Here is a 119831-nt window from a genome sequence, read left to right on the forward strand (position 1 = left end):
ATAATAATGAAATAAATAATGAAATAAAAAGATTATCCAAATACAGTTTGATCGTTTATAAAAGAAAGCTTTCATCTTAGTTAAAAAGTACAAATTTCGTTTTGGTTTTCAATCTTGGGCTAAGGAAAGAATTATTAACTGCAACATGATAGGTAGCATAGGCGCATTTTGCAAATATTTCCAGAATTAAAAAAATCAAACTTCTCCAAAAAAATCAGAACCTTACAAGCTGTTAACATATATTTTTTTAAAGACGCTAATAATTCTTAAAAATACCAACGTTTTTATTTCTAATTGCAAAAAATAATTTATGAAAAATCTGGAGTCATTTAGAAGCGAAGAATCTGTGAAAAATTTCATCGCTGAAATGTTTAAAAGATATTTCATTTTTTATCCTTTTGTGTTTACGATTCCTTGAAACGCCAAATAAATAGGATAATTAAGAAATCCTGGTATGCGATATACTGACCGCGAGACCAACTGACCAATTTAGCGTAGGTGGACTGAACCAGTCTTGTTACCTGCCTTGAAATCCACTAGAACCCCGCTCGAGAGTCTCTTCAGATGTACTAGGCGTTTTATTCCTCTACTCACTAATGGATAACAAAACTTTTATGGAAATAAGTTATCCTGAAAACGCCTCTTAAATAAACATAGAAATGTCTCTTCTAAAATGCAGCATTCATCGTTGTCTGAGCCAAGGAATAGAATTAAAAAAAATCTATTCGTACATACAAACCCTTCTGTTTTTCACTCAGGAGATGGGGTAATGAGGATTAACAGCAGTCATAACCTACCACCGTAACGTGTGGTTAAATCAGTTAATGATGAGTTATAGGTGCAACAGTTAATCCGTGAATTGTGGTTGTGTGTTAACAAACAAGCCGCGACGTACCACAAAGAATGATGAAAATATTATAATGGACGTCAAGTTACTCTAAGTGACAATAAATTTAACACATTTTCGTGATTTATTATCAATAAAAAAACGCGAGGACTATGAACTTTTAAACAAAAAATTATCAACTTCAACGTGACAAAATTACAGTTATATTAACAAAAGCAACAAAATTTTATGGTACTACATTGTAGATATAACGTGACATTGAATTTGATCCCAAAACTACATCACACCTTTAAAATTTTGTTTATTTGTACCTGTCTGTCTTAATCGATTAATACTGTTTTTTTCTGTTATTTGTAACGTGACTGAAAGTGTCACGACGTATTTTTCAGCGCAAACACCATTAACATTGGAGATATATAGTTCAGCCACGTTCGTCTGAGCCACCATAAAATCATAAACATTTGCGGGCGACCGCAACGGGACAGCTCGTGGTATTTTCAGATTTACGATGACGACCAGACAGCTGGCCTGTTTGGGGATGATTTTTATATTGCAGGGTGCTTTGGTAAATAAAGATCAGGTAGATATTTTAAATATTTGCAGATTGGGTTGTAATAAAAATTCTGTATTATACAAATGAAAATTTAATCCTCCACCTCGCTTTCGCTATCGTCACTTTCATCGTTTACATGTACAATAATTTCAGGAAATTGTGCTTCTGACAGATAACTATTTTTTATATTAACAACATGGTTGCATTACCTTGAATAAATTTGGAGCAGTTAAGTAAAAAAAACTTCAAAGAGTTGGCTTTAAGCTTCTAACATGATGCGGTAGCTTAGTTCCTTTATTATAGAAACCTAAAATCGTTTGTTTTTTATCTAATGGGGATTATTTTTCTCTGTCTTAAAGAAAACGTAAAGAGTAATAAATAACGTTATTTAACTCATTTTTGACAAAAATTTGAGATTGACTCTTATGCTTATAAGGTACCGAGATGTTCAGGTACATACATAAACCCAAAGTAGATAATTAAGGACCGTTAAATGTCATTTAAAAAAATACTAGGGAATGAAAGTTAAATCAGTGGTGGAAATGCTCGTTACATTCAAATTAATTCGGGGTGCTACCCCCCACTAAACTTTTACATTTTCGTATCTTTGCGTTACAACTTTACTTAGTTCGTTGACCTAATTAGGGCCAAATGTAAAAAATTAGATAGTTTACTTTGGAAAAGTTGCGTCAACCATATTGTTAATATAGAAAATAGTTATCTGTCAGAAGCACAATTTCCTGAAATTATTGTACATGTAAACGATGAAAGTGACGATAGCAAAAGCGAGGTAGAGGATTAAATTTTCATTTGTATAATACAGAATTTTTATTACAACCCAATCTGCAAATATTTAAAATATCTACCTGATCTTTATTTACCAAAGCACCCTGCAATATAAGAATCATCCCCAAACAGGCCAGCTGTCTGGTCGTCATCGTAAATCTAATAAAAATACCACGAGCTGTCCCGTTGCGGTCGCCCGCAAATGTTTATGATTTTATGGTGGCTCAGACGAACGTGGCTGAACTATACTTCGGCGTGAAGTTATTTTGTAACGTGCATGTTGTACCTGTTAATTACTAATGTACTACTGTATAATTACATTACAGCATGTTAGTACACATTTAAATGACAAATTTGACCTTTTGTTAAGAAAACAGAGATACTTCAGGACGTGGCTGAGGTAATAAGCACTTTGCAGGAGCACTCGTAAAGTCTTCTTCAACGAAAGTGATTGGAAAATGATAAGACACCAAGGAGGTTTGCTTTTTCAAACTTTTAAATTCACAGGGAAATACTTGACTAAATGCCTGTTATACAATGCCTTCACGATTTTTTTCTGTGCTATTATAATAGCTAGGTACTTAACTGTTTACAACGTGGGTAGTTTAACAATTTGCTAAATGAATGAGTTACTTTAATGACGTATGTAAGCTAATTACATATATTGAAAATAGTTTATTGTAAATATGTTTTTCTGTAAATGGTAAAGTCATTATGCGAGTAAACAAAAACTGTTGCAGGAAGTCTTGAAAGATTGAAATGAAAAATTTCACAGGAGAATTCAAAAATTTCTTCAGGTTAATATTCGTTATTCATTTTGTTAACCAGTGTGAACTCTATTTTCATTATTGATTTTAGTACTTTGTAGTTTTTATTTCTGCCTCTGATTTATTGTCCTTTCTGATAAGGTTTCTGACTACGTATTTTTTTGACGAATTCCAGTTTAGGTTGCTCATACTCATATAACATAACTCTTTTTTTGGTCTCTATCCAAATTGTAATTTTTCGAAGGTTCTTTCTAGTTATGAAAATAATGCTTTTGTAGTTTATGCACTCCTGTCAGTTTTTTGGAACTATATTTTTGTTCAATTATCTTTTCATCATCTCTACCATTCTTTTTTTGTCGTGCCATGGTGCTTTTTTTATTCTTCTTGCCATTGACTATTTTTTGTTCTTTATTTTAATCTTTCAATATCTTTTTCTTTTTTATTTTCATATTTTTTTCTTTAAAATTTTTTTTTAATATGTTTTCTATTAAGTTTGTAAAATGATCACTATTTACCTTTTTCTATTTTTCTATTATTTTGACTATTTTGACATTAGCATCAAACTAAGGTTTGAGAAGTTGGAATCTTCAGCGTCTAGGCGTCTAGGACCAAAGAACGTCTCGATATCATCGCCGGAGTTTTGGTGGAGTGCGCATGAGGTTTTTTTCAAGATCGAATAGCACAACAAAAAAGTGGTAAAAAATCAATAAGAACTGTATCAGCCACATCATTTGATTAGTTTTCATAAGTCGCGTGTCGTGGGTGTCAAACGCTTGCGCGTTGCAGTCTTAAGCAACTAATCGCCTATCTCTTCGGCGCTCTTGTGTTTGTACGCCTGGCAGTCTCAGTCGGCGTGTGACCGTTGTCAAGACGACTACGCAACAAGTGAACCACGGTACACCCACCACATGGTGCTCTTATACGCCTTCAACAATTATCCACAAACGATAAAAGTCACCCCTTGCCCCAAGTGCCTTAGAATTAACGAAAAATCGACATCTTTTCCAAAAAAATCCTCGGAATTAAAGAACTTTTTTGAACATTGTAATATAGTGACATTTGACTGTTGTACATAAAAATCTAGTGTTTAAATCACCTCACGTGCTTTGGTTTATTATTCAGTAAGACAGGATGCTCATCATCTCGGGTAGTGTTTCTGTCAAAGTATAAGTGTTTTTCCCGCCTTTTCCGGACAAGCGCACATTGCGAAGACATTCGGGGAATGTTTTGTAAATAATGTTATGACATTTTGAAAATTTGAAATTAAATCGTGTATATTGTTACGCACGAATGGTCAAGACAAACATACTTCAACGCAAATTGAATGTGATTAGTTGATTTGTATTCAAGTGCATCTGTGTGTATTCATCACTATCACCGGTAATTTTGAAGGAACTTTTGTGATTTGTGCCTCAAAGCTCACCTGTGTGCCTTCAGAGCGCCGATTTTATGGTATTTTCCGAAAATAAATATGTTCGTGAATTGAATTAATTCAAGGCGATTCACTCTAAAGAGCAAGGTTGAAATTGGTGTTGGTGACTGACTCTATGGAACTCTCGGACCACCGAGGGTGTGTGTTGTCCTAGTGTGCCCTTCGGGGCTATGGATACGGGGGCTTGTTGTGTAGCCCCCTCGGCGACGCCTCGTTCTGACGACCAAATTGTCCCAGCGCATCCAGGAGATTGTTGGAATCCACACCAGAGCAACCATTCGCAACCCTTCGTCGACGCCTGGCTTCTACAAATGCAGGTATGATCCACGGGCCAGGGGAATCCCTCGAAAGTACTCTCAAATTGAATTATTCAGTAAATACTGCACTAATTTATGCATTTTAATTAACATAAGGTTTAATGTTGAAATGAATGTAAATATTTAGATTCTGATTTGCGGGTATTTCCTAATATTTCACAACTTATTATTATTAATAATAAATTTCGACAAATTGTTTAAACAGGAAGTGGTATTTACCTAATTTTAACTCATTGAGCTAACAGTTTTTGCCGGAACAAATTTAGTCATTCTGACAGAAAACTCCTGAAGCATTAGAACGACGATCGAGGGCTTTGAGGAAATTAGAAAATTATAGAACATAAGAGAAATTTTAGCAGCTTTCCTTGTTAAAACGAACTTTTTTATTACTCATAAAATTCTCGTAATTTTAACAATGAAATTTGAGGAGGTTATAACTTTCGACTTGCTTATTAATTGTGTCAAATTACCTACAAGAGACGAATTCTACAAATTTTTTTTAGGGTAGGTAAGTAGGTACTTTTTGTAAGTTACAAATTTATAGGAGACAGCGAATAAATTTATACAAATTTTGTATTTGGAAAGATTACAATATTTTTTGATAATTGTGTTATCAAATGGTGATAGCTTTAGCACTGTGCCAGTGAATTTGTATTTAATAACTTTGAACTCGTTTATTAAAATTTTTGAAATGTATGTTGTATTTTAGGAAGGACCATAAATTTCTAAAAATTTTTAATAAAAACTATTCCAATGAAATTTCATTCTAGACTTGCTTATTAATTAATGTTTCAGACTGGAAAATTAAAATTCCTTTCGATAGGCTCTCGTAAAATTTTCAAAGTGCATTTTCCCTAATGAAACTCAAGAGGTGTTTTTAATTAAAACTGTGCTCATTGCACAAGCAAATAAATTTTGTTATGATCGACAACGCAGTTCGTAGTAATTAACAGATTGTTATTTTTCCTCGTTAATGGGTCTTTTCTGTGATTTAATGCTCGTTGAGAAGTAAAAGTGACAAGTATGTTAAATGTTTTACTGTTGGAGACCTCCACTTTTTGCACAGTAAAATTCGTTGCTGCATAATTTTCAGTTTTTTTTTATTTACAACAATACTTTTCACTCATCTTCTTACATCATCATTTTCCCTTTATGCAATGCCATGATGTTCGAAAAGCAACAAAAGAATCTTAGTCCGGAGTAATAGTTCGAAATTGAAACCTGAAATCTGTCTGAATATAAACAGATTTTATAAATGGCGTCAAGCTGGGTCCTTTGGCCGCACTTATTCATGTTCACTCCTGGATACTTTTTAAAGTGACCGCATTTTTGGCGTTGTCCTTGTCTAACGCTGATGGTTCCTACGGGCTATTTTAGATTGTGTGGGACAATGACAAGGAAAAATTAACATTTTACTTTAATTTCAATTTGTTCCGAGCATACAGAATGAGATTTTCTTGCCAAATCATCGAGATCAATGTCGACAGTAACACTGATTGTATAATTTGAATTTTTAATAGACACAGGTCTTTTGTCTTTCCTTCTGTTCATTTGTATGCGAACACTTTATTCTGTGTGGTTTCCAGTAAATGAAGAAAAACCCGAGAGACGCGAGTACTTTTTATGATGCATCGCCGTGGAATCGTAATTTTGTTTAAGTCATCGATCTAAAATTAAGTGCGGTTTTGGGGTTATTCGTGGAGCACATAAATGTGAAGTTGTAATTTCATTACAATCGTTGAAATTATAATCACGCAGATATTCAATTAAGATATGAATAGTCTGAAGGCTGTTATTAACTCAATTCTGAATGAATTGTACACTTAATTAATAAATCAGTATTTAAATTACTTGTTAGAATTTGAAAGCCTAATTTTGTTAGAATTCGATTTAATATTCATTTTAAGCGAAAAACCGGTGTCCACAAATTGACAGTTATTTCGCGGAGTAAAGCTGAATTATGGAAGAAAATTCGATCTCTTTCAACTGTTAATGTTAATAAAACTCGTTTTTCTTATTTGTCGATGTGCACTATTGGCCGTTAAGAAACGTCTAAGTACACAGTGCTTCGTGTGAGGTAACGTTATTACCGAGTAATTTAGAAAGCTAATTTTATTAACGGAATGAAAGTCGAAAAAAGTCCCAATTTTTGAGGTACGGGTGGGTTGCAAAACTGAAAGATCAATAGGTTTGAAACCTAGATTTAAAGAGTTGGATGTCGGATGTGTTTATGGATAATAAATTTTAATTATATTGAAACGAGTCATTACATAGCGAGCGTAGTCAGTTTCGTAATTGACTAACAATTTAATAATTTGTCTTCATATTGGCGTATCAAATGCGTGATCTTGTGTGTAGTAAACTCTTTAACGAGGTGACCCGAAATACAGGCCGCATACAAGCCCGGAGGTGTAGTGTAAATAATGCTTATATGTCTAGTCGAATTAGAACTTCATCTGAAACACCTGGGCAGAACAGAAAGACTAACAGTACTCGTATCACACAACTATTGTCAAAATATTCTAGTGTTGACTAGTCGAATAAATTATAATTTTATATTGTTGTCGGTGCATTAATTTGAAATAAATTTGTGTACACCCACTTTGGTTACACTCCTGAAGTTTTCGTCAAATCGGAATTTATAGTTCCCACCAATGAATATAATTAAGCACGGAATCATTAACGTGCGCGTGCAAAATAAATCCTGTAAAACGGTGCAAATGAGCATGAAAGCGGGCATTATAACGCCTGTTTATCACAGAAAGCCGTATGGATGTCGGAAATGTGAGTTTAGTGAGTGTAGTCAGCAGCCCGTGAAGAGTATCATGCTATTTACACTATTACTCGCTTTTTATGTTATTTAATTAGGGCGTTCTTCGTGATCCTTTGTTTCCATACTCGTTATTTAACTTCGATAAGGCTCAGCGCTCCGACTTCTTTCAAATATTTCTGGAATTTCTATGACTTGGGTAAATATGTGGATTAGTGATTCGAGATGGGCACCAATTTGTTACCGGAAAAGACCTACACCAAATGGTATTTATGAAAACTCCCCAGGAAGAATTTCATTTACTGGAATTTATAAATTTTATTTATGCTTTAAGCACCATAGACGACGAGGTATGGCATATTTCACGTCAAGTAATTTTCTGCTGTTTTGACCTCATGCTATTACATTTTATACAAGAATTTTTACGGAGATAATAATGAAACGGGAATTTTGTCAATTATACTTATTAAAGCTTATCTTTACATAATCAAGATTGGAGGTGTAAATGTAATTCAGAAAATGAAATGACTTTGAGCTTGACTTATTTTAATTAATAAAAAAATTACGGGAAAAATTGCAGTAACCCAAATTACAGCTAATACTCATTTGTTTTAAACAATGACAAATAATAATAATTAATATGTTAAAAAAAATAGAAAGCATTTTGAAAAAAAAATTGTGGGCAGAAAAAGGCGAGGCAGAGATAGATTATAATTATGTGAAAAAGACTTTCGCCAAAGTTGGTGGTCTTGCCCAGAGAATACTAAAAAAAAATTTTGGCTTTCGTATTTTTGAAATTCAATTGAATTGTGGGACTTAACTAAACAGCTTTGAAATGAAAACGTGTCTTATCAGACACCTGGAACCTCTTAATTTAATAAATTACCAGTGGTTAATGAGACCGGTGAAGAAGAATATTTTAAAGCAGATAACGTTGATGCAGCCAGACGGAAACACATATCCAACTATGTAAGCCATTTTATGATTAACTGTCCAACTGTCTATCAAACCATTGCAAATATTTTTCGAGCTTTTCTCTCCCTCATTTACACATCAATAAAAGTCATAAATAAATTAGTCTGACGGTTCTATCTCACCTATCAGTAATCAATCAGTTGGGCCATTTTCTAGTGGGCTGATAAATCTTTTTTAAATTCAAATAAGCTTTCACAAAAATTCCTTCATAGCTAGTAGCAATCGATCTCCATTGTGCGAATTCACTTTTAGTAATAAATCGTTAACAGTACGTATACAGGTGTTTCTATAAAGCACTTAATAATTTTTTGCTCTATTCAATTCAAGGAAAATGTAAAATTTTCGAATCTATAATCAATCTTCCAAGGTGACCTCATTGATGTTTTTAAACCAGTTTGAAATCTCTACCATCGCATTTTTCTAATTTCAAGTTTCTCTTGTGTGGTAATTGCCTCTGATCTGGCTGTGAGCGCTTTTCGGAATAGTTGAACATTTCTCCAGGTTGCCATTTTTTTGAATTCTTGCTCATCAGTGAAACACATTCAGATCGACGTCCGTTTTCGTTTGGCAGAGATACGAAAAAAGGCGGAAAAACGTGACAAATTTTTAGATTGTTTAACCGACAAGGTCAAGCGCTGGAACACATTTAATATCAACAAGTAGTAATTTGATAAATATTTTTACGCTACAGTGTGGATTAATTTCCGGTGTCAAATTAACGTGAGGCAATAAATTCGATTACCGGAAATTTCTGTTTAATTCCCCAAACGGTTCGGATATCCGATTAAATACGTCAACATATTCCCATACGAAAGTAACACGCTTCGTTAAGTTTTTGTACAAAGGGGCAATTTCCATATTTATTATCTCAATCAAAAAAATTTGTTTCGACTGAAAACGTCAACCGCCCGATTCTAGAAAAGCATTTACATAATAATATATCACCGAATGATTTGCGACTTGCTTTCCAAGATACTATTTTCTTCAAAGCAATTGCCAATAAGAATATCAAATTACAAGAATATATAATTGTCGATAAGTATGAATTACGAGCGATGTAGTGATGCTAGGAAGGTATAATAAATTATGTTAGCTAAGACATGACATAACTTTTATTGAGCTATGTGAAATTTTAATCAAAGTACAGTGCCTAGCAACACAAAAACCTTGTTCAGACCTAGGACAAGACTGGCGAGGTTTAAATCAAGTTTAATTTGTATAAATTACGTTGTGTTACCTACCATATAAAGACAGTAAGACAGTAAGGAACACAGTGTTGAATGTCATAAATAAAAAACAACAATATTTCAACCTAGCACCCTTCCAATTGTCTCTGGAAACCATTTAAAATTTATAATAATGGTAATTGTAACAGGAGATTTAGTGAAGTGTACTTATTAACACAATACGAAAAGTAAGCTCGTACAGCTTTATTGCCCGTTTTTTTAAATATTAAATGTCTGTCAGCTTGATTTGTAGTTGAACGTCGCGTAGGTCGTTTTATTAATAGTTTATGTAGATCACTCTGTAGAGAAGCACTGGAAGATCGACAGTTACAGCACAGTTGGCTATTAGAACGAACTTCTTATTTCTTTATTTACCATATTGAAAGCCATATCTGTGATTTAGTGTGTGTTGTTAAAAGAGGTGTACTTAATAATCGAGAGCATTTTCAACGAGATTGGTTTGTCTGAAACTTCTGAATTAATTGAACGAAAGAAGCGAAAAATGTTGATATTTTTGTTAACTACAAAATATGCGACACTCAATTTTTATCAATCTAAAATTTTTGGTTTTAATGTTGTTTTAAGCTTCAGCTTTTTCTTCTAGAAGATTCAAAAATTTGGAATGTGAAAAAACGAAGGAATATAATTAAAAAAATCTGAGGATTTTATCTAACTAAAATTTATTATTCCAGTTACCATTGCAAAGATCAGATAAATTTTATTTGTTAAAATGATCTTAATTGTCCAAGATTAAAATGATCTGTAGAATCTTAGGATGTACCTAAGACTACCTACTAGAATAAAAATCGATCTTGAAATGCTATTTTCAGATTTGCTAAATTATTTCCAGGCATTTACCTATTCGATGCTTTAGATATTTTAGATACATCTGCTGATTTTTTTTTAGTTTTCAAGATATTCCTCAAAATCTTTAGATCTGCCGTCGATTTTTTTAGATAATCGTACTTTTTTCAACTGTAAACTTTTATTTTTTATTCAGATTTACCTATGGATTGTAAAATTTTCATATTCAGATGCTTAATAGGATTAATAAGAGATTCTAAGCTGGAATTGTTTGATGTACATTGAAGAAAATCTAAAGGAACAGCAGATTTTTAAGAATTACAAGATTTGAAAAATATGCAAGATTAAAATGCATCAAATTTCATAGATTTTGATCGATCTTAATAACCTTTGGCCTTGAGGTGTTTGAAATTTCGGGTTGTCGCCAGCGGGCCAAAATTTTGAAGCTCCGGAAACGATTTTGCTCGATATCTCCGGAATTGTGGCAAATATAAAAAACCCTTTTTAAAATCGTTTTTCTCGCAATTTTTTAGCTTAGCAATTGATCTTCGATAGTTCGATTTCGAAATTTTATTTTTTTCAGTATGGAAGTTAGCTGCTTTTTGGTCTCAAATTCAGACACGGTCAATATCTCCCTTATTTATAAAACAATAACAATCTAACAGGTCGAAAATTCGATAGTCAATTTTCCCCACTTAAGTGTTAGGGGTAAACCAGTTCAATGCCAATGTCAGTCCAGCTCGAAAAATTAGGAATAAAAACGCTAATAAACAAGTGGCAAAAAATGCCTTTATCGGAGTTCCCGTCAGTTTAGCAATGATAGTGGGAGAGAAATGTTGGTTTTACAGTGCAAATTGTTCCAATTTGGAATATTTTGAGTTCAATTTTTTTATTCTTTGTCAGTGGTTATGATGAACTTAAAATTATGAAAATTGTTGTCTGAATTTACGCGTGATGACATTGGGGAGTGCATGAGAATGGAGTGTATTTGGTCATTTTTCGTAATAAATTCAGGTAACTTTATCATTATTTCATTTCTAATTAAAATTTCTGTTTAGTCTACAAAGCGAATCGGAAAAAGTGAGCAAACGGACCAATCGAGATAAAGATTGGACCTTTTGAGGGCTCCATTTATTTCAAACATTTTTTTTCTCACGTTTTTTTGCATCATTATCTACATCGGTGTCTGATATTGTGGTTAAAATCTGTGCACTTGATTCGGGTTTATGATACGATCTGATAAAACTAGGTTCTTCGAGCTATTCTTTCCATTTCTTGAATTTTTGATTCATACCGTTTGAAAAGTTTAAAGGTGTCAAAACGGAATGGATAAAAATGGTGAAAAGTAGGATTTACCGTAGAAAATTTTCCAACACTTTTCGAAGAAGTTATGTGCGTGACTGTTAAATCTGACAGTTACGAGTTTATTTACTATGAACCGCAAATTCTCAACTGAGCATATCTGCGTCTTTATGTTTCTGATCCGTTATTGATTTTATTAGAAATCGATACATCACTCCATCTCTGAGTCACATTAAAATCTAAAACCTCTATAAAATGCGGATTTAAATTTCGTATTACTGAACTGTGGGTGTAAGAATTTTTGTCCACAAATAACAGTTCTTGAAAATTGCAACAAAGCTCTCTAAATCACGTTTGCGAAATATCGAAACATTAGGTAGGCACAGTAGAAAGAAAAATTGTAAATTATGTTATGAACGTTATTTGTGCAACAGTAAGGGCATTGTTCGTTCGGATGTTCCCGTGCCGGTAAACATAAAACAGGACAGTGTGGGCCGTGCAAGATACCAACATAAACATATTATTACACTAATTGTTCGGCGTCGTAACTTAACACCTATAGCGTGAAGTCGGCAAAGTGAACTCGTATACATTGGCAATGCATTGTCCAGTTTGACAGATATACTATCTGGTCCATGACAAATGTTTGCCAGTTATAAAAATAAGTAGCGCAGGAGCTCCGGCCCACACGGTTAGTTCTTTCCATACACTCCATAATAATGTTCATATCGACAGCGGTAACAAGCGGTAGTATTTATTATTATTCAGCGCTACCGAGAACCAATATGTCAGAAATTTACATATTCAATTTCTCGACATACGTACATAATAATAGCGAGATAATAATGCGATAGGACGGACTCAATGATATCTGGAAAAGGAATCCAGCCGGAGGTTGATGAGATCGAGCTTACACTGACCAGCTTCATATTGTCCTTGAAAGCTCGACAACGGTGCTTTGTGAAAAATAAAAAAAGTGCTTCTAACTCAGCTTTTCTCGAACTCGTTATACCTAGAAAGATTGTGTTTTAAATTAACGGTCAAGTGGAGAGCATAAATCGGAAGAATAATGTTGATGTTTTCAGTGCCTGATCACATGCAGAGTTTTAAGGAGTGATTTACTGAGAACTAGGAAGTTAGCCGTAAGTCTTACAACTTGCAGTACTAAAGGCTTATAAACATGCCGTCATACTATCTCTATTTTGCATATACGTTATGCCTGGAGACAAGATAATTAAGGAAGATTGAACCTATATCGGGTAAATTATGGCTTTTACCAGACACAATCCAAATACCTTTCAGGATGTCTGCAGAGAGAAGAAAACGGACAAAAAGGTTCTCATTGTCTTAAAGATAGCAGACCAGTAATGGCCTCATTTAGCAATTATACCAACATTCTAAGTATCATAACTTTTTTATTAGTACCTACTCTAAAATGCTATTTCAACTTTGAGAGCACATTTCGGTGGCCAAGATAAAAATTAACACATCAATTCCGCTTTCACAATATATCTAGTTTTTAATCAGTTTCTTGCAATTTTCTTCTCTGATCCGACATAATTTAAACTGTTTTACTACAAGAGTTTTACAGTATTTTTATGGACTGAGGAGTTCGAATTGTGGCTAAAATTTATGGGTCAAACTTTATTTTTATAGCTAGTTACACAACCAAGATGTTCTTTTATACACTTAAACCTTACTTTTCAAATCGTAAATTTAATTATAATTTAATTAAAGCGAAACCGCGGCTTTACATTCACAAGTTTCATCAATAAATGTCACAGATCCGGAAAAAGGCGAATAAATTAATAAATTAAATGGTTTTTCAAAGGAACATGGCTCGATAAACGTTGTAAAAATATTCGTAGATCTATATTTCATTTTCAGAAACTTAAGACGGAAATCAGCTCTAATCTTTTAATCCAAGTTGGTTCAAAATTTTACATTTTCCAGATACGCAATAGCCGCCCGTTTCTTATTTTTAAAACGTGTTAACTTGTCTGACAGGTTTCTTTTATTTTTAGTTTCAAACCTAATAAAAGTTGAATAAAGTATTAACACAAGCACAAAGTAAACGTTTTGGACGAACAGTTGTTTGCTATTAATTATGAAGGATACGTTTATAATAACATTAAGTAAATTAAGTATACAGCAGCATAATTGTTTTTTTATGTGATTTTTATGTGTGGGACGAATTTACTTTTATGACCATACTTTCACCGGAACTAATAACAAATTGTTTCTTAAGCTCCCTGCTAATTTTGACGGATGTTGTAATTAAAAAAAATATTGAAATTTTTGAGGATGTCGTTGTAGTCGTATATCAAGCGATTAAAACGTGATCCAGTGTTAAGTACAAATCGAAGTATATTAAATTGCAAATGGCCCCCAAAAATGGTCATCATAACCATATAAAACTGCTTTGAATCGAAGAAATTTATAGCTCAGAGGACGATTTGGAAGTTTATTGATAGCTAACAAGTAATTTATTAATTTTCTTATTTGTTGTTACGGGTTTGTACGCTTTTGATTGCTTCCTACGCCGATATCAACGATTATGATTTATAACCGATACGTCATCATCAAATTACCATAAACAATTGAAATATTATGAACCTTTTAATGTAAGCATCAATAAAATAAAAATGTGATTGCATCATGATGGTCCTCGTAGTGTTTATGGTGTAAGCGAGTTAGTGGTCACGACAAGAAGTTACGATAGAGATGCCGGCACTGGTCTGGGATAGTTTAACCACCACCCGCTGCTACTTAATGGAGTTGGTACGTTACGAGGACCATCCACTGGCTTCTTATTTATTCCATGTCCACGCTTTGTTTCAGCCGCGTTCAGGTGCAAATGCCTGAAAATGATTTAGTTAACGTTTTTGTAATTGCCTCTTGTAAGCTAATCTAAAAAGAAACGCAACGGTTTTCAGCCTGGATAATCCTGCTTGTCGTGTTGAAACGTCCCCCAGGACAGCGCGCATGCAAACCTGTGCAAAAGCTGATGTTATTGGAAGATAAATATTATCACATAATAAATTTTACCAGCCGTGAAGTCGTATTGGTACGACCACTATATCATTTATTCCATTAATATTAATAAGAATTTGTAATGCAAACATAATTGCGCACGTTGGTAATGCGCATTTATGTGCTGATATCGGACAGATACCGGAAATGAGATATTAGTAGGAACAATGTGGAAAAACGGAGGTGCCCTCTGCTCTCTGCCCCGGAACGTGTACGCACGCAGCTCGCGTAGCCGTCCTAGCGTGACTGATTACATAAATCAGCCTTTATTTCACCCACTGCTACATGGGCTTTTACATGCACATTTGTCGTCTTTTCAGAGTACTTTTAATTACTTCTCTGGAACTACGAAATTGGGTGCTCAGTCAAAAAAAAAAGTTTATCTTAGTAATTTTAATTAGATTAATTCCTTCGGATCTGCATAACAACGAGCAAACTGTTTTTTCATTACACAAATTAAAATGTTTGTCATTCTTGCATAAAACATCATATCAGCGTTAAAAATAGAGAAACGAAACATTCGCGTGTATTACACTTATTACACTAATGCATAATTCTATTTGACGATACGAGTTAATTTAATTAATTTCAGTGACATTCAACAAAGATCTGATTTCTAGTATGTGTGCACATGACCTAATTGTAAAAGTTAATATATTCGTTCTTTTTATCGCATTTTGCATAATGACAATCGCTAGCCTAAAGAGAAATTGAATGAAATTGCGTCATTCGGGAAAATCAGCTTGACATTTCGAAGTAGCGTATTTATACCCTTTGACGCACGTTTTCCGATGGCAGTAACTTCAACGCTGGGTCATACGGGCAACCCACACAATCTTCTATCATTAGTTGATGTGTCGAATGAAACGTTATTTCCATTCTCCGGATGCTAATAAGTCTTCGCTTGCTCAAGCGTGTGGATAGTTTATGGGGAGGTAGGGGATGATTTGTGGGCGGATGTCGCGGCGAGTGAACGAATTGAGGACGGAGCTAAATAGCGGAGCAATTGTTGAGCTTCAAGAATTTTGCGTTATGACTGGCGGAATTTATCATATTATAAACACCTAATTTACCAAAAAATAAAGAATATATGTAGTTGCCAATTCAAATTCCACCTCCTTTCATTTTCAATTTTTTTTTGTAGATTAAGTAGGTAGAATTCCAAATCCTTTTAGGTTTTGTTCAGATTTTTAAATAAATCAATTTTCTTTTAAAATTTCGCACTTACAAAATTTTGTTTCTGTATTCAGGGTCCGGCATCACTTTTGTCCCACGCCAAAATCCAAAATTAATTTTACAAGTGCAATTTTGCTTACGTTTATATTGACAAAGCTCTAAAAGCTGTCTTTTATCATCAATAGTTTGGCGACGGGACGCTTAACAAATGTAATTTTTGGCGTTTTTCGAATTTTTGTGAAAACAAACGCTCACTACCATTTATTTTCAATCTCAATTTAGTGTATTTGGGTTGAAAATGCGTTGGCAAGTGTATGAAAATTTTCAAATGTCCTTATTTTATTAAGCACGATTTTAGGGGTGGCCACAAGTGTTGCCGGACCCCGAAGAAGTATATTCCACCGAATTAGAAAAATTTTATTTTTTTTAAAGTTAATAGGTTTGAAAATTTTTATTTTCAAAATTAAATTTTTAATTTTTGCTGAAGTTTTAATTTCCAAAATGTGACTCTTTGTATTATGCATTTGATCTTTTTTAAGACAGAAGCAACGAATTTTTCGAATAAAATTGAAAAAATCGGTTTAGATCTGTGACGGATTTGCCAATTTTATTTTTAAATTTTCAAATTATTTTTTTTTCATAAGATTAAAAAAATGTGATTAATCCTATAAATCTCGAAATTACATAAATCAAAATAAAATTACAAATTTCGAAATTTTGTGTGTTCACATGTGGCAATAGAAGAATATGAGTGATGGGTTTTCCACACGTGTTTCAAAGAGAAATTCCAATTTTTATTGATTGCTATAAATCTGCGTAATGATGGTAAACTGCGCACTGACCTTTTCATACTTCACATTCTCACCTCAAGTCAACTCCAGTTATCCCGCCTCCGGGGCATAATTTATTAGTTTGCCGCAACACAATATAAAAATTGTCCTTTGAAACTTCCTAAAAATGTACAAAGTTTAAAAATATTTCACCGCAAATCTCCTTATAGAGAAAATTATAGTAGAGAATTATTTGTTTTCCTTTCTAACCGCTCATTGATAAATAGGTGTAATGACGGTAAACTGCGCACTGACTTTTTCATACTTCACATCCTCACCTCGAAACAAATCCAATTATTCCGCCTCCGGGGGGCGGTAATTTATTAGACAGTGTGAGCGATTCTTCCCGAACACATAATTGCAGAGCTTTTGACGTTTAAATCATAGGTAATTCTGATTAGCCGCGTAGAGGTTGCTTCACTGGCATTAATTGTTACTTATATCTTAAGTTGGAGAAACATGACAAAGCTTTCACACCATCTACCTTCGTCTCTTTATTTGGTACTGAACATAAATATTTATAGTGCGCTTTAGAAGAGAGAAAATTCCGATGACATCCTATTCGTGTTTTCGCACCTTGAGCATTCGACGGGTTTATCTTTGATAGCATCGGAACAGACATTTTTTAATGGAGGTGAGAATGTCTTACTTGGAAGCACATTATCAATTATATCAACGAGCTGAATGAAATTAAAACAAAATGACTTGGGACGATTATTGACGCATGACCCTAATTATTAAAGTTTCCTTGCATTGTCCCGTCAAATTACATATTGTGCGGTCGCCATTGTCCAGATGAATTAATGACTTGCTGTGATTGGTGTGTTTGGTAGCGCAAATAATGAAGTTATTATAGCAGCGCATCCTACGGAACGGAGGTTATGATGGTTACAGATGAACAATGTAACTACGAGTTGCTTCAAATCGATTCCGCTAATTCATTTTTTAATCCGCGATCTGACTGATAAAGTGCTGCCTTTCAACGGAGTCTTTTGTACTCTCCAAAATCTCTTCGTGGCTAAGCCTGAGGATTTATTTCCCCCGAGCAACATGCAGATTCTAGAAATGGCCAATTAATAATAATTTAATAAAACATGCGCGTGGAACGGGAAAAGGACGCAATAAATAACGAGACTAACACAGGTATGGGGCAACAATAGTAATATGTGGCCGTAGATATCTGCAGGCACTATATATCATCAGGAGGTTAAACCTTTTAACCCGCGGATTCCTAGATAATGATGATGTAGCGGTACACCATATCAAATTATCACACAGAAAGTAGCCATCAATACTCGTTACCAGTATTAGAATCGATATCTTAACGCTTGAGGCAGTTCTATCGCTTACAAAGTGAAGAAAAAACTACACGTTGAGGTCAATCAAAAGTCAATCGAAATCTTTGGACCCTTGAAGGCTCGACCAACAAATCATCGAGACATTTACCATCACAGTAATAAAAGTTGTTAATTACAGCACTCATTACTTTAAATTAGGATGTAAAACAATCAAATTGCGTAATAAAGTTGACCACCCTGAACAAATTTCCTCCAAGACAACGGATGACAGTCACAAATGGAGACACTTTACCAGATGGTTGTCGTGAATGGCTCTATTCAAGAAGTGTCTTTTGAAACAAAACAAATATGGTTCGCCAAAATTTCACGGTGGTCTGGAATTTGAGAGTGTTAAAACTGAGGTTCTACTGGACAAATATGAAGGCGTTCTGCAAATATTGAATAGCGCTGGGGGACAACATTTTGATTAACACTTTTGAAATGTTTTGGGCTTATGGCAAACATAAAATCTGCATAATTATTGCCATAAAAAAATCAGTGGAAGTGTGGTTGATACAGGAATAAAAATCTTTTTTTCCGCGATGTTAAATACCTATTTAATATTCGCAAAGGAGATTCCTTTTATGGCTAATAACTGGAAACATTATGGGATCATTCGGTTTTAGTGGTTTAATTACAATTCTTAATTTGATTAATCAGAATTTCCATAGTACTTAAAGCGTTTAATAATGTAATATATTTACATTAATTTGTAAACTCAACAGAAAACCATTTTCTATATAAACTCAAGTTTAATGTAAGTACCCGTATGTAATCAATTTTAAGTGTTCAACACCGCGTAATGACCATTAAATTGCGAAGGAGCGTTTAATTCGATACTTTTTATAAATACCACAGATCTCCAATATTATTCCCAATATTTTTTAAAGCAACAATTCGTCGTTTTTTATCAACCTCATAAATTATCTCTTATTTGTTTTTGTTTAGAATGTATAGTAAAATAAATGTTGACCAAATGGTTTCTTGAGAAAACACTAGAAAAGAAACAGTATGAAAGAGTGTGCAAGTCACTATTCTCATAAAAGAGCCCCTGCTTTCATTTTATTGTGTGGGTAGACTTCTTCAAAACTACGGGTATCTCTGAGGCATCGTATGTGGTCCACATAAATTTCAAATTTATACGTTTTATTTTTCAAACGTCTGCATTGCGTAAAACTGATACTTTCGAGGAAGAGATTCTTCGGTTTGAAGTAAATACTATTCGAATGTTGAAATCGTTTTACTAATTGAAATGACACCAACATTGGATCTTTAGTTTGATTCATTGTTAATGTACAAATTATTGTAATTACCTAGTTGTTTCATAATAATTTCTACGATCTATTGAAAGAAAAATTGTGATTTTTTGAATTGGAAATGGAAATGTGGGCGAAGTTCTCATCATTGTTTCTAATTTCCAATTATTACTTATGTAAATACCATGCATTTCTAATTCCGGTGACTTTTATCGCGATGTAACAATTAAAATAAAATAATTTCGAAATTCACAATTTTTTTGTGTGTGAAAATTTTCCAGATTAGCAATTATTGACAATATGTGCAATAATAATAATAAAGATAAAGTTTATTTCAGATTTTGAAATTTCTCAGATTTTGTTTATTGTTTTTGTTAATTTTTTATAAAACTAAAATTAAATTTTACTGTGATTTACTTTATAATGAAATGTAAACTATTATAGGGTTTGCTAGGTTGGAAAAAAAAATATATTGTTTACCACTTCCAACTGACTATCATCTCGATTATTCTACTATCGACTAATATTATGTAAATCTGCTTCGGTCGATATCTCGCTTATTTTTGGAGCAAACTGAGGACATTGAGGCTCATTTTACGCAAATTTCAAATCCGTCTCAGAATTTACGTAGGACAACAAATAACTGAGTTATAGCCGACTAAAGTTAGATAGGTTTTTATTTCCGAAATTCCAAATATCCCAAATTTGATGGATGATTTTTTCGAAAAAAAAAATAATTTCCTAGTCAAACTATGAAAAAAAATTGTTTTTTTTGTATTTTGACCGCTTCTCGTAAACTTATATTTGACTAGATGATAGATTTCGGGCTGTTGTTTCGATTGATGTAAACTCAAAAGCATTAAACGATGTTTTCTCCTTAAAAAAGTTCTTTGAAATTCACCCTAAAATGATCTCTTGAAAATCTATTTCGGTTAATATCTAATTTATTTAAGAAGCAAACTTATGTGTTTGAAGCTCATTTTACCCAAAATTTCACGTCGAATCCAAAACAGTGTTCAAAATTTCCGTACGTCAACAAATAACTGAGTTATGGCTTATTAAAATTTCGGCTTATCGGCAGAGAGTCAAAATTTTGATGGTCCGGAAAAGTTTTGGAAACTACGACAATTCCAGAGATGCGGTTCGCTATGGTTTTTCTCGCATTTTGTTTGCTATAGTTTGCTAGAATTGGCTCTTTCAATTTACAATCTAAGCGAGTATCTATTAGGATGGATATTTATTCCGGAATTTTCTAGGCTCGACTGCGATTTTGTAATTCAGCTGCCTAATTTCCACGTTTCATTTTCATTAAACTAGTAGTCCGATTTTTTTGTGTTTTGAGGTGGTGAGTAATGCTAAATGACGTGTCCTTTGTGTCTTCAGTTTATTCAAGAAAGATCAACAAGTTTAACACAAATACCTCATCTTTTACGACAAGCGGTGCTTATCAAACACGTTTTATTTACTGTTAGATAAAAACCAAACATGTCAATAAAACGATGAAAAGTGTAACTAATATTGCGTACTGTTTCAGAACTCCGCCAAAGCAAGAAAAACTGGAAATTCATGTGACTATTAATGTTTAAACACGTGATAACTGATACAGAATGATTCGAATCTAATCATTAAAGGAATCAAGTTGACGTTAAAATTATTAACTAGTTTACCCGAGCATATGATTACGGAAATTACGATCGGATATGCGGTCATTACACTTAATTTGTCGAAACCTAAACATTTATTCATATAATAGTCTCACAAATTTGAGTGGTTCAAAAGTTCAAACGTGAGCCTTGTAGTAGACGATCTACGAGGAAAAGGCACAATTTAGCCGGGTAAAGATATGGGAAAAGACCACGGGAGTGCTGGTAATAATACGATCCGATAAATAACTGAAATTAGATGTCGACTTTTGCTTATTGCATATGCATATAGCACGCCTACGTGTTGTTAACACTTTTTTCACTCTTTCGCTCATCCCGTCACTCATTTCCGCAACTACGTCTGATGGTGGAAATAAATATTTAACTACCTAGATAAAGATGCCGCCGCTGTCGTTAAGTTATAAAATAATAAAACATCAAACGTAAATTCGTGCTAGGTATTGATTTATGGGAAAAGTTCTTTCGTGACATTAACTAGAGTGTTAAATGTAGCCATAGGACTATGGGTTTCTTGAAAATAGACATAAAATGATAAGAGAACTATTACTCTTTCATTTTTTGCCGGTTTTAGGGGCCTAAAATGTTTAGTCTCGACACAAAGATACTGTTATATATAAGACATATTCTTACTTCGCTTAATTTAGAGTCGTAAAATTTAATTTAAATGCTGGGAATATAATATACATTTTAACACTTCATCTCTGTATATTGATAGATTCTTTTTTTCTCCCGCAAAACTGTAAGAAATAAATTAGGGATAACACGCACATTTTCGACTTGACATCATATGTTAATCGAGCCGGAATGACCGTTTACATGCAAAGCCGACCTAAATACCTAGGGGATTTTGTAACGCCGGGTTGGCAATAGATAATACATCATGTCTGCATGCCGCATTAAGATAAATCACCAATGCAATCATGTGGAAATGGTATATCAGTGTATTGTCTATGTTTGCTTCGTATATACCCACATTTGAACGTCAGCATGTCTTATTTTCATCCAATTTTGTTTATCTACTACATCGTATTATTCGACTTTTGATAAATAGCGCTCTCGATTGGAACAAAGGTAAAATGAATTTGATGAGTGAACAAGAACAACTTTGTTAGCAAGTATGGTATCGGTATACAATGTGTCAGTGCGGCACTTCAAATTGTCGTAAAGTGCCCATTACCCTTAATTAAATAATTGATAATGACGCTTTATATCACTTTGTAATTGGATAGAAATTTGTAATTACACGTTGTTAAATTTAATGTCGACTCATCGTATTTGATATCAAAAATTAATTGTTAGATGCCAGCAATTACTATAAATGAAATATCTTTTATTAGCCAAACACATTACAATTAGGCCCATCTTAAATTTGTATTGAATAAAAGATTTTTTGCGACACTTTTCCGCGGCCATCAATCATTTTCAGTGACAGGTTTCACCCTTACTACACAATAGAAGTTGTTTTATGTATGTTTACATGTAATAATGAAACTATCGGTTGACAAGCTGTGCGGTATCGGTTTGTATTGTATATTTTATGGTATTTAGTTCCGTTTTACAAGGCTAAAAAAAGCTTAATCGGTGACAATAAATATGTATGCTATCGGCGGTCATTTGTCTGCGCCTGCGCAAGCAGTAGGCGCCGATCTCGAGATTAGAAAAGCTTTCCGCGAAGCATTTACCTGAAGGAAACATCTCGTAAATTTGCACTGACGCTAAAACTCTCAAGCTGCTAAATGCAAGTTTTTGCTTAACAATTTGTTGCTTTTTCTGCAGTTCCTGTTTTGATCGAGATCTATTTTATAAGATTGCGGCGGGTTTTTGCGATTTCAAGAATCGGTCTAAAGTGTGCTTTAAGAGATTATTTTAGTTTTTTCTTTATTACTTATTTAGGTTTTGCCGCTCGTATTTGCAATTAAGTGAGATTAGAAGTTTCTTCTTTAGTTTTGTTACCAAACTTCAAAATGACCGCAATGATCACATTTCAACCACTTTTTTTGGCAAAATTAAATAACAATAATTATATAACTTCTGATATCGATATCTCGCTTGTTTTTTAGAGTAAACTTAAGTCATTACACATCAGTGTAAGCAGAATTTTCCGTAGATTCCAAATCTGGGATTTAAATTCAGATTCGACAACAAATAACTGAGTTATGGCCGATCAAACTTTCGGAAAGTTGATTTTCATTTTTCCTCATGTTTCCCAATTTTTAAAGTTAAATATCTCGGAAACTATTTGAGATATTGAGTAGCGGTTTGCGTCATTCTTTTTCTCGCCTCATTTTACGTTAGAAAATGTTCTCAAAAGCCCAAAATTCGATAGTCGATTTTTCGCGAAAAAAAATTACGACTCAAACGATGAAAATTTTTCATTTTTTTTATTTTTGGCCATAGCTCGTAAACTATTTGTCCCGTAGATCTCAAATTTGGCCACTAGCTAGATTTTGAGCTCCTCTTTCGACCGATGTATAATTCAATGCTGTTAAACGTCGTTTTCATTTTGAAAACATTGATTGAAAATGATCCTAAAGTATGTTTCCAAAACAGTTTTCGGCCAATACCTCGTTTATTTATTAAGCAAACTCAACAAATTTGGTTCTCATTTTACGCAGAATTTTACGCTGAATTCAAAAACATGATAATTTTTTAATTTTTGTCAACAAAAAACCGAGTTATGGCTTTTTGAAATTTTGAGTTGTCGCCAGAGGGGCAAATTTTTGAAGGTTTAAAACAATTCGTGCTCGATATCTCGGAAACTATTTCAAATATTGAGATGCGGTTTACGCTATCGTTTTTCTCGCAATTTTTTACATAAGAAACGGTTCTTTGATTTTTCTACAGTCGAAATTTGAAAATTTTCTCAAAAATTCATGACTAAAACTATGGCAAACTTTTGATATCGATATCTCGCTAATTTTTTAGAGTAAACGTAAGTTATTATACATCAGTGTAAACGCAGAATTTTACGCAGATTCCAAATATGGGATTTAAATTCAGATCCGACAACAAATAACTGAGTTATGGCCGATCAAAGTTTTGGAAAGTTGATTTTCATTTTTTCTCATTTTTCGTAATTTTTAAAGTTAAATATCTCGGAAACTATTTGAGATATTGAGATGCGATTTGCGCCATTCTTTTTCTCGGCTCATTTTACATTAGAAAATGTTCTCAAAAGCCCAAAATTCGATAGTCGATTTTTCGCGAAAAAAAATTACGACTCAAACGATAAAAAATTTTTATTTTTTTTATTTTTGGCCATAACTCGTAAACGATTTGTCCGATAGATCTCAAATTTGGCCAGTAGATAGATTTTGAGCTCCTCTTTCAACTGATGTGTAATTCAATGCTATTAAACGTCGTTTTCATTTTGGAAACATTGATTGAAAATCACCCTAAAATGATGTTTCCAAAACAATTTTTGGCCAATACCTTGTTTATTTATTACGCAAACTCAACAAGTTTGGGTCTCATTTTACGCAGAATTTTACTCTGAATTCAAAAACATGATATTTTTTTAATTTTTGTCAACAAATAACCGAGTTATGGCCGTTTGAAATTTTGGGTTTTCGCCAGAGGGCCAAATTTTCCAAGGTTCAAAACAATTCATGCTCGATATCTCGGAAACTATTTCAGATATTGAAATGCGGTTTGCGCCATCGTTTTTCTCGCTATTTTTTACATAAGAAATAGTTCATAGATTTTTCAATAGTCGAAATTTGCAAATTTTTGCAAAAATTTATGACTAAAACTATGCCAAACTTCTGATATCGATATCGCGCTTATTTTTTAGAGTAAACTTAAGTTATTATACATCAGTGTAAAAGCAGAATTTTCCGTAGATTCCAAATCTGGGATTTAAATTCAGGTTCGACAACAAATAACTGAGTTATGGCCGATCAAAGTCTCGGAAAGTTAATTTTCATTTTTCCTCATTTTTCCTAATTTGTCCGATCGATCTCAAATTTGGCCAGTAGATAGATCTCGTGCTTCTTTTTCGATTTAAGAATTTGACCAAAATCATTGGTGCGGGAGAAGCTGGTTGATATTATAAAATGTACATTTTTTAATAAACAAAAAATGTTTTAAAAATGTATTTTTCTAAACTAAAATATTGAAGCACGATTTTCTGGCACTCTGTGGTATTTATGAACTCTCAAAGTCGAGTGACAGAAAGCATTGCGCAAGTAGGCAAGTAATCTGTGCAAAAATGCCTATTTACGCTAGTATGAGTAGAAAAAGTATTATTATTGGAAATATTTTTGTTTTGGGAACTTGAGAAAATTGTGTGTAGCACAAATTGGCCTCCATTTTTAAACTACAGATTTTCTAAGCATTTTAGGTATTTAGGAATCTTCTTCCTATTGAAATTAATTTGAAGCTAATTCGATTTCGAAATGCTTTTTAATTAACGATCGAAATTTTTATGGTCCAATTTAGAAATTCTACAATTTTGTGCTAAACAAAAAGAATCAGTCTGTTACATAATTCTGCGTTTTTTCCTGCAGTAGAGTCATTAATATTATTAATTTATTTTTTTTTTGCAGGTAAATCCCTTATACCAACATTCTGAGAAGCAGTTGAAGGTAGACTTTAATTTAGCTAAAGACCGCCAGGTTCGATTTATCAACTTTGAGGGATAAATACCTCTTAAAATTAAGACATTCGTAAATCTATAATTGCTTTCGATTAGAACAAGAAATGAAACAACTAAATTCTAACGAACTGCGAAATCGAATTTTAACGCCCCGTTTAAAGAAAAAGTTTACACTTGCGTTCCTAGAATTGTACAGCTCTGAGCAAACAGTCTTTTTTCAAAATCGGATGTAACTCAAGCTTGAGATTTTGATGCATATTCGTTTTAAAACAATCCACGTGTAAAGCGAGATTTTTTGATTTACGATCGCAATCGAATATTTATGTGTTTTTAAAGCGATCGATATCAAAATGCCTTTTCAAACTCCCCAAAACTCCTTGTCAAAATTCCTTCTGAAAAAGTCAGTCCTTCATTTTGACTCGTTGGAATTTCGTGGCAGATGTTTCTGTAGATATTGACGATTATGTAAATACGTCTGGATTGCCGAGAAGATCGTCGTTTAACGCGTTTTTATCGCTGCCGGAATGCATAGAGGTTTTGCAGTAATATGCAATGCGCGGTCCACTGGTCGGTCTCATCACGGACGGGAATGAGGGAGCCGACCAATCAAGAGGTCATCTGCATTAAACTTCAACGGTCACTACGTCAATATTCCAACACGTACTTGTGGTTTCCTCCTACTAGATTGGTAGTTTACAAGAAAATGCTAATTTCTCCCAGTTAATAACCTGTAATTAAAATTCATCGAAAGAGGTAAAACCACAGAATCTTCTCCAAGTATGCCTTCTGTATATTAGAATTAATGGACCATGCGCTATGCGGTATTTACGTTCGATCGGTTCATGACTGGGAAATGTCACAAAAAGTTCCATAATTATTATTATTATTGGAAGTCGATCTCGGAGGCAGTTCCTAGACACGACTCAAAATTGAAAAACGTACGGAAAAAACGTATTGTTCTAAACTAGTACTCGATAATATTTCATAACTATTTTGTGGAAATAATAAACCATTATTATTATTAACGGATTGTTATTTCAGAGTGGGTGTTGCAGATAATTCAGGAGTGATTAACTCTTTAATAGGGTTTTAAATTTGCTAATATGTTTAGAATGGATACATAGAATTTGTTTTTTCGCGTGAAAATGGCACTGAGAATTTTTGTGCAATGATCCAAGTACTTTTGAAATTAGACGTGAAGTTTATGTTGTTATAAACAAAATTAATAGCGTTCAACATGTTGTGGTGTAATTAATTATTACGAAATTATCTAATAAAGATAAGGGTGAATAATGACAAAAAGTTTAACTCCATTAATGTAATTGAATGTTTAATTGTGCTTTTATGAACAGTAGCATGAAAAAACAATTTTATGACAACAAATAGTCACGGTGTTTATTTATGTAAACATGCACACATAAAAAGAAATTAATACATAGTTTGCTGCTAAATACAATCACTTAGGAACAACAAAAATTCTTTAATTGGTTAGATTTATATCCTTTATGGCATAATGTCAATATCTCAATGGTTTAATTATCCTCGTTATGCAAGACGATAAAGTTTTATTTCTTGGTTTATATCGTGTTTTCAAGTACAATTTTTAACTGCTTTAATTGGATTAATGTCCAACTAATTTGAAACGCGGGACTTGAACGACTGGGAAATGGTTTTCTTTGGAGATATTGCGGGATTGGTTTGATTGTGCATATCAGGTTAATTAACCGATAAATCCTTTGGTCGTTGATGATAACATCTAGCGGTAATTTGTTGACGTTATGGGTGAGAGTACGTAAATAATAAACAGGTTACAAATAAAACTAATCTATAGTTAAATGGTCATCCACACTAATAAGGCGGCCAATCAATTTACTGTCATTTCATTGCGGAATCGGTGATGCCTTCAGCTATTAAATGTCGTTGAAATAATTTAAACGCTTTACCTTATAGTTACAGTTACAGTTTCCATTGAGGCTCAAACTCGAGGATTATTAATTAAACCACAAAGAATTTTAATTAGAGAAACGTCAACGGTTACTCAAGTTTACGAATTATAATGAAACTGTGACAAGATATCAGTTTTTTGCGATCCTTTTAAAATTTTATGAGTTTGAATTTTATTAATTGGCGTGTTTTTGAGTTTAAGTACCACACGTAGTCGCAGGAATTCTCAAAATAACATAAAAACTTTCAAGGAATTGTCCAAGTCACTATAGATTATCTTCATATATTTATATGGTAGCTTTTTATACGTCTACATGTTTTGCATCCATGATTTACTACATTGTTGTTTGATGTAAATATAACTGTAAACAATTACCTATTGTGTTGTACAGGCAAAAACCAACTCGTTAATGTTGCTTATTTTACGATGACACGCGCTTAATTTGTGTATTCGAGCACCAAAATCTTACTTTTTAAAGCCGCGCTCATATCTGATACTGTTTCTCCAAACAATAAAACATAAGAAGATTTTAGTGACTGCCGTCATAATAAAAATGTAAAATAAATTTACAAGTCAAACAAGCTGCAGCTAGCCGCAGTGCAAAAAATAAAAAGCAAACAAAACGGTTTAATGAAGTAGTAAAAGCAACCACGCAATGATAAAACCGCAGGCATTCATCCGCATTGTGTACTCACAAAAATTATTACAAGAGAATCAAGGAAGAGTAGCAGAATGCGCGATTAATGACGTTTTCACTTATTCGGACACATCGGCCCACTTACGACTGCTTTTTATTCACTTTTCACCATGTAATTGGTCTTCTTTATGGGACGAAGGTAAATTGCATCAATGTAGGTCATAATGTTGAAAATCTCCTGATTGGACGTTCAATGGCTTTTAATTTGTAATGTGCCTTTGTTACCTTAGACACAAAAATCATTAGCCTTGCGTTGATGTAATTAAGACCTTTGAAGTTGCTACATGTAATCAAACGTCTGCACGAGCAGACGTGGTAATCAAAAGAAACTTAGTTACGACTTTTTGCATCTGAAGCGCTCTACATCATTAGCAACGATATTTGTTTTTCTGTAATCTGACTGCTACAAGCATTTAATACATTCTTAATTTCAGCCCATTACTAAAGAAGACATTATATGCGTTTAAACTATGTAGAAATTACGGTCATTATGTACAAGACATGCTCGTCATAATTTCTGTGTGGTAATAAAATAAAATCACGTTTTGTGCCCTTAAACCATAGCACCATAGCACAACTTGTCAAAACAATAAATTTTCAGTTATCGCTTTTTCTTTTTTCAATACTTGCAATAAAGTGGAATAATGTCAAACTCAACGGTGCTCTATCATCAGGTTTTATAAGCCGTAATGGTATTTTATGCGCGTTGGGCTACATCGTCTCTTGAAAGAACGCAAATTGCCTCTTTATCTGTTGAATGAATATGTTAGGGGCTATGATGTAAGGCAGGTAGTAAACGTAGGAGTATAGGTCAAATGTGAGTTGTTAGTCAAGAATTTTTAAGAAAGTAGTTATTTATGAACGCATTATTTAACTTGTTTTTAAACAATTTCGTTTAATACAATGGTCGAGTTGAAAACCGTGGAATCTCAACTATTTTTGCATTTATCCTTGAAACTCCGTTCTTTCAACTACCTAAAATCAAATGTTATTCACTCGAGCGGGCGTTTGTTTTATGAATTAATTCTAACGGTAAAACTGCTGAACTCTATAATTATAGCCTAATTTCTATTATTTTTAATTTGAATAGTTTTCTGTGTTCGTCACCTTTTCCTGCCGGTTATAATTTAAGAATAATAAATGTCTTTGCGCGTTACTCTAGACGTGTTTTTATAAACAAATAATGACATCAGAAGAGATTATGGATCATCACCGTTTAAAACCTAATGAGGATGACGACTAGATAATTATTTCATTCACGGAGTAAGCTCCACTAACTCTTTGTTTACTTTTCCATGTGATGAAAAAATGGTGGAAGCTTCATTGCAGTCTCGCAATTTATCTGACCTCGGCCGCAGTGAAATGCTTATTATTTCATTCGAAGCCTGTAATTTTTGAAGAAATGAAAAAACAAGCTTACCCAACACAGACACTTTCATCTTACTTAATGTTCTTCTAAATTTCATTGAGGTAATTGAATCTTTTCTTCGAAGCAAAATCAGCGCTTTAGCTTTGGGCAGTTTAGTTATGTATTGATTAGTAACGTTAACAAGTCATTAGCACAGGCGTAATAATTCAGGTAATCACAACATTTCATTGATGAGAAAGCTTATTTTAGTACATTTTTAATGAGAAGAAACCGGTTTCATTTTCTACTACGTTGTATCACGTGTTTGTTGTTTTATATATTAGGAAAAGAATTTTGAAGGCAACATCGGCATCGGCGTCTCTTACAAGGCGAAACAAATCGTATTAACGGTTAGATACAAAATCAAGATTATTCAAGATGTCGTAGATAAATCAGCGAGTAAAACATAGAGGTATCTAATAAAATGCATCATATAGATGAAACAGCAGATAACCTATACCCGAGTATTATGCGAAATTGCTTAATAATTTACACGGCGATTTATGCAGTCGATTTAAAATATCACAAAAATGAGGGAAACATCTGAACCGGCATTTATACTTGCCGAAGCTGGTGAAATTGTTTTTGAAACGTTACATCACTGGAGCGGCAAGGTACTGGAAATGTCACGCTCGTGATAGCGCGCGATTCGGCCCCAGGGCTCCGCGAAGATATAACGGGCACGAGGGGCCCCACGTTTAAACGCGACCCACTGTTGCTCCACATACCTACAGGTGCACCTCGGAGAAAGTGATCCGATTGCTCTTGCTCGCTGAGGATTTTTACTCGCACTCTGCACAAAGCCAGAAAAATGCAACAAACTCCTCGTTCTTGCGAAATTGACCAAATTATTTTCAATAATTGCGGCGTTCTTTCATGAGTAAAAGCTAGGTAACTTTCAGTTTCAATTATGTGGGAGATTGCTTTGTTTCTTGCTTGATTTTTCTCTCGGCGAAGAAGTCATAACTAACGCATAGTTCAGAGTTAATTACTATAATTTTATTTATGGCAATCGATGGCCGATCACTTCCACAAATACCAATCGTTCAAATTCTTAATAGCAACAATTATTTACAAGTTTAATACCACTTAAAGCAATTTGCATATAATAAACGATTCGAAGCATAATGTAAGAAAGAAATAATTAAAGCAAGACGCGGTATATTTCATTATACATTTATAATTTACAGCCGTAATCTTGATTACAATTACAAAATATGGGCAACATTTACTACGTCCTCCTACACGCCGTTTTCAGGAAATAATAACAACAATACTGCCAACTTAAGACAATATAAATTACTATGTTGCCTGAGTAATGTACGACAAATGTCCAATTTATCTCCACCAATTATCGAATTTGGTGGAACGAAATGTAACATTTATGGAAGCGTGTCCACATGAGGAATTTGCCCATTGATGAACATCTTCACATTGAAGTCTGTTTGTATAATTCGATGGCCGAGCGTTGATGGGCTCCGAGTAGTTTCAGATATCGTCTTTAGCCGATATTTATGAATGAAAGCTTTCATTAGGCTCGTTTTACGACATAGAAGTGGAGGGCGTCCTCGCGTCGGCTCCGCTTTTTGTCGGCCGATTAGCGTTTTCAATTGCGTGTGTAATAAACGCAAAGTACAAAATACGGGCGTAAGTTTTATTAATACAGATCGTGTATGAGCAATTTCCACACCGCTGTTTACCAATAACAATAACTAACATCCATCTCGAACTGTTGTAGATAAGGTACAATGGCGCGCCAACAATGGATGTTAAACCGTCTAAAAGTCGATAATAACCATCATAATCTAGCAAATCATTGTTATCACGGTGCAGAATATTCCCATAAAGGTAATTATAATGTGAGATGTTGCCATGATGAATGGTTGGGCATCCGCGTGGGCGGCTGTGGCCGAAGCCGCGTGTTGACTCCGCGGGCTCTAATGAGTTTCTACTATAAATCACTGCATAACCCCCGGCTTCTATTAATTGTTCCTGTCACTGCTAAAAACTAGCTCCACCAATATAAGTGTTTGAAATATGTCCGACTACGATGCCCAAATGAGTTATCTTATGACTGCTTTAATCTGATTTGTATGCTTCGTTACAACGGTGTTAAATTAATTATCCAGCTTTTGGAAGCCGAACGAACAGACCTTCCCGACTTGCTGATTTATCATCTCACCGGCCTGTCTGCCAACCTCACCACATCTTCTCTTATAATGGACGAATTAGATGATAACTTGTCACAACAACGGCGTGCCATGAAGCCAGACGGCGACCCGATGGTCTTGCTTGCAGACGAGCTGCAGGAATTTCTTCCAAGAAGCTTATAGCCACGAAAACTCAAGCAGATTCTGACAAGCACTGACTTGAATTTTAGGCCTTTTATTTATTCAGTAAAAGTCAAGTACACCAAAAATTTGATTAATATGTTGTTTATTAAATCAGTACCAGTTATTTAAATGCCAAGAACTTTTAAATAACTTTGGAACAGATGTCATTTGTAAATAAAGGAAAAATGCTTCCCAACCGGGAATGACGGGCTATTTGTAAAGTTAATTTTTAAATTAAAATGAAGAGAATTTTATTATTAAAAGTGACTGAAAATGAGATATTTTATAGCAACCAATGCTTTATTTAAATATCTTCTATTTTAAAAGATAAAATAATTGAATATTTGGTCAAAATTGTTTTAGGTAAGTGGTAAAAGGTGTTTTTTTATCGTTAGAAAAAATAAAAAATATGTAGTTAGTTCGATTCCTGTATAAACAGATTCTTGAAGTTTTCAGATGCCAAGCTTCTCAATAAAGTCCTTAGATTTGAGTAATTTATAAAATTAATTCGAGGGTGCTAATTTTGAAAATTGGTGAACTGGAAACTCTAAAACTGAGCTTTTGGGAAACCCGAGAACTTTCCGAACTTACCTGAAAGCCTGAGAATCGACAATTTAGAAATTTGAGCAGCTGTAGGTAATTTCAGAATCCCAAAGTTTTTTTTCAGAAAGTTAAAGATCTGAAATGATGACATTCTCCGATGAAAGATAAAAATCTGTGAAGCTCTTAATTTCGCCCGCTTTGGTGACACGACAACTTGGTACCTAATGAACCTAATTAATAAAATAAAATGCTTCAATGTCTTTTCCTTTCTGACAATTTCTTTTAAGGAAATCCAAGATTATTAGGTCGAAATAATCGTGACCGCGGATGATTAAGACAAGCCAAATTTGGCGTTCTTAAAAGGATGCTCATTATTTTGCTCAATTCACGGTGATAAGATTAAAAAGGCGATTAGTATTTCAAACTCGCTCCATTTTCTGCCGGTCGTCTAAATAATCAAGCCTGAAAGCTCGCCACTTTCATTTCAGAGCTCCATCTCTAAATACGTGTGAATTAGATAACCTTCCTGAAGAAACCTGAACAACTGGAACGAAGCCGTGAATTGTGACGAATTGACCCACGCGGCAAAGGTGTGAAACTGCTAATGCTAGATACCGTCTGCTCTATTGCAGAACCAAGTGGGTGTTGAAAAAACCACCGAAGAAAGTTGCAACAATGCAAGAATTATGAAATTACGAAACCCGATGGGATTTATCATTTTTATTGGCATATACTTCTGCCCACTCGTCCCCTGTGGGCTGATCGGTTTACGCATTTTTATAATTCAATGCTTGTAATCACTTTTGATTAATTATCGAGCGGATGTATCAGAAAGCTCACTCGTTACACTCTCCTAACGCATCGTTCAAGTCTCCGCTTTTATTTCAACCCGCTGTTTAAATAGTAATCGTATGCATAAATAAAGAGTCAAGGCAATTGTAAATAGCAATTAAAGCACTTTATTGATTGTGTTGGAATGTTTTTATTCATTTCTTCTCAGGCTCTGATTGACACCATGAGCAATACTTTGTTCGTAGCCATGTTATTATTAAATTAATATTCGCATCGATAATTAAGTAATGCTAGTAATGTCTGTCTGAGAGTTTTACTCACAATTAATATTCAATGTGAGCAGCTGCGTGGTTTCAAGGGCTTTAAAATATGCAGTATAAATTGAAGTTAGACTTTGCAAAGTGCTAAAAATTAGTATCTTATTAAAAAGCAATAAACGAACTCTCTTGCGGATAAATGTTAATGACAAACAATCCACATTAAAATAATAATTATTAAATATTATAAAACTCATTATACGATAATTATTAAGCTTTCAAGCTTTCAAGGTGCCTACATTTAAAGAAAATTAATTGTTGCGTTTGAATTCCAGGTACTAAAATTAATAATCGACGGGGAAGGCAGGAATTCGCCATCAAAATAATGCCGTTTAGAATGAAGGTTAGAGAAATCAGAACCATTTCATGGAGATACCAATACCAATATATCGATATCTTTTTGCGCAACCAATGATTGTGCATTGTTACGAAGAATTTCTTATTAAAATGGTATGTTATTATTTGTAATTAATCAGGCATGTGGATGGGAGATCTTATAACCTAGTAATTCAAGTTTTTATCGTCTTTTACATTAACTGTTCTTTCCACGCTCACGTGTTGAAAAAAAATCAATAACGTGCTTAGATTCTCATGAATGATTAAATAATTATAAATTTCAACGTTCATTTTTATCTTTCAAAATAATAGTGATTTAGCGTACAACAGTGGGGAACGAGAATCTCGTTGCACGAGGAAACATTTTTCAGGAGATCATGTGAATTTTGAATGATGCTCTGTTAGAAGTTAAATGGGCCTTAATAAATTTTCATTATAAATGCTGATATAAACGACGTGACCAGTTTTTAAAGAGTTAAATACCAAGTAGAACTGGTGTGCAAGGTGACCGTTTTAATTTAATAAAAGAACCGTTTTCTCAGGACGAGCGGTTGAAAATCGAAACGATTTGTTGCGGCAGGAACCTAAATAGGATTTACTCGTGCTTGAACCCAACATAAATTGAAAGGGAATAATAATACCCGTGTGATGTTCAAATAGAGAAAAAACGTTTTATGCCAAAGGAGAATTGTAGTAAAATTTCATTAAAGTAATTGGCGTCTGTCGGCATCGAATTACTTCCACACACGACCTGCAGTTGACTTGGATATTGACACGGTGTTATATTACGTCTGTCTGTGAACATGTCTGTTGGACACGACATGCCAACATTGACTTATTCCATTAATAATTGCGCCCCGCTATGATGGTTTTTGCAATCACGGAGAAAGCTGATCTCCACCAGCTTTAATAAAATTTAAGAAATACTATACGCCATGAACATAGGCGTAATTAACATTGGAAGTTTATGGAACGACTAGGTTGCAAAATTACCATCCATCATCAATAATATTGTTGCAAAGTTATTGATAATAAATAATGGTATTGACAGCTCTGGTGCATTAACATAAATTATCGTTTTGCATTAGGGTAAGCAATTAATGTCAGATTCCGGGTGATAGAGATAAATTTAAGTGATGTATATTGTAAAATCAACGAAGGGAAAAAAGTTGAACAAAGAAGTGTGAAAAATACCGACCATAGCATTGACCGTCGTCGTTCGCTTCATTACTGATATTTAATTATACATTTCTCTGTAAACCATCTGATTGTTGTTTCAGCATTTCATCACTGCTGTCATCATTGCATAAGTCATCTAATGATTTCTTGATGAAATCAATCATAATCTGTGGTATAGTAATGATTGATTTTGTCATGGTTTGAAAGCTGCGGTTTCTGTTTTTCGTGTATTTCGAAGAATTAAATTCGTACAAATTAGTCGTGTAAAGAAATTTGCTTCTTTGGATTGAAAAGCATCACCAATGAAAATTCATTAATTTAATTTAATTCAATTTTAATGTTCAAGTTTTTTAATTAAAAAATTGAATTTTGTAATATTTATGACTTTGTAAACTTTTAAAAGGGGGGGAATCATACGATACTTTTAATTTTTCAACTTTTCTTTGGTTTTTCCAGAAACATAAAACATAAAATGCTTCAGCTTAATCATATTGTTCAGATTTAGATTTTTAGAACTGTTGTCTTGAATTTTTTCTGATTTTTTAGGTTGTTCTGGAACTTCAGCAAAACCCTCTCTAAAATTGTTTAAAATTGGCAGTTTCAGACCGAAGATTGGATTTTTTGTACTCTAGATTGTAATAGTTATTTACAGTCGCGTGTGGTAACTTACATTTTACAGCGCGAAATCAGTTTGAAATCAGTGCTTTAATGATTGAGCGCTGTAAAATGGTTAACGCACAAGAGTTGTATTAAACTTTTTGGCCGAAAAATTTTAATTTAAATAATTGTGTTTTTCAAAATTCATGAGAATTCATTTATAAATTTCATCATCTGTCAATTCTGTCAATTTTGTAGTTGGTGCACAAAAAGTACACAAGATGGCGCTGTATAAAAAAAGTTTTAATATGACTTTAAAAATAGAAATATTGTATTAATTGAGATAATAATTTAGGTGGATACCACTTTGTTGATCAATCTTCATTATGGTAAAGTGATTTTAATTTATAAACGCATCTGAAGAGCAGACGATTTGGGCAATTTTTACCGCACGGCGTGTGTAAACGTCCAGGGCGCTTGTAAATATAATGTTTCCAAAGATGTCAATTGAATGGTAATTTGACGTTTACAATTCATGAGGCCAAAAAATTCATTTTTAGACTCCCAAAATTTCCTGAATTTTCTATAATTTTAGCTGCAACATGATAGGTAGCATGGGCGTCTTTTTTTCATCACTCTGTATTTTCTAAATGGTTTTTGATGGAGCCGTTTTACTTGAATGAATAAATATTATCACTTTATCAAGGTTTGTTTGCACATTGCGCCTTCTGCGTTACAGTATTATTCTCGTTTAACCGGATCTTTTTACTGTTTGAGACAAGACAATTCTTGTAACAAAAAACTGAAATTATTTGCTTAATCACCGTCATGCTAAACTCCCTCAAGCTATTTATTCTATTCTCTAAATAAATTTCGGAATGCCATCTTTTAATAAAATAACGGTTTTATGTCTCTTAATGCAATTAAATACCTTCGTAATAATCCCGCATACCGGAAATTTTTAGAAAACTCAAGATAAACGGCCGAAGACCGACCTCTAAGGAACTTTAATATATTACTCCCACAAAGGTAACGTTACTATGCGAGAAGTGACTTTATGCAAGAAAAAATGTTATCGTCGTTAAATAAATTTTTAATTAATTTCTGTTTTTGTTGCAGGTATGGCAATGAAAGAATCTTCGATTGCGACACATTGACAGTGAGTAGAGAAAGTTCTGGTTGAATAAAAACATTTGTAGTAAAGTATAAAGAAAACAAATAATACGAAATAACGGAATTCAATCGAAAACAAGGTTGAATTCTCACACGTTTATTAATATCGCATGATTGAGTGCGATTTATACACAACGCTTTGGGCTCTTGTCGTAAGGTCGCTAAAACGTATAGCAAACCAAGAACATGACTTACCGCTAAACAAGGTTATAAAACGCACCAAAAGGTTAACAGAGAAATTATTTTGATTCAGTAACAGTTACTCCATTTTATTTTTTCTTGTGGCGACAAACCTAACTGTAAACCAATAAATTCTGATGGTCACCTTTCATTATTACCATTACTAATCTACTAGACCGTATAATTTACGATTCACGAATCATTGTAGTTTTCAAATTTAAATTGTTGGTTCAAACATTTTTTTCAATTGCGCAAGATAACACAATGTCGGTATATGTTTTAATTGGTCTCAAGCGACCCATAACAGCCTGAACTTGTGTCGCAACATAATTATAAGTGTTACAGTTTTGACATTTAAAATAGCTGCATCAGATGTTGTGTCTTACACACTTTCATTTTCAATCATAACGTCTGATTTTGTAACGCGAACAACTTTGTGATACAAGCCTTTGAACATCATCATTGCGTTCTGACTATTCCTATTGTTACCATAATCCATCAGCATTGATAGTGCTAAGGTTAAGCACGAAAATGCCTTTGAAAGTCGTGTCTGCGAGCCTTGAGATATTTGTTGTATAAAAGTCACCACTCAAAAAACGTTCCGTTCAAAATTTCATGTCAGATTCTAATCAGATTTCGAAATTGTCTAAGGAAAATAAAAACTCAAGTTTACTTCTAACACGAAGAAAACAGATTTTTTCAAGGCTTCATTCTGATACGTTCTGGTTCATGTATGTGTACAATGAGTCTATAAACACCCACATCGATGCCAGTCAGAATATAATTTATTTTAAAACAATAGAACACGATTTTAATGCAACCATTGACAAAGTAACAACTAAATACATGACAAGGCATGTGTATAATTAGCATACAAAGTTATACCACATTTTGTGGACTAGATGTTCCCAGAACTTGACGTTTTTATCAAACAGCTTGTCTTGGCAAAGCTTGTCCCAGTATAATTCGTTAAAAGTGAAAACGGGGAGAATCTGGAGCTTTTCAGGAATTTCAAGCACTTTAAGGATCTTAATCGCAATCTATAGATCCGAGTCTAAATTAGACAAGCTAAAAATTAGGGGAAATTCTTTACGTTTAGATCTAGGAGTTCAGTGCAAATTCTTTGAATACTTTAAACAATCTTGATCTCCATATCACTCAGATCATTTTTATTCTGGTCGCTCTTGATTCAAGAAAAATTTGAATCCTCAAAGAGCAACTATTTAAAAATCACCTATATTAATTCAAAAATCTTTAAAACCGTTGCATTCTATATATTAATGGCGTTTATTTATGGTAGAACGCAAAGAAAACAAACGCAAAACTTAGTAATCCTGAAAGCATGCAATTCAGAGTTGTGGTTACAGTTTATAGCCATTTTATGTGAAAAACAGCGAGACGTCAATGGCTATAAATGATATTTACATATTACGTAATAAATATGGACATAATTATAACAAAATGCCCGAGAATTGTATAATTACCTCAAAGTTTTCCAATAAAAATTCAAAGCATAACGAACCTAAGTGGAAAATAGTGTAAACCGAGAAAAGACATTCCTTATGCAAATGCGCGCATTCGATATAATTTTCAATATGTGAAAATCGGTTTTCTTCGTCAGTCATGGTATATAAATATCATTGTGTTGACCTGTAAATGTCAAAATCAATTTTGTTAACTTTCTGCATTTTAACATGACAACAAAATAAAATGTCAACAATCTCCATGACCTTAAAATGAGAAAATATGCTCTGTTTGGATTCCATTTCCCTTGCAGTTGTTACAGTCAAGATTACATTCCTTATTTCAGCAAAAGAAAGTAATAAGTAAATTAAAAATAATTCCGGTCGGACAAGTTTATTTTGAATTTTGTTGTTTTCTAATTTATTAATAAAATTTCATTGAATTTAAAGTTCAAGGACCTATAAACATGTGACAAGCCGAACAGCTTTTACTATTAATCCAACAATAGTCATTGATATTGTCAAAACTAATCCCCTAGTAGTCCTATTCTTTGTTGTTTTTTTGATTTATTGCTGTACCTGTAATGCGTAATTTTACATGACAAACACCGAAAAAACGTCCTTAAGATCAAATCTCGCAGTATAATTAATTAGAGGCGAATATCACTCGCCGCATGTGGGCTAAAAAATCTCAGGAAACGTAAATTAGTACCATCAACACTGTTAATTGGATCTACGAATTTTCGACGCGTGTGTGAACGAATCGCTTATTCATTTTCCTCATGTGAGTTTGTAAATCTGGTCTAAAGTAGGTCGGTCGCCTTAGGACCCGGAAATCAGACAGATTTCTCGTTGTTGCTACTGAACTTATCTGAATCAATCTAGTTTCATAATTCTGTGTATTTATTATAGTCGTGAACAACATTAGCACACGAATTATGCGCAATCGATATTACTTATTACAAAGCAACAACGAATAAAGATTTCATTAAGATCCAATGAGATTTAATTACAAGTTGAAAAGTTCAAATTTCTTAAAACAATGGATTTGTTGAACGCTCTCGTAACGATAGAGCATGCCGACCAAATTGGGATAATCAATAGATTTCTAATTAATCTTGTTGCTAATAATACCTCAATCTTCTTATATGGACAAATTACAGCCACTCAAGGATCAAAAAATTACTATAAAAAATAAACACTCGGTACCCGAAAATTTTTCATTTCATATATGAGCCTGAGGCCACAGTTGCTGGCCATGAAAGTTAACAGTTTTTTTCATTACATAATTTTAATTAAATAGATGGAGAGTTATTGTTATTTAAACTAAAGCAGTTTTGAAAGTTGTGTGGGAGGTCTATTTTTTCGTACTTCTATTTTGCACGATGGTGCACGATCAAGCTTGTTATATCTTGTATAAAATTATTTTCTTATCAACCGTGACACAACATAATAATAATTGTACATTCGCGTCGGTTTGAAAAATTTTATCCACTAGATCTCCACTTTCCAATCAGTTTCAAAAAACGCGCTGATGGAAAAGGCTGATAAAAATGAAAAGCGGGTAATTTCAGCCGATGACTTTTATTGCTTAATTAGGTAAATGAGAACTCAATCAAGCAAAATTACATAACAGAGAATTTATGAGACAAATGATATTTAGATTTTAACGATCACTAATTTTAGGACGCTTGGGACTGCTTGGTTTGGTGCCGTTAACTTTATTTTATAGGCGTTTACCTTATTTTTCCGTACGGGGAAACCATAAATTTATCCGCTTAGTAGGCTGTTTTGCATAATTATTAATATTTTCGAATTAAAAATGACAAACATGGATAAAGTGCCTCGCAATATGCAAATATGTGGAAGAAACGCAAATTGAGATCTCCACTTTGAAATTGGTGACAAGTGCCACATAATCGTGTAGCTGGTGAAGCTCCAAATGTGTTGAAAATATGCAAATTACCAGTAGATAAATTTTAGATTCTTTGGATACTACAAATTCTTTGCTTCTAAATTCTTCGCAGTATTTTGAATTTTTGAGTGGTTTGGATTTTTATCGGTCTTAATTGGATTTGGGTTCTTTAATTCTTCAGATAATCTGTTAAAATATTCAGTTCTAAGATGGCGAAGGTTAAGATTTCCGGATTTTTTGAATTTTTCAAAACTTCAATTCTTTTGAGATTTTATATTTTACAAGGAAAATCTAGACGCTAAAAATCTATGAATCTTTAAGATCAATAAATGTAAAAAGAGAATCAAAGACCTTTGTGGAATATCTCGAAGCCAATTTTCCTCCTTGTCGAACCTAATTGGGCCCGTTCCATAATTCACAATTTGTAACGAAATTCTGCAGAAAGCCGTCCCGTTTTTTAAAACCACATCTCTCGAAGCAGTTTTAATATTTCAATCTTGAATGGGGATATACACACAATGGAATCAAACGCCTACAAAAATTATTGTGCGAACGAGCTTTACATGAACTCTGCTGTCTACACCCACGCCAAACGCAATACTTTTTCTTGTAGCAGAAGGTGGAAGCTGCCCTCTCTGTTCAGTGCAGGTCAGGAATAAGGAAAAAGCTACATCGATTTTCGTCCTTAGCTTGTACTTTTCTGACCTGTCACGTGTTAATATTAGACGCAACTATGATTTATGAATTGATTGTTCACAGTTCCGTGCTTTATGTTTTCCGTTTCGTTGGGTTGTTGCTTTACGTGATCAAGTTTTATCGAGCCGTTCTGGTGAATTGGATTTATGACTGATAACAAATAAATTCGAGGCGGACGTTGAAAGGCATATCGGGAATATAGACGGTATTGTCAATTGCCGGCTTAGATTTACTTAGAATTGTACATTGTGCATTTAAATTTATTCATATCGATTTTTTAAGAATAGTTCCTGCACTAATCACTCACACACGTGGGTTGCATTATTACTCTGCTTAATTTATAGGATCATGTTTAATTATCCTTGAGGCAGGATATGAAATTTGAATATTTCTTAATGGACATTCTGTGTTAACACAATGAGTACGTGACTGCTACGTAAGGACGATTTTTTAACTTTTCTATCTGTTTGCTTTCGATCTTGTACATTCTAGACGACTCAACGTTATTTATTTTAGATACCTTTATCACAAGTCAGCGAAAATTTTTATACGTTTTATTCAAATAATTACATTACAACTAAAAATACCAAGCAAATAATCGGATGTGAAACAGAATTCTGACACCTATACCGAGAAAAAAGAATAGATTTTACCGCTTGAAACAGAATACATTTTACCTTGAACTATCAATTTATCTTGTATCAAATAAATATAAAGTTTTTTCAAGGTTTTGCTGGTATGTTTTTGCAACAACAAATGAAACTGGACGCGTTTCATATATCAAAACAACAAAAAACGGACATTCTAATCCGACATTTTTTCGAGATTCTCACACCTGTACAAAACTGCGCCATTTTCACTTTATCCTCTTTCTTATCTGGTAAATATTGGACAGGTTTTTAGAATTCTCCGTTTATTTTACTTATCATCTTTACAGATATTGAAAGTAGTCAATTTTAGAAGAAAACAGTCTAACCACACCTTTGGTATAATATGGGTGACAAGTGCGAATGGGCCAACCCTTAATTCATTATCAGGTTAGATTACCTCCTTATCTTTAATTGTTAATTATTTAATAATGTGGGCTAAAATCTCGATCCATCACCGAATACTTTCCATACATTGCGAATTTAACACGGCTGACTTGGCGCCTTGAATAACTTCTTTGAAATTCCTCTGACATTTAAAACTATGTTGCTGATAATAACAAACACTAATTATAGCGGGCGGTTAATTGTTTCAAGGTACGTTTCGGAATTTTACATTTTTCGTCTTCGCAGATGACGCAATTAATTAATTTTTCGTATTAATTAGTGAGAAACGGAACCAGTTTATGGAAAATATCGAAAAGAATTTCGCCCGCACGTTTGAATCAAAATCAATTATATCAGCCACTTAAGCTTAATTTGTCAATTATTTTATCTCAATAATGGGGATTCTTGAGATTCTATGAGGACCGTCAAAGTTCGACAAAACTGTCTTATTCCCATCGGGCTAATACAGTAATTTAAACGTCTCTGTCGTGCCGTATTAAAATAAGCATAAAATTAGTCCATGTAAATTTCAACACTATTGAACGTTCACGATTCCTTTATACTCGTACAATGATATTATACTTAATTGAAATTACTGTATGACATACAAAAACTTGCAGCTATTCGTGACCAGTACGTGTGAACCAATCAAAATGCAAAAGTAGCGAAATTAATATAAAATTCTCGAGTTTTTCTGGACGACTTAATAGCGGTACTTATCAATACAAGCACGTACTTAATTAACGTAATTATTACAACACGGAAAATTATATCATCCAGGTAGTTCAGTTTATAGACGATTTAAGCACAAATTCACGCAGTTTGATTGATGGATTAAAATTCACATGACTCGAAGAATAATAGTGTTGCAAAATTAATCTGCTGCGACGCTCCCAACTAATAGTTTAAATTCTTCAATCTTCCTCTGCGTTTTCCAAACAGTTATTTCAAATTTGATTCAAGGAGATAGACGTCCTTTCGAAAGTAAGATCATGTCATATTAACCTGCTCTGTGTGTTTAACAATGACTACAAAGAATTCGGATTATCACTGCTCGTTTGTGGTTTATTCTGTTTATTTGCATTACAATTACGAAAGGACAGTTCTATAAGAGCATGGGAGTTTTTGGTTTTGGCGTTCTTAATTTGTACGAACGTGTTGAAGTCACGATGTGTTGTTGCAAAACGTTTTTTGTGGGTTTAGTGCGATTAACTTTGGGAATTGTTAATTAAGACTTTAGAGATGGAAAATAACTTCATAATATAACCGATAGAAAGTTGTCGTAAAAAATAGCGTTTCAGGCATGTGAGTAACCGTGTAATAAAAATATTGAATCAAACTGGTTTATTTCTAAGAAAGTGAAACTTAATTACAAAAGAAAATAACGTACGTACAAATTTGGAGCCTATCAGCCCGCCAGAAAAAGCCGTTTTAAATAAATTGAATTAAGCAAAACGAAAAATCTAACCTAGGTCGAGGCTGTGGTAATCAATACTATAATTAGTTGTATGACTTGCAAAAACCGTTCTCGAAAGCATTAGACAAAAGATCCAGAAAAATGCATTGACCATCGAGAGCTAGTTTCTATACATATTCATGAATCGTTCATTCAATGGCAAATCGACAATCCCGACATGTTCACATCGCTGATAACTGTTGACTTACATTATTGCTTCCATTTTATAAACGGTACAAGTATCAGTTTTCAGTATATTGATTTCCACCAAGTATCAAATGCGAGCGTGTCGTGTGGGCTGCGATCTTTTAAACGATCTGTGGGAAAATGTCGCACACGACGATTTTGAAATCTAGCTCTAATCGGTCAAAAGTGGAGAAAGTCGTACGTGGCCAAAACTGTATCTAGTAGATGAGGAAGTGATTTCTATTAGTCGAAGATTACGACCGGAGTGCGTAGCTGTAGCTCCAGGCACCAGAAGATTTACACGCAGACAGATCCGTTAATTCTTACCTTCGACGAACTAATCTTGATTCAATTGACCACGTGGTCGGTACTACGCGCGCTTATTCGGCAACAAGTGACATTTTTACTTCCTATGTCTAGACACGTGGTCTTCAATCAAAGCAATTAGATGTGAAAGGAAGTTGGTTTTTGCTAATAGTAATATTTTTACAGCGAGTGTAATCTCAAAGCAATTATTTACCTGTGATTAGATTAGAATATGTCAAACTCTTCTACATATGGAGTCAAAATTATCAAGTATTGCTTCAAGAATGTCATCACAAGTATCAACAAAGTGAAAAATCATTCAAGGTTAATATATTTACTCCAGAGATATGCGACAAGGTACACAGCGATAGCACTTTCTATGTCCATGGATAATTCACGTTATGACTGACAAACAAATGAGAAAAAAACATGCAGATATGAACAAGGAATGTGCTCTTTTGCAGCGTGACGTAAGCGCCCTTTCCTCTGGCAACTTTCCACAATAAAACATGAATAATTTTTGTAACATTAACCCAACATCTTAATGCCTATTTATTTCAGTCTCTGCATTTACCTACTTTTCTATTATTTATTTTCTTTAACAACTTGGTGCATCATTACAGCAAACCAGACCGCGGTTTCTGTATATTTCTATCATTTATAGTATTTATTTTCATCTTTATTAGGATAAAATATGAGCGCTTGCCTTTTTGCCGCCAGCAACCGGAAAGATGCAGCTTCATTAAAGTAGATCACTGGTGAAGTTTTTATTTTTTGTTCGGAATCGCACAAAGTACTGAAGAAACGAGCATCATTTCATGATATGATCCGTCATAAATATTCTTCACTTCTGCAGAAAAACTTGAAAAGTTATGCCATTTGCAGACTAATTAAATAGCTTCCGCCTGAAATGCAGAACTCATCACTGGTTGCCAAGATATTTGATGCAATGTTGTTCATCTTTATCCCTAAAAAATCTGAAACCTGACCTAATGAATGTGTCATTCCATTATTATCAATATTATTGAACAGCAAATGTTTGGAATTTTTATTTAAAGATCTGACATTAAAACAACTTGCTCTAAAACGTTAAGACCATTTATGTGTGTGCTAAAACCCGAAAGCCTTCAACCTTAAACTTTTAACTTTATAAGAGCAAAAAATTTTGTTATTGTAAAATTTAAACTAGTTTTGACAGCAAGGGAAGTACTTAAAAATAGTAACTTTATTAAGTTTCATTGCTGTAGCACTGAAATTAGGAAAATTTCGAGATTTATTGAAAATTGTCGGAAATTTTCGCTTCGTCTTAAACTGAAAATTTCTAAAATTTATATCTTTCGTTCTACGATTTTGTATTTTAGTGGAGTTAATGCACGACTCCAAAATTGTAACTTTATCAAATTTTATAGCTGTAGCACTAAAATTACGAAATTTACAAATTTTGGTGGAGGATGTCTGATATGTTTGCTTTATTTTAAATAGAAATTTTTAAAATCTTTGTCCTTTGGTTTACAATTTTGTAATTTGGTAGAGTTAATACACGACTTAAAAATAGTAACTTGCTTAAATTTCATAGCGGCGTCACTCAAATTACCAAAATGGCAAATTAGTGAGGGATGTTGGAACGTTTTGCTGGATCTCAAAAATGAAAATTTCTAAAAATTGGGTTTCTCGCTCTACAACTTGGCAATTTGTTGGAGTTAATACTTGACTCAAAAATAGTAAATTCACCAAATTTCATAGACGTATCTCTAAAAGTAGAAAAAATACGAAATTTAGTCAAGGATGTCGCAAATTTTTACATCGTCTTGAAATAAAAATTTCTAAAATTTGTGTCTTTTGCTCTACAATTTTCCAATTTCGTAGAATTAATACACGGCACATAAATAATGGGGTTTAAAAATATCATAGCTGTGGCAATAAAATTGCCAAAATTACGAATTTTTGTAGTGGAAATTCATCATGCGCATTCTAAAACCAGAGAGCCTTCAACCTTAAACTTTTAATTTTATAAGAACAAAGATTCAGTGACTATTGTAAAATTTAAACTAGTTTTGTTAGTAAGGGAATCATTTGGCGAAGATCATCATTTCCTCAGGAAGTGTCGCATTAAAATTGGCTTTGAACTTTTTTCCATGCAGTTATTAAATTATCACGTCACTGACATTGACATTTTTTTAATACCAGCTTGCATTCATTACTGCTTCAATACAGATCGAATTTGAATAATCGATTGAGTTGACATTAGTACCACTTTTATAGCCCACTTGGGAACTGATTTGTTCTTTCATTAACATTGTTGAATAAATGAGTTATTTAACATAGTTATGTATTTGAATTCTTATGAACTTACTGAATGAGGTTTTCAAGATCATGTTAGATTAATAACATGTTTACGGAAGATAACCTTAAATTAAGGCGACTTTAATGATTCAATAGTACCATAGATACCATCTCGGAGGCTACCAATTTTCAATAATGGGTTAGTATGATGGGCAGAACGCGGTTTAATATACATATTATGCTGAGGGGAACGCTCCAAAATGCTGACAGAAATTCTTTTTGCAAGAGTTTGGTAATAAAGGCTATTAAATTTTTCTAGAGCTTGACTTTTACCTTTATTGGCTGCGGGTACCACCTAGGAGTCCGAACCCATAAAAGTTTAATAGTTTAATATCTACCGGATTACCAACACGCCAGCAGCAGGCGGCTGCTACCATTCCCAAGCTGCTTAGAATATAGAAACAGTACCGGATTTGTTGGGAATGATATATCTGTACAAGGGTCCAACCTTTTAACGGCAGATAAATAAATCAGCGCTCATATTAAGGAATATAGCGGCATACTGTTTGCTTTCCATTGAAGAGCAATTTACTGTCAGTAAATGGATGGATGTGCATGTATACCGGAAAGAGCGTCCGACATCGAAATGTTGAAATTAATCGCCAAGCAGGTCAGGTTAAGTTAATCCCTTAAAAGGCTCGTAGCATCGCGTTGAATTTTCTTCAAAAAATGATTGCATAAATGACCGTCGCCATCCGTGAACGGCGCACTTAATACTTGCCAAGTGGCTTAGTACCAAGAGGAGAAGACGACCCGCTGGTCGAGTAGCGGCAATTAGTCGAGATTTTTCAGAAGCAGGTTTCTATTTGGAGTGGTCGTGCGAGCACGAGCGAGACGATGATGGTACTTGAGAACCATGGATGCAAAATGCATCATACCGTTCTGCGGAATGCGGAAAGCTCAACTTTGCTACTTTGCCGCTCTCGCACGAGGAAGACTGCGTGACGCGCTCGTGTGTGATCTACTATATTTATATGTGAAGTTCTGCAACCGTTATTTTGCTCGCTTGTCAGTCTTTCAACTATAAATTTGTATTACCTACACTTGACGTGCATGACCACGAAAGAAAATTAACTATTGTGGACTGCCCATAAGCACCACCTCGAGATTAACGGGGTCACTTACAGGATGTCCATCAAAAGGCAACTGTGATTATTATTATACACAATTGTTCGGAGTTTTTATCTTCGTCTGTTTTCAAACCTTGAGACACAAAACAAGGTTGAGACGGTGATATATTTCTACATTTTTAACATACTCGCATCTTTTTTTGGATGCTAATTAATGCATTAATTTTCGAGTTTTTTTCTAACAAATGCGTCAGTACCTGACGAAAAAAATTAACTCTGCAGTTAGCTTTTTCCTGCATTGATCCAGGTTAAAACATTTATGCAAGATTGATTATGTCATTTAAACCAAGACTAAGAACAAAACGATCGGCGTACATTGATTTGCATGTTAATATAACTTTTTTGCTGGATTACTACATGTCAAGATCTTAAACGTTTTAACACTTTTTTTGCGAAACTGAATATGTAATTCTTGCAGTGTGACTTGGTTATTCTAACTTGGTCTAGAAACCGGTTTAGAGTTGCGATGTAGTGTACCACTAAACTTTAATAAATTAAAATCTGTCATCAAATTTTTAGCCAACTGTAGTGACGGTTGTTCAACGAGGAAGTGTTTCTACTTCTTGGACAAAGTTAACGAATAGTATTCCTGTTTAACAAATCCGAGAACCGGTTGGTTTTCAATAAATCGATTGATATTGCTCCAAGTGACCTATTGGGAATTTCTGCAATTATGCACGGGAATTGTAGAATAAAATATGCAAAGCAGCAGTTTTGTTCGTTTATAATATTTAAAGATCTTTGTCACACAAGATTAGAAATATCATTACTCTACATAAAGCACCTACGTAAGCATAATTAATGAATTGCTCATTACAATAAAAGGGCAATAAAATTGCCACATTAAAAATATTTACATTCAAAGCAAAATGAATATTTATGTACCGACTAATTAACCATGTCAACAAATGACTTTTTGTTGTTTTCAGGGAAATTTTGCGTGGAAAATTTCGGATGTTGTTTATTGCGTATTTTAAGCGTACGTAAATTTCTCGATGCCTTGATCAGCATTACTTATAAGCACAATAAAAGGTGATTTAAATTCAAGCAGTGTTTAAGGTGAAGGAACCGTAAATGGTTTTGATATGTTGAACAGTAAAGTGCATGTTCAATGCCGTGCTTAAATTTAATGATGCCGACGCCCGAGGGGTCCGTTTATCGGGTCCACCACAACGGTCTAAAGTAATTATAAGAACAAAAAAGGAAACTTTGGTAATTTTGTCTTAGAAGCACCGGTGGATCATTTTGCAACGCGTAATTCAATGTCAAAGAAAGCTGAAATATTATCTCCATTGACCTTCTCTTGGACAGATGGCATTTGACGAGAACTGAAGGGCACATGCTGGAGATTTTTCACATTCTTTCGGGATCAAACTTTGGCTTTTTATCGAAACATATTAATCGACAAACGATCGCGCAATTTATCCATGGAATGGATTAATTGACGTGAATAGATCTTGCTGTCCTGAGGCGTATCACACACACAACAATGCGCGATAACATCTATATTGCCGCATAAAGCCTCTTGCACAACCGAATCGAACTTAAGCAAGGAACAAACGAAGTGTAAAAGTTCATGGGTACTCCACCAGGTCGCGCTAAATTACATCCCGTTATTATAAAATGTAATAATTTTCAATCATGTTTCGAAACGCCTTTTGTAAGATTGCACAAACAGTCCACATTCTTATACTCGTTAATTTAAAAAAATGTACAACTTTGAACATTGTTATAACGCGTATATCTACATGTTACCTAATCTAGTGTTGTCAGTAGAAAGTTTATCCCCGCTCGATTTATTCAGATCAAGCTTTTGAATTTTGCCGCGACTTTGACACTGACTTTGGAAATAGAAAGGGAAAGAATGTGCACCACAATAGAATTCTTGCAAGAAATGAATTGAATTTTGAACAATTATCTCGGACCTTGAGGTCAATAGAAAGCTCCAAAAACGCAATTAATTGCTTTGGAATATTGGCGGCGATTATTTTCTCCTCACTTCATTGGTATTCGGGTTCAATTTAACAACCTCTTCGCTTTTTTACAAGACAATCATTTTACCCAATATGGAAAATCGGAGCCTCAAAACGAACGAGATAATGAAGACTGGGTCAGAGAAAATAACAAGAGAATCATTCATTTTTAGGCTTGCATCCGCTTGAAGTTCATGGAGAATATTGCGTGCTGTAATGTTTATATGACCACAAAGGATTTTCCGTAGCCATGAATAACCACGATAAGAAGATAAAGTAGAAAGATATTTGCATTTTTTCTTTTTTGATAGACGTTTTATGAGCAAACTTCGCTCAGGCAAGAGTAAGATGATTGAAACCTGGATAATTGCGGATGAAATATTGTGTAACACAGACTTCAAGACCATGAAAAGTATCAGGACAAGAAAAAATTAATTAAATCGGTGCGGGCATTAAATTCCACACATTTATTAAACAATCATCGCAGTACAAAACAGGTGTATTAGTATTTTTATAATTACAGACATAAATCAACGTCAATTAGAAGATTACTTTTAATTTAAATTGACTACCGTAATAAATGATCGGCATTTTTTGTGCAACTACATAAAATATCAATAAACATAATTAGGCAGGTACTACTAATTATTTCTAATAGAATTTGAATGTCGAGAACCGGAGTGCGAATCGAATCGAAAAACGCTCTATAATGAGCCATGTGTTGGTCCCAATTCCTCTGAAAATAAAACTGCAGCCGCTACTGTCTTGCAATATTTCACGACTGAAAGCCCTGACAAATTTCTAATGTAAAATGCGACGTGAAATTGAAATATGTAAATCGTTTGAGTGTTGCCGTAATTCGTTCAGTGAAGTGAATTGGTGATCTGTATTAGCAAGACTTTCCATTCTCGATTGGAATCTGTGTATGTGTAGTCGGTTTCCGATGGATCAAGTGGAATCACACAGACACCGATCGCTTTCACTACGTCGGTATTTGTAACGGTAACCGTCTAGCTGCTTCGCTCCGGGCTGACTTCTGCCAACTCCGGACACCGTCCACCTCGAGGCGGTTGCGAACGGTACTGACGGAGAAGATGATGATGGTGTTGATGAAGATGATTATGATGATAATGGAGAAAGCGATGGATGGAAGTATTGCAGACGAGAGCGATATTACTCAATTTGAGAGGTGTGGGAAAACAGGAAAATTTTTGTTGAGAGTTTATAATAACAGCTTTGATGCAAATTTTGTGTTCTCGTACAAGTTTCTTTTATTTTTATTATCACATCAATTATTGAATTTCGTAAAAAGCAGTCGTTGGCTAAGAGATTTAGCTCCGTATAATTTACCATGGATGTTATATTAATTTACCGTGAAATAAGACAAATGAAAGAAAATATGAATATAAAAACGACGAAGATAAAATTGATCATTTGGTTAGTTGTTGTTGCATTATTACTAATTGCTATTTAAATGAGCATGTTAATGTTAAAATTAATAGTTTTTCAAAAAAAGTAGCACGGTAAATTTAACTCGTTAAACGTGCGTCTTTCAGGTAATTTTTTGTAAAATTCCAGTTGCGGCTATTTCAGTTTTTGAAGAGTGGATACTTTTGCAGTAAAATGACATCGCGTCAAAAACTGAAATTTATTTTTAGTACTTTTTTGGAAATTTGAAAGTTAGTGTTTTGTGAACTAAACAAAGTACCAAACAACGTCTTTGTCTCTAAAACTTTGTATCACGTACCATTTCTATTGTTATGTCTATTTGAAAAAGGGTAATAAAATCTATAAAAAAGATATTTTTATTCTATGCTTAAATGTAAAAAATAGACGATTTTAATTTTCAGGATTTTTACAAATGAACTTGATTTTTTCAAATGCAACCCCCTGTAAATTTTTAGTGTAATGAATTCATTTTTATATTCTAATTATTTTTTGTCTTAATATGAAATAGTTATTTATAAAAGCGTCACAGAAGGACTACGCAAGCTTAACTCACCCTATATAAAATTTAATACTTACAAAGCTATAAGCTACTGGAGTGATAATTTTGAAGAATGCAAATGATACAAACAATTCAACTCTAAATGAAAAGATCAAAACAATGTGAGAACAGAACAAAAAACTGAAAATGACATGTTTTGAAAAATTCAAAAAAATCGTCACGTTGATGACACTGATATTTTAAATAGTACACGTTGCAAATACATTTGTCTAAATACGACTACATATTGTGTTTACTTCCTGCAATAACTCAGGAAAAATTGCGTGTTCATCCGCCGGTTTGTCGTTGACAAAAGTGCTCGAAATTTACAATTTCAGTAGAACAGGTACTGAAAATTCTGATAATACCCAAAAACTTCGAACCCACTTCCAAGTTTCGTCATCTTTCCACTGTTCAAATATTTATGTTGATACTGTAACAATACGGATAAATCTCGCGGTTCAAAACACTTTAAATAGCAAAACAAATATTAGTTTTGTTACATTTTCTATCTACATTTTCCTGTGTGTATGATTGAATCAATTCCGCTTTTGTCTTTGTGAATTAAATCGTCGAGTGTTGATGTAATCGTCGATAAATGTCGGAAATAAAGCGATTACTTTAATCACAATCAACAATGTAATTGTGAAAATTGCAGTTTTCTTTATAAATGTCATTAAAGCAAAGTACAGCCTCCAGGTGTAAAGAATTTGATTAAAAAAAAACTCGTTTGCTTCTTAAATTACGGGTTGAGCAGCTTACTATAAAAAATCAAATTATAATTTAATTCAGTGGTGATTATAAGTGACCTTCCACATGTTGTTTGTATAAACTCATCATATGTCCAGCTACCTTAGAATGCCGATTTTATTTTCTACATGAGGCATGCGACAGACTTCCGATGTTGGTGAATAGTTCATTGTCGAGTCCTGACAATTTTTTTTATTTAAATTTCATGCGAACTTAGGGGTCACTGTGCAGTCTCAAAAGGTGCTGTTATTTTAATTTATGAGCATGATTTAGACATCAAAAAGTCATTTGAGAAATTTGCAGAAACTGTATCCTCATATCTCTTTCACTGTGATTGTTCCACAGAGATGTTATTAACTGTTTATAAAGTGTATAATTACGAAAATGCGATACGTAATAACAAGATAAAATGAAGAATGAAAGCACCGACAAGCGGTAATAATAGGTAATAAATCTATTTAATAAAATCAAAGTACGCACTTTGACAATAACGTCTAGCTTTCTCAAATGGAGTCATAAATCTTGATCACCTCAAATACTCCAGTGACTGTGTTTGGAATTTCAGCGCTACCAACCGCAGAGAATTTGAATCAAAAAGGCGACAATTAATTTTATCAACATTTTCATTTGCAAAGGTCAGAGAACCTGGAGCAAAATTTCTGTTCCATAAACGGATGTGATACAATAAATAGTAAGAGGACTTGTCTGGTGATTGCGGTATGTAGGTGTAAACCTTGGCCTTTGTCCAGAACTGGCTATTATAGAATGTCAAAGCTTTAGACAAACAGTGGCAACGAGATCTTTCTCATAATTAATATCTAATTAAATGTTTTTTACCGCCGCGTTATTACAATCCACGTGAGACTATCACCTTATCACAAATGATTTATTTTGCTCGTGTGATAAATCGAAAGTTTAGATTTCTTCTAATTAAACGAGCATTTTATGCTCGATTAATTTAATCTTAGTAAGCGTTTATAATCCAACACTCACATGCCTAGATTACAGCGTTACCTAACCGAATTGAAGAAACCAATAATCAAAAAACTAATCGTTAATTTTAAAGCAACGTGTAACCTTAAAATTAACAATAAATTATCGGTAGAAATTTATGTCCGGTCTATTTGGAAGTTCTAATAGGTACTAATTAAGACTGTTTTTTTTCAAATTTGATCCATAGTTTTTGGATGATGATCTCAGCTAACCTAGTAACTGAGTGAACTGTTAGTTTTTCGCCAATTTTATGATCCCGCTTTTTGAAATGCAAGTTTTGTGTGCAGAAAAACCTTGACATTTGCTAGGAACAGAACCACTTTTTAAAACGGTACTACAAGACAAAATTGGGGGTTTCAACTGTTGATTGCTAATTAAAAAACCTCTCGTCGAAATGCATCGGACGCAGGAATTTTTTGCACTAGTTGAATAACCGTTTAATGGAAGTCTAGAACCTCATCATAGAAGAAAAGTAAAGTGATTTAGTTGATGCCATATATTACGATAAATCAAATAGCTAACCGTGGAGGAATTTGCCCATAGTGTTTCTCTTTATCGGCATTACTGTTATCTGAGTACTCACAACATATTTATGCTTCATTTAAAGATGTACTCCAACAACATTGTTGTTTATGCCACATTGTTCTTCTGAGATGTTTATTCCTTCAGTTAAGAGGCCGTAATTATGTTATTGGTAATAAGGTTTTTAGCACCTTGGCAGTACTGAGAAATAATGAATAGTTAAGATATAGTAATTGCAGATCTTTCAAACAAGTGGGTTAACTTGAAGCGTTAATATGACAGGAGTCTTAAATTTGAGAACGTGCCTTATTGAAACTATTTTTAATAAACACAATGGCGCACTTATAATTCCGTCGGTTTAATGGGAAACGGTAAACAACTGGTTTTGTTACCGCAACTATTGTTTTTTAAATTTCGCTTTGGCATGCTGATGCTTAACACAATGTTGCGATAATAAAGACTTAATAAAATGGCACACACGTGTAGAATTTTAATTACCGTTAAAGGTAATTTAATTTTTCACCAAACAGACAAAAATTGGCTCGAGAGTATTGCGTGCACAATTGAAAATGATGAATTGTGAATTGAAATTTCATGTATTCAAAAATAGCGCGTTGTTTTTTTACCTTTAGTGCAATCGAACGCTCGGTATGTCTTGTAAGAACTGGAGAGAAATATAGCTGTCCGCGTCCTAAATGATCGCTTGATTTATTTCATTGCTTGTATTATTTATGCTTGAAGAAAGAAAAATTTGTTTTCACTATTAATTATCTATGACGATTTTTTAAGCGTGCGTACCACCAACCAGCGGTTTTTACGAGACAAATTCGCGCGACCAAATGCCCATAAAAGTCCATAAAATCAATCGTAATTAACAGGTGTACACTTGAGCTTGGTACTGTTGTAAAAGAAGCAGGTTTTTGCAGACTGAAATTTATAGCGTCGCAATACTGACGAAGTCAAGCCGATATGCGACAAATAAATTTACGATTTAGGAAGAGGAAGTATTACAGTTTCGTTTTATTGTACGAGTCGTGCATTTTTAGTGAATCCTGTTCTGCTACATTGCTCTGCTTTTCCAGTTTCACTCTATGGATCGAACTTAATCGCCGAAATCAAACTTTCACACCTTTGCAGAGAAGAAACTTCCAAGGATTGTAGTCACGTAACTCGTGTTCCACGAGCATTTTTGGCTCTGTGTAGTTGGAAAAAAGCTATAAATTTCGTTGGCTATCTCAAGCGTGTGACTAGAAATCACATTAGCTTCCTATTACGCAACAGATTCTATTACACAAAGGAACCGTTAAAAAACCGAAATCAACTCCAATTTGCAGCAAACATACAGATCGTGTAGGTCAAGCAAAGCAATTCAACATTTGCGGTTTTGGATTATTGCACTACTGAATGTAGCGCTTGTGCAATGTTTGTGGGAGTTTTTTCAATTCAACTACGGCGAAATAACGGATCTACTTTGTTTATTACACGGTACTCCATATAATTTTAAAATAAAACATGATCGCCATGTTCTCGAAATAAAAGGAAAATTTTGTGAAAGTACAAAGGATTTATGTATCTATTGTTAGAGATCACCACTGAACTATAACCGTTAACTAAACTTAAATGTCAAAACTGCTCAATTGCAAAGTTCTTCTTCGTGATTAGAGTAAATAGACGATTCTGAAAAATCCTTTAATAGACTCCGGGCAAGGTGCAATTTTACGCCGATAACAACGGGAGAGTGGAACAAGAAATCAGCAAGCAAATTGTACCTATCGCTAATTAATGCAATCGTTTGCAAATCAAGATTGAAATTTTTTAAATTATTGGATTTTTACTACTGCTCGTTAAATTGCATCTTTCATTTATAACCTACTTTTTGATTTCATAGATGTGATTAGCAAGTTTTATAGGCAATCAAATTTAAGAAGAAATTAAAATTTATAAGAGGGTTAGAAGGTTATTACTGGATCCTAAATCAAAGTATGCACTTGTCATAAATTAAAAGATCATTTAACACCGAGAAAATCAAAATGAAGCTTTCACGAGATTTACCAGGTAAAATGGAAAAAATTGTGAAAATTAGTGGTTTCAATGTGATCACTATTAATCTAGTCAACAAATTTTCGAAAAAAATCGTACTGAAAAAGTGGAATTTCGAAATCGGATTGTTTCCTGAGTTCGAATCTGAAGTTCGTTTTGCTCCGTCAGGTCCGGATTCAGAGATATTCTTGAAAAATGTTTTTCTTAGGTTCTACTGTATACAAAAATTTATTTTTGCAACAGTGTTTTGAAAAGCAAATTTAATAAGTTTTCTAACGACCTATAAAACTTATCGCTAGAGTTAGTAGTTTTGTTTACAAAATCGTAATTTCTAGGCATGGATTAATCTGCAATAAAAGATGCCATTACTTATACGAAAATTTTGTCTGGAGCCAAAACATGATCTAGATTGATACGAAAACGTCTTATTTAAAATATATAAAACTCGCCCAACAACTATTTTCAATAGTTGCTGCATAATTTTTACCAATGATCTTCCATTCTGACCAGTGAAATCATTTGAAAACGCAAGCTTTATCAAAAACTACAATTTTGTGAGCATTAAAATTAAAATTTTTGCAAAGTCTTCGAAAGTTAACGAAACGTCATTTTTTTTAAATTAATTCCATTTTATTAATTTAGTATCAAAGTACCAATTTAAGAGTCTTATGCATAAAAGTGTCCAAATTTGTTAAAAAACAGTTTGTTTTTCGAAATTTTCTTAGTTATTTTTTTTTTGGCAAAAACTAAATCTATCGGCGACTTTTATAGTTCGTTGGAACGCGTATTTAGTCACCTTTTCAGTGATGTATTATAAAGTTTCATGATTTTGCAAGTTGCTAAACAAAACTGAAAAAGCAAAAGTGAACGCGGAGTAGCGAAAAAAAACTTCGGATTCAGAATCAGGAGCCAATTCTATCTATTCATTGTGAAAATGGCCACAAAATCAAAATCTTTACTTGACAGAAAATCAAATTCATACAGTAGAAAAAAAATAGAAAATACGTTTATTTTTGCGAAAACATAAATTCAAGATTTCGAAATGTTAACTTTTCTTAGTCTTGATGGACATCGATTTCGAAGAAAAAGCGACCTCGTGTCCAGGCAGATAACTTTAAAATCCCTGAAAAACGAGGCCTCGCATGGCAAACAGCACATCGCCGTGTTTCCAGCTTGTCTTACAGCAAAAAATCCGAGATGTCATTGCAAGTGGTTCCAACGTGAGCATCGTCGTTGGCCCACGCAATAATTTAAAATTCCAATCAATACAGTAAATTAAAGTTGTGTCACCGGATTAAGTAACCTATTATTAATAAGTTGATGGATTGTCAGTTCGTGACAAAGGCGTTTCGCATTACACAGAGCCTGTCTTAAACAAATCGTGTCTTGTCTGACCGGGTTGCTCGTTCTTGGCTCCTTCCGTAACAAACAGAGGTCACTCATGATCGAAGCAATGTCTGCATGATTAATTTGACATAAGTTGGTAGCACGTTTTCTAATTTCTATTGTTTCGCCATACGATAATACCTTTTAGTCGCAATTATTCGATATGATTTATCGGCCGAAATTGGAGGCTCTAGATTCAGTTCAAGATTAAGAACTAATGAGCTTGGAAAAGCAACCTTGACGTCATGCACAGTTTTAATTAATGCCATTTCGAGCGATTTCGGTCGAGAAATGCTTACTCACTACCAAATTTAAATCCTCTAGTACGATAGCTGCGGCGCGTATGAAGTAAGATGACATCTTGATACGACCAAGATGAGCAGATATCACTTTACTAACTAGCCGAACAGTCAGGATTTGAATACTTAATGAAAATTCTTAGAGCGGAGAGAAAAAAGTCTCATGTTCCCGAATTGTGCTGAAAATTTTACCTAGAAAACACGATGCTACAAACTGTCAATGTGAAATTTAAGACTATTTAACTGATCGTTTTAAGATATCACAAAGTTGTTGGAGATATTTCAGGCGACCGGAAACAAGGTATCTTTTGTCCTTAATTGACACATTCAATGACCCAACACTTCGTTCACAATCTGGCCCGTGGAGATTTAATTCTATAATCCAATTTTAGGAGATTCCATCGATAGATACACTTCAGATTAATAACGCCGTTGAGTAGGTTATTATCAACTTAAGTAACAAGTAAACAAGTAATTGTTGATTTCAAAAATTGATAATAATCTCGACCACTTATGCCCGAAGCTCAACATTATGAAAGCACGCGCTTTTGGTAACGCAACAATTTCATTTGGGTTACATTACGTGACTAACAATGATCAACGTTTTGACATGAAGAATCTGTTCTAAGTTAATTATTATATTAAGTTTTCACATACTTGTTTAAAAAATTAAGCGTGGGTCGTAACTCATCTTGTATTGCGTGTACAAACTGTTGATTTGCGGCTAACATCAGTGTGATTCCGGAAACTCGCGTGATTGTGAACTATGCAAAATTTAGAAGAATTCAACCTACCCAAAAACTAGAATCCAACGAATATTACTCATGATATTAATACACGCCCAAAATAGTTCCATAGACATGTAAAAAGCACGAGAACCGTGTTATTATGTGTTCAGTTAATGAACGGTAACAGCAACATTAGTTAAATTAATAGTTCCCGGGCAATATTTACAATACTAGTTACGACTAGCCTTTATTATAGGTGTAGTAATTTTTAATCGAGCTCGAATTTTTATTTCTCAATTGTTCGTAAGTACGTGCTAATTAAGACTTTGAAATTACCAATTAGGAACGAAAAACTGGGACAAACCCAAAGCATGTGTTTTTCGGTCCAATTCCAATCGCAGGTAATTATCACTCATATCCTCTGTCATCCTACACATTAATACAGGTGTCAATTAGTCGGAATTGCTGTTTACAAATCGCTCAAAAATATTCGTAATCATAACTCATAACGTACTTTAATTGCTTTAAGTTGTTTGTAATAGCGGCATTAGGTACCGTAACTTATGTTACAACAAAACATCGACATTCTAATGTGTCCGGCGATCGAATTTTTAGTAAGTTCGATGTTCTTTAGCAAAATTTATGATTATGTGGTGTTTGACTAATGCCGACTGATTTTAATTAAACAGAGAAACGCGGTCTAGAGCAAGATTCATGATTATGGACTCGATAGTGCAACGATTCTGAAATAAATTTTACCACGAAACATACGTGTTATTACCGTTTAGTGCTTGAAAAATACGCAAAATATTATTTATTCTTTCCACTCCCCGATTTCAGCGTTCATTAAAATTCCCAGAAATAAAACGAAGTTGTTACAGCGATTTTAGCGCGGTGTAATTGTATTTTAATGTTTTAATCCGACTTAACTGTCGTGTATCGCATCTATTATGTACAAGTAAACATTAAATAATTTTCTACTTAGCAGAGCGATGTAATTTATATGAGCAGTTTTGACAGTTTAATAAAGAGGCAGTGATAGATGACTAACGTAAATAGTAGTAACAGAGTCCTGGACTAATGACGGCTTGAGGGAGACAGTCAATTTTCAAAAAAGTGCTACGATTGCACCTGTGTTTTAATTAAACTAAACGTACTTAAAATTTTATTGGTTTGGTCCGACGCTGTCTCGTTTCCCAAGATTTAACCATGTTGTGCAGCAAACTCGAATTATCAAGGATCCATTAGGTGAAGTGGTGTGGTAAGAAGATACGGTCCCAGATCGTAAATATTGAGTGTTTTACCTGGCTGCCTCTTCTACACATTTTTTCCCGTTTGAAGATATAAATGTCAAGTATTCCACACGTTTGATGTCATTCAGATCTGCACCGTTTTGGTCTCTTCATGACTCATCACGTTGCATCTTTCTTGTTCATCCGCACTAAAATGAAAATGTTACTAATTAAACAGACATTGACGAAGATTGATGAAGTGTTAACACAACGAAGTTTCGTAAAACTGCGTTTGATTGTATTTGTCAAAAGCTATTGTGTGAAACTGTTAAAAGCCAGTTAAGTAAATAGTTTTTTTGCTTGTCATGAGATACTTAGATCGGGTAAGTCAACCGTTTTGTCGGAAATTCTTTGTGTGGTGTCACCAAAGCTCCTTTTATTCGTGCCCTTAATATGTCAGAATGGTTGCAACACGAATATTTGGGTAACGTTTGATATGTGATCTTTCGCGCACGAAATCTTTTGCGAAAGACCAGTCGCAACAATGCAAAATGAGGGTCAGCGAAAGATAAAGTGATTGATTACATTAAGTATAGTGTGTAGTGACAGCGTCCTGAAGGAGTCAATCGACATTGGAACAAAATTATTAGAACAAGGTCGACTTATTATGCTTGCAAATGATGTATTGTTGATGAATAACTGTACAATATAATTTGTACTTATTGTTGAATTCATATATTTCCCAATATGGAGAATTCGATACGGAACCAAAATTGGACATTGTTTTCAAAATGAACCCAGCGCTGACTAACGTCGATGAAAATTTGATTGACACTCAAATCTACTGTTTGAATTGTTGTTCAAACGGTACATGATATTTTATTATTTATACATGTCATAGTCACAATGGCACGTTGAATAATTAGGAGGAATAATATTTCATTGAATCACAGAGTTATTTTCGACTGGCAAACTTTAATGCTAATTGCAATCAACCATCTGTACAATGATACAACTCCCACATCAAATCGAAGTACATGTAGGACGGAAATGAAGCAAAAATAAAACAGCGATGCCAGGAAATGCGAAAATGGTCACGTGTCATAACCCCAAGACAAATCCTACGCTTTCCTCCGGTAAGTTGCGTCCTTTTCTACTGTTGGTCAATGCGGGCGTTAGAGAATGGCAGAGAAAATGTTCACGTGGCTGGAGAAGCGTCTCTACCTGTCTATTTATACAATACCATCATTATTTAAGGATATTCTAATATATCATGGTGCACGTGCTGAACAAAATCAATTGTGCTCGCATGAAACTTATTATTACAGCTTTACACAATGGTGGTGGGTGTCTCAATGAACTCCAACACATCCAGAATGCCTCGATGCAAATTACTGCAGGTTCCGTACGCCATAAACAATGGACAAAAAACGCATGATATTAGCTTTTTTGTCCGGAACAACGCCTATGCAGAAAAACTGAGGAGCTTCGGTATTTGGCTTTATGCTAATCATAATAATCCACGCACACATTCTGCGCACTTCTCAAATTTATCCAAAAAAGAGAACGACAAATCACGGTCGTGTTATCATTCAAGTTTAGCGTATGTTGCAGGAAAACTTTCTATTTAATATTCATAACGTAATTTCAGTAACATCTCGTAATATGATTTACCTGCCTCGTGTAGCAGCTACTGATTATGTATGCTGTTCACAGAGGTTACAATATGAAGTGCTGTTTCATACTTCTGTTTTACTGGAATTTCTGCTTGGTTTCTAATAAATTAATTTAATAACGTGATTATTACATTCATTTCATTTTAACGACAGACATTTATTAATTAATTTTATACGAAAATTATAGTACGAGCTAAACACAATAAAACTGATTTATAATTACGAAGCAAGAGCGGTTTTCTAGATCTGATACTGAAATGTCAAATAAACAACCACAAGCACTCCTACAGAACCACAGTTGCGTAAGAAGCGCTTGAAGATTGGATTCGAATTTTTTACACAAAATTTCGAAATTTTCGTCATCTGAAATATTACTATTGTTATTCTTCTTCAGAGTTCTCAGACTGTTAAATGAATTTTGGGCTGAATAAAATGTCTGATTTTCTTTATGAAACCTTAAAAAAACTAATGGATTGTGGTTCTTAGTTTACTGATTAAAAAAGCTTACTAAAAATGTTATTAAAGTTTTTAACTACTCAGAATTTTTTATTTGGTATACTAATTTCTTTATCGTTTTGAAAAAGTTAGATTAAAGCGTTTTTTAAATCTTTTGAGAACATTCTAGGATTCCAAAACACTAAATTAAGAAATTAAAAAAATAAATTTCAATTTCAACTAACTATACCATATTTTTTTTGAGAAACGACTTATTTATTTATTTACAAAATCTTATTGCAAGGAAGAAATTCAAAATTCCATAATAATATCATTATTGTTATTTGTTTTCAGAAACCTTACACGTTTAGTAATTAGGAAAACTCGACGGCGTAGCCAGACAGCTGTGGGCGAGCTTTCGCTGTGAGCTTCCGCGAGAACACTGTACATAATTAATTTTTTTTATATATCTATTTATTGTTAAAACCGAAAAAGGATTAGTTGAACCGCCCCAAATAAAACATTTTATTGTTGAAAATAAAATTTACTACATTTGCATTGATTTTCAGTAAGTTACCATAAAGCTGTTTTGGGTAAAACATAATCTGCAAAAAAAGGGCGTCGACGCAAGCCTTATAATTTAAAATGGATTGGTGGCCCTTTCGAGTTTGACATTATAAGGTACAAAATTCATACTGCTAAAAAGAATCTTCCATAAACGTCAACGTTTTCCAAACCATTAAAAAGTCCGTAAATATTTCTAGAAAATTTGTTTTGCTCGTCCCTCAGTTGCTTTTGCTTCAAGAAAAAAAATCCTTTTAATTTGAACAATATAGCTAGAAGGTTACTTTAATAATGAAGAAAGGATTTAGCCTCTTTCATGTCAGAGCATCTACCATCTTACAATACGTAATTCTAGTAATTCTATTATTTGGCGTATATTTTATAATATGCGTATAGTTGCGTGTTTCTCGTAATAAATTAGACAGAGCAGAAAATAAATACTACAAAAACAGTTAATATTCTTAAGTTAGCCAAGGACAATCTCGATGTGGTAATGATACTCTAATAACACAGAATAATTGACAGGAAAAATACTTCCATACAATTAGTATGATTTTAATAACCTGTCTTGCAAAAAATGTGTGAACCTCCGGAACGCGTTTTAAAAGGCTCCTACTTTAGAAGAAACCACACACATCTCGTTGTCAGCCATCAAGTGGCGTGTCATCGGCAAAAAAGAAGAGTCGAACTGTGAATTTATACGCTCGAAACCGAGTCTAATTTGTATTGTATCTTTATTTTATTTGATTGAGTTGATGAGAGATGTCTTATTATATTGAATTTGTCCACTTTCTTCAGTAATCTTTGTGGTTTATGGTGTACGTGTTCCGCCCTCAAGCTTCCATTGTGAGCTTAGTAGTTTTCTTAAGTAATTGAATAGTGGAGGTTTTAGTGTGAAATTTCGCTATCAAAGTAGCTTGAAGCAGCCATAAAGAAGTTTACATCGGCAAACAATAGTACGTAAGCAGCCAAGTGAGTGTCCCTTGACAATGTTAAAGACGCGCTGAAAAATACCGACATATTTAAAGGTTAATAATTCAACAGCATTTCTGGTTTGCTCGTTCGTTACCCATTAAACTTCTTTGGTAGTGAAAAAGGACATTATTTTGCATTGTACAGAAAGTTTATTTGGCCATAAAGGACGTTTGGTTATGGAAATAGGAGTTGATTGCGGGAATTGTTGTTCCTAGATTTGTTATTATGGGGACAACGACGTTACCATCGCTGATTTATGTACGTTACGTGGGCGTTTGTTCGCCTATTCAAGCCTTCATTACAAGTGGATTGGTACAAAGTAATCTTACGACCCCATGATTGACCGATCTTTGGTAAGATGGTTTCTTTCATGGTGGGATTTACGCTTTAATCCGCTAGCTCCGAGGCAATTATGGTATCAGTAGTCGAGAATATGACCATAATTCAGCGCTTCTGCGCGAGAACTCCGGGTCGATATCGCGTAAAAATGCAAGAGGCCATATTTCAGGTTACAGCAAAATCCAACTAACAGTAAATTGCAATTATTCCATCTTGCAGCTAGTTACCAGAACTTTATGACATGGCAGTTAACATAAACAACATTATAGAAAGTGTTGCAGAGGAGTGAATATGCAAGTCCATTATTGGTGTTGTTTTAGATTAACATACATAATTGTAACTAACCCATAGTTGACTTGGTTTAGCTCGGGTAATTAGCATAGAATTGTCATAATGTTCTTTCGCGATCGTGAGATCGACACGAAACGCTCCAATCTTCTTTGAATTTCATTTTGAAACCTTTAGATCGGGTTTTCAGTTGCTTGCTCTCTTCGCCGTTTTTATTCATTAGATAATATTTTCCTGATGCCATTAAAAAACCACATATTTGTACCGTTTTCTCCTCCACCGGTCTAATCAATTGTAGGTGTTTTACTTTGTTTTAGAAAGTCCTTTCTTTATTACCGACCATATATGTCGTATAGATCCAATCTAGATCACGTTACTTATCAGTGACATACACAACACGTACCTATAATAACCTGCCTTTCTTTGCGACATTTTCATCCTATCTTCACCATCATGATTTCGCCCAACCACCCCGATCGGACCGTAGACAACACCTGGTACTTTATTAAAATTTATCAAAGAACCAGTAATCCAGACTGATCAGATAAACGACCTTCCTCAATGGATGCTTCTGAAAAACGATCTTAAGTGGCATTAACTCTAATCTGATTGTTAGGAGATGGGACACCATCTTCGACTCTCCAGGAGAATTATAATTGGGTAATACATCTGCGCGAAATTATTCATAAGTTGCCGAGATGTATCAAGATTCTCATTTCGTTCACGTTATCTTCGAATGGCCGGAGATTAAGTTATAACTTTATAAACTCAATAATTTGTCACCGACGTCGCTTTTGTTAAAGCTTGATCTCGTTGAAATCAATGTAAAAATCCCACAATTTTACGACTTATTTATGTCTTTCTAATGGAACACCGACAGCAGTTATAACACTCTGTAATTGAATAACAAGATTATTTAGTGTTTAATACCAACGGGGAAGGTGCTATAAATTAAACTTCTCTGGGCGTTCTTGTTCTTGCTCGGCTCAGAAGATACATGCAATATTGAAAATTTTTCTTGTCGCGCAATCGTTTGTTTGGCTTTCACAATTTGACAAACTATTCTGGTTAATATAAATGGTAAACAGCAACTTATGACGAATGGTATAGAAGAGTTAAAAAAAAATGCATGCATCATTCATAAGATTAGAATTCAATACACAATAAATATCAAATGTCAGCTCTTTAAATCTCTATAAATAATAAAAATGAAGGTAAACAAGCCAACATTCTAAATAACCGTATCGCATTATTATTAATAATAAAGATGGGAAGTATATTAATCCAACGTACATAAATCATGGTAAAATAATTGAATGGATACACAAATACCCAATGGATTACTCAATTATCGTCCATCAAACGATTTGTTTGTGAATTTGCATACTTAATAGCCACAGAAGACGACAAACAATTTATTTTTCCTTTGACAAGAGTGAGTACCGAAATAACAGGACTCAAAAAGAGTCTCGGCATGAGTTTATATTAAATATCGATAAATATCTATTTCCGACATTCGCATAGAGAAATAACCGTTTTTAATTTCATCCAACTGCGACAAACAAATAATTAATCCGTGAAATCTCGGTTCCCGATGCAACATCATCGCGCCATCAAATAAATTAATCTGAACTGTGTACTTACGAAATAACACTCTGACCCATAACTGGGGGCAACGCAAATCGCGGTCTGAAGAGAGAAAAAGAAAGATGAGAATTCCGAGCTATCTTGGGGAGATTTATGAATGATTACGGAAAATTATGTCAAGTCTGGTATTGATTAAACGGCGAGCTTTGGGTCAAGCTCGTTCTTAGAATTTAACAATTGTATATTTTAACACCTACGCTGTGTTGACGCCTGGAGATATTTAACCTATTGTTGTAATCACATAGGATTGTGTAACACCCTTTATGCTCAAACCTTTCATTATAATACCGAAAGCAACAATCAGAAACAATACTTTTGAAACGGGTAATGGATGAGTACCCAAAGAAAGGTTAGTGTACTGATAAAGCCATTGGTCTACACCACCTCACTCCAATTATTCAATCCAGCTTTGCGATTGGTGAATTTGTTTCGTTTGTACAATAAATTGAAATTCGATAAAAGCTCGCGCAAGTGTGGGGAGCTTTCGCAGCTTTTCCCTTGCGCAAAGACGCCATATTGGTTGCTTCTGCGCTTTGCACGAGCCAGATATTGATTTAAACAATTACCATTAATTTCTTTGGTTAAATTATAAATTATCCACACTTGACCTAAACTGCGCGGGTATTAGTCACTTGCTTACTAATACGCAGATTTAAATAACAAGTTGTTCTTATAAAATTAGAAAAGAATGCATGAATGGGACTGCAAGTGGATGGGTTTATTATCAATGAATCACTATCCCCGGGCTAGCTTATAAAATATAAGAGCTATAAGGAAAATATATGTAGTTGATGTGCAAGTAGGTTACGGAAGAGGACTTTCATGATACACACCTTCCTTACATGGTAGTTAGGAGCTTATTTTTCAAAATATAATTATATGTTTGCTGGAAGTTTTTTGCATCAAGCGCGATTTTTTATGATTTGGTATTAACACGAGAAATGCAGAGATTTACGATTGCCACCAGTGGATAATGGGGGTTATTTGCATATTTGGGGATAAAAAAGTCTTGCTTCATCATCGGATTTGTCAAACGATACACTGCCATGATTTGTCGGTTAATTTAACTAGGCAGATTAGATAGAAGATGAAGATTGTAATTAGCTCTATGTAAATCTATCTCGGTGAATATTGGTGAAGAACGACAGATAGAAAGATGCGGTTTTTGCCATCGCAAATTTGTTGCTTTTTTGTCTTGCTTATCTCGAATTTGAAAGTTATATAGAAACTATTTAGTTTGCCGATTTGAGATGAAGATTGTAATTAGCTCTATGCAAATCTATCCCGGTGAATATTGGTGAAGAACGACAGATAGAAAGATGCGGTTTTCGCCATCGAAAATTTGTTGCTTTTTTGTCTTGCTTATCTCAAATTTGAAAGTTATATAGAAACTATTTAGTTTGCCGATTTGAGATTTGGCCACTTAATAGACCTCGAGCTGCTCTTTCGATTGGTGCATCTAACGTTGTTTTCGCCCTGAAAAAACTCTTAAAAAATGTTCCCAAAAACAAACTTAAGATATTGGTACTCAAATTACGCAGAATTTTACGCAGAATCCAAAACTGTGCTAATTTTTTGTGCACGTCAACAAATAACAGAATTAGAAGCAATTGAAATTTCTGGTAGTTGTCAAACGGCGAATTTTCTCCAAAATTACGATAGATAGAAAAATGAGGTTTTGTCCCTTGTTTTTTATTTAATTTTGAAAATCCATAGATTTTACACTGTAGTTAATGTTATTATGACTAAAATTTGCGGTTCTCAATACCTGTTGTTCGGCAAATAAAAGCAGTGCATGGAACTCCATGACTCGGATTTATCTTTTCAAAGCACGTGCTAATTGCCTTTTAATAAGTGCTCTAAATTTAATAGCAACTTTCTTTATATAGCTCGTCATCAAATGTTTTACCTTGTCAATTTCACTTTTACAATTAAAAAATATAACAACTAATTATCGCATGTCAGGAAGAAACATCGAAGGCCGTTTCCAATTTATTTTAGTTAAACACGAAATATTTTGACCTTCTTTTAATTTATCGTCGATATAAAAAGCTGAAGCTTTCTCGCGCCTCTCTCTACAAAAGAAACGTGTGATTTATAGGTACTGAATTTTTATCGAAACAATAATTGGTCGCGGGCCGATTGAAAAACAATACTGCCTACGCATAACCCCGAGAGAAATTATTGTTACTACTAATTAAAATATGTTTTTCTCGAACAATTTACACCTCGGCGGGGCATAGATGGCACAATGGGAATGATTCATCGTTATTTCATTTGATTTTAATAGTGCTCGCCATGCTTTAAGCATCATGTCCCACACGTGTATGTTTTGATTACTTGTGCTGTGTATACCGCCAATTAGTGCAATGGCGATCGAGTGGGTTGACTTTATTTATATTTGCATATGCTTAACCTCTCCTAGCACATTTAAATACTTATTGTACCATAAAACTGTAATGTATACCAGTAAAAAGAAGATGCATTAGTTTCAGTAATAACGTCCAACAGGCAGTTTAATTGAAATGCTAATTTCCCGTCCCGGTAAATTTCGGTGCCATAAATAAATTTCATTTTTTGCAACATTCTGCACCGGTCTAGAAATAAATGAGTTTTCATTTATTATAATAAGAGGAAGCGAAAACTTAGCAACAGTCGTGACGGACGTGAAAATAAGAAACCGGTCATTATCTAAATGGTCAGTTTCTTTGTTTGAATGAGTTGTTTTTGGGGCACAGTATGTGGTCTGAAGTTAATAACAGTCCACGAAGAAAATGCTGTAACATTTCAATGTAAATCAAATAATCGGTTCTAAACGATTTAATCCATCGACTGACTGAATGCAACAAAAAAGTTTTGTTTAATTGCAATTTATTGGTATTTCAGATAAACATGTACGCAATCTAATAAAATCAACAGATCCGCCGAGAATGCATGTAGTCGTATACAAGTTTGATTATTTTTAAAGTGCATTTAACCGTTAAAACACCATAATATTATTACAAATACGGATATACCGAGGTGTCAGACACTCTGGAATGTAACAGTGTCGGACATACATGCGCATGTAACTAAAGTTAAGCTCATGTAATGACCATAATCACGTATTCTTTATAGCGGCTCCTCAATACATATTTCTTGCTTTCTTCTTTGTGAACTAAGCTCGAGATAGGAAAGGACTTAATAACGAGGATCACATGAACATTATTTACACGTTTTTTCATCACCGACAGAGACCACAAAATTATTTGACTTTCGCAGGATCACTCCGAAATAGATTACTTTGTATTAGCTTGCCACATTTCTTCAATATGTTTTCAATTATTGACAATAATAGCGGTCTATTATTCAAAAAGAAAGTGCTTTGATTGGAATTTATATCCCTATCCTACTTAAATTCAATAACCAATCTAAGTTTTCAGTCGCTCAGCTAGTAGCTTCAAAGATAAATATCAGGCAATTAATACAGCATTTCTAAAATTTAATTTGTGGATATTCATGACAGATTACAACGATGTCGATTTGCTTTATTACAAATTCTAGAAGGAATAAATTATTCAGTATCGAGAACTTAACCTGTTTCCCATACTGTTGAGCATTTCAAATATCACACTAATCATTCTCAATAAAAGTCCACTAGCTTCATCATCATATTGCTTTTAAAGAAAGATAAGGATTTGAAAGTAAAATTCTTGTAGTTCTCCACATTATAGCTGTAAAGTGATTTATTTTGTTGTAGATATTTGACGAAATGAGCTCGAGGAATATCAATTTTGACGAACAGTTAATGAGAATCATGAATTTTAATCAAACCACGTTCCATGTTTTACATTTATTCCGCTGTAAATCGAACAGTTTACTACACACTCATTAAAACATCTCGTTTGTAAAGGCCGCATTTTCCGGTGGAACTGATCCATCTTTTTCTGTTGCAGGTAACCAATCTGTGCGATCGATGACGAAAAAACATGGAAGAAAATTCCTTGTTAGACGGAGTGGATTCGGCTTTTCCTTGATCCCATTGTGACAACCCTAAATTAAATTAGTTGCAACATCAATCAGCGAACAGGTCCAGTAGATGACGGCCACTCTTAATAAATATGGTAATTCTAGTCACGCACGCACGCGACGCGATACGCGTCCACGCACTTTTAGTGCCTCTTCTATCTGTGTTATAATATTTTATTTTCCGGTTGTGGCGTGACCAAAGCACGTGTTAGATATTACGTACTGAAGAACTAGCCCTAAAAAAATATGATGTTGAGAAAAAGGGGAGTTGATAGGTCGCGGGAGCCGCGAAAGCGAGCAAAAGACTAGATTTTCGTAAAAAAAGTGTTTTCAAAAATTTTTTTTAATGTCTTCGGAATTACTGACCCTAACGATGCGGTCTATAGTTCGCTGGAAAGCGCATTTAATTACCTTTCCAATACATTTGTCTCTTCCGCTCTATAATTTTGTAGTTTGGCACAGTCATAAAGAAGTCAGAGGTAAAATTTGCAAATCGCATTGCTGTGAACGTAAAATATGTTCTATAATTTTGGAATTTGGCACAATTGATTAACAAGTAAAAGGTAATGATTAAATAAAAAATTAAAAACATGAATACAAAAAATGTCAATTGTTGTTTTTACAAAAATTCAAATTTCTCAAATTAGCCTCTTTCGATTTACAATTTTGTGATTTGGCACAGTAAACTAATAAGTTCTACTTTTGCAAGTCAATACGCAAGTCAATGAGGAGAAACTTATTTTTGTAACATTACAGCCACCAAAGTTACAGATTTTAATCCAAATTTTAAATTGTTTTGTAATTTTTTTTTAATTTGTATATCGCCATAATCTTGGAATTTGACACAGTAAACCAACAAGTCAAGTTAAAAATACGAGAACTGCAATTTTAATGCAAAATATCGAGAATTTTGGATCTATCCCAAAACTAAAATTTTCTCAAATTTATCTCTTGGACTCCATACTTTTAGAATTCGCCACAAAAATTAATCAACTCAATCCTAATTAACTGTTAACTAATAAATTAAGAAAATCGTGGTTTTGACGAGTTGTTGGTTTGACATTTCTGGGCTAAATTGCTTTATTTACGATCAATGATCGATGTATTACTAACCTTTACAATGTTAGGAAATTGGTAATTGTTATCTTTACTTTCTTGGCGGTGGGAAAACGACTTATCAATGGTATTTACAAAACTCCATTGCCACTTCTCAGCGCCGAATGTTGCTGACTCTATCGTGATTTTGCTGTTTCTTTTTTTTTTCTTTTGAAAATCCTGAAGTTGGTCACCTTCCTCTATAAACTAGCACATTTAGTGTCGCCCTTTGACTTTATTTTATTTTGCCAGTTCTCTTTCTCAAAAATGAAGACAATTAGCATTTAGCACCTGGTAGCAATAAATGTTTTGAACTGTACCTTTCTATTGCTTTTTAGTGTCGAGTAATAGACAATATAATTTAGCCAAGAACTAAAATTTAAATATTTCCTAATATCCGCTAATCCAACATTTACTGTTACTGCAGATAATTATACAATAAATATCCTATTATTGTCACTAAAAGAGAAAAAAACAGTAGTATATAAAATTAGACATTAAAAGTGCATAAAACAAGTAGGTAGTGTTGCTACTGGACTTGCTAATTTAGCAAAATTGCTAGTTATAAAATTGTTATTACTGTAGCATTACTTTCCATATTTTAGTGCTTGGTGGCATTACAAAAGCTTTTGCTAAATAATTAGAGGTTATACTGACGCACTTAGTAATTTATGATTGTTCTAAAGTTTTTGCTCCGAAGCTTCCTCTATAGAATAATAGTAAGTAGAGGTTGTAGCTAATTAATTATGTTCCTTGTAAGTCTATATATTTTATTTAGTTACACATTGGAGCGCGATAATTGCAAGCACGAAAAAAAGTCGCTTTTAACCCGTGAGCACCTTAGTTGTCCTCTTGAAAGTGTGCGCGATGGTTTCAATTAATTAGCTAATGCATCCTTCTTAGAATTTCGTTCTCCAGACAGATAATGTTCCGGAATAAATGAATTTTAATTTCATTAAAGTGGCATTCATTTGCGCTTCAGACAGATTCAGATTGCAGGTTTGCGTGTGGCTTCACACAAGCGTTCTGAATTTCATTCCGAACATGTTTCTAGAACCGTCTCTAAATACCGCGAACCATTTGCACAGGAAATACGTCATTTTAGTTTGGCACGAAGCTTCATATTTTGTGCTGATAATAATTGACTTGCACCCGTTCGAGTCCGACAATGCCGTCGCAATTTTAATTAATGGATGATTCAGTTTATCTCCGGTCGAGATCGGTCTTCGGCCCTAAGGACACCATTAATTTGCATTTTTCCACAGATGACGTTTACATTAGAGAATCTTTCGCAAGCATTTATGTAATGGCCGGCGAGAAATGCGGTTCCGTATACTTGTTACCTTTTACGGAAGGAATAAATCACACATAAGTGTTAAAACTGAACCGAAATCTAAAGATTCTAGAGTGGTGTTTAAACAATCCAACCACGATTCCCACGAAACAGGTGTTAATTTGGACTGTAAGCCGACCGGCATGGTGAAGGCGCTAAACTGTTTAAATTATATTTACAAATTATTATGTGAAAATTTCTTGTATTAAGACTTCAAAAGACGCTCCAATTGCTTTGTCACACAAATCCGTCGTTCTACTACCAAGGACGGGGCATTAAACATCTGTTTAATTTCACAGATCTAAAATAAATCTCGTCTATCATAAATCAAACTTTACCAATGCAAATCTGACAGCTTTCTAGCGTTATCGAGATACCAGACAGAAGCTTATCGGCTCACACTGCACCCGACAGATCAAAGAACAATGCTGACACAGCGCAAAAGCCAAAAATGGTCCTCACCATTTACATAGTGATTCTGAATAAATGTCATAACGGATAAATTAACGTGTCACGTAGACGTGTTAATTAATTGCTTAATTAAGTATCGATTGAGCAAACTTTACTCATTGTTTCCGGCAATTACCAAAGTAAACAATTTTAACCCTCTGGCGTTTTTTGAACTTAACAACTGCTTTTCTTCAAAGTGGAAATTTACTGAGTACTGATGCCTAGGTTTTAGGTCGAATATTAATGATTTTAGATATTCCGGTAAGATTGGAAATAAATAAAAAACCGGAAATTATAACTAGTTCGAAGATAAATCTTTTCCTCCACCCACACACTTATCTCCGATCTTATTTCTCTTCCAATCAATAAATACGATCGTATCGGAATGTTCTCCCTTTATGTTCCATACTTATGTAAATCCGCGGATAAATAGAAACACATAAAGTTAAATTACAAATAAATTAAAATCTTGTGACTCCCTGAAGTATAGTTATAACAAATTGACTCATTAGATTCCTAAGATTCCCTACAGAATTTTATGCGTAACAGTACACTGAAATCCTTCGAAATGAACCTACATTTCCATATGAATTATTAATATTGGCATATTTATTTGCCATAGAAGAAGCACAGCGGTACTTGCCAGCAGTTTACGTGACAGTTCTCATTACGAGCCAAGGGCGCATCAATCTCTCGAAATGTCGAAGCCGTTGCCAATGAAGTTGCAAATATTTTGCAATTAATTATTATCATAAATTAATATCTCATTGAAGCAAACATTTTTATGACCGTTACGGATTGTGCACGACGAACAAACGTGTTATTTCTTTATTGCATCTACACTTATTTGTTTACGCAATCAACTTCAAGTTGGAAGAACGCAAACGGAATGCCTCTGGTTAGTGATAAATCAGCTTGAGGCATTGCGTGCCAAAGATATCCAAAGCACCAACCACCCGGAAGAACTTGCGGCCCTTGACAAATGGCGTATCACCAATGTTAAAAATAATGTCCGTTAAAGTGACATTATTTAACGACCTGTATATTGGGTTTCAAATAACTGGTATCTACCGAGCATAAATCACGACCAAAAGTTTATTCTATGGAAATTAATGAATATTGGTGTAATCTGACAATTCATTGCTTCCTGTACTGTGGTTCATTTTCCATCATCTCAAGCGTTTACTCTCCGTTATCTTGTGTGGAAAAAAAAAATCTTTAATAATTCATAAATGTCGCAACAAAATCAACACGGTGCGAAAATATCAATTTGCAATAATAACGGGGTGACAGCAACACGCCGAGTTTCCCCCGAGGCAACCGCAAGCAATTACTGTAATGAGGTCATAACTCTTCCCCTAAAAGCCGGTGGTGGTTCACCGACAACCCCATTACCAAATTACAGCACGCGTGTAGCGCATTAGCCTTGTCTGTGTGTTCAAACACCTAGCGTGGATGTAACCCCTCTAACTTGATAATTTCATAATAGCCCAGGGGCGATAAGAAGGTAGTTGTGTTTTTTATGTAACTGCATAAACCGTCAGGGTGGATCAATCGAGATCCCTTGGGCGTCATTTTTGACATGGAAAGTGAAAGCAGCAAAGAGATCCAAATTCCGTTAACACAGTCCAAATACGTTTTGGCCAAGTACGGGATTCAAGTAATTGAGCCTGCAGTTGATTCCTTCGATGATATTATTTCGACTAAGGAGGATTTGGATCAGAATCACTATCATTTAGGACCGAGAGCCATCGGTTTGTGAAATCTGAAAAATCAAACTGTTACGCGTAATTTTCAGAGTGTAAAACCAACGCCGGAAAATTCAACTGCGACTGCGACAGTTGGATGCGCCTCCTCTGGTACTACCTTAGTCCCTGCTTGCTTATCCTGCGCTGCTTTATCTACAGTTGCAACTGCTGCTGCGATTGCCTCAACTCCTGCTTGAAACGCATGGAAGAGAAGTACACGTTCGAATGTTGCGAGCGATTGAAGTGTTGTAAAATCGACGAAAATTAAAGAGTTGAAATAATATGTTAGTTGATGAGATCCGTGATGTTTTATCAACAAGTATGCGAGTGTATGACGGGTGATCCCCAGGGGTCGCTCGAAGTCCGCGTGACTGCAAGTACCGTCGATGGTGCGTGGCGACTCTAATGCCCTCTGACACAACGCTTCCTCAATCCACAACCACGCTACTAGCTCTATCCAATAGAAATATTTAATTATACATGCGCAACTACATGTGAATTACTGTACATTTAATGTTGCTCTTCCTGCTAGCAACTTCTAACAAGCTGAAATTATTCCGCCGCTTTCAAAGCTGAACATCGATATCTAATACCACCGCTTCATATTTTAATCCATTAAGGTAATTAAAAAGATTACGATGATAGATAAGATCGCTTTGATTTATAACTGGCAGTGGGTCTGACCAAGCAACGCGCCAACTTTCATAAAAGATGGAAGCCGAATCATGCTAGGATCTTTTTCCACATATGGACATCCAGGGAGAGAATGATGGAGTGTCTTAATTATAATTTATATTTCCTCGTTATTTATTTGTGTGTTGGAGGTAGCTGAATATACAACGGAAGCCACTGTGTCAGACAAAATAAACTGGATTGTTCAATCAATCAATGAGCTTATGATATAAATACTCTTTAAAAATTACACAGCTTCAACGATGCCAGCGGCAGCCCACACAATGAAAATACACCTACGATTCCATTTGTTCTAATGAAAAATAAATATGGACCGTTTAAATAAATCTACACTCATGTTAAAACGCTAAACGACTCATAAATTCATTTCAAAAAACAATGGTGGGATAACTGTTGTTTTCACGTTATTTAGCGGAATGTCAAACGATCTTGGCAACAGAATTAAGAATATCAATTTCAGGCGGCTTTTGATTTATCTAGTTTTGTGTTTTGCATTAGCAATGGTTACATTTATATTCGTCTAGCAGACTCCTGTTGAAAAATGTGCACGAGAAGCTTAATCGACACATTTCAAATCAGTGAAGCTTTTAATATACTTGTCCGTAAATGGTCTCTCAAGTTATAAACGTGGTAGGTGGTACGTGGGGTAAAAATTTTTACTCTGATTGCATACCTGCCATTAACTCTTTTCAAATCAGATTTGCATCTGCCAGACATGGAAAATAGAAAAGTAGCTCCATTGTTAGTTACTTTCGTTATAAATTGTTCTTATATTTCAATTTTAATGGCGAGAGCTATTCGAATTTCCAATTCTGGATGATGCTTTCTTATCAAATCAATCAAAAAATAATGTAAAATGTCGGAAGGATATAAAAATTCAAATAAACAATAAATTACAAAAATGCTAATTCCAAACACGGTAAATTTTGAAAAATACAAAATTTACGAGTTTTTTTCTGTAGAAATGACGTTTTTGACTAAAAAATGGTAATGGATTATATGCATAAAAACTTAGAGCTTAAAGCTTAGTAAAAACTGAAATCAAACTTTTATTCTCAGATCTTAGTTCTTAGTTGATGGATATCAAAATTTTCCTTAAGTCTCATCTCTTTAGGCTTTTAGTTTAAGAATTTAGTCGATAATAATATCAAAATTTAGAAATGAAAGCTTAAAACTGTCCGAAACAGATTACTGAAAAAAGCTGAAAATCTGGAAAGTTCAAGAGAAATGAAAGTCTTGGTAATCCAATAAAACGAAAGAATCAAAGATTATGCAAAATAAAAAAATCCAAAGACTGAAATATCTGCTTTGAAAGAATATGAGGGATTTGGAGGACTCAAGAAATTAAATTTGAAGGACTTAAAGAGCTTAAAGAATCGGAAAGATCTGGAGAATTTAAGCAAAAAAATGTGAAGATAACCAAAGATCTGAGAAATTTGTAGGATCAGGATATGAGATTCTAAAAATTCCAAGTAATTTGAAAAATTCAAAGCATTTAAATATTCTGCATAACGTAAAGTATGTTGAGAATTTGCAGTATTCGAATAGTTCTCAATTCATAGCGCTAAGAGGATGCGGAATCGAAAGAATATGATGCATTCTTAGAATCAAAAGCTTTCAAAAAGGTCAAATAGTCCGAGAATGAATAATTGTCTCAGATTTATTAGTGCATAGTAGTTGCAGTCGTGTAATACATATTTTGGTTAAATAAATTCAGCAATTTCTCTTTTTTTTTTTAATTTATTAATTTTTATGGAAACAAAATCCTTAAGAATTTGCCTGTTTCCAATTTAACGGTCAAGTCCGTTCCTGCCCGAAAGAAAAATGAAATAGATGATAAATGACCACATTTTTCAGCGTTTTCATTATTCACTTCTTCAGCTCAATTTGAATTATGTTTATCGGTTCTCTTCTAATTCCAGCCGAGGAAATCAGATCTTAGTGAACCAACTGCGCATTAGTTATAAATGATAGCCGTTAATAGATACAGTTGTGGACGTTCAGCACCCTAGTAATTAATATCTTTCAACGGTGGCCTTACCTGAATGCCCCTTGGCTCGCTTCTCTATGTGTGTGTGTCTGTGTGGACAGCGTCCCGGTGGGCTCTGTGTTAATTGCTCTTACCCAGAGGTCAACATACTGATTTCTTAGGTCGATAGTAATCTCGAATAGTAGTCACATACCTTGGTAATGACAGAAGCTACCAAATTGCCATTAATAATATTAATTGGAAATTAAAGACGCACTTCTGTGTACGGTGCCGACTTGGTCATTTTTTTAAACAATCTTTATCGGAAACATGGTAAATTGAACACTAACGTAACATATAATGTTGCCCAAGCCAATACTGCGCTGTTTAGGAAGAAAAATACCAATTTATTGCCCATAACTACCGCACTTTATAGCAGTGTTAAAATTAAAAGCTGTAAGCGATATTCCATTAATTTATCTGAAATAATTACAGTGGGATTCGTGGGACATCAGGGTAGTACATTACAAAACATTTTATGTCATTTTTTTTAATGAAAATTGTACGATTGTACAGCCCCGGCGATTATAAATTGGAAAAATGACATCACGACATCATGTTTCTCGAGAGGAGAGAACAACACAACCAATTATTGGTTAACAATTAATATTCCATGCACAGTTAATTACAGTACAGGCAACTTGTTAAAATTTACATAAATAATTGTCGAAATGACAAAAATATTGTGCCACCCAAGTTGGCGCTTGGTGATTTATCACTTAATTAAGTGAAACAAACCTAACATGTACGGGAGGAATATGAGAACATATTGGTTATGCTTTTTGTTGATCTTTCCGATAGATTTATTGTTGTCTAAGTTATTGTCACGCCAATGTCTGACTGTAAATTCAAGATTGGCTCTTTTTATGGAAGGAGACACTTTTATTTTACTATATGTAATTATAATAATTGCTGTTTTAACCTCAATTGGCATTCCATTTGTCAACTCGTGAAAGGTTTCACGATTTCAGCAATCACACAACTTTGCAGATCATATTTCTATTACCGATTCACCGTGCATTTGTAGGCAATTTTCTCAAATTTGCATCGTTCTTTTGTGAAGACACGAACAAGCCATAACTTGTGTACATCGTATTTCTGTTCTTTCCTCGACAATTTCGATTTGTTTTATCAAGTTTGACGAAGTTAATTTATTCTTTAATTTTGATTCTTTATCTTTACCAAATTATTTGATTCAGTTCCTTCAGATTCTCACTTTTTAGTGTTTTAAAGTGTCGGTAACTAGTATCAATTTCTTTCCTCGCCAATTTTTCAATTTTGTAGATTCCTATTTTCCCTGTCCCTCAAATTTCCAACCTGAAATCTTAATTTTAAATTTTCAAGCTGCTCAAAATTGCATTTTTTTATGGATACAATTTCGACCATTTTTTAATTTGCACATCAATCTCAATTTCAGTTTAATTTATCAGTTTTACCGATCTTAATTTAAACATATAAAATTCTCAATTTTCTGTCAGGTATTCGGGTTTCAGAAGCACACTGCTGACTTTTTTTTTAACTTTTATCAAATTTATCAAATTTATCAGTTCTCCAAATCCCTGCATTGCTGCACGTTTTATATCTTCAAATTAAACATATCAAATTTCCATTTTTTTCAGGCATGAAGATTTTACTTACAGATTACAAATAAGCTTATGATATAACTAAATAAAGGCGAATTTGATTCACTAACAAATATAGACTAGCCCATAATGTTTTTAAGTGGATAATTTTGTTTTAAAAATGTGATTTCTTATATAAAATAAGCATTTTATTACTAGAAATTGAAAAACTTCTTTAAAATCTCAATAAATCAGCCTATGTATTTTGTCTGTGGCCCACTTCTCTTAAACTTTTTTTTTTATATCATAATTTCATAATAAACATATCCAGAAGTGTTGTCATTCTGTAACAATTTATTTAGGTGACCTCCAATGATCATGAAAAAAAGGACAAAACAATTGTAAAAAATTGCCCATAATTTATTCGAACTCGACATTGAAATATCCACTACAAGATTAGCACAAATAAATTTAAGATAATCCTAATGTCCGAAAACGAAGGTTTAACAAAACACCCAGAATTAGAAAATTAAAAATTACTATCATTAAATAGTGTCAAATTTCACTATAAAAAGAACAGATTGTAACGATAACGCATCTGCGGTAGTTTTCTTCTTGACAAAGACAGATTCACAGTGACAACCGCACACGATGCTCAAATAATTAATAAACTCAGGTAGTTTTTGCTTATTTATTGTTTCCTCCCACGCCAGGTTGTACCTACCAACTAGACGAAATTTCAGCGCTTAACAATAATTAAAAGTTTTGGTTGCAAACAAAACCTGAAATCAGTTGGAGAGTAAATTATAGAATACCGCTCTCACTTGAGTTATTTATTCAAATAACTGTAATTTGCGTAAATATAGAACAATGAGTTTGCCGTTTCGACACTGAAATTATGACTAATAGATTTCGTTGTTTACGTTCACAAAGGATTATTAATTTAGCTCAGTGTCTGGTTTAATTGAATTTCATTCGTTTACGCATTCATCCAACTGTGATAGCGTGCTCACAATTTTCCAATATCCGGTTTAAAGCTCGACACAATAAAAGCTTGGAAAGGAGACTACAGTTAATCACAATGACATAACATGCTTTCACATTATACACAACTGCTAAATTTATAAAGAAACGAATAAAAGTTTATTTTTTATCGTGTTATAATTAGTCCTGCCTGAAATACCTGCATCTGTAATGAATTCAGTGGTAATTATAGTGAAAAATCTTCTAGTTCTTTAACCCGCACAAATATTTTATTGCATCGACCGTTTTAATTCCGTAGGAATTTCAACCAGTTTCAGTGCCATCTATCGTCAGGACACATTTTGAATTAAACATGTCTCGTACAAGTCGTGAACTTCTTAACTCAATCCGATGCTTTGAGCTTCGTATATTACCGGATGATGTCATTGAACGATTGCAAATTTATTATTCCGAACCTATACGTACTTTATCTTATTATTTTTTTTAAATTCTTTCACGTTTCGTTTCATGTGTTGTACATTCACCGTAATTGCAATTTGGGGAGTGCGCATATTTGCGTTTGTAGGGCATGTGTGGTGTGGATACCTCCAACAAAACCACAGTAATTGTCTCATTTCAAGGACAGAATAATCCTGAGAACTTGTAGTTACCAATCTTGATAAAAGATCATCTGATATGTTAATGGGAGCTTCCCCGAACGGCTATCTGTACTTTCTGAGTAAGGTAATCTTTGCCATCCATGAATGGCGGTTATGAATGAAACGTGTTTGAGCCAGAGATGAGAGAACTGGAGATGAACAGGAAATACACTAAACATCGAATGGAATCTTGCCTAACGGGTCAACCATAGTTGGATTTTCAGCTGAAATTCACAGTGGAACATTCAGAGATTTACGTTTTTTGCATGCTTATAGGCTTTGCCGAGACCGCCTTCTAATGTAGCATTGAAGTCTCTATCATAACGTTGTTTCTTGTCTTTTAATGGTATGTGACCTGTGACGCTAGACATGACCTCTCGTATTTTTGTTGCATCTCCGTGTTGTTGATTAATGCGTAAATTTATCATCGTTTTTCGAACACGTTTTTGTTGTTTCTGCGTGTAAACTAACAGCTGACAAATCGTTGCACAAGATGTTTTTATCCGTCTAAAGTAACGCAATTGTAATTCGAACCCGCAAAAAAATAATTGATCTATAATAGTGATACTACCTCATCGATTTCTCTTGTCGATCCAATAAATTATAAACGTGGACTAATCTGGGCATATGCAGAGCATTTAGGTCAAGAACTGTCGGGATAATAAAAATTAATATCCTGTGAACATGGTTAATGCTCTGGTATTAAGAATAATGTTGGATATACCGAGCGTTGCAAGTTCTTATTGTCATTATTTTTAGCGGTCGAATCAGAAATAATTCGCAATTACGTATACGCGAACATGTTTGCTGTTAACAGGAGTTGCTCCTACGTGACTGAATGTTTTTGCGGGTATATAATGTCATTGGTTACAATGGAGTTTTCCCCTAATCAAAATATTCCATCAAACCACAAACTTGTGGGCCTCGAATTGGTCCAAAAACGTTCTTCCAAGCCATCTCATTAACAGAAAAGAGAAGGAAAGTAGCGCGTGTTGAGTTTAAGGTAATAGCTGTAAGCCACTGATGTGAACTTTGCGAGATACGAAGCAGTAAATAATCTGTGACGTTAATGGGTAATAAATAATTAGAATTAGTTCCATTTCCATGTGAGGCTTTATAACGCAGATGTCTTACATAGATTAACTGGCTATCGATATTAAACGAAGGTTAAGGTTTTTCCTCTGTAAATATGGTGCTCGTAAATTTATACGATTATTCCAACCATAAATAATAAGGGGTATTAGGAATATAGGCCGACCGACTGAGCATTGTTAAAGATGGTATTATTTTAGCTATACGATCTGCATACAAATCAATACCAGTCGAGTGAAGCTTGCAAAAACTATCCAACAACAGCGAAGCTACGGGAATCAACTAATGGAAATCAAGTTATGACCCGTTCTAATTGTAAAAACTCCTAATGTTCAAAGAAATGCCAGCAACTGCATATGGAAACTAATTGGATTTCTACCAGGGAACCAAAGGTCGTAAAAATTAGTCCGATGGAAGTGTATACCCGATTAATTTTAATCAAAGTGAATAATAGATAGTAGATAGCAGAACAACCTCCACAATTTGCTGTTTGTACTGAAATTATGATTTTTTAATAAACACCCACTGTCTAGTAAAATAACTTAATTAATCAAGAAAGTGATCTTGTTTTCAGAGTCTCAAAAATGTATTTTCCTAAATGCTAAATCTTTTATTTTTTTATTTCAAGAATCTGAAAATTTAAAGCTAAATTTGAGAAAATAAGAAGCTTACGTAGAATTTATAAAAGCTAAAATTCACAATTGTGCAATAAAGAACCTAAAAAAATTGCCTTTATTTTCGCCACGAAAAATCAACTTAAAAAATTAAAACATCAGTCATAATGACATTAAAGTATGATTCACATGATTCAATCCTGTACAAAATTCTATGAACAAAAGTCTAGACGAATTTAGATTCAAACTTTGATAGGAATATTTTCGAGTTTTGGTGGCTTTTAAGATATTTTAATGTTCTTCTCCTACAGTTTTTTAAGTTTTTTGATCAGAAATAGCGAAAGCTTGACTTTTGGTTTCATAATCAAATTTTTTTGATGACCATGGAGCAAGAATCAGGATCTATTTATAACTACTATTAATCAACTGATCAAAACATGTTGCCACTGTAAAGATTTAAACCCATTTTGTGAATAAATTTGTTTTAATTTGTCAATTTCGGAAAAAAAACAGAAATATGGCATTTTTTACTGATCTGTTTCCATTTTATCAATAAATTTTAAATCGACTTGATCGAAATAAGGAAAGACGACCGGTAGATCTAAATTAACTTGAAATGAACGTGAAATTTATGTAAGCATATTTAAATTAAACATTTTTTTTTATTTTAAATTCAATGCCACTGATAATACGCAAAATAAGGTCGCCAATCGCAAAATCAGTGCTGACTAATTTTATTGCATATAAGCATCGGTGGTTCAGTGGTAGAATGCTCGCCTGCCACGCGGGCGGCCCGGGTTCGATTCCCGGCCGATGCAAACTGTTTTTTTTAAATAAAAAAGACAAAACAATCATGAAAGTAGTAACAAATCAAATTAGGTAGGCATCATATTATTTTTTTTTAGAGATCGAATATTTGAACGCTTACAGACCCTAAACACCGTGACTTCAAGTTTCTTATTAGTCCGTAGTAGAATTAATTAACACTTATAAAACCTACTTGTAAAGAACATACATTACTGAAGGCAGCAAAATAAAACTCTGCAGCCGATTTGCCGATCTGAACTCAGATTTTGAAATCAGCATAAGATTGTCATATCTAAGATAATAAACAATCGATTTTATTGTTGATAAATTTGACAGTCGTCACAATGCTCAAAAATCAATTATATGAATGTAATAATATGTCCTGACGTATTCATATGTATCAAAACACAAGACTTCTCAACGGGAGAGCAGCACCTCCTGGCATATTGTATGATAATTATAACAAGGGGAAAGTCGTGTCTGTTACTTCCTGCTGAGTTTGGTGAACATTTTATCTTGCATGCTTGGCCAACATTTGCAAGTGTTCTCACCTGAAATGATGAATGACAAAACAATACAAGAAATCTCGAAATTATCATTAATTTTGTGGCGACGTTTCGTGGGGAACGACATTCAAATTTTCCCGAAATTAACTCAGAAGGCTGATATACAGGGTAAACCCGAATGAAGTGCAAAGAATAAAAAAAAATAACTCAAAATAATCCAAATTTGAACAATGCGGCACTGTAAAATGCTTGTTTCTCTGACCACGATTATTGTTAAACTGACCGATTAAAACATTTTTTACCACTTCATAGGCTTAAGTTGTTAAGTTGCAGTTTTGGGGAAAATTCGTTTTAGGTTTTGAAAAAACGAAAACAAAAAGGTTTACCGTACGATTCTTGATTTTCCCCGATTCTTTTATGTGTTATTATTTCAAAATTGAGAAACATTTTATTTTCAGTCTACAAGTTTTCAAATCTCAGATTTGATAAGAATGAAGATTTATCGATCTCCGTCAAAAAAATTCAAAATTACTTACAAACTTAAGCTGACGACTTGTTTATTAGCGCTTTTATTCCCAATTTTTTGGTGGTCTGGACTGCCATAATGGCAATTTTTGGACCATTTAAAAATTCAAAGCTATGAACGCACTAAAAATTTGTGTCCAGTATACAACTGAACAGAAAAAAGGTCATGATCCATCAGCGTACCATAGACTGATTATGGTACTTTCAACAGCATCGGTGGTTCAGTGGTAGAATGCTCGCCTGCCACGCGGGCGGCCCGGGTTCGATTCCCGGCCGATGCAGCCAAAATTTTGCTCTAAAGTTAGTGGATTTATTATTTTCATGGAATCCTTTTTTTTCAGACTAGTGATCTGGACACATTCCTGTGCAAGCAGGAGTGGGAACGTCGCCTTGAAGAAGAACTAGACAAACCTCGAAGAGACTCGGCATCTCAAATTGATGATTTTTTCGAGCCTGCCCACAATCGTCACCAACCCACGATGAGTTACGTCTCCATGCGAAGTCTCCCCGGAACAGACGATGACGTTTTTCTTCGGCCACCCCTCTGGGAAGACATAGCTAGTAGCATACAAAACATAGACCCAGAAAATGCAAATATGTTAGGAGTTAGTCCTGGTCATGTTAAATTAGAAGCTGTGGACGACTTAACTGCCAATTGCCCCCCAACGCCGTCCCCTTTACTCTCACCTTTAGAAATTAAGACCGAAAAGGTAATACCGCTTCTTGTGGTTTGTGGATGAGAAAGTAAATTCTGTTTGAAATAGGTACTTCAGCAGTCGACTCCCACCCTCCATTTAATGGGGACTCCCACAAGTCCTTATAATCAACAACAGCCGACGAGTCCGCAACAAACCCCTCACTATCACCAACCACAACAGCAGCTTCACCACCCCCACAACAACAATAATAATAATAACAACAACAATAACAACAATACGCATCCCCAGTATAAATACAATAACGCAGTGGCGCCGAGTCCTGCGCCAGGAAACGCTCTCTATCCTCCTATATCTAGGCTAATGTACGTATCTCCTTTAACTCCTCCAAGTTCTGAGCCGGGTTCTCCTGGAGGGACGCTCCCAAGACGGACACCTCCACCGCCATATCCTGCCCCCGGATGTCAGCAACAAACTCCTCAACCAACCATTAATAGAATCACTTCTTCCACGGCAAAATATAATAGACGAAATAACCCAGAATTGGAAAAAAGAAGGATACATCATTGCGATTTCATGGGTAAGTACATACAAGCAGAATGGCATTCGTTTAATGTTAGGTTTTAAAGATTATATTTACTCTGAATACCGCGTCATGCAAATGAGGAGTTTGCAGTTATTTGTTTGTGCAAATTATACGTTCAATTGTTGAACAATGTGTGTGGGTGGCTCGGTGCCTATTGAATTTATTTGCTTATGAAAATTGGTTGCAGACTACAGGGTAAACATCATAAATGTGTGTACCACGAAATATGATAATTGACGTTTTCTTCAAAAATCGCATGTTGTTTTCTTTGGTTATTTAGTAAATGTAAAACGAAACAACTTCATGAATAAAATCAACTTTTACTTGCATGTATAAGTAAAATACATAATTGAAATTGTGGGTATATTTTTCATCCACGTGTTTATTAAGCTCTCATTATGTGAATAGAATTAAGTAGAGACGAAGAAGTGTTCCTGCTTTCAAGTGTAAATGGATTTGAATTCAGAGCCGATTGTTTTCCTTATTTGCACTTTTTCCATTCCGAAAATTTAAACTATTGCAATTTGACACAATCAGTAAGAAAGCCAAAACTGTGATCTCTCCAGATCTCCCCAATTTACAGAACCACAGACTTAAATAAAATGTTTTCTAATTTTTTTGGCTTTTCTTAAAAATTAGAATTTCTAAAATTCGTCTTTTTTGCTTTATAATTTTATAATTTGGTACAGTTAATAAGAAGACCAAAATTTGTAACCTTGGCACATTTCGTTGCTATTGCACTGAAACTACGAGAACTGGAGGGTTCAATAAAAATGTTGGAAATTTTTGGTTCGTTTTCAAAATAAATTTTCTAAAATTTGTTTCTTATGTTATACAGTCTTGTAATTTGACACAGTTAATAAAAAAGCCAAATAGTAAATAGTAGAAAAAAAAAGAATTCAAAAAGTATAATGGACACATTTAAAAAATTTACAAATCAAAAATAAATAAAATATTCGGCATGTCGCGTTTCTAATTTTTTTGCATAATTCTAAAGTGAATATTTCTTTTTTTCAGGGTGTACGAAGGTCTACACAAAGAGCTCACATCTGAAAGCACATCAAAGAATTCACACAGGTAATAATGACTATCTCACCCAAATTGAAATAATTCACACTTTGACTTTCAGGTGAAAAACCATACCAGTGCCAGTGGCCAGAATGCGAATGGAGATTCGCAAGATCCGACGAACTAACCCGCCATTACAGAAAACACACTGGTGCAAAACCATTCAAATGTGCCGTTTGTGAACGATCGTTTGCCAGATCAGACCATCTTGCCCTTCATATGAAGCGACACCTTCCGAAAACATCCAAATAAAATAATTTAAACATGAACTTAATTTATCATCACATTCCTCTCTATTTTTCTCTTGATGAGCGATCTCAATTACATATGAAAACGTACGTACATTTTGTTAAATCCGCGTTTACCTCATCTTCACCACCAATGCCTTTTGTGAATTTAGAGGCCTTCTCCAGTATATATTTAGATGAAATAATGTAATAATTGTGTATTGCAAATTTGTGATTTATCTTAAACACTTTCCATCCACGCTTAACGTCGTACTATAGATTATATAACAAATTTCCATTTTTTTTAATTCTTTCAAACTTTGGTTGTGAAATAATTATTGTTATTTATAATGTTGTTTATAAGTGAGGCACTACTGATAATTGTTAGATAAATTTTCTTTAACATTGCCATCTGTTTTTACCCAGTGTTGTGATTTTTTTTAATGTTCTATTTTTGTTCGAATATGTCGTATACAATATTCAGTATATGAAGTTACCAAATATGTACGTTAAATTATGTACATAAAAATAAGAATAAAACTGACTAGAAACTAGTCAAGTAATTCCAATATTTGTAAGTAGATTGTAATTATTCGCTACAATGCATATCTAGCGTATTTATATCGTTATCATAAGTATTATAGATGAAACACAAATTTTATTAACATTACTTTGTACTTCATGTTATTTATATGAATAGAGAGAGCAACTAGAGTACACAATATTTTAGGTAGAAATTGTTTTCTTTTTTAATTTTGTATAATTTACTTTTAATACAAGTTTATTTTTACCACTGCCTTGTTTCATTCGAATCAACCGCCAAACATGGCTGCCAACTCAACGACACCAAAACACCCAAGCCCATCCTACTAAATACACTAACATGGCATCTGTTCGTGTGCATTATTTTGCAGTGTAGTGTAAACAAATGCATCGTTATGTGCAAAAGTGTAGAAACATTTCAAATTTAAATTTAGAACAAGCGCACTTTTTTTCACAATGAAACTATCAAATTCGCTCAGTTGGGAAATAATACCAGTCCGAACGGGTTTTAATTAGTGTTTTTTAAGAAGTTTTATTTAAAAAAATGCAAGAAGACTCTTCACCCAACACGGACAGCGCAGCCCACGCAAAAATTCAAAAATGTAAATTCTGCGCTTCACAGTTTGAAACAATAAACGAGTATCTTGCTCACATTGAAGAAACACACAAAAATCATAAAACCAACAGTTTTATGTGCAGCGTGTGTGGAAAACAGTATAAAACTAAAAATGAGCTAACACAACACATAAATTCAAAATGTGGGACCATCAAACAGTTTAAATGCAAAGTAAAGTGAAAAAAAAAACGATTTCGCATTTTTTCTAACGAATTTGTAGGTTTGTGGCCAAGAACTCATGTCCGCGGGTTCCCTCTACAACCACATGCTGCGACACAACGGCATAAGAAGTTTCATGTGTAGATTTTGTGCCAAATTGTTTTTCACCGCTGGGCAACTAAAAGTCCATGAGAGGATTCATACTCAGGACAAAGCCTACATCTGTGAAGTACAATTAGGATAAAGAATCGTACCGAAATTACACATTTTTGTAGGTCTGCAACAAAGGATTTTGCCACAGGCAAAGCCTCATCACCCACAGTACTTTACACACAGGGATCAAACCATATCAGTGCGAAAATTGTGGAAACTCCTTCAGCTGCGTCGGAAACTTAATAAAACATCGGAAGACACACGCAGATACATGCGGATTAGTTCCACTGACCACGCACAGAGTGAAGCATCCTTCTACTAAAATCAAAGTTAGGATCAACACTCCTTCTAATTCAAGACTGAAGACACGCGAACAAGACAAAGAAGTTCAAAAAGAACTCGAGAATTTAAAGACTGAAATTAACAATGGAATTAAAGAGGAGTATTCAGAGCAACCAAAGCATCCAGAACCAGAGACTAAGCCAGAAGGGATAAAAGCACTGGAATCCAGTGAGGAAGACAACGGAATGGAGTCTTCTGAAGAAGAGGAAGAAGAGAGTCGCCCGGAGGACAAATCAAGGAAGAAATATAAGAGAGATCCAGACTATGACAACATCATCGCGAAGTTCATGGAGGAGAACGACTTTGGTGAGTTTCTTTCAAGGAAAGCGAGAATTACTAATGTATTTCCAGCCAAAACTGGTTACGGTGATTGCAAATACTGCGGGAAAAGATACACAAACATCCGTTGGTTCTACAAACACGTGAAAAACCACGAGAATAGCATTCCGACCAAAGGTGACCAACCGGGGATTCCTTTGCACAAGTGCAGTTGTTGCAAAATGACGTTCTACACCAAAGAGGAGAGTTTAATTCACCAACAATCAAACCACGCTGATATTCTCAGTAAGACGTTTTTCTGCTCCTTCTTTTAGTTACATATTTTTACAGCTTGTCACGAGTGTGAAAAAATCTTCGCCAATCGCGACTCCTTACGCTCACACCAAAAAGTCTTCCATAAGGGTCTTGGTAGGAAAGCCTACATCTACATCTGCGAGAAATGTGGCAAGCAGTTCAAACAAAAGTCGTATCTCAAAGCTCATGAAGAGAGAAACTGTGATAAAGGTCCTTTCTACGAATGCAGCATTTGCAAGAAACAATTCTCGAGTATTTACACAAGAAACAACCACATGAGAGTCCACGATCCTGAGAAGAAGCTCTTGTGCAAGTTTTGTGCCAAAAGCTTTCACTGGAAAGGACAGTTGAAGATTCATGAACGAAGACACACGGGGGAGAAACCCTTCGCTTGTTTATACTGCCCCAAAGCGTTTGCGTATCGAGAAAGTTTGATCACTCATAGCAGTATGCATACGGGGATCAAACCACATCTTTGTGAAGGTTGTGGTTCTCGGTTTTCCTGCATCGGGAACCTCATCAAGCATAGGAGCAGCCACGCAAACGAATGCGGAGCTTGGGCGTATAAGACACAGAAACAACCCCAACCAGACTAAATTAAACAAACAAATTTTATTGTCAAAAAATAAATAACTCGTAATACTTCCAGGTAAAATAATAATTAAAAGGTTACAAGAAATTTCGACAACTTGGGAATCTCAACGAGAATATCCTCGTCATCACTCTCTGATTCTGAGCCTGGGTCATTTAAATCTGAACTAGACAAACTGTTCTCCCAGTCAGAGCTAGAGTCGGATTCGGCTGATGTTTCTTCTTCTAATTCTTTGTGGGTGGTGATAACATTAGGGAACATCTAAAAAGATGAAATTAGTTTATTTCCCAGGGGAAAATAAAAATGTTACTGTATCTATATCAGTAGTGGAGGCCAAAGGATTATGTAAGAGATTGATTTTAACGCCTGTCATTGAGTTCAGGACAGTTTCTGGTACTGAAAAAAACTCATTGAACCTAAGATGAAGATACTTCAGTTGTTTTAATTCAGAAATAGTTGACGGTATGTAATGAAATTTGTTTTCTGTAAAGTTTAAATGAAGTAGTGATTGTAGTTTATGAAAGTCTTTAGGAACGGTGTTGAGCTGATTGTCCTCCAAAGTCAGCCATCTAAAACAAAATTCTGTAACTCATTTAACTCCTCCACTGTCTTACCTCAGCTGAGTTAAATTACAAATTCCATCTGGTAACTTTGTAATCTGATTATGTCTAGCTCCTAAAGTCTCGAGTTTCGTTAACTTCCCTATTTCTTCAGGAAGAGATGTAAGACCACAGCAATTGCACCACAACGTTTCCAAAGCAGTTAAAATCCCAATATCGCTCGTTAGATCCTTGATTGGATTATGACTGACATTTAACGTTGTCAGCTCTGTTAAATCCTTGAGAACTTCGGGAAAACGTTCAAAGTTATTATGCTCTAAAGATAAATTTTGTAGATTTTTTAACTGTCCTAAACACTTTGGCAATTCTGTGAGCTTATTATGGCCGAGATTTAACGACGAGAGCTGAATACAACTGACTAACGACGGTGGAAATTTAATTAAATCGTAATCGTCTAAAGCCAAATTCGTGGCTTGCGAGCCATGAGCCTTTTCAATTTTCGCCAAAACGCGGTTTACCTGAATATAATCATATATGGGATTCATTTTCGGAAGCACAAAGGAGTTATATCATCAGTCACGAAAAAACAGAATTTAATTCAAAAATCACATTCTTCGCTACAAATAACAAGGTCACCAATTTGATTCTTAGTTTTTCTTGAGCATTTGCAACACTTTTTTCTGAATTTGTATTTGTAACAACTGTCACTTTGACATTGGAGATCACAGGGTAATTTGATAGTAGCTCCAATTTTATAACACGAAAAAACGATTCAATAAAATTCTAAAAGTGGGTTACATGTTTCATTTTACGCAACAATTAAAAAGCGGTACTAGTTTTTCCATATTTCATAACGAGGCTAATCGCACACGCAGAAACACTCGTAGTCTTGAATGTGATAGAGCTCGTCGTGGTAGTGTAAATGTACCCGTAACGCGTAGTTCAAACGCTCGATCATTAATTTGACGTTTGTGACAGTTATGTTCCTACTTGGTTAAGTTCGTCGGCGAACTGTAATTGTGTTGTTACGTTATTTGGTTTGTGCAATATATCAACAAAATAATCAAAAACCTGTACAAAAGCACGCCCGCTAAGAGTTTATTAAATTCGTTTTACCATGGCTGGAAATTTTTGGCAAAGTTCTCACCAGTAAGTGTCTTGGAAGGTTTCAGTGACCTAAAAGCTCTCATTTATGTTATTTCCAGTCAGCAGTGGCTCTTGGATAAGCAGGACTTGATAAGGGAGCGACAACTCGATTTGTCGATATTACAAGAGGATGAGTACCAAAAAGTTTTTATATTTTTTGCCAGTGGTAAGTTTGTTTCATTGATAATTATAGTTTTCAAATTGTTGTTTTTAGTCATTCAAACGTTAGGAGAACAGTTGAAGTTGCGCCAACAAGTTATAGCAACTGCAACTGTGTATTTCAAGAGGTTTTATGCAAAAAATTCATTAAAATGCATTGATCCCTTGTTACTAGCTCCCACTTGTATTTTTCTAGCTTCTAAAGTAGAAGAATTTGGAGTGATTTCAAATTCTAGACTGATAACGACTTGTCAGACTGTCAGTAAGTAAACACAAGTTGCTTCCAACATCAAATATAATGTAATGTTTTAGTTAAGAATAAATTCAGTTATGCATACAGTCAAGAATTTCCATATCGAACTAATCACATTTTGGAGTGTGAATTTTACTTGTTAGAAAACTTGGATTGTTGTCTCATCGTCTATCAACCATACCGGCCTCTGTTACAACTGGTCCAGGATATAGGCCAAGAAGATCAACTTTTAACATTAGCTTGGAGGATAGTGAATGACTCATTAAGAACAGATGTCTCTTTATTATACCCACCATATCAAATTGCAATTGGCTGTCTCCAAATAGCATGTGTGATCTTACAAAAAGACCATAAAGCTTGGTTTGCTGAGCTTAACGTGGATATTGAACGAATTCAAGAAATCGCAAGATATATAATTAACTTATTTGAATTGTGGAAGACTTATGATGAAAAGAAGGAAATCCAAGGACTCTTGAATAAAATGCCCAAGCCCAAGCCTGCGCCCCAAAGATAGTTATGTAAACTCTTAATAACTTTACGCTTATGAATCATCTCAAAGTATTTGTGGACAAGAACTGTGCTAAAACTTCAGAATAAAGTTCCTAGATTTTAAATGTTTTTCTGTGTAATTGTTCACACTTGTGGCATTAAACTGGAACTCTGACAAAAAACTGTTTTATTTATTAAAAATGTAATTTAAAGGAGATTATGTCGTCTCATGTTATTAATAACGCCGTCCAATGATGTCGTCTTTTTCTTCGCACTTCCTTTGAGGGCTTCCTCGCCTTTATTGCGAATTTTTAATCTCGGAGACGTAGTTTCGTCCATGAAATCAAAATCAGACTTGTCATCACTTCTAAAATTGTATCGTTAGTTTTTTTTTGAAGCGCCAACTTAAGAATTTACTGTTTCATTTCAATTTGAACTGGTGGAGCGTCTTCTACCTCTGGCGATGGGGACCTGTAGCCTGGACACTTCCAGTTTAGTTCCGGAATTTCTCCTTTGCTCAACTGGTCATAGAGTTTCTCTATAATTTCAGGGGGTGGTTCCCAGGGGCCTTTAACGTCTTTATACTCGTCGTCAGAACATTCAATGTTCCATGAGTTGTCCATTTCGTGTTTATGTACATAAAAAACTTTGTTGATTTATGGGACATAACCTTACTTGTCATCTTGACAGTATTGCCAGCGCATGCGCTCACGTGGGCGGTAAATTTGAATATTGACCGGACATAAAAGGCGTTGTCACAATTTCTTGCGTTGTGAAAGGTGAAGAAAAATTCCAATGTTATTCTATAAATCTTTACTTATATTTTCTATAATATTTAGTATTTACAAAATACACACAGTCCTGTTATGACATGATCACACACTTATCCATGTAATTAGTAAATGTACTGGCGTTCCAACGTAAACATAGAGAGTGCTGCTTCACTCTGCACAGAAACACTTACTGTTACGCTTAGACAATTAAAAAGCATGGAATTACAAAAATAGAGAACATATTCTTGGATATAATTACAAGTAGAACTTCAATAAAATTTAAAATGCTAAACAATTAACATAGGGGTTCTCAAGCATATGTACATCTTTTTGAGCCTCCCAGTATCCTTAACTACCATCGTCTAATAATTATTTCCAATGCATGGGAAAGCAATAGTGATTTTCTACACCAAGTAAAAACTGTACAGTAACCATTGTATAAAGTAACAATTCTGTAAAGAACTTAGAAGTTATTCCACCACGTTCGCATTTATACGTTCCGATACACGATTCTCTTAAAACTAAATTTTTTCAACAACAAGTAGAGTAATTTTAAAAAGATGGAAACAAAGCGTTAATGAAGACTGTTTCAGCAAGATCAAAATTTAAAAGCGCCTAGTTGAACTGCAAAACGTAAATCAAAAAATGTTAAAATTTCAAACTGCTACCCCTGGACTAACAATATAAATGCAAAGGTATTACTCAACTCTCACAGTAATAATAATTACTATAATATTTCTATATCTATTTTAAATTGAAAACAATAATTAATCACATTTATCCGTAATATTAATATAGTTCACGTTTCATTGGCCTTTCTAAAATAAAGTTCCACGTTCTTTTGCAAAATCAAAGACAGTCAAACAATTTACATTTAAAAGAACTTAACTAAAAACCATTCAAGTTAAAACTGACTGTGGCAATAATTGAAAGTTGTCTAAGCATAGACATCTGAAGTTACTTTACAATAATGTACATTTACGTTTAGGTTTTACTTGCATTACTGGGCAAAGAACTGCTCTAATAGCTTCGTCAAATACTGTTTTAAGTCCTTTTTGTGTCAGTGCTGAACATTCTAAATATTTTACAGCACTAATTTCCTTAGCCATCGCTAGACCCTGCAAATACGAAAATTGTTCATCTCTGACAAACTAATGGCATTTTTTTACCTGGGGATATGTGATAGGAGTCAGTTTTTTGTCCTTGAGTTTTTCAATGGTACCCCTATCATCGCGCAGATCCAATTTCGTTCCCACTAATATAATTGGTGTATTTGGACAATGGTGTCTTACTTCAGGATACCACTGGAATTACAACATTTCCGTTTTTGTTGAGTTTAATGTTATTTTTATTACCTTTGCTCTAACGTTCTCAAAAGACGCTGGATTCACCAAAGAGAAACATATGAGGAACACATCAGTTTGTGGGTAAGAAAGCGGTCTCAACCTGTCGTAATCTTCTTGACCGGCAGTATCCCAAAGCCCTAAATTAATAGGTTTGCCATCTACCATAACATTGGCAGAATAGTTATCGAACACTGTAGGTATGTACTCGCCAGGAAAGGCATTTGTTGTGTAACTGATCAAAAGACAGGTTTTACCCACAGCACTGTAAACAAAACGGTTTATTACCAAAAGTGTACACGACAAAAATCTGATAAGTTCAGTGAGCAAATAAAGCACAATCATCTAATTTTACGTTTCTGAAATGTAAACAAATCGTTACTGATAGAATTTGCACCCACGCCCAGAAATTTCAGAGCGGAAATTTTGTAAAAATATGAATCACTATTTATGCTCTATCAACTTATTTGTAATTATTTAGCTTTAATTGCTGCTTCAGCTACAAGTGATAAAAAGGTTACCACAACGATTAATCACCGACGGACGTCTGACATCCTGTCCCTGTCCGACTCGTTTGACTCGACAACAACGTACACTTTCCACTCAATTTCAGGGTGAATGAAATTTGAACAAGGAAAACCAAAATGATGGTACTTACCCATCACCCACGACGACGCACTTGATGGCTTGCATTCTGATAAGATTCTATTACAACTAGAATCCTTGTAAAACTCGATTAAATAGTTATGGGTGTGTGTCAAATTGATAGGACTGCACAAGGCCACGAATACACTAAATACCGCGCTGAACACATACAACTATTCTTTCATCCAAATTCATTTAAAGCGCGAACTCTTCCTATTATGTGCACCTATCCTTCCTACACTTCCCACTGTTTAAAATTACCAAGTTAATTTTAAAAATTACCACACACAACGGCTGCGGAGCGGAAGATCTCACACATAAAACATGACAGTCTTGTCAAATATCCCCCCAACTGACAGCTAACTTGTCGGCAAAAACATCACTAGAATTTCACGATCCTCTTCACTGAAAATCATTACGTTGACTTCAATACCACACAGACTTAAGGAAATATCCACTTTCTCAAACAATCAGAAAGCTTGGGAAGTACAAATGAAAATAAAATGATAAAACTTGTTTAAATTACATTTCGTCGCCAACCTCGAAAAGTTTAAATAACTAGAAGTTTGACATTTAGAAGTGAAGTTCCGGCACGTGTGTTTGGTGCGTAATATTTTAAAAAACTTATATTTTTAAAGGGTTGTTTTATCGAAGACACTCGTTTGAATTCATATCAGTTTAATTTAACAACCTCCCGTTTTTGTTGTTGTGTCAAAATGAAGAAAAGTAAAGCCCACAGGCCAAAACAAAAACAATCAGACTTTGTGGATGAAGATTATATGAATCAGGTTCCCAAGAAGTGGTTTGAAGAGGTAAAATCAGATTTAGTTCAGTCTTTGTATGAATTTTCGTTTGGTTTTAGGCTAACAGTGACTCTAAAGATTTTAAGCCAGTCACTGAACAAATTCTTATAGAGTTGAAAGATGAGGCAAAGAAGTGCCTTGATGCAGAAGCAGCAACTTATAATATTAGTGCGTTTCTTTTAATAACGAAACTAGTTGGATTAAACTATATTTTGTAGAGAATGCCAAGACTAATGCTAACTATAAGTGGATGAAAACTGTGATGTCTAAAGGAACAGTCTCTGATAAAATTGCAGCATGTACAGTAGCCATACAAGATAATCCAGTATGCAATTTAGACACTCTACAAAATTTAGTAAACATGGTTAAAGTAGGTAAAAAGAAGGAGTGTACAATGGTTATAGGTATGTTTCAACATCTTCAAAATTGTGAGATATATGGGTATCTTTCAGACACTCTTACTGAACTATTTATATCTGATTTGCTGAGACCTGATGAAAAATTGAAGACATTTTCTCAACGACCTTTGTCTCTCTTAAATGATCTATCTTCAGGCAATGCAGTTAGTAGGAGAAAATTATTGAGTGTGTGGTACTTTGAGGATCAACTAAAAGAGTTGTATACTGGTTTTGTATTAGCTTTGAATAATGTGGCCCATGATGTACTTGACACAAACAAGGAAAAGGCGATTTCTGCCATTTACAAGCTACTTGCTGGAAATCCAGAACAGGAAAAGGTGAGCAATTGTCTAATCTTTATTTTCACAAAGCACATTTACGTAACCAGGCGGTTTTTTATTGGCAAAAAGGCGAAAAACACACGTGCAAGTTTCTGTCTGTTGTTTAAAAAAGTAAATATCGTTTTCCTTGAGTTTTATATTTGGAACATTGTTTGGCAATGTAGAACGACCTTTCGTTTATAGCCCATAAACATTATTTTAAGAAAAAAGCGTTTTAAATCTCATTTAGCAACCATAACAGACAATCAAAGCGTTAGATCACTAGCGAAAGTTACGTAAACGGTTTAAGTTTTAATATGATACTTAACGAGATTATAGCTAATAAGCATAAAAGTAAACTGGGATTGCGTCTCTAGGTCCAGACATTATTGTCGTATATGAAATAGCCTCGAGAAAACGTAAATAAATAAAAACTGTAACTTACGTCATACTTCAAATAAAGGAATTATCGCTATTCATCAGTATGCAAGAATTGGTAATAAAAAAAATTTAATTGAAATGCCAAAAAAGCGGAGAAATAAGTCGAGACAGTTTGGCCATTTTGCTGCTCAGTCACTCTTTAGAACGGCTCATTTTAGTCTTAAATTCATAACATTTTTAGAACCTCCTCATCTACCTTGTGAACAAACTCGGCGATCCCTCCCAAAAAGTGGCCTCAAAAGCCATCTACAATTTAGGACAACTCTTATTCAAACACCCTAACATGCAAGGAGTTGTTTTAAGCGAAGTAGAAAAATTACTGTTCCGCTCCAACATCTCCACAAAAGCACAATACTACGGTTTATGCTTCTTGTCACAATTTTACCTCAGCCATGAATCCAGTGAAGTCGCCCGAAGACTTATAGAGGTCTATTTTTCATTTTTTAAATCCTGTATAAAGAAGGTAGGTTTATAATATATTCGTGGGAATTTGCTACTTTTTTGTACATGCAGGGCGAAGTGGATAGTCGTATGATGTCTGCCTTACTTATGGGAGTCAACAGAGCCTATCCATACGCAAAATTAGAAGTAAACAAAATTTCAGAGCATATAGACACTATGTATCGTGTAGTACATATTGCGAATTTTAACATTAGCGTGCATGCTCTGACTTTATTGTATCAGGTGTCGGACAGTGAGGATAATCTTGCGGATAGGTAAAAATCCTCACATTATCTATTGGGTCGGTCTTACAATTTGCGTTTCTAGATTTTACTCAGCTTTATACAAAAAACTGATCGATCCCAAGATACTAACGACCACGCATCAAGCCATGTTGCTCAGTCTCATCTACAAAGCGATTTTGAAAGATAAAGAAACACCAAGAGTGATAGTTTTTATAAAAAGACTGTTACAAGTGAGCATATTAAACCATCTCCACTTGCAATTTAACGGTGATTCTTTTAGTTGGCTCTATTTATGCAACCGTCGTTTGCATGCGGTGTTCTCTACCTTGTCTCCCAACTCATGGGTAAAAAGAAAGGTATTCAATCCCTTATTTTAAAGCAGTTGAAGGCATTGGACGATGACGACGAAGAAGAAGAACGATACTATGATGTGAAAGATAAAACTGAAGAGATAGAAATAAAACAAGAAGTAAGCGATCAACACGGTACAACTTTTTTTCTAAGATTTTGATTTTAGGACGAATCTGAAGAAAACGAAGATGTAAAACCCGATATCAGTCAATTTACCTCACAGCCTAGTTGGGATCACATTGCGAATGTTGTAACAAAGGAAAAGAAAAAGTCTCCTTATAACCCCATGAGCCGGAATCCTCTTTACGCGGGAGGTGAATTTTGTGCGTATACCGAACTACTTTACTTAAAGAGTCACCATCATCCTACCGTCGCATTGTACGCAACCAACATCATGGATGGTACTTACAGAAACCCAGTGGAATTATAACCCAAAGTCTTTTTCCAGGAAACATAATAAAATATTCAGGAGATCCCTTAAAAGACTTCACTTTAATCAGATTTTTGGATAGGTTCGTCTTCAAGAATCCTAAGAAATTCGAAGATGGGAACGTCCACGGAGCACATCCGACGTTCGGTAAAAGGAAAGCTTACACTCCCAAAGGTGTACGAGGCTTGCGAATTAATTCAGCCAACTATTTGAATGAGAATTTGAAGAACATTCCAGTCGATGAGCGATTTATGTACAGTTACTTGAGAAAGAAATACAAAGAACAAGAGAAGTCAGAGAGCGCGGAAGACGACAGTGACTTGGAATCTGTTCAAAGTGAAGAGTTTGAGGAGATGTTGGACAAAATGGCAGGCGTTTCAAATGAAGAAGATATCGATTTCTTGAACGAAATTGGAGACACGCTCAAGACAAAAGATAAGAGTAAGAAAGGTGGCAAAAGTTAGTAATAAGTCTTCAATTTCGGGCATGTTGTAATTCAAATATTTTAGAAGCAACAGCTGAAGACGACGAAGAGAGTGAAGACGAGATCGAAATGTCAGATGAGGAAGACGACTTTGATGACAGTGGCGATGATGATCTAGAAATGAATGATGATGACAAAGGTACATATTCCTTACTCTGACATGAGTAATTACTGTGGTATTTTCAGAGCTTTTGGGAGATTTAGATGAAGATGACGACGACGACGAGGTCATTTTTGACGAAATAGAAACCAAAAAGAAAAACAAATCCAAAAATGACGACATTAGCACTTTGTTTGCTTCAGCTGAAGAGTTTGCGTCATTGTTGGAAGATGAGGGTAGTTCTAAAGTGGCCCCGGGTGGTTCTGGTACTTTCTCAAATAAAGATAATGCAAGTAAGTATGATATCATCAAAGAACGATTTCATATTAAAATTGCTTTGATTTAGATAATAAACAAATCGCGTGGGAAGATAAGAGAAATAGGTGGTTGCACGGGTTTGATAAAGCAATGGGGAAAAGCAAAGGCGCTAAAAGTGAACACTTTGGAAAGAGGAGAAAGAACCAGAACAGGTTTGGAAATAAAGCCAAAAAAAGTAAGAATAAATAAACTTGAATTTGTTGAAACGTTTCTTTATATTTTGTAAAAAATAATAAAATTAATAGATGAGAACAAGGAATTTTATTTATGGACTAAAAAATAGCAACGAGACTAGAAATTAAGACCAAACCTGACGTTATAAAATTAGCGTCTGTAGAAGAATCTTCATTTGGAAGAAAACCTATGTTACAATGATTTTGAGTACACAGCTCACAAGATACAATTTCCTTATATTTTCCAATCTCCTTAATGTGATCACAGGCCTTGTAACCTGGATACTCAGCCACGCATCCTCTGAGACTTTTTAGATTTGAAAAGCGATCTAAATTACATAGTAGCTACTTCTTTTTGTCAAGTTGAAACATCACTTACCTTCATAATGTAAAAGTAGACATCTAAAGGATACTTCACTATCGGATTTATTTGAAACGTGGTGCCAATTGAGAAGATTTTGTCTCGAAAAGATGCAAGAATGAAATTCGGGTTTGTTTTCATCACATTTTTGTGGAATAACTTGTTTTATGCTTTCCATGCAAATGTAACATGTTAATAAAGGTTCTTTTGGGGCGGATAATACATAAATAATGTGAAGAGCCAGTATTAAAACTAATTTAAATAACATCTTCAATTTTTGTCAGTGTCTAAATTTGAAACTTAAAAGACGCGCCACGAATTTTCACTAATCACTTGGAGATAACCTGAAATGTTACTAAAAATTCTAACCTAAAACAGTGTCATAAGCATAAGTGTCAAAGTAACTGTCAACAAACGAAAACATTAAACATCCAAAAACAAACAGCTGCAGTTTATGGCTTGACGATGGTTTGCGAAAAATGTGAAAAGAAGTTAGGCAAAGTAATCACTCCCGATCCGTGGAAAAGTGGGGCCAGGAACACGACAGAATCCGGAGGCAGAAGGGTCAATGAAAACAAGGCTTTAACTGCCAGTAAAAACAGATTTAATCCGTATACTTCGAAGTTTGAGACCTGCAAGTACGTTGTCACACATTTTGTGTTTTTTTAGCAACATGACCTTTTTTATTAATTTCATTTTAGGATTTGTCGACAAAAAGTTCATCAGGTGGGATCACATTATTGCCAGTCTTGTGCATATAAAAAAGGAATCTGTGCTATGTGTGGAAAGAAAATAATTAGTACAAAGAACTACAAACAATCGTCTACTTAATCTAGTTGTGTAACAATAAACGAAAATTTTAAAATGTAATATAAAAAATTAACATTAAACAATTATTTTATAATTTGTAGTTTTTTAGTACCAGATCATGTTGTGTAATTGCCTTGGGATTTGTAAAATATAACAATTTATTATGATTAAAAATGAATGTCTGAATAAAATGTTTATTAATAAGTATAACTTACTACAGTATATTATAATACAATTACTACAAGTACAAGAAATATGAATAGCCGATCACATTATTAGGTCCGATACGGACATTCTACAACAATTATCTACAAAATAAAAATAAATCTTAGAACCACAACATATTAAAGGGGCACAAGTTATGAGTTAACATTAAATATTAATTTGATTAATTCAGTAATAAACACATTTTACGAGATAACAAAAGACTGATTTATACAAATACTGTGTCTATACAAAAACTACAACACCACCTTAGACAAACATGGACGCCAAAGTTTTGGTTTGTACATCAAGTTTAACCACTTCTACCACTCAATTAGAAAAACGAACAGAACAAGGTAATACAAAATAATTTTAACAAATTAAATATCACAAAATAGTAACTAGTTTTAAAGGCAAAATGTAGATGAGTGATCAATTCAATATTTCTGTCTACATTTCAAGATATGAAAAGTTCTAAACCTGTATTAAAGCTGGTTTCATCTTTAATCTATTTCTAATCTAAACTTTCAGAAGATGCTTCCTTAAGCATATTCATGCCTTTTTCACTATAAGGCAACCAAGACCTGAACGATTCTTGTAAAAAAATAATGAAAATTTAAACTGTGTTACCTAATTTTCTTTCAAGTGTACTTGATTCAATACCGCTGTCTTCGTCAGCGCTGTCCAAGAGACTCGCTTCTCCTCGGACAACCTCTACTTTACCTTTATTTTCATTCGTGTATTTGCATTCTTCTATTATCTGTTTTTGGAGTGGTTTATACGGTAACGCCTCAAAAGAAACGTTTTTACTGTTGGTGAGTTCATCATCGGGTGGTGTATCAACATGTTGTACTAAAAACCTACTCTTCCCGAACGTCGTGAATGTGGGTTTCTCCCTGTTTATCACCGGATCAATCGTAGGTTCAATACTGAATATTTTGCTCGAGGTAAAAGCGCTTGGACTGGGTGGTAAATCAAGCTTCAACTTGTTCCGAGTGTGTCTCAATCCACCGAGAACCTCGTTATGTCGTAGCTCCTCAGCCTTTTTGTTCTTTTTCACAGCTTCTGACGCTAATTGCTTCAAAGTTTGTACATGTCTCAGTTGTGGCATAAAGTCATGCTCGCCGAGCCCCGCTGGTGTTATATCTTCCACTCCACTGTCTGGTGTCGCATTCTCGTTGGTTTTATTCAAATCAGTCCAGTTCCCAGGGAAAAACTGAGAACTCAAACCACTTATCATATCAAAGGGTTTTGCCGAACTGCTAATGAAAAACTCATCGTCCATTCCGGGCTCACCTAAAACACCAATAAAGCATTCACCAAAAGCGAAAAATTAACTCTTACTTGCAAAATCTGTTACACTACTCAGTTGGTAAACGTTTAAGTTTCTACTAGGTTTCGGTCGATAATTTTGGGAAAAGTCGCAATCGTCTGAATTTTCGGCAACGAAAGGGTCTGTGCCATCTAGCTCCCAGTCTAAAATTTAGTTAAAACATGGGAAGATCAAGCGAATTCTAGATGGCATGACTGGTGGGTAAACATGCAGATGAACACAAACAAGTCTTACCATCAAAAGAACTGTAGTCTGTCTGGGGCTTCCACAGATCGTAGCTGTGCAGAACTGGACTCTCCGGTTCTCTAGGATACTCATACACGCAGTGGTACTTCTGTTTCTTGAACCACACACCCTTCGATTTCTTGAAAAAGTAGAGTTAAAGTTAGTAAGAAAACCAGGTGCTTTTATAAGTACCTTTTCAGTCCTCTCTAAAGTCTTTTCCGGTGACCTCAGCGCGGATTTCGTCGGTGTTGCGTATTTATCCCACGCTGAAGGAACGAATTCGGGGCTTTCAGCGTCGTCATCGCTACTACTGCTTTCACTGGAAGTCTCTTCTTGGATCTCTTCCATGGGTTGAATGTCTTCCAACTGCATTAATAATTATGTTATTATATAAAAAATAGAGGTGTTTAGTAATTTTGCTGAGAAGAAACATGAGTGCGGTTATGATTACAAATGCCACTACATGAAGCAAACTTACCACATCTTGTGGGGCGGCGCGTAAGGCCTTGAGAGACTCTTCGTGCTCACCCTCCTACATCAAACATACATACAGAACACGTCTATTTACAGGGGATTAATTAAAAACGTAAAACAAACTGTTAATTTTCCAAGCACACACGGTTTACACAAAATGATACAACGGAGTAAGCGATGTTATGTTTGCAGAAAATAAACACAATGAAACAAAAAAATGGTTAAAAAGTGTGCAATTTGTGTGAAAGAGGTAAGGTAACAAACTTTTTTCAATTAGTAAAGTTTTTTCAAGTCCTAAACCCACGATTGTGCTTGGTTAATTACGCAAACTCTTATTTATGGGCAGTTATTCACATACCTTCCAAATAAACTCTCCACTGGAACTCGACCGAGTGTCTGAACCGCTGTCCCAATCTTGTTCATCATTTAAATCATTGCTCTCACTAAATGAAGTAGTCATTAATTGACTGTCACTAGGTCCACTAAACCTAATATCCGTTAAAACACCAAAAATATCACGTTCATCCTCCTCATTATTAATAATTAAATCATTATTCTGCGAGTACCCATTGACATAATCCGGACTGTTTCTATCATCGATAATATCCGTAATTTGTTTATTATTCAAAAACTCCGCCGAATTCTTGGTGTTCTCCAAATTGACGATATTCACGTAATCAGCTTCATTGTAAAAATCATCCAAATTCGTGACGTTCTCGTACGCTGAGCTTTCAGCCTCCACATTTTCGTACTGTTCACTTCCTGGTTCACAGTTATTTTCGTCCGGATCGTTGACGTATACTGTTTCTGTGTCTTGGGTTGGCAGTTCTTGGTTTTCAGGTACAATTTCGTTTGATTCTTGGGCGGGTAACAACATATTCTGGGATATTACTTTGTCGTAACTTAACAAAGACGCAGGTAGTTGTTTCCAAGGATTATCTTCAGGCGATGGCAACGGGGCAACTTGTTTAGAAGGGAAAGGTAATAAACGATCGGTGGTTTCTGAATTTGATGAATCCAAAGACTTAGCACAGTCGTGTTCTCTTTCTTTGTCTAAAAACTCTGATAAAGACAGTTTGTCAACAACCACGCTATTGACGGCTTCAACAGTAATGTCGTTTACATTGCATCCATTGGCTGTGCTATCATTATCGCTTACAATATCTACGAATTCGTCTTTGTCGTTCGTATCTACGTTCTGAGTCACTGCTTCGTTTGGTGTTTGTAGAACATGAGAATTTTCCGTTTGGGGTGATTCATTTTCATAATATTTAGGGGTCGGTGAGTTAATGTCTCTTTCTGAATCATTGACACATGTGAGTTCTTCTAAATTGAACAACGTGTCGTTTGAACAACATGAATCTTGACTAGGAGTATGTCGGTGGAGAGGCTCTGGATGAGCAGAGCTCTCCAGAGTGTGGACTGAGGGGCATTCAAGTTCGCCGTCTTGGGGCAAACCCTCTCTACTGCAGTGATCATCAGACCAATCGCTGTCTTCGTCTTCGTCTTCGCTGTTGTGTTGTCTGGAAAAGAAAGGATTGATTTTACTTAACAACTTCAATTTCATTATTTATCGGTATTTTTAACAGTTGATCAAACGTCATAAAATGGTTATAAAATTTCCATGTACTTGACATTCTGCACAGGGTTAAAGACTGCTATATTTATATAACTACATATATTTATAAAACAACAAAATTCGTTACCTCGGCGTATTAAAAGAGGTGTCATCAATTAAACTTTCTTCAGGTATTGGTGACAACGGAGTATTATAGACGTTATACCTAAGAAAAACTTCATTTTTATCTGTGGTTTCCCACTCTTCCTCATCATCAATCGCTCCAGTAGAACCGCCCTGTAATAAAAATTCAATTTCAACGCATTAAAACCCCACGAATACTCACTTGAGCTTGTGGTAATTTGTTCAGAAGTTCATTACGAATCGCGGCCATGATTTCGTCGTCCATATTAAACCCAACATAACTATCTGTAATATTTGTCATGAGAGTCATTTCTCCAGAAATATCATTTGATTGAGGATGTAGAAACCATCCTCCATTACTGTTCCACGCGGCTTGATCTTGAGTGTCGTCCTCTACTTCAATATTAACATCATTAATATCAACAATATTTTCGTTCATCACAAAAGTTGAGTCTTTCTTCTCATCGCAGACGTACGTTTGATCTTGAGGTTCTTCACTTTTCACGAAAGTACGATCAGTTTGTACGAACGTCTGACCAGGAGAATCTTCCTTCTGACTTTGAGATCCGTTTTCGTCCAAAATTTCGTCTTCAGTGAAGAGCAGACTTTGGGGCTCCGAAGAAAAGCTGTCAAACATTTCGTGCCCTTGAGATTCATTTTGATCGTCTAGTGCTTTTCCCAGGAAGTTATCCCATGTTTCCAGCGAATATAAATTTGAGTTTTCCGGAGGTTTGTTCTCCGCGTCGGCATTAAACAAATTCAAACTAGAAAAGCCGTCTTGATGGGAAAACTCTTGACTTTTCTTAGCAAACGGTGTACTTGAAAAAACGCTGGAATGTGTAAGACTGTTCGGCATTGCTTCTTCCTGACTTTCGCTCAAATCGAATTGAACGTTTGATTGTTCCACGTGATCGTAACATTTTAGTTCGTCATCAAGAAAGTCTTTGGTAGTCTTGATGTCGTCGCGTTTAAGTACCGTTATTTCGTCATTGGAAGATCCTTCCAAACTATCGAAATTTTCGTTTGATTTTCCTAGACTTTCGGCTTCATATCGCGCGATTATATAATCCATAAGCGCGTCGTTGTCTTGGATAATATCCATCAGTTTAGGTACCTCGAATGTTTGTTGGGGTGTACGAAGTGCTTCAGGAGGGCAAGAGTTTTCATCATTTGGCTCATTAAGTTGTTCGATGGGCGCAGCTGCAGCATTTTGCAACTTGTCTTCAACTGCGTTTCGTAACGATTCAGTGGACTCCACTCTGTCGCCTTCGACACCGGAATCGTACAAAACGTCGGAACTGTCGTCATCGCTCAAAGATTTTTCCACAGACTTAAATGGATCGGAATTTGTATTAAGATAGCTCACTAGCTCGGAATTACACCTTATAATTTCAGACAGTTTAGGGACTTCATATCCTCCGCTTTCGTTCTCTTTGACGAAAGATTCGTCCTTAAAATGGATGAGTTCTTCTAGTTTCGAGGACTTCAATCGAACGGGACTGTAGTTATCTATGGTAACATTGAACACATTGAACACTTGATTAGCAGGTTTTATTTCACTAGTTGTATTTAATTCCTGTAGTATCCTCTTACTAGGTGAGTCTTCTAAATTACCGCCAGGTGAACTAGACACGACGTTTCGTGAAGTACTGGCATCTTCAACCGCACTATCACTTAATAAATTTTCACTACTGTTATTTTGACTACTGTTTTCAGGTACAAAAAGCAGACTATCTCTCCGTTCCTCCTGTAATTTTCTCAGTTCCTCTTGAAACGTTTCTTGGACATTCAAGAGATTACCTTCACTCCCGAACATTAAACTAACATTTTCCAAGTTTTGTTTAGGCGCGTATCTCACATTTTTGTAATTCGCTCGATAGTCCAAACTCGGCAACGGAGTTTCAGATTCCGACTCCGACTGATCAATGTGAGTGAGAATCATCAAATCAGCCACAGATCTAGACTTTTGGCGCACTTTTTCCGTATAGGCCCCACGTTCAATCTTCTTTTTCCAATTTTCTTCTTCGGTTTCACTACCGCTGCTGGCTCGCGCAAAGACTAAACTATCGTTTAAGCTATCATATTGATTAGGAGACTCTGGGATTTGTTGTTTGCTTGCCAAGGGACCGAGGAGGAACTCAAGTTTAGCTTGGTTTTTAGGACGTCTTGGACTCTGGTGGTGGCTGGATTCGGAACTCGTACTATTTTCCAGAGCTATAGCATTATCGAGATCTTTTATAGCGTCTGAAAGGCCTTTAACGTAAGACATATCGCCGGTTTTTGTCGCAACGTTTTCTAGCCACGACTCCATCTGGGACTCCGAACTGTCCACCAGTAAGTTATCTAGGGATCCATGCAAGTTGTTCAGACTGGGTGACAAGGGTTTGGACGTCCCTATTTGCGAATCTTCAAGATCTCCATCGGTACTGTCGGTAATGTGGTTGTCAGTCTTGACAATAGTATTTGGTTTCAAAGATTCCCAACGGTTATCAAAATCTTTCATACAATCCATCTGCGTTGACGTCGTGTTTTTGTATACTTGCAGTAACTCACCCAACATCAGATCTATTTGTAACATACCAGGGCGACATTCACTGCTAGTCCAACAGAGTTGCATCAAACGGAAACTAAAAAAACAGTAAGTTTTCTGCAGAGGTTCAAGCTCAATCTTACATGTAGTCGGTGTATAGTACTTGGTGCATAGGCCGGTTAAGTCGGACTTTTTGGGAATCTAAAACTTGAGCAATAACTTCGTCGTCGCATAAAGTGGAATAGGGTTGCTCTCCGCACTCGCAGATTTCCCACATCGTTACTGCAAACGACCAAATGTTTGCTTCCATGGTAATTTTCTTCGGTTCTATTGTTGTAGACGTGTACGACAGTGATTCTGGGGCACACCATCGCACCGAAACACCTGGAGCTCCCAAGTAGTAGTCCTCCGGATACTGATAAACTGCTAGACCGTAATCACCTAACTTTAACGTTAAATTAGAAGTAAGTTGGCAATTCCTTGCTGCCAAGTCCCTAAAACGGAATGATAAGTTGTTGATATTATAAATTTTCTGTTTATTTACGGATGAGTCAATCTATTTTCATGGAGATGTTTTAAAGCCGAACTTAGTTGGCAACACCAAACCAACGGATACTCAGACGACAACAGAGTACTAGCCGTTGATTTATTCTGGCGTAAATAATTTTTGAGATCACCCTGAAAAATATTCTTGTATTATTCAAACACCAAAAAATAACAAATGTACTTGTGGACAGAATTCTTGAAGTAAGAGGAGCGGAATCGTATCTAAACATCTACCAAATAGTCTTAAGATATTCTGGTGGTCGCCACAGCGATATATGGCGGCGTCGTGGAGAAACACCACACGCTCTCTGCTGGAAGCTGTGGCTTCTAAAATCCGAACAACTACAGGAGTCCATTTCTTATCACTTTCTATGTCTTGGGCCGCGCCTTCCACCACCCTCCCGAACCAGCCCTTGCCGATTTCTTTGATATATTTTAATTTTATTCTTGGGAAGTCTGTCTCAGTACCGTCTGAAAGTAATGCATGAGAATTATAAACATGATCGCGTTGAAGGTAAAAAACCAGTCCTGGCAGTGGTAAAACTCAGACAGCATCGGCTGCCAACATTACATATGACCGGAAACGGAGTTTTACCTTTGAACCGATGATACAAAAATACTTACTGAACCAGGAACTAACGTCTACGTCACCGAAAACGTAGTCTTCTTGAGTTCGGGTCTAAAAAACATTACTTAGTTTATGACAAATTAAAGAAGTAACGTACAATTATCTGTTGATTGGCAAGAAACACATTATTGTTCTGAAGTGGAGGAGACAATGGTGTAAATATGGTAAATTCGCCGTTGGCAACAGGGTTAACGTGACCATGGTCCAAATTTGAAGCTGTCGATGCCACCACGGGGCTATCTCTGAATTCCTACAAGAAAATTTCAAGACTCAGTATAATTCATTTCACTCTAAGAATGTAGATAATTTCGCCTTGAAAAAGAACCGACAGAGTTGTAGCAGGGTAAAGAATTCCGATTAGCTACAACAACATTATTTAACACTTAATTATACACTTTTCTCTGAAAAACGTATGCAAATAAAAGAATGTCGAATTACATAAATAAACACAAGCCGGGCACAATGCATGAAGTTTACATAAGTACTATCAGATTGAAGTAATTTCATTATGATGATTACCAAATCTCGTAAAGTACGTCGTTTTTTTTTTACCAAAATGCACCAGACATAACATGCAGAATACATTCATTTTACCTTTTCCTCCTCCTAGTGCAGGCAGAAAAAGAAAGTAAATGTTAAAGTGAAGAAAGCATGAACGTGTGTGTTTTTGCTCGAATTAATCACTTAAATAAATTAAAACGAGTACTTAAAATTGTTAAATCATGGAATTTCTTCGCTACAAAGAGAATTAACAAGGTTTTATGACGTTGGAAATCTGCATCAAAACTAATTTTATGTAACGAAACTCGGCTTCTTTGACATTACTGGAAATAATATAAAAATGCCAAGGAGAAATGTTTTCCGCTCGTCGTAACTGTCGGCTCTAGGAAGTGCTGGAGGTTTAATGTTTTACCTGACATTTTGAGTTTCAATTCAAGGAAAAACTTAAAACAAAAGGGCGTAACTTTTTCTAACGTTCTGTGGCTTTCCACATCCGCAACCTTGTAACAGTAATGGAGTTCCCGTTAATGCGAAGTCCCCACATGAACGTCTTTGCGTTAGCAAAACAATTAAACTTTATTGAAACAATTCTAATGAGATAACAAATTAGCTCTATTACTCCGGTTAAAGTACACAACGTGCGATATTTATCTAACATTCTTAATCTCTTCGAATTTCGCCATCACGCACAAAAAGCGGAAAGAACACGCCCGTCACATCAATTTCACTTAAAGTTTGACCGGATTAAAACAAATAACTACTGACGAGGGTGGCATTTACTCGATAGACAGAAGTTTAGAAGGTCTGACTGATAAATAATGCACCATGACCTGAGTCAGATAAATTCATTTCACGTTAGATTTATTAATTATTTCGGTGGGAGCATTCAAGCCTCTTGCACTTATTTTTATAATAACTGTGAATCTACTAAACAATCTTTTTATGAACGGTACAAGAGATCTAGTTTAGTGAGAGGACATTTAATCGTTAGATCAGATCTAAGATCCGAGTCACATGAACTCGTAACACAATTCGATGATCATCTACACAGACACATCTATGTAACCGAAACCTGTCGTTAACGGTAAATATATAAAGTTGGTTCAATGATTGTTGAAATATATTGTTATTAGAGCGTACTTGAGGAAAAAGTGCAGTTGTCTTTGTACTGCAGATTCCAATACATAATAGTAACTATCTTGTCGTGAATCGTTCAACCGGATGAAGACTTCCCGTTTTAAACTCGACTAACAAACACGACTTCAATGATAAAGGATCCGACGAGGAACGCACAATCTGCTTGAAGTCGTTAGGATTTCCACACGGTGAAGCTTAATTAGAAATAAAATGCGTGACTTTCGTTGATCTTGGGATTCTAAACATACAATAAGAATGCATTTGAATCATATAAATTCATAAGGAAGTCTCGTCCTGAGAACATGGATAATTCAGTAAACAGATGGCTTTCTCAGTATAATCATCGAAACAAATACCGGCGTTACGACACCTTTGAGACAAAACTGGTAAATTAAAAAGTGATGTAACAAAAAATCACTGAGTCAGCAAGAAAAAGAATTCTGTCACTCATCCCAAATCTCAATGCATTCACCGCTGTATGACTTAATTTAAATGATTCACGCAACGTGCTATTCATAACCGGTGCATAAAAACTACGTGTAAAATATACTCGATCAAATCACCGATAACGTTATTCATTTCCTTCGTCACGATCTTCAAAAGAGTGTGTGTGAATGACTTCACCGATTTTATAACATATGTGTGATCAGTCTTATTACTATTTGTCCGTACTGAACTAGGAATCATTGTGAAACAGGTTCATCTACTTCGACCGCTTCTTCTTTCTGTGGCAAAACAACTGCTAGTGTATGAATCACATTTATGAAGTTGACCTTTAACAAATATGGTTTGAAAGTAAGTGATTTCAACAATAAAACGATTTTGGTAATAAAATAAATCTGGTCGTTTGTTACGAGATTCATAAAAATGGGCGAAACTGGTAGAGATTTTTTTACCTTGAATCCATTTTTTCTTTGGCAGCATAAACAACCGGCGAGGAAGACCACACTGCAGACTGTCAGTAAAACTGCCACAAGTCCTGTCAGAAACTGGGTATGGGAATCTGAAACAAACCAAAAGTTTTTTCATTTTTACGTTTTTTTTTTATTTAAGATTATGTACTAATAAATGCAATAATTTTAGATCCGTTGTGTCATACACACAACATTTGGAAAAACTTTGCAGATAACCCCTGTGACGTAAAATACAGCATATTGGTTCAAACTGTACTTTATCGCAAACTTACCGGAAAAAAGGAAATGCGGGCATCAAACATAAATAGCACTCGCAACTGCAGTAATAATTTCTTTGGTTCTTTAACTATAAATTTATTCCAGTAATTTAACCAGAAAATTATAAAGCTGGAAAATATTCGTCTTCGCTTTTTACATAAATAAATATTTGAAAACTTTACTGATACAAAGTGAATCATTTTATGTTAAACAAACACTGGAAACACCGAAAATCGTTTAATTAACGCCGACGTGTAATCACCATGATGATGACAGCATTTCTTCAGAAACATGTGTCAGCTTTTTAGAAACAATTTTTCTGATATTTTTAGGAGCGCTGCTTTTTTCCTATTTGATTATATCTCGTTGGTTATGTAAGCAGAAGTGTAAACACAGTATTGCAATTTTATTGTACTTCAGATAGGTATTATATCAATAATTATTTTGGCCCTGGGATTCTTCATTCCCTGGCATTTACGCAAGCAAGCCGGTGAATGGTTTGAAATTTCATTCATATTCAAAATTTATTATATCCATAAAATATCGATTAACTGAATTTAATTTCCGTATCGTTTATTTCGAGAGAAAGTTTTCATTCCGTTTGCTACAAATTTATGTTAAATCGCGCCCCCTTTCACAAGTAAATTTAAAATCAATAAAAACATTTTTGGTTTGAACCTGTTTCCTTTTCTGTTTCATAAGTTTTTGATTTGTGATTGCCATAATATAAAATTTACATGTTTTTACTAAAAAAAGTTTTGCTACGAAGCAGAAATCACCAGGGATCCAAATTTAATAAAAAAATATAAAATTATTCAAACCCTTTGACTCAGTCAGAGAGTTAATTTTCTTCACCAAACTGAATTGTAATGAAATTCAGTTTAAGCATGATAACAATGAATGTTAATTCTTTGGCTCGGAGTTAAAATAATAAATAAAAATCTCGGAGATCTCAAGTGCTTTCACTGAAAAACTGCGTAAAAATCCAAACGTTTTTCATGAATCAGAAACTTCAAGTAATGATGGATGATCGGAAAATAAATAAACAACGTGAAATCATGAAAATAGCTTTTCTTTTCACGTTCTACACCTACATTTTCATTATATTTAAACTTTACATCAAACCGAGCGTTTCCCTGCTATAAAAAATTGTTTGCTATATTTGCATGAATAAATGTGCAAACATTAATTTGTAACATGAATCAAGTCCAAGGACGCACTTAAAGAAGACAGCATTTTTTATTTTGTTTAATTAGAAGTAGGTTTTACTACATTTTGCGCCTAATCAACGTTAATTTATGTAAATATTCAAACGAATAAAAAATAAATTACTTATTAAAATCAGTGATTGTAAAGTATGTAAAAATCCACGAAATTAAGATAATGAGGAGTTATCGAACATCGTTTTTATCATAAACTAAAATGCTGTTATAGTACGTTTCTGTGTTGTTGGATAATACCGTAAATTTAATGCATGTCTAGGTACTAATAACAGCTTAATTAAACATTTCTACAGTCAATAAAACTTGCTGCTGTCTATTATAATTAGATAACGAATGCAATCAGGTGGAGAGGTGAAAAAACAACCGCAACTTCTCTACTACAAGGTGTTTATAAATGTTTCTAGCATCAAGGGCGGCTATGAAATGTCAAAGAAATTTGCCGCTCATTACAAATGTGGGTTTCGATTTTTCAACTGACATTTGAAGTTAACCTCAAACATAGAGCAAAGTAAATTTTGAGAAATAAACTGTTCTAGTTGTGGTTTAAAACCTGAAAGTCAAAAACACCTTGTATATCTTATCAAATAATTGGTAGAGGCTTCGAAATTCGGAATATGTTGGTACAGTTCTGACCATTTGACATTTTCACTAGCATGTTACATTTCCATGAGCTGTGACTATACATTTTAATACCCACAGCATATTTATAGCAAATTTTATGGTGTGCATACAAATAATAAGTGTTGAGAGTCTAGGCGAGGTTATTGTTTCAGAATTAAAAAATTATGTGGGTTGATCTAAAAATATCGAACTGTTTCACAACGGAACGTGTATTTGAGAAGACAGACCAACTAGTGAGTTAAGTTAATTTGTTATTGACATTTGTCAATTCTTCAAATCTTCAAACTAAGACATACGTTTTTTATCCCAGGACTCACGTCAATGCTAAACTTATTTGATGGGAATTCACTGATAAGTGAGTAATCTTACGAAGTAAGTTATGCCACAAATGGCGATAGCAGAATGAGACTGCAGTGGCTGAGATAAGTAATAAGATCTGGTGTTTCTTTCAAAGTTAAACACATGATTCATTCATAGTGAAATATACTGAATGTTTATTTTTTCCCACAAATTAGCAATGCCTGTAGACATTGTTATCGTTTTTGTTTGAAGCTTAGCTGGGTGGCACGAGTACCACTTAAGCATTCTTAATTATAATATAATTTTCACACAATAAACAATATAAAATCCTTGAATAAAGATGAAAATGACTAATTTGCAAATCTAGCAAATGAAAAGCTTGCGGTTTTAAAACAGTTATCTTGTTCATTTTCTCAATAATTTCGCACTTAAGTCAATCACAATAATTACGTATCGGTGGAAGAAACACCAAAAAATAAATTCCTGAGGATAATTGCAGCGACTGGTAATGATTGATTTAACAAAACATATTGACTGTCCATGAAAGTGATAGTGGGTTGTTAAATGATCGTAACTGGTGACTCACCTGCAACCGTGTTCTCTAAATTAATGGGCAATCCATTGCATAATTGACAGAAAAGAAGCCCAAAGCACAAATGTAATATTTTCCATGTTTTTTCCATAATTTGCTAATCTGTTTCACACAAACAATAACATCATTCACTACACAAACAGTCCACGGGGGCTTTATTTTCACAACGCTATCGATCTAATCACTGTTTTTATGTAACTTACACGTCACATTGTAAAAGACTGTCACACACTTCTTCGTTGACCTTTTTTTCATCAATTCGCACAATTTTTTCTTAAATACGTTTAGCTCCGCAACGTCAGTCTACCATTTTTCTGTATGAATGACATTTCCCTTGCGAACACTATCGAAATACTTTTTGCGCGACAGTTGGAAAGTGCTGCCATCTAGCACTAAAAATCACCAAACAACGCAATTTAAAATTTCGAACTCGTGAGACAACCAATTTCCACCCGATTTGTTAGGATTTTTATATTCATAATAATTTAAGCCATATTTACAAAAATTTTACCAAGAATGGAAAAGTAAAAATTAATTTTTGACCTATTTATAACAACTTTTCCTTCTGAAAACGTTAATTTATTCGGGCTCGGTGTTTAGAAATTTTGGTATCGTGCCAAACATGCAAGTTAACTCAGGTGGAAATTGTAACTTCAAAATTAGAATGATTAGAACTGTCAAAGTTAACCTCAAAAATGGCAACAGTGACAGTAACAGAAAAATCTCAAGTAAAAAATAAAGAAAAACAGTTAAAAGAAGCTACTTCCTCGAAAGACTTGGACGAGGTATTGAGCAACGTAAAAAAGCTAGACAATACTTGTTCATTTGTGAAGTGTAAAAACAGAACGAATGACTTCGCCATCGATTGCAAATATTGCAAAGGGCGGTTTTGTCCGACTCATGCACTGCCAGAGATCCATGGATGTGGAGATGCAGTTCGGAAGGACGAACGACAGAAGTATTTGCATCCTCACCAGAAACTAACAGAAGAGAAGCACTCACAGGCACAAACTAAACTTAATATGAAACTGAAACAGATGCAACAAGAAAGGAAGTCTAAGCAAGGGTCTACTAACAAAAAGGGGAAAAAATAGTGTGGCCTTACAAAATAAACAATTTGAATACGATTAGTTTCTTTATTAAATTTTTATAAAAATACACTTTTCTACAAAATTAAAACTTCAGTCATTTGGTATCAATTACACACTCACTTTGAGCTTACTTCTAACATGATAAAATTAGCGGTCACGAATATAACACAGAATACTGACCACCCTAGTACAAAGATAAACCAGAAGACATGTCGAAATGGACTAGCATATTTATTGTCATAATTCCCAATGTTTTGAGTACAGTAACGCCGTGCGAAATAGACCAGACATGCCGGTATGACATACTGAATTAAAACACCCGCGTAAGACCCGGTAAAAGCCACCAAACTACGCAAATTATGCGTAGAAAAAGCTACAACAATCGGGGGAACCACCGCCAAAGTTGGGAACAACAATCTGCGAATAAAAAAGTTGTACCGTTCAATCACATTAACATCCAAAAATAATGATTTTAGATTATTTTGTAATGTTATGGCGATGATTGGAAAGCTCGTGGATAATGTAAATAGAGGAAACGCCCCTAGGAAGTAATTAATTATTTCCACGAAAACTCCAGAATTGTCCGATGATGTGGGAATAAAATTGAGCGTGTATAAATCTTCCAAAGTTTCAAAAGCAAATGAACCAGTCATAGCTAATAACAAATAAAAAGAGCAGATCAGTAAGTAATCTAAACCTAATTGTCGAATCACATGTTGTTTGTTAGAAAACGGCGTTACAAGACCTGGAACAGAATGATGGCACATAAAACTATAAATACTCGAACCGATTAGACTTGGAACGCCCGTTACGTAAAATAATTGTGGATGACCTTCCTGTCCATGCTTGGATAGTCTTATCAAAGCCAAAGTTATCATTATTACAAACGCAGACCATCTGAGCATTGTTGTGAAAACTTGCAAATACTTGGTTTTTTGAACTTTGAAGTAAGTAAAAGGACCCACTGATAATGCGAATATTGCTACAAATACACGATACATATCGATTTTTAGGACATCTAATGAGTCTGAACACCTAGTTGTGTAATCTTCAGTATCATTGTTGTAAGTTTTACAAGCAAGGTCCACTATAGTCTTTGAAACAGCTGTTGCATATATAGCTAAATCACCATACAAGTATATACAGAGAGACAAATAAAATAGAATTAGGCCCAGTTTATTAAAGTACAACTTGGCCATCTCTCCTAACTCTACCTTTGTGTTGAGATTATAGTAACGTTTTCTTCTCCTATTCACACTAATTATAGCAGTTTCCTCAGTGGTATTGTCTGTTTCTGATTCACTATCAGCATGTGCCTCACTCTCCTTAAATGAAAGTGTTATTTTTATGAAATTAGCAATAACCAGGGAACTTACATCAACCTTATGAGACTGGACCCTCCTCCAGTGATTTGTGGCATTGGCACACGCCATGGTTTCAATCACAAATGTTACTGTGACGAAACTTACTAAAGCCAGTAAACTCAAGAGGATGGTACTTAGAAGCCATCCTGCTCCAGCAAAGACTGAAGGGAGGGTTAAGGCTCCTGTACCAACAATCAAATTGAAGACGTAAATCAGACCCACCTAATGAAGGAAATTAAAAAAAAGGCATTCGCTACATTGGAAAATTACCCAAGAAGAGTATTCGTCATCCATGGCGATTACTTTGAAGTTAACAGAAACATTGCAAAAAAGTTGTGACCATGACCACTCCACCACACTGTTCTTATCACTGATCAATTCTTGTAATTTAATGGGTCGTAAAATGTAATTTCAGTGGTCGTGGCACAATGCATTTTTGTTCGTATTTGTTTTGTTATCATTTGCTGACACTGGGCGTGGGCGCTGCGATCAGCTGATCGGACATTGGAGGTAAAACAAACTTCAATTTGAAAATAAGAAAGCGCGCTCTTTTAACAACGTGTATTCATAAAGTGAGACGTTATTTAAATGTTTGACAAATAGGTACACCACCTACATATCTAAAAATTAACCGAGATATCGATATCAGAAGTTTGGCATAGTTTTAGTCATGAATTTTTGCGAAAATTTGCAAATTTCGACTGTAGAAAAATCAAAAAACTATTTCTTATGTAAAAAATCGCGAGAAAACGATGGCGCAAACCGCATCTTAATATCTGAAATAGTTTCCGGGATATCGAGCACGAATTGTTTTGAACTTTCAAAAATTTGGCCCTCTGGCGACAATCCAAAAATTTAAACGGCCACAACTCAGTTATTTGTTGACAAAAATATAAAAATTTCCATGTTTTTGGATTCAGCGTGACATTCTGCGTAAAATAAGATTCAAATTTATAACATAGGCAACTAACAATACAGTGTATTATTATACACACTTTAGTTTCACTACACTATTTTTTCTATTTTTCTAGAGCCACAGAATCTGACTTGTATTTTAACCGCAAAAATTATTTGAAATCGACGCTCCATGTCAACGTAAGTCCTGCTTTTAAAACGTGCGCAAACTCATCGGTTTGAATTCACTGACGAATAAACGCAAAGGACAATTTTTTGCTCAATTACCGATGTTTCGTAATGACATAATCACTTCATTTCAATCAGTTCAGCGTTGCGACTCGACGGAATCGGATGTGTTTGTGCATGTGAAGTGAAAATGTGCCGTTTTGGATTAAAATTGAAAAGGTAGGTGCTAAACAAGTTTATTTGGGAACAATGCAGTGCAGAAACATTTCGCGGGACTTCACGCGTTAGCTTCTCTAGTGGATAGATACAGTAATTTAATTAAAATATCGGGTTTATTTAATTTCAAGTTTCTTTACTTTGGGATTTAGAAACGTTTATTAGTACACAGTGTTCTTTTGAGATAGTATTATAAGTCGGTCGAGGTGTCAATCGAACCGCGCTTTTAAAATTGAATAGTTCTGGGGTGGGTTCTAGCAGATAGTGTAGTTAGTGCCGTTTCAGTTTAGACATTTCGCGTTAGTTTCTCGGGTGGTTTTGTTTATTAGATTAAACAATTTTGCTATGGTTTAAAGTTAGTCGTGTTAAAGTTAATCGATGATCAGCGCAATTTTATGGTGTTAGTCGGACCGCGCTTTTGGAATTAAATAGTTGAGGAAAGGGTACTAGCAGATAGTTTACTTAGGGATGATTCAATTTAGCCACATTTTGCATTAGTTTCTCGGGACTTGTCGTTTATTTTGATTGGTTTAAACAATTTTGCTTTTGTTTAAAGTTATTATATGGCTTTTTAAGTTTTTTAAGTGGATGGTGACAGAAAAATATAGGAAACGTTCGGTTTATTTCCTTTAAATTTTCATAGTTTTAAAGTGCAGTGCCTTTGTTAGCGCAAACAATTTTTTGCGCAATAAAAAAAACAGTTAGGTAAACACGTAATTAGTTGATCGGGGTCTCAACCATTTAGCGATTTTTTCCGGGCCTTTGTCTGCCACTATTAATTTATTGGCAATGACAAAAAAAAGTTAGGTATCACGTAACAGTATTTAATTAGTCGGTCGAGAGGGCAGTTGTGCAGTGGCTCTCGACGAAGAAAGACGTGTTATCAGTGCGTTTGTAGAAATAAAGTGATTTTTGAATTGAATCGTCACAAGGTGAGTACAAGAGTGATGGTTGATTTAGGGACGTTTCACGTTAGTTTCTTGTGATTTTTCGATTACCTTTTGTGTTCGCTGATCGTATTTGCTCGATCGAGGTGTTAGTCGGACCGTGCTTTTGGAATGAAATACATAGTTGCAAGGTGGGTACTAGTGGATAGTTTACTTTTAGAACCGTTTCCATTTAGACACTTCACATTCGTTCCTCGGGATTTTTGTTTATTAGTTTACACAAGTTATTTGTGTTTAAAAGTTATTCAGTGCGCGGCTCATTTGAGAACTTTGTTTTGATTCGATTTGATTTTTAACTCCGCCTGCAGCGTCCTGGGGTGTATTAAGTAATGCACTAAGGACGCTGCTGCCGGTCCCAAGCCCGGATAAAAGGAGGAGGGTTTGTGGACAAGTTTGCTAGCGACTTGTCCACTGTAAAAAAACATGAGAAGCTTCAGGACTCATTCCTGTTGGCTCTCTCCACGGAAATCTTCAGATGGGTTGATGGGAACAAATGTTGCACTCTTTTCTTAGTCATAAAGCATAGAAGCGATTCCTCAAATGTGTCTTTTCGATTAATTTCTTTTTGTTTCAGATATTCATTCCCGAAAGGATAAGAAGATCTTCAATAAAAAATTTGTATATTTTTATTTCAGAGCTCTCCTGTACTTAGTATAGTTAGTGGTTAAGTTAGCAAGTAAGTTTAGAAAGTAAGTTTTGAAATAAGTTAATTTAATGAAGATGCGCCAAGAATCTAATTGAAATATTTAACTCTCGGGAAACTAACATCTTGGGATATTAATATGAGACTAACACAAGCATGGAATGTAATATGTTTTAGGTTCTCCTGGTCGACTTCGAGGAAGATCTTCATGGATGGGAGAAGACAACGCCCCGGCCAGCAAGCAAGTCCCATATCATTACTACTTTTCATTTTAGGGCTTGACTAGAAGTTTTTAATGTTCTGAATGTTACAGAGAGAAGCCAACATCGAGGTGGAGGACAGGAGTTCAACTTCCAGGTCCATCTTCAAGAGTGCGATGATTCAACGCCCCGGCCGGAAAGCAAGTTTCATTTTATTTATACTAGATTCCTTTTCAGGGCTTGTCTAGGAGTTTTTAATGTTCTGAATGTTACAGAGAGCAGCCGTCATCGAGGAGGAGGACACGACTTCGACTTCCAGGACCGTCTTCAAGAGTGCAAGGATTCAACGCCCCGGCCAGCAAGCAAGTTTCATTTTATTTATACTAGATTCCTTTTCAGGGCTTGTCTAGAAGTTTTTAATGTTCTGAATGTTACAGAGAGGAGCCAACATCGAGGTGGAGGACAGGAATTCAACTTCCAGGACCATCTTCAAGAGTGCAAGGATTCAACGATCCGGCCGGCAAGCAAGTTTCATTTTATTTATACTAGATTTTTTTTCAGGGCTCGTCTAGGAGTTTCTAATGTTCTGAATGTTACAGAGAGCAGCCGTCATCGAGGTGGAGGACAGAACATCGACTTCCAGGACCGTCTTCAAAAGTGCGAAGATTCAACGCCCCGGCCGGCAAGCAAGTTTCATTTTACTTATACTAGATTCCATTTCAGGGCTCGTCTAGGAGTTTCTAATGTTCTGAATGTTACAGAGAGCAGCCGTCATCGAGGAGGAGGACAAGACTTCGATATCCAGGACCGTCTTCAAGAGTGCGAGGATTCAACGCCCCGGCCGGCAAGCAAGTGTCATTTTATTTATACTAGATTCCTTTTCAGGGCTTGTCAAGGAGTTTTTAATGTTCTGAATGTTACA

At 34.7% G+C, this 119831-nt stretch overlaps 11 protein-coding genes, 1 long non-coding RNA gene and 2 other non-coding genes across 19 annotated transcripts; 9 read left to right on the forward strand and 5 right to left on the reverse strand.

Moving 5' to 3' along the window:
- The first annotated feature begins 4038 nt into the window (after positions 1–4038).
- Positions 4039–86949, forward strand: LOC148179528 (uncharacterized). Of its 3 annotated transcripts, none has more exons than XM_088030432.1 (5): positions 4039–4702; positions 83961–84329; positions 84384–84855; positions 85879–85938; positions 85991–86949. In XM_088030432.1, the coding sequence occupies exons 1-5, from the start codon at positions 4556–4558 to the stop codon at positions 86179–86181; spliced, it is 1239 nt and encodes a 412-aa protein (XP_087886558.1). In that variant the 5' UTR covers positions 4039–4555; the 3' UTR covers positions 86182–86949. The 3 variants fall into 3 exon arrangements, with proteins under 3 accessions (XP_087886558.1, XP_087886559.1, XP_087886561.1); XM_088030433.1 differs by lacking the exon at positions 4039–4702 and adding an exon at positions 42216–42283; XM_088030435.1 differs by lacking the exon at positions 4039–4702 and adding an exon at positions 69546–69638.
- Positions 33992–38133, forward strand: LOC148179529 (uncharacterized). The gene is made up of 2 exons (XR_015769627.1): positions 33992–34157; positions 36939–38133. It is a non-coding gene; the product is annotated as an uncharacterized LOC148179529 (long non-coding RNA).
- Positions 82529–82599, forward strand: TRNAG-GCC (transfer RNA glycine (anticodon GCC)). Its single transcript has one exon. It is a non-coding gene; the product is annotated as a tRNA-Gly (tRNA).
- TRNAG-GCC (transfer RNA glycine (anticodon GCC)) lies at positions 83830–83900 on the forward strand. Its single transcript has one exon. It is a non-coding gene; the product is annotated as a tRNA-Gly (tRNA).
- Positions 86950–87020: 71 nt separating the features above from the next.
- Positions 87021–89238, forward strand: zf30C (zinc finger protein 30C). Its single transcript, XM_088031160.1, has 5 exons — positions 87021–87486; positions 87536–87703; positions 87750–88275; positions 88321–88533; positions 88579–89238. Exons 1-5 carry the CDS (start codon positions 87244–87246, stop codon positions 89136–89138), a joined length of 1710 nt encoding a protein of 569 aa, XP_087887286.1. The 5' UTR covers positions 87021–87243; the 3' UTR covers positions 89139–89238.
- On the reverse strand, positions 89136–90446 carry LOC148179533 (uncharacterized). Its single transcript, XM_088031162.1, has 3 exons — positions 89749–90446; positions 89445–89703; positions 89136–89395 (listed from the first exon to the last, which is right to left on the reverse strand). Exons 1-3 carry the CDS (start codon positions 90237–90239, stop codon positions 89204–89206), a joined length of 942 nt encoding a protein of 313 aa, XP_087887288.1. The 5' UTR covers positions 90240–90446; the 3' UTR covers positions 89136–89203.
- Positions 90447–90639: 193 nt separating this feature from the next.
- CycC (cyclin C) lies at positions 90640–91866 on the forward strand. The gene is made up of 4 exons (XM_088031163.1): positions 90640–90843; positions 90900–91006; positions 91055–91261; positions 91312–91866. Exons 1-4 carry the CDS (start codon positions 90812–90814, stop codon positions 91764–91766), a joined length of 801 nt encoding a protein of 266 aa, XP_087887289.1. The 5' UTR covers positions 90640–90811; the 3' UTR covers positions 91767–91866.
- A 47-nt stretch (positions 91867–91913) lies between these two features.
- Positions 91914–92445, reverse strand: Pa1 (PTIP binding protein Pa1). 2 transcript variants are annotated; one of them, XM_088031166.1, is made up of 2 exons: positions 92159–92445; positions 91914–92105 (listed from the first exon to the last, which is right to left on the reverse strand). In XM_088031166.1, the coding sequence occupies exons 1-2, from the start codon at positions 92362–92364 to the stop codon at positions 91949–91951; spliced, it is 363 nt and encodes a 120-aa protein (XP_087887292.1). In that variant the 5' UTR covers positions 92365–92445; the 3' UTR covers positions 91914–91948. The 2 variants fall into 2 exon arrangements, with proteins under 2 accessions (XP_087887292.1, XP_087887291.1); XM_088031165.1 differs by having other exon boundaries at positions 91914–92108.
- Positions 92446–92539: 94 nt separating this feature from the next.
- Positions 92540–94984, reverse strand: LOC148179536 (ras-related protein Rac1). Its single transcript, XM_088031164.1, has 4 exons — positions 94516–94984; positions 93870–94122; positions 93684–93818; positions 92540–93632 (listed from the first exon to the last, which is right to left on the reverse strand). Exons 1-4 carry the CDS (start codon positions 94548–94550, stop codon positions 93477–93479), a joined length of 579 nt encoding a protein of 192 aa, XP_087887290.1. The 5' UTR covers positions 94551–94984; the 3' UTR covers positions 92540–93476.
- Positions 94985–95049: 65 nt separating this feature from the next.
- Noc1 (Nucleolar complex protein 1) lies at positions 95050–99062 on the forward strand. The gene is made up of 13 exons (XM_088031159.1): positions 95050–95314; positions 95365–95473; positions 95524–95709; positions 95758–96041; positions 96646–96927; positions 96978–97180; positions 97233–97380; positions 97431–97619; positions 97668–97902; positions 97950–98390; positions 98441–98554; positions 98602–98808; positions 98862–99062. Exons 1-13 carry the CDS (start codon positions 95219–95221, stop codon positions 99020–99022), a joined length of 2655 nt encoding a protein of 884 aa, XP_087887285.1. The 5' UTR covers positions 95050–95218; the 3' UTR covers positions 99023–99062.
- Positions 99063–99719: 657 nt separating this feature from the next.
- On the forward strand, positions 99720–100360 carry LOC148179538 (cysteine-rich PDZ-binding protein). The gene is made up of 2 exons (XM_088031351.1): positions 99720–100005; positions 100069–100360. Exons 1-2 carry the CDS (start codon positions 99833–99835, stop codon positions 100196–100198), a joined length of 303 nt encoding a protein of 100 aa, XP_087887477.1. The 5' UTR covers positions 99720–99832; the 3' UTR covers positions 100199–100360.
- LOC148179539 (uncharacterized) lies at positions 100358–113753 on the reverse strand. Of its 3 annotated transcripts, XM_088031346.1 has the most exons (15): positions 113360–113752; positions 110354–110460; positions 107917–108069; positions 107816–107870; positions 107373–107662; positions 107190–107323; positions 106789–107139; positions 104318–106742; positions 104120–104268; positions 102772–103936; positions 102418–102471; positions 102132–102305; positions 101949–102078; positions 101726–101857; positions 100358–101677 (listed from the first exon to the last, which is right to left on the reverse strand). In XM_088031346.1, the coding sequence occupies exons 1-15, from the start codon at positions 113454–113456 to the stop codon at positions 100998–101000; spliced, it is 6096 nt and encodes a 2031-aa protein (XP_087887472.1). In that variant the 5' UTR covers positions 113457–113752; the 3' UTR covers positions 100358–100997. The 3 variants fall into 3 exon arrangements, with proteins under 3 accessions (XP_087887472.1, XP_087887474.1, XP_087887473.1); XM_088031348.1 differs by lacking the exon at positions 101726–101857 and having other exon boundaries at positions 113360–113753; XM_088031347.1 differs by lacking the exon at positions 102418–102471.
- A 242-nt stretch (positions 113754–113995) lies between these two features.
- On the forward strand, positions 113996–114492 carry LOC148179540 (DNA-binding protein SMUBP-2). The gene has a single exon (XM_088031350.1). It carries the CDS (start codon positions 114061–114063, stop codon positions 114457–114459), a length of 399 nt encoding a protein of 132 aa, XP_087887476.1. The 5' UTR covers positions 113996–114060; the 3' UTR covers positions 114460–114492.
- LOC148179541 (putative sodium-coupled neutral amino acid transporter 12) lies at positions 114488–116338 on the reverse strand. The gene is made up of 3 exons (XM_088031349.1): positions 116091–116338; positions 115833–116042; positions 114488–115781 (listed from the first exon to the last, which is right to left on the reverse strand). Exons 1-3 carry the CDS (start codon positions 116112–116114, stop codon positions 114573–114575), a joined length of 1443 nt encoding a protein of 480 aa, XP_087887475.1. The 5' UTR covers positions 116115–116338; the 3' UTR covers positions 114488–114572.
- Positions 116339–119831: the final 3493 nt, after the last annotated feature.

The sequence above is a fragment of the Gnatocerus cornutus genome, chromosome 2, assembly GCF_029298725.1.
Source record: "Gnatocerus cornutus isolate USDA-ARS CGAHR chromosome 2, icGnaCorn1.1, whole genome shotgun sequence".
In the NCBI taxonomy this organism is placed as follows: Eukaryota; Metazoa; Arthropoda; class Insecta; order Coleoptera; family Tenebrionidae; genus Gnatocerus; species Gnatocerus cornutus.

Excerpts from the sequence above, each read along its gene's own strand:
- LOC148179528 (XM_088030432.1), top strand. The coding sequence starts at position 4,556 with ATGGATACGGGGGCTTGTTGTGTAGCCCCCTCGGCGACGCCTCGTTCT. Across the intron at positions 4,703-83,960 it reads CCTGGCTTCTACAAATGCAG|ACTAGTGATCTGGACACATT; the intron begins GTATGATCCACG and ends CTTTTTTTTCAG. Across the intron at positions 85,939-85,990 it reads ACATCAAAGAATTCACACAG|GTGAAAAACCATACCAGTGC; the intron begins GTAATAATGACT and ends TTTGACTTTCAG.
- zf30C (XM_088031160.1), top strand. The coding sequence starts at position 87,244 with ATGCAAGAAGACTCTTCACCCAACACGGACAGCGCAGCCCACGCAAAA. Across the intron at positions 87,704-87,749 it reads ACAAAGCCTACATCTGTGAA|GTCTGCAACAAAGGATTTTG; the intron begins GTACAATTAGGA and ends ACATTTTTGTAG. Across the intron at positions 88,534-88,578 it reads AAACCACGCTGATATTCTCA|CTTGTCACGAGTGTGAAAAA; the intron begins GTAAGACGTTTT and ends ATATTTTTACAG.
- LOC148179533 (XM_088031162.1), bottom strand. The coding sequence starts at position 90,239 with ATGAATCCCATATATGATTATATTCAGGTAAACCGCGTTTTGGCGAAA. Across the intron at positions 89,704-89,748 it reads TGTAATTTAACTCAGCTGAG|ATGGCTGACTTTGGAGGACA; the intron begins GTAAGACAGTGG and ends ATTTTGTTTTAG. Across the intron at positions 89,396-89,444 it reads CCACTACTGATATAGATACA|ATGTTCCCTAATGTTATCAC; the intron begins GTAACATTTTTA and ends TCATCTTTTTAG.
- CycC (XM_088031163.1), top strand. The coding sequence starts at position 90,812 with ATGGCTGGAAATTTTTGGCAAAGTTCTCACCA. Across the intron at positions 90,844-90,899 it reads TTTTGGCAAAGTTCTCACCA|TCAGCAGTGGCTCTTGGATA; the intron begins GTAAGTGTCTTG and ends TGTTATTTCCAG. Across the intron at positions 91,007-91,054 it reads TTTTATATTTTTTGCCAGTG|TCATTCAAACGTTAGGAGAA; the intron begins GTAAGTTTGTTT and ends TGTTGTTTTTAG.
- Pa1 (XM_088031165.1), bottom strand. The coding sequence starts at position 92,364 with ATGGACAACTCATGGAACATTGAATGTTCTGACGACGAGTATAAAGAC. Across the intron at positions 92,109-92,158 it reads GTTCAAATTGAAATGAAACA|AAGTGATGACAAGTCTGATT; the intron begins GTAAATTCTTAA and ends ATACAATTTTAG.
- LOC148179536 (XM_088031164.1), bottom strand. The coding sequence starts at position 94,550 with ATGCAAGCCATCAAGTGCGTCGTCGTGGGTGATGG. Across the intron at positions 94,123-94,515 it reads TGCGTCGTCGTGGGTGATGG|TGCTGTGGGTAAAACCTGTC; the intron begins GTAAGTACCATC and ends TTTTGTTTACAG. Across the intron at positions 93,633-93,683 it reads CTCCTATCACATATCCCCAG|GGTCTAGCGATGGCTAAGGA; the intron begins GTAAAAAAATGC and ends TCGTATTTGCAG.
- Noc1 (XM_088031159.1), top strand. The coding sequence starts at position 95,219 with ATGAAGAAAAGTAAAGCCCACAGGCCAAAACAAAAACAATCAGACTTT. Across the intron at positions 95,474-95,523 it reads AGCAGCAACTTATAATATTA|AGAATGCCAAGACTAATGCT; the intron begins GTGCGTTTCTTT and ends TATATTTTGTAG. Across the intron at positions 96,928-96,977 it reads TTAAATCCTGTATAAAGAAG|GGCGAAGTGGATAGTCGTAT; the intron begins GTAGGTTTATAA and ends TTGTACATGCAG.
- LOC148179538 (XM_088031351.1), top strand. The coding sequence starts at position 99,833 with ATGGTTTGCGAAAAATGTGAAAAGAAGTTAGGCAAAGTAATCACTCCC. Across the intron at positions 100,006-100,068 it reads TCGAAGTTTGAGACCTGCAA|GATTTGTCGACAAAAAGTTC; the intron begins GTACGTTGTCAC and ends ATTTCATTTTAG.
- LOC148179539 (XM_088031346.1), bottom strand. The coding sequence starts at position 113,456 with ATGGAAAAAACATGGAAAATATTACATTTGTGCTTTGGGCTTCTTTTC. Across the intron at positions 108,070-110,353 it reads AAAGAAAAAATGGATTCAAG|GAATTCAGAGATAGCCCCGT; the intron begins GTAAAAAAATCT and ends ATTTTCTTGTAG. Across the intron at positions 106,743-106,788 it reads GTACTATACACCGACTACAT|TTTCCGTTTGATGCAACTCT; the intron begins GTAAGATTGAGC and ends CTGTTTTTTTAG.
- LOC148179540 (XM_088031350.1), top strand. The coding sequence starts at position 114,061 with ATGGCAACAGTGACAGTAACAGAAAAATCTCAAGTAAAAAATAAAGAA.
- LOC148179541 (XM_088031349.1), bottom strand. The coding sequence starts at position 116,114 with ATGGATGACGAATACTCTTCTTGG. Across the intron at positions 116,043-116,090 it reads ATGACGAATACTCTTCTTGG|GTGGGTCTGATTTACGTCTT; the intron begins GTAATTTTCCAA and ends TTCCTTCATTAG. Across the intron at positions 115,782-115,832 it reads TCCAGTCTCATAAGGTTGAT|GAGAGTGAGGCACATGCTGA; the intron begins GTAAGTTCCCTG and ends CTTTCATTTAAG.